This window comes from Lynx canadensis, chromosome B2 (genome assembly GCF_007474595.2).
Source record: "Lynx canadensis isolate LIC74 chromosome B2, mLynCan4.pri.v2, whole genome shotgun sequence".
Taxonomy (NCBI): Eukaryota; Metazoa; Chordata; class Mammalia; order Carnivora; family Felidae; genus Lynx; species Lynx canadensis.
Window position 1 is genome coordinate 87,278,913 of NC_044307.1, and position 138,262 is coordinate 87,417,174.

At 36.2% G+C, this 138,262-nt stretch overlaps 2 protein-coding genes across 2 annotated transcripts; both read left to right on the top strand.

Annotated features, from left to right (window-relative positions):
* Positions 1-31,972: 31,972 nt before the first annotated feature.
* Positions 31,973-65,245, top strand: UFL1 (UFM1 specific ligase 1). Its single transcript, XM_030315995.2, has 19 exons — positions 31,973-32,122; positions 33,381-33,526; positions 34,596-34,624; positions 35,493-35,590; positions 36,285-36,399; positions 37,985-38,115; positions 44,671-44,729; positions 46,769-46,915; positions 48,240-48,415; positions 49,613-49,792; positions 51,996-52,116; positions 54,329-54,445; positions 57,690-57,807; positions 59,204-59,370; positions 59,452-59,582; positions 61,167-61,247; positions 61,536-61,621; positions 62,159-62,339; positions 63,214-65,245. The coding sequence occupies exons 1-19, from the start codon at positions 32,046-32,048 to the stop codon at positions 63,430-63,432; spliced, it is 2,379 nt and encodes a 792-aa protein (XP_030171855.1). The 5' UTR covers positions 31,973-32,045; the 3' UTR covers positions 63,433-65,245.
* A 6,568-nt stretch (positions 65,246-71,813) lies between these two features.
* Positions 71,814-115,894, top strand: FHL5 (four and a half LIM domains 5). The gene is made up of 6 exons (XM_030315997.2): positions 71,814-72,043; positions 100,990-101,160; positions 101,994-102,168; positions 103,123-103,292; positions 107,340-107,526; positions 112,579-115,894. The coding sequence occupies exons 2-6, from the start codon at positions 101,002-101,004 to the stop codon at positions 112,740-112,742; spliced, it is 855 nt and encodes a 284-aa protein (XP_030171857.1). The 5' UTR covers positions 71,814-72,043; positions 100,990-101,001; the 3' UTR covers positions 112,743-115,894.
* The last annotated feature ends 22,368 nt before the right edge of the window (positions 115,895-138,262 follow it).

Sequence of the window (138,262 nt, forward strand, 5' to 3'; positions counted from 1 at the left end):
TTTTTTTACCCTCATGTAAAAAGCTGATACAATTGAACTCCATTAAGCCTTCTATGTAAGCTTTAGATTCTGGTGGGTGTATATGCAGATCTACTCATCCTGCGGACACCCAAGACAAGCCTCATATCCAAGTTCCTTTGCTTATTAAAACTGCCATCTACCAACCGGCAGTGGTCTGCCTTTTTATTTGGTCTCTCCTTGCCTTATGTGTATGAGGGCCAGTTTTGAATTTTACCCTGGGAACTCCCTAGGTTGTGAACTAATATTTACCGAGATTTCTGATCTGTTCACTCTTTAGAACTATTGTTTCCCTCAGGTCATTTAACATATTTATAAAATCAAGTTTAAAGTCTTTGTATGCTAATTTTCATATCTGATTCATTTGCTTTTTTTGTCTTGATTATGGGTAACTTTTTTTGTTGTTTCTCAGCATGTCTGGAAATTTGTATTGTATATCAGATATTGTGTTTCATTGTAGAAATGCTGGAATCTATTAGCTTCTCTAGAAAAATGTTGGGTTTTGTTCTGGAAAGGAGTTAAATTCCTGGATGATCACCTAAAATTTGTGGAGGCTTAGTGTTATGCTTTGTGAGGGTGGGTGGGTGGGTGGAAAACGCATGGAGTTTACCAAGTTCCCTAATTTGAAAGGACTAAATTCCAAACTCTGACTTCTCTGCTTTGAAAAGCATCTAAAATTTCTATTCAGTTTTCCATCCTTTCAGCTATTACTTTTAATGGACTTCATGGCCTCTCCCCCATACATACATAGTTCAGAAGTTAGCCAAGGATTTGAAGAGAGTTCATCTTCATATTTTTGGTCTCCCTCTCTATAAATTCCTTCTTTGCAGGAGGTTCTTCTACATTTTCAGTCACTCCGACATCCTGGAACTCCAACCTCGCATTTCTCAAACCAGTAGAATTCTGGCTTTCTGTTTCAGTGTAGCTTGTGTTAAAAATAAATTATATAGGGGCGCCTGGGTGGCGCAGTCGGTTAAGCGTCCGACTTCAGCCAGGTCACGATCTCGCGGTCCGTGAGTTCGAGCCCTGCGTCGGGCTCTGAGCTGATGGCTCAGAGCCTGGAGCCTGTTTCCGATTCTGTGTCTCCCTCTCTCTCTGCCCCTCGCCCGTTCATGCTCTGTCTCTCTCTGTCCCAAAAATAAATAAACGTTGAAAAAAATAAATAAATAAATACATAAATAAATAAATAAAAAATAAATTATATAAATGTGAATTTTGCCCAGTGTGTATGGATGTCTCCTTTTAGGGTTAAGTCCTAAGTTCTGCCTGCTTCTGGTCATTTTTCAATGCTTTTAAATTCTATATACACAAACACACGTATGCATAGACACATGTATGTGTATTATAATTATTATCTGTGGAAGGATCAGTCCAGTCCTCTGCAACTCCTGGGATTAGAATTCCCTCTTGGCATTCATTTTCAAGTCATCAGTCTGAATTACAGCAAGAGCCTCTAGTTCCCAAGGGCCTTTAACTCTTCTTTGACTCACAATTTTGTACTGTTCAAATATATTCTCCTGGCAGCAGCCAGAGTTATTTTATTAGAAACCTAAAATCAATCATGCCACTCTCTTTAACATCTTTGTATGGCTTTTCATTACACCTAGAATCAATCCAGAATTCTAACTATGTCCTTTAACAATTTATACAATCTGCCCCTCTGTCTATCTCTTCTACTCCATCTTACCTGCTCTATTTGCCCATTGGGTTTTGGTAACACCTCAAATCTTTAAACACCTGCTCAGGGATTTCAGATATGCTACAACCACTACTAAACCAGTAATTTTTCTACTCCCTGTATAAATCACCTGACTTAACCTTCAGGTTCTCACCTAAATGTCATTTCCACAAAGATGATAGAGGTGATTCCACAGATTGTGTTAGTCAAGTACTACATTATAAAGGGTGAAACCCTAATACCCTTCACTTCTTGGCTTGGAGAAAACTGGAAATCCAGGTTCAATAATCCACAACTCAAAAGCAGGAGATTGGAGGATTTCCTCCTTGGGGTGACCATCCCTAAAGGAAAGACCTAACAGATCCTTTATGACTTGTACTCTTCAATGAAACTGTCCAGCTGGATTATGCTACAGAGAAACCCACCAGTTGATACTTCAATATACACACATGTGGAGAGGGCTTTCTGTCACCTCTTTGTATCTCACTCTGAAATGTGAGCAGTCAGGGACCACCAGTCTATTGAGGAAAGTTCCCAGGATGAAGGACAGAGAACAACACACCTGGCAAGAAGAAACTTCCAGAAAACAAAATTTAGATTAAAAAAAAACTTTAAAAAAAATCTCTACCATTAATGTCCTCACAGAACCAAGTTTTGCTTCTAAAAAGGGACAAAATGGGAAATTTTAACTGAAATACCAAGATAGGATGAACACTAGCTATTAAAATGAGATGAAGGACTGCATCCAGTAGAACTTAAACATTTCAAAGTGATGTTGTCGAAAATTAGACAATTCTAAAGCCTACACTGAGAGTATTAAGGGTTAAACAGTGAGATCGGAGAAAAGATTTAGGGTTCTTGTGGGGAGAGCCACTGGATGTTGTGAGCAAAGAGGGCTACAGAGGATCTTCAGGAAGAGCAGTCAGAGAACTTGATATGTACTCCAGCATTAGGAGGACCATGTGGACTGGTTACTGACTCCTGCCCAGGAACTATAGAGGGCAAGAGCACACTGGCAGGATGCTTTGGAGAGAAGAAGAGGTGCTACTTACCACTTTGGGGTTAGTGTGCATAAAAGGTGCATGTGGGAAGATGTGTCCACCTATTAGAGAGAACAAGCTTGGGAGTTGTCTTTGGTCCTGTCCAAAATTGTCACCTACAAGGAAAAACAGGCCTCAGCAAAGAAGTTGGAGATGGACATCTAAGCTCCTGGGGACTGACTGCTCTATTTAAGGGGGTTACTGCTCAAATATAGTACATTAGTCTAAGCCAAGAGAGAGAGCCATGCTGAGGAATTTGATCTCCAAAGAATTCCCTAAATCTCTTCCAGGTCCACCAAAACAAAGTCAGCTTAGGACAGAACCAGTAGTAAAATGACTGCCCAAATGCACACAGAATACAGCCAACCTGTTGATGTAATTAATGTTAACCTGGTTACATGTCATTCTTCCCTTTAACATAGGTTTCTCCAAAGGATGATTAAAGTTCTCCATGTTACTTTATCAGAAAGGATAGGAGACTAAACACTTATCTAGCACTAATGATATTCCAGACACTTTCTAGGAACTTCATATTAACTCTTGATTTTCCCAAAAACCCTCTTACATAGGTAATATTACTACCACCATTTTAAATTCACATAGCTGCTAAGTGGTATAGCCAGGGTTTAAGCACCTTAGTCCGGCTCCAGGGTCTGTGCTCTTAATCAACATATTTTATGGTTAGCTCTCTCATTCTAGGTGAAAGGATTATTCCCTGGCACACATCCTTGATTATAACACATACAAATAATAATATTCTGACAAGTTTTCGAATTCATTTTAAACCACATTGTAAGAGAATAGATTTCTATTGTATACAGCTGTCTTTCTATTCATTATCTTTTTTCAGAAATAGAAGCAAAAGGAATCTACACTACTCAAGGACTATTGCTATCATGGGATTAGTCTGGAGTTCAGAAACACCAGCTTCCTTATGCTGAATTAAGGCAAGAAGTAGCTTGTTACTTTGATCAAAAGTTTCTTAGCTGAGACAATATTTAGGTTGTATGCATCAAAACTTAGAGTTAAATTTGATAAAGTCTGTTTTAGACAAGCAAGACACATTAAAAATATACATAAATAGAAGCTTAAAAAATGGTATCAGTTTTCCACATGGAGGTGACTATTTTGAATATAGTTTGTTTTCAATCTAAGTAGTTGCCAATATTCTCAGTTATAAATTCCACATTTTAGGTCATTCAACACAAAGTTAACAGATTGGGGAAAAAAAGGTGAAATATTTTCCATTCCAATTATTTCCAAAAGACAAGACTGTTAGCATCACAATTGAGATTTTTCATGTCTCTCAGGATATATCACACATCTGGGTAATACAAAAGATCTAGATTTCTTAATCACCCTAACTAATTTTCATTTATTCATTAATTCAACAAATATTTATCGTGCTGCTACTATGTGGTAGGCATATGCTAGGCACTAGAAATCCAAAATTGAGTAAGGTAAATATGGTCTCTGCCCTCATGGAGTTTGCAGGTTAGTGGATTTCTCAGGATTATCTAGACCAACCTATTCCATGTACCATTTGCAAATGGAAAAAGTAGATAATCAGGTAGCCTCTGGATGAAGATCTGAGGGGATTTCCTATAAAATAAAGCATTAGGGCCTTATGATTTGAAGTTTAAACACTGATATGATTTCTCTTGGACTCTCTAGTTTTATTTTATACCACTATTTTATTGTATTATTACAAAAAATAATTTTTATATTTAATAAATTTGTATTAATACAAATAATAAATTTTATTTGTATTATTTTACAGATACTATTACTTTTGTCACATCCATAAATAAAAAACTTACTTCTTTTAGCCATATTTTCTGTGAGCATGTTTCTTTTGATTTTCGGTTACTCCACATTAGATGCCTTCTTTTCTCAAGGCAGAAACAGAAGCAGGGAGTTAGATGGACTGAAGCAGCGTGCTATCAAGGGAGTAGCATATAACAACTGGGTGGTTTGGAAACAGTTTTCTTGAGCTTCCTAGGCTAAGTCAAAATAATGAGATGTCTGGAGAGATGTTCCTAGGCCCTGATCATATTTTAGTCAGGCCTAAAATATATCTCATTCTAATTCTCACTGTCTTTCTAAACAAACATCACAATGTTAAAATAACAAAAAGAAAATATTGGCAATTTATGAAATTCTTAGTAGCAAAACTGAATATAGAAACTAAGTTAAACAAGGCTCTATCTTACCTAATGTTCTTCATAAACTCCCTCTGAGGGATACTAAGTGGTTAGCAGCCTCCAGAGGAGACTCTCTTGCCAAAGAGCTGTGTGAGATGCCAAGAGCACTGGAATCAGACCAACTCCAACTTCCTTTGACAATGGGCAGTTCCCAAGCCTAGCTCTCTCACCAAACCATTATTGGGGATGCCCTTTCTTCTTGGCCTCTGAATTTCATTTCTATTTTTTTAATTTTATTTATTATTTATTTTGAGAGAGAGAGAGAGAGAGAGAGAGAGAGAGAGAGAGAGAGAGAACAAGCAGGGGAGGGCCAGACAGAGAGGGAGAGAGAGGGAGAATCCCAAGCAGGCACAGCACTGACAGCACAGAGCAGGAATGCAATTCACGAACTGTGAGATCATGACCTGAGCCGAAACCAAGAGTCAGATGCTTAACTGATTGAGCCACCCAGGAGCCCCTGAATTTCACAATTCTTAAAAATTATGTCTTACCTTGTTTACTTTTTCAATTCGTTTTACCTTTTATTGTTTCAGATCCCCTCATTTCTCCTTATTCTTCTCTTATTTCAGGATGTCCTGGAACAAAGTTTTGGGTTTTTTTGTTTTGTTTTTTTTTTTTTTTTTCATGTGGAACCTGCTGGGAGTTAAATCAACAAGGATCTCTCATCTATACTTAATTTTCCTCACAGCAGGTGCTATGGTACAGCAGTAATTCTAGACAGAAGTGTATGAGGTTTTGTTGCTGCTGCCATGCTAGTTACCAGAAAATCAATAAATGATTAGAACACCTAACACAGTGAATGATTCCAGTAGCATTGAAATAATGATGTAGGAAATCACTTAAAATTCATACATGCACTTGTTCTTTGGCTGTCAAGGTTTCAAATTTAACATGCATAGTGTCTAACCAGTTTCTGAATATAGTTTAAAAGTTTTAAGGTTGACTTTTTTGTTCCATGCTTTGCAATACACATTTAGAGAAAGAGAAAACACTATTTAGAATGTTTGGCAACCAATATAATCAGGTAAAAACTAAAGAAATTCAGTAAGACTTATTTGTCCAGTATTTGTTCGTGTAAATAAATTTTCTGGATAGCTAATGTTTACTCTTTCTAGCATAAAAACTTTAAAACTTGTAATCACTTCAACTGCAACAAAATCTCTCAAAGCTCCTAAACATAATCCCTTTCTTCTTAAAATAAAAATATTAAATAGAATTTCATATTTTTCTTGATGCAAGAGTTAGTCATTTGCCCTTGCTCTTAATATGCTTTTGGTTGTAACTGTTTTTTACAGCTTTTCCATCTTCCCATACCTGACAGAAAATGCCACACTTCATAAGATGAAAATAGCTCAAATTCTCATGTGCACATCCACGCACTCAACACTGATCATTATTAGTCCTTCTCTTGTTCATCTTCCTCTCCTCTTTGCAAAATCTAAACTTTTACCCATGTCCTCAAGTTTCCAATTCCCATACTCAATCTCACCTCCTTCAGCTTTCCTATTACATTGATAAAATTGAAACACAAATCAGTCAAGGTCTTCTCCCTGCTTAATTCATATTTCAACCTCAGCTTCCTTTCCTCAGGGGATGAATGGGCCCTCTTCCTCCAACTTTTCTCTATTCTTCTGGTTTATTTCCCCTGACTCTTCCATCTAAATCTGTTTTTGATATTGACCTATAAACATAATTAAGTCTAGCCCATCTTAACAAAAAAATGAAATGAAACAAAACAAAAACTCCCACTGATGCTCTACCCAATTTCAGATTCTATTGTTGTTCATACGGATTCTCACTCACAATGGCTTGTTTCTTAAATGCTTTCTAATTCTGAATTGTAAATTCAGTTAGTCTAAATCTATGGAAATAATGATGGGATCAGAATTAAATGCAGACTTTTCTGGAGAATAGTTTTATTTGCTTCTGCCAGATACCCATGACCACATTATTCTAATTTCTAGGATTGGGATTACATAAATCTGAATAACAATTCCACAAGAGGTCAGTGTTGTATTCGGGAATTCTTAAGAAATTCGTTCTCTTTTGCCCTCCCTTGCCGGAACCAAGAATGAAGAAATGACCTTGTCACATATCTTTGCTGATGGGAAAATTTTTTTTTCTAGATTATCTTTTTTACCAAGAAAATATCCATTTGAAGGAACTGACTACTGGAATCACTTCATCATGAAAACACAAGCCTCTTTTATCAGAAAATACCTTTATGAGGCCACAAATCCAGTGTTGGCTTACCCCATTAGATTCCTGCTTTTTCTTTATTTTTGGACAATGAGGAATTCCCTTATAAACCTTAAAAGGTTTTTAATTACATCTAGCACATTTTGTAGTAGAGCTCTCCATAGCTCTAGAAGCAAAAATTCCCAAGTTTCTCTAGCAGTAAGATTAAAGTCCTATCCATCAAGGTAATGTCAGACTGAATCACTGTGATTACAGGAAGATCCAAAGTAACAAGTTTTCTATACCTACAAAATAAAACATTTATAACTTATTTATAACTTATAACTTTAATTTAGTCCCAATTTCATTCCCTTTATATTAACCAAACAGACAAAAACAAAAATCAACCTTGCAGAACCAACTATGAGAATTATATTTAACACAATTTCCATTTTAAAAAGATGAAAGAAAATTAGCCTCAAAAATTTAGGCAAACTGCCTAAGGTCATACAGCCATTAAGAGATAAATCTAGCAGGCAAACCTAGAGCTCTCTTTTTTAAAAACCCACAATAAAGAACAAATTATATCCTCCAATAATGTAGTTACTGAGTAGACACTATAAGATAACTGTATTTAGAATAAAAATAAAAGATATATAAAAGGAATCTAAGGCATACCAAAAGAAGTCTCTATAGAAAAGGACAGGCAAACTTTAGAAAGAATAAAATAGAACTTATATAACTGAAAAGGCTAGTAATTCCTCCTGACTTTCATTTCTGGTAATTATAGCAAATTAAAACAGATCAACCCTCATGCTAAGAATAACTATTAAAGCTGGCAAAATATTTTTTTAATCTACTTGATTCCATTTGAAATTTAAAGAGGCAAGGATAAATTAGAAGACCAAGATCTAGGGGATAAGATTAAGAAGACAGAAGAGCTTTGTATCTGGGGTCACTTTTCCTTAATGTACATGCTTATACCAGAAGAAGCATCTGAGAAAATCAGGAACTTAGTAGGATTTTGAACAGATTCATGGTATCAAGGGACAAGAATTGGAGTTCACTGCATACTCAAAATACGGGTCATGGCAAACACCCTGGACTTGGGTTTGGGTCCACACAGAAATACACCCTAGGAATGTGAGTCCATCATTAAAATACAGGCTTTTACCATACAGAGAAAGACAGATACCATATGGTTTCACTCTTATGTGGATCCTGAGAAACTTAACAGGAACCCATGGGGGAGGGGAAGGAAAAAAAAAAAAAAGAGGTTAGAGTGGGAGAGAGCCAAAGCATAAGAGACTGTTAAAAACTGAGAACAAACTGAGGGTTGATGGGGGGTGGGAGGGAGGGGAGGGTGGGTGATGGGTATTGAGGAGGGCACCTTTTGGGATGAGCACTGGGTGTTGTATGGAAACCAATTTGTCAATAAATTTCATAAAAAAAAAAAAAAGACAGGCTTTTAATAAGCACTAGCTCCCAGATAAGAATCATCACAAACTGTTATTGAATTAAGATGATCTAAAAAAAAAAAAAGATGATCTGGAATTTGTAGCCATGTACCAGAAGAAAATATGAATCCTCTCTGATGGAAAATAACATCATCATACCCTAAATTAGCCGTATTGCATCGGGTTAAATGTGCTGTTTACATTAAAAAAATAAACAAGATACAGGGAGACAAGACAACATGATCACAACAAAGATAAAAACAGGTAACAGAAACCAACAAACCCAAAATCCAAATAACAGAATTATTGGAAATGGATTTTAATATTTTTAAGGAAATAAAATATAAAATTGATAATATTGGCAGATAAGTAGAAATTATAAAAAAGAATCAAATGAAATCACATTAAACTAGAATTATAGAGAGGATTAACAGGGCAGGGTCAAGATGGCAGAGCAGCATGGAAATTCTCCACTTCTTTCATCCCTGAAATGCAGCTAGATCAGCATCAAAGCATTTTGCACACCAAGAACATTGATGTGAGGACTAACAAAACAATCTGCATAAGCTGAAACACAGAACTTGGCACAAATTCACCCAAAAAGAAAGAACAGAAAGAAATGACAGCCAGGGACTTAATCAACACAGATATAAGCAAGATGTCTGAACCAGAATTTAGAGTCATGACAACAAGAATCATAGCTAGGGTTGAAAAAAGCTATGGACATAAAAGAAGTAAAATCTAGTCAGGATGAAATTAAAAATGCAGTAACTGAGAAGCAATCTCTAATGGATGCCACAGCAACAAGGATGGATGAAGCATAGCAGCGAATCAGCAATATAGAAAACAAACTTAGGGAGAATAATGAAGCAGGAAAAAAAAAAGAGGGAAACTAAGGCAACAGAGCATGACATAAGAATTAGAGAACTAAGTGACTCATTCAAAAGGAACAACATCTGAATCATAAGGGTCCCAGAAGACGAAGAGAGAGAAAAAGGGGTAGAAGGTTATGTGAGCAAATCATAGCAGAAAACTTTACTAACCTGGGGAAAGACACAAACATCAAAATCCAGGAAGCACAGAGAACACCAGTCAGATTGAACGAAAACTGATCATCAACAAGGCATATCACAGTCAAATTCACAAAATATACAGACAAGGAAAGAATTATGAAAGCAGCAAGGGAAAAAAAGTCCTTAACCTATGAGGGAAGAAAGACCAGGTTCACAGCAGACCCATCCACAGAAACTTGGCACACCAGAAAGGAGTGGCAGGATATATTCAATGTGTTGAATCAGAAAAATATGCAGCCAAGAATTCTTTATCCAGCAAGGCTGTCATTCAAAATAGAAGGAGAGATTAAAAGTTTCCCAGACAAACAAAATTAAAGGAGTTCATAACCACTAAATCAGCCCTGCAAGAAATTTTAAGGGGGACTCTCTGAGGGGAGAAAAGATGAAACAAAACAAAAAAAGAACAAAAGCAACAAAAACTAGGAAGGACCAGAGAAACATCACCAGAAACTCCAGCTCTACAGGCAACATAATGGCAATAAATTCATATCTTCAGTTCTTGTTCTAAATGTCAATGTCAATGGACTAAACCATCCAAACAAAAGACATAGGGTAATAAAATGGATAAGAAAACAAGATCCATCTATATGCTGTTTGCAAGAAATCCATTTTAGACCTAAAGACAACTTCAGATTGAAAGTAAGGGGATGGAGAACAATCTATCATGCTAATGGTCAACAAAAGAAAGATGGAGTAGCCATATGTATATCAGACAATCTAGATTTTAAAGTAAAGACTGTAACAAGAGATGAAGAAGGGCATTATATCATAATTAAGGGGTCTATCCACCAAGAAGATGTAACAATTGTAAACGTTTATGCCCCCAACATGAAAGAACCTAAATATATAAATCAATTAATCACAAACATAAAGAATCTCACCTCCAGCAATGGACAGATCATCTAAACAGAATATCAACAAGGAAACAATGGCTTTAAATGACATACTGGACTGGAAGGACTTAACAGATACATTCAGGACATTTCATCCTAAAGCAGCAGACTGCACATTCTTCTCAAGTGTATGTGGAACATTCTCCAGAATAGATTACATACTGGGACACAAATCAGCCCTCAGCAAGTACAAAAAGATGGAGATCACACCATGCATATTTTCAGACCACAATGCTACGAAACTCAAAATCAACCACAAGAAAAATCTGGAAAGGCAACAAATACTTGGAGACTAAAGAACATCCTACTAAAGAATGGATAGGTTAACTAAGAAGTTAAAGAGGAAATTAAAAAGCACATGGACACCAATGAAAATGAGAAGATCACAGCCCAAAACCTCTGGGATGCAGTAAAGGTGGTCATAAGAGGTAAGTATATAGCAATCCAGGCCTTCCTATAGAAGGAAGAAAGGTCTCAGATATACAACCTAACCTTACACCTTCAAGAACTGGAAAAAGAACAACAAATAAAACCCAAAACCAGCAGAAGACAGAAAATAATAAAGATTAGAGTGGAAATCAATTCTACTGAAGGAAAAAAAATAGTAGAACAGATCAATGAAACCAAAAGCTGCTTCTTTGAAAGAATTAACAAAATCAATAAACCACTAGCTAGTTTGATCAAAAAGAAAAAGGAAAGGACCCAAATAAATAAAATCAAGAATGAAAGAGGAGAGATCACAACCAACACAGCAGAAATACAAACAATAATAAGGGAATATTATGAGCAATTGTATGCCAATAAATTGGGCAATCTGGAAGAAATGGACAAATTCCTAGAAACATATACACTATCAAAACTGAAACAGGAAGAAATAGAATATTTGAACAGATCCATAACAAGTAAAGAAATTGAATTAATAATAAAAAATCTCCCCAAAAACAGGAGTCCAGGGCAGGATAGCTTTCCACAGGAATTCTATCAAACATCTAAAGAATAGTTAACACCTATTCTTTTGAAGCTATTTCAAAACATACAAATGGAAGGAAAACTTCCAAACTCATTCTATGAGGCCAGCGTTATCTTGATTCCAAAACCAAAGACCCCACTAAAAAGGAAAACTACAGACCAATTTCCCTTATAAACATGGATGCAAAAATCCTCAACAAGATATTAGCCAACCAGATCCAACAACACATTAAAAAAATTATTCACCATGACCAATTGGGATTTACACCTGGGATGCAGGCTGGTTCAATATCCGCAAATCAATCAATGTGATACGTCACATTAGTTAAAGGAAGGACAAGAACTATATGATCTTCTCAATGGATGCAGAGAAAGCATCCAACAAAATACAGCATCCTTTCTTGATAAAAACACTCAAGAAAGTAGGGATAGAAGGATCATACCTCAAGATCATAAAAGCCATATATGAGTAATTCACTGCTAATATCATCATCAATAGGGAAAATTGAGTGTTTTCCCCCTAAGTTCAGGAACATGACAGGGATGTCTACTCTTGACACTAATATTCAAATGAATATTCACTGATATTCAATCCAATACTTGATAGTATTGGAAGTCCTAGCCTTAGCACTCAGAAAACACAAAGTAATAAAAGGCATTCAAATCAGCAAGGAAGAAGTCAAACTTTCACTCTTCGTAGACAACATGATACTCTATATGGAAAACCCAAAATATCCCACCAAAATACTGCTAGAACTGATCCAGGAATTCAGCAAAGTCACAGCATATAAAATCAATGCACAGAAATCGGTTGCATTCCTATACACCAATAATGAAGCAACAGAAAGAGAAATCAAGGAATCTATCCCATTTTTAACTGTATCAAAAAACATAAAATACCTAGGAATAAATCTAACCAAAAAGGTGAAAAATCTATACACTGAAAACTATAGAAAGCTTATGAAAGAAATTGAAGAAGACACCAAAAAATGGAAAAAGATTCCATGCTCATGGATTAGAAGAACAAATATTGTTAAAATGTCAATGCTACCCAAAGCAATCTACGTATTTAATGCAATCCCTATCAAGATAACACCAGGATTCTTCACAGAGCTAGAAGAAACTATCCTCTAACTTGTATGGAACCAGAAAATATCTCCAATAGTAAAAGCAATTCTGAAAAAGAAAACCAGGGGTGCCTGGGTGGCTCAGTTGGTTAAGTGTCCAACTTCGGCTCAGGTCATGATCTCACAGCTCAGCCTGGAGCCTGCTTTAGATTCTGTGTCTCCCTCTTTCTCTGCCCTTCCCCCACTCATGCTCTGTCTCTGTCTGTCTCAAAAATAAATAAACATTAAGAAAATCTAAAAAATAAATAAAGAAAAGCAAAGCTGAAGCCATGAAAATCCTGGGCTTCAAGATGTATTACAAAGCTGTAATTGTCACGACAGTATGGTACTGGCACAAGAACACACAGTCAGATCAATGTAACACCATAGAGAACACAGAAATGGACACACAAACGTATGGCCAACTAATCTTTGACAAAGCAAAAAAGAATATACAATGGGGGGGCACCTGGGTGGCTCAGTCGGTTAAGCGTCCGACTTCAGCTCAGGTCATGATCTCGCGGTTCGTGGGTTCGAGCCCCACATCAGGCTCTGTGCTGACAGCTCAGAGCCTGGAGACTGTTTCAGATTCTGCGTCTCCCTCTCTCTCTCTCTGACCCTCCCCTCTTCATGCTCTGTCTCTGTCTCAAAAATCAATAAACATTAGGGGCGCCTGGGTGGCGCAGTCGGTTAAGCGTCCGACTTCAGCCAGGTCACGATCTCGCGGTCCGGGAGTTCGAGCCCCGCGTCAGGCTCTGGGCTGATGGCTCAGAGCCTGGAGCCTGTTTCCGATTCTGTGTCTCCCTCTCTCTCTGCCCCTCCCCCGTTCATGCTCTGTCTCTCTCTGTCCCAAAAATAAATAAACGTTGAAAAAAAAAATTTTTAAAAATCAATAAACATTAAAAAAAAATTAAAAAAAAAAAAAGAATATCCAATGGAATAAAAACAGTATCTTCAGCAAATGGTGTTGGGGAAACTGGACAGCGACATGCAGGAGAATGAACCTGGACCACTTTCTTACACCATACACAAAAATAAACTCAAAATGGATAGGGGGTGCCTGGGTGGCTCAGTAGGTTAAGCGCCCGACTTCGGCTTAGGTCATGATCTTATAGTCAATGAGTTCAAGCCCTGTGTCAGGTTCTGTACTGACAGCTCAGAGCCTGGAGCCTGCTTCAGATTCTCTGTCTCCCTCTCTCTCGTCCCCTCCCCCATTCACACTTCTGTCTCTCTCTGTCAAAAATAAAAAACAAAAAAATAAAATTAAAGTTAAAAAATGGATAAAGGACCTAAAATTAAGACAGGAAGCCATCAAAATCCTAGAGAAGAAAGTACACAAAAACCTCTTTGACCTCAGCCACAGCAACTTCTTACTCAACAGGTCTCCAGGGGCAAGGGAAACAAAAGCAAAAATTAACTATTGGGACATCAAGATAAAAAGCTTCTGCACAGTGAAGGAAACCATCAGCAAAACTAAAAGACAACCAATTGAATGGGAGAAGATATTTTCAAGTGACATATCAGATAAAGGGTTAGTTTCCAAAATCTGTAAAGAATTTATCAAACCCAACACCCAAAAAGCAAATAATCCAGTGAAGAAATGGGCAAAAGCATGAATAGATGCTTTTGCAAAGAAGACATCCAGATGGCTAACAGACAAATGAAAAAATGCTCAACATCACTCATCATCAGGGAAATACATATCAAAACCACCATGAGATACCACCTCACACCAGTCAGAATGGCTAACATTAACAACTCAGGCATCAACAGATGTTGGCAAGGATGCAGAGAAAGGGGAACTCTTTTGCATTGCTGGTGGGAATGCAAACTGGTACAGCCACTCTGGAAAACAGTATGGAGGGTCCCCAAAAAAATGAAAACTAGAATTACCCTAGGACTCAGCAATTGCACTACTAGGTATCTATCCAAAGGATACTGGTATGCTGTGACAAAGGGATACATTCACCCCAATGTTTATAGTAGCGATATCAACAATAGCCAAAGTATGGAAATAATCCAAATGTCCATTGACAGATAAATAGATAAAGAAGATGTGGTATGTATATATGTATGTATGTGTATATACACATACATACAATGGAGTATTACTTGGTAATCAAAAAGAATGAAATCTTGCCATTTGCAACAATGTGGATGAAACTAGAGGATATTATGCTAAGCAAAATAAGTCAGAGAAAGAATATATCATATGACTTCACTCATATGTGGAATTTAAGATACAAAACAGATGAACAGACACTTGTTGAAATAAGCTCTGGGTGTTATACATAGGGATGAATCACTCAATTCTACTCCTGAAATCTTTATTGCACTATATGCTAACTAACTTGGATGTAGATTTAAAAATAAAAATAAATAATAATGAAAAAGGAATCAAATGAAAATTCTAGGTATGAAAAATGTAATGACTGAATATTAATAACTTAATATATGGGCTTATAGTAAATTAGTCACAGATAAAAAAAGAATAAGTCACCTGGAAAATATGTAGAAGAAAATGTACAGAATTAAGTAGAGAAACAAAAGGAAGGAAAATAAAGAAAATTACAAAGGAGATTCAAAGGGGATACAGCAAAAGTTTGAACAGATGTGTAACCGAAGTCTCAGAAAAAGAAGAGAGAAAAATGGGACAGAAAAATAGTTGAAAAGAGTATGGCTATGGATTTTTAAAAACTTACAAAAGAGATCAAGCCATAGACTCACGTAGCATTAGAAAACCCAAAAGTGATAAATACAAAGAAAGCTACACATAAGCACATCATAGTAAAATCAATGAAAAACAAAGAAAAACAACAAAATCATAAAATTGGTTACAAGAAAGGCAAACAGACTAGGTTGATGGGATCCATAATAAAACTCATCATTGACTTCTCAATAAAAGCGATAGCAGCCAGAACACAATAAATTGTATTTTTTAAAGGGCCAAAAGAAACTGTCATCCTAAAATTCTATAATGGAAAAATTAAAAGAATGTAACCCTGATCAGGACAGGAGGCTTCTGGGTACTGACAAAACTTACTGACCTACGTGGTAGTTACAGGGTATGTTTGGTATGTTTATTTTGTAATGATTCATTGAGATTTAGCCTTACAATGTATGCACTTTACATAGATGAGTTAAACAGAAAGGATTCATCAATTTGATATAGAATTAAGCAAACTACCCAGAGAACAGCATAAGGAAATAAAGAGATGGATACAATGAGGTTTAGAGACAGAGAGGATAGAACATCCAGTTGAAGTTACAAAGGAAAGAACTGAAAAATAAGGAGAAGCCAGAAGCCTCTTCAACATGCTGAAGGAAATAACGGTCAACCTACAATTATATACCATGATAATTTATCTATCAAAAAGAATGAAATAAAAACATTTGCATTCATTCATTCACATATTTTTTTCCAACAATTGTTATTGGGCACTTACATTATCTAGACATGGCAACATAGTATTAATGAAAATAAAGTTCCTGCTCTCATACTTCAGAAGTCTGAAATGAAGTGCATGGGAAAAAATAAAGATGTCAGCAGGTCTAGTTCCTTCTGGAGTCTCAAGGGGAATTCTATGCCTTGCCCCTTTAGCTTTTGGAGGCTGCTGGCATTCATTGACTTATAACAGCATCACTCCACTCTTTGCTCTCTCTCTCCCTAAATTCTCCTGCAACCCTTTTATAAGGACGCTTGCAATTACATCAGGCCTACTCAGGTAATCAAGGATAGTCTCTTCATCTCAATAGCTTTAACTTAATCACACCTGCCTTTATCATACAAGGTAACACATGTTCTGAGGATTAAGATGTGGCCATCATTATGGGGGCACTATTCAGCTTACCACAATATATATTAATTTCTCCTGGATTTTACCTTGGAGTGAAATTGTTGGTGTATAAGCTATTAAGTATGATAAGGATTAGTAGATAAGCCAATCAGTTCTTCTAAATTGTTGTATCTACTTACACATCCACCAGCTATGTTTCAATACTTGATACTGTCATTCTTCTTAGTTTTAGCTGTTCTGAGGGATGTATATTGTTATTTCATTATCTTAGTTTTCATTATATTTAGTTTTCATTTAATTTCCCTTCTAATTAATGAAGTTGCACATTTCAAATGTTTAATGGTAATTTAGATACTTTCTTTTGTAAGGCACCTATCAGGTCTTTTGCTCATTTTCCTGTTAGATTGTAGTATTTTTCTTACTTGTTTGTAGAAGTCCTTTATATTTCTTGCATATAAAGTCTGTGTCAGATATATATGTCAAAAAGTATTTTCTACCACTCTGCATCTTTTTAATATCTATTGTGATCTTTTGGTGAAAGTTTTTAATATATTTCATGTCACGTTTTTCCTTTTAAGTTAGTATTTTTAGGGGTAATGTATAAAAAAATTTTTGGCTACTCCAAAAATGCAAAACATTTCTTTATGTTTTCTCTTACAAACCAACATTTTCAAAATATTCCTCTAGCTGCTATGTGGGCATTAGTCTTAAATTGTATCAATTAGGAGATTGCTAGTATAGACTCTATTCCTCAAAGATATCAGTACCAAAGTCTCAGTAATCCTCCTGGATTTACTTTAGACTCAGTGGCTGCTGAAATTCTTGCTACCACTTTCACATGACAGGCATTAAAATGCAGGAAGAGGCAACAGGAAATGAGTGTTCTTCCCAGATTTATCAGCTCCTTCAAAAGAGAGCTTTCCTCAAGGCTTTACCCAGAGACAATTCTGACATCCCCTCAACCACTTCATTTGCAAGAGAGGTGAGGAATTGTCATTTTTAGCTCATTACTATGTCATTCTACTATAATAGGATACGAGTTTTAACAAAAGAGAAGAGAATGGATCTTTGGGAGGTAATTAGCAATATTTACTGAGAGGACGAGCAGAAGCAGTGTGATCAGGTAGCAAGCTGTTCCCATCACCTGTTTGAAGAAGACTAGAATGATGGTGGTCAAAGTTGTAAAAGTGGTCAGATTCTGCAGCCATTTTGAAGATCTAATGGGATTTTCTGATGAACAAATAAAGACTATAACAATTTTACTACCAATAGCTATTTGCAGAAAGTATTACAAATGGATCTACTTCATAATGAAGGAATTTGAAACAAGAAAGAAGGAACATATGAAAGGTGAAACTCAGAAGAAAAAAAAATGTTATACCTTTGACTAATGTGAAGAATAAAATAATGGAATAAAGTTTAAAAATTATATGTGGAAAAAAATTAAAGCTTTCTAAGGTACTTATATTATTCAAGAAGAGGGCAGATCAAGGATATTAGAGCAGAGAGGAAGGAGAAAATTACATTGCCAGGGATAAAGAGAGGAAAGGGTCTTTCAAAAAGACAAACTATTGGGTGCAAATATTCAGAGATCTGCAGTAATCCTGTGGGTTTTGAGAAGGACAACAATGTGGCATGTTGGTGGATCCCAGCCTTCATTAAGGGTGCTGAGGATATCAGGATACCGCTGGGACAGTAAGTTGGGACAGATTGTGTAGGGTTATTTCAGGAGATTTTTAGGAGTCTGTATGTACTTCATTACTTTGATGAAATCAGAGCCATTAAGTGTTTTTAAAAGCACGTGTGGCCTGAACTACACTTTTAATATAATTATGTTTTTAATATAAATATGTTGTAGAAATGCAAACTGAAATCAGCAAAACAGATAAGTGACTATTGTAATAATCAACATAGGACAATTTAGTATTTTACCTCAAGGCACCGTGCTATATACATATGTGGGTACAAAAATGAATGACATTGTCACTAAACCCAGGAAACTTATAAAACAGGTTGCTGTTGTTCGTAAAGAGAATTGAAACAGGTGAAGGATTAGAGTCAGAGATTAGAGGCCAAGAATCTTTAGAGTTCATTCATTTGTGGAATTTGAGAAACACAACAGATGAACATAGGGGAAGGGAAGGAAAAATAAGATAAAAACAGAGAGGGAGACAAACCATAAGAGACGCTTAAATACAGAGAGTAAATGGATGGTTGCTGGAGGGAAGGGAAGGTATGGGTTAAATGGGTGATGGGCATTAAGAAGGGCATTTTTTGGGATGAGCACTGAGTGTCATATGTAAGAGATGAATTACTAGGTTCTACTCCTGAAGCCAAGACTGTACTCTATGTTAACTAACTTGAATTTAAATTTAAAAAAAGAAAGAAAACTTCAACTCAAAAAAAAAAAATCTCTGGGGTTCAAGAAATGCTAGAAGATGCCCCCAGTGGTTGGGTTTTCTGCACCTTCTAGCCTCTCCCCAGCACGTGCGCACACACACACAGTGTCCCTTTCCATTGTTTCATTTGTGTGTTGTTGAACAAATGTCCTTAGGAAGAAAAACCACTTGGGTTTAGAACATGACTTTATGCTGTATGCTTAGAGAATTTCATATTTGTTTAAGATAACATATCAAATTTCTGAAACAAGCTAAATAAATAATTAGTAATACTTTAAGGACTTCTAAACATGTTTCTTTTTCATGTTGTTTTCTCTACCAAATTACTCAAACAGAAGTAAAATGTGTGAAGCCTCCATATGGTTATTGTGGCTTTTCACGATACAGCTATAGGGTTGAATCTCAATTTTGCCTCTAATGTTGGAATCATGGTCTCAAATAGAACCACTTACTGAATCTTTTTGCTCATATCCTAATCTCTTCTGGCACGTATATTTGCTTGAAAGATGAATGTCTCATATAGCAAGGAGCACAGATGTGCCTCTCTTTCTCAGCCATAATGATAAAAAACTCCAGTAAGCAACTATTTTGTGAATGGGTTTTATGGGATGCCAACTCATAGGTGCAAAACTAATTCATCCTTCTGCTAACAACAAACATTCACCCAAATTTCCCCCCACCTGCCAGAATAAGTATGATAACACATACAAGATTTTAGATAAACAATGTATTTACCAAGTTCTGAAGCAGTGTTCAATCATAGCAATTTTTATAGATTTTCGTGAGGAAAATCCATTAGACTTTGCTATGTTGCAGTATATCACAATCTAGAACACTGTACTATTACAGAATTTCAAAGAAGCAATCTTGCTATGAATGTTGTTTTGACCTCAAGAAAAGCAATTGGAAATTTCTTACTTATGAAACATGCATATCTTGAGGAGGTGGGTATTTCATTACTGAACCTGTATTTACTGTCTGATTTTTTTAATCTATAAGTACTTCATGAAGCAAAATAAGCTTTACTGTTTGTTGGTAAAAGATTTTTAAAAATCTGAATGCTTTCTATTATATTTGGGGTTCAGTCTAAAGTCTGGGGTCTCTACCAAATAAAAACATCATAAAATCTTGTGAGGCATTATTGCTTACAAAATGGGCAGTCTTAGGATGCCTGCGTGGCTCAGTCAATTAAACATCTGACTCTTGATTTCAGCTTAGGTCATGATCCCTCAATTGGTGAGTTCAAGCTTCGTGTTGGGCTCTCGGCTGATGGTGCAGAGCCTGCTCAGGATTCTCCCTCTCTCCCTCTCCCTCTGCTCCTTCCCTGTTTGCATTCTCTCTCTCTCTCTCTCTCTCTCTCTCTCTCTCTCTCTCTCTCTCTCTCTCAAAATAAATAAATAAATAAACTTAAAAAATTTTAAAAAATGGATAGTCTTAATTACTTCACCACCTCCAAGATAATTAATGTATAAACATCCCTACTTTTATACTTCATGTCTAAAAGGAAGACATTTTCCTTAGCCCATCTTTATTAGTTTTCTCTGGCTGCTGTAAGAAATTACCACAAACTTGGTGGCTTAAAACATAAGAAATGTATTCTTTCCTCATCCAGCTTCTGGTGGCTAAGGCATTCTTCAGCTTGAGGTTATATCCCATTACCTTCTCCCTTTCTGTGTATGTGTCTCAAAATTCTCTCTGCCTCTCTTATAAGGACACACATGATTATGGTTAGGACACACTCAGATAATTCAAGATAAACTGTTCCTCTCAAGAGACTTAACTTTAGAGGTGCCTGGGTGACTCAGTCAGTTAAGCATCTAACTCTTGATTTTGGCTCAATGATCCTAGGGTCATGGGAGCCCAGGGTCATGGGATCCCAGGGTCATGGGATCGAGCCCAGCATCGGGCTCCATACTCAATGAAGAGAATGTCTCTCTCCCCCGATGTATTTCTGTCCCTCCCCTGCCAATTAAAAAAGAAAAAGAGAGAGAGAGACTTAACTTTATCACATCTTTTGTCATATAAAGTAATATTCATAGTTTCCAGGAAATTGACATGGATATCTTTGGTGCTATTTTTCAAATCACTACATACCACATAGTTTTCTGTCACTCTGGGGATTTTCTCCAGAAAATCCTTCTGCCTCCTTCTCCCTTACTCTCCTATCTTTAATTACTTCTCCTTCAATAGTTCTTCTCTTCATCATATACTCATACTGTTAGTTTTCTAGAGCTGCCATAACAAAGTACCACAGAATGGGTGGCTTCAACAACAGAAATTTACTTTCCCACAATTCCAGAAGCCAGAAATCTGAGATCAAAGTGTGGGCAGGCTTGGTTTCTAGGGCTTCTCTCCTTGGCTTGTAGATGGTTGTCTTCTCGCTCTTCTCATATGATCTTCCCTCCATACATTTCTGTGTCCTAATTTTCTTCCTTATAAGGACTCCAGTCATATTGGATTAAGGCCCACCCTAATGAATTCACTGTACTGTAGTTACCTCTTTTAAAACTCTATCTCCAAATACAGTCACATTCTGAGGTTCTGGGATTAGGACTTCCACATATAAATTGGTGGGGGGGTGGAATACAATTCACTCCATAACACAGACCATTCTTCCCCATTCTAGAAAAAACAAAAGCAAAAAACCTTCCATCTAAAGAAATACTCCCTCAGCTCTATAATACAGTTCCAGCTCTATCAGACATTTACTTCCCATCAAATAGTCTGGGTTTCTCCACATTTCTTGGTCCCCTTGCTATAAGGTAGAACCTTGGGATTAATTTTTGGTAGGCAGCACTACAGGTCTAATGGACCAGTAGAGGCTGTACTATGAAAATATGGATCTAAAAAACAAAAGTAATTTCATTTTATTTTTCTTAAATTTTTTTAAACATTTATTTATTTTTGAGACAGAGAGAAAGAGCATGAGCAGGGGAGGGTCAAAGAGAGAGGGAGACACAGAATCCGAAACAGGCTCCCGGCTCTGAGCTGTCAGCCCAGAGCCCAATGCAGGACTCGAAATCACGGACCACGAGATCATGACCTGAGCCGAAGTCGGACGCCCAACCGACTGAGCCACCCAGGAGCCCCTAAAAATAATTTCATTTTAGAGTCACCATCTTATAAGACTGACAACAAATGGATGATAATGCTTGTTTCAAAGAAAGCAGTTTCTGTGATACTCTGAGTTGCATGTTGTTCTCGTCCTCAGCTTTCGTCAATGGAGGCTATGAACAAACAGCTTTAAAAAGTCCATCGTGGCATTTACTGTAGGCAAACTATTTAGTACATCTCCAAAAATCTTTGCTTTCCCTGAGGGTCCCTCTTTACCTTTTGGTGATAATCCTGTAATTGACATATTTGTTTGTTTCATTTTTGTTTTTGTTTTGCTTAAAAGCCATATTTGGGGTGCAAGTTATACAACTAGACTATGAGCTCAGATGAAGGTAACAACTAGAGCTGTCTTAGCCATTTATGTATCCCCTCTGCCCAGAATAGGTGTTCAATAAATAAGCATTGAATAAATGAATGAACCAACTTTACAGAGCTATGTAGCCTGAAAACCTCATTATTTTCCCCCAGATCTTAACTCTCTATTTTTGCTTGTATTTAGGGGTACACTTTCTCTAAATTATGAATGCAAATATTGTAAAAGTTGTGAAAATGTCTTTAATAAATATTTAGTTGAATGAATTATCTTGGCTGATTATAGTGTTTCCACAGGCCTGATTCTTTTAAATGATGCAATGCCAAGGACAGCCCTAGCAGGAGACTTGATACATTCATTCTACATCAAGTCAGCAGTCATCACAGAAAAGGTTGAAGCATCAGTTCTGAAAGTGTCAGTAAGGAACTTCTGGTGTCCCTAAAATCTTTCAGAGGTTATGATGTCAAACTATTGTCAAAGTGGTATTACATCATTATTTGTCTTTTTCACGCTTATTTTTCTTCATGGGCATACAGTGAAGTTTTCCAGCAATTACATGATGTGTGATATCGTAACAAACTGAAAAAGTTTCTATTGACCCTGTTAAAAAGAATCCAAAATGAAGGGCACAATCTGAATATACCCCTGGGACCAAACATTTATAGTCACATAACCAAAGTTTAAAACTGCCCTGATTTCCCTGAAATGCCAACTCTAACCTTAAATAAAACTTACATTTCCTTCAAATAAGCATGACTTTACAGCTTCCTAGCCAACCAAGTAAGAAGATATGCAAACAAATCAGCATATAGAGTGCTACTACCATAAAATGAATGTAAGCTTCTAGTAACAAATCACAAAACAATGCACTTCCTCATTCATGCTTTATAAACTGAGCTGTAACTACTGAAAGCCATGCTTCCACCAGTTTTAGTTTTGAAGTCTCCCAGCTTATGAATAGTTTGTTTCTCTCTCAATAAAATATATCAAGTGAAATTCTCTGAAATTTCTTTTGACAAGCCAAATGTTAAAAAGACTTGGGAAAACCTAAAGCAAATCCACTCCTCTCACTAAATTTTTTGTTCTACAAGATTAATTTTACAAAAAATATATATTATTTACATTAACACTCATTTTACTGCAGTCATTGTTCATAACTATTTTAATTTATTTCCATTTTAACACAATAAATAGATATAACCTATATACATAAGCTCTTTGAGAGATCCTCAAAATGTTTAAGACCACAAAAGTTTCCTGAAACCAAACAGTAAGAACCACTAGGGAAAGAACGAACTCCCACTTTTAAGAAGCTCCTTCCTGTATGTTGTGGAAAAACAAAACTAAAAACAAATGTGTCCCCTTTCACTACCTCCTGGATCATTAGCTCCAGGAAACATGTATGACATCACAATTAAGCACCATTGTGCAATACAAAAAATACTCAGTAGAATAAGGGGAATCTGAGTGGTGGCCACACAGATAGACAATTTAGAGATCTATAGATATACCCCCAAAGTATGTTTTCTCTTTTTGTTTCCATGCAACATTTACTCTAAGTCTAAAACAGAATTCTTTTCTGTCAATTCCTGGCTCCTGAGAAATTAGGATCTATATCTGATTCTCCTGGTACAATTCCTCATTCAGAGAAGTATCTGACATACTTCACTGGTGATCCTTATATTTCTGATGCTACTGCCCAGAGGTCTTTTTACATTAGGATATTTCTCAGAAGTATGGCCTTGCTCTGGAATGGGGAATATATTTCATAGCAAGTGCCAACTTTAATATATTGTTAGCAGTTGGCTGGAACATTGTTTGAGAAGGATTCTGAGGCATTTCCAGGCTTAGCAAGACAAATGCTGTAATTGATTAGTGGTCCACTCTAGGTCCTAAAAGGAAGAGTGTTAGCTTATGTGCTGTGTATTTGCTGACCAAATGAAATCAATTGGAATTGCTACGGTCAAACAGATATAAGGAAGACATTAAGTGTTTAATCCATGTAAAACTTACACAGGGATATAGTTACTATGATGATTAATAACAGATATCAGCAATAGTATTTGTCTCATAAACACAGTCAATCTGCTTAAAACATGAGCACAGATTTTAAGATTCAAAGAAACAAATCAATTTAAGAGAACACAAGAATTGCCGTAAAGATTTGTAATAACATACACTGTGCATCTATATATCTGAAGACATTTTTACCAACTACCCTTGATTGGAGTACCTTTAGGAGCTTGACCAGAACTTACTTTCTGAAACAATCTCAGAATGGAATTTAAAAGGGTGAATATTAGGTATACCAGCTGTGGCTCTTCACAACTTCCAGATGTTATCACTGCTGCTACTATAAAGTCTTCAATCTCTTTACAACATATATCTTGTTAGTGTAACTAATAATTAATACATGGAGGAAGAAGAGGAGGAGGAGAAAATTGAGAAAGGAGGAGCAAGAGATAAAGAAGAAAGATATCAGACAGAGAAGGACACATCCTATGTTATTTCACATACATGTGGAATCTAAAATAAAACAAACTCATAGATACAGACAACACACTTGTCAGTTGCCAGAGGTTAGGTGTTAGACATGGGTGAAGTAGGTGAAAGTGGTGAAAAGGTACCAAGAAGAAGAAGAAAGACACAAATCATTCCTGGAGATTTGAGCCAGTGTGACTTTTTGTTTGGGAGGAAACACAGATACTATACATTTCTTTAGAATGTGTCCCTGTGACTATTAACTCTACATACCATTCTACACACCAGTACCTTAGCAGTGATACAAACTGCCAATATAGTCCTTTACATCATATTTTGTTGATAAAATAGAAGAATTTTAGCTTCTTTGAGAACAACGTCCAAGCACTGACAAGAACACTAACTTGTTCCTTTCCAAATTGGACTTTTTGTCATTTTGCCTGGCAGTTATACCGTGGAGAAGTGTACTCAGGAAAGCAACTGATGCCTGGAGCTAATACGTCTGGCTCTAAATACAGCACTGTGAAGAAATGGCGGGAGAGGGGGGGAACAAAACCAGAAAAGACTAATATAGAATTTGTTCCCTTGGAAACAAAAGACTACTTAGTGTTTTTGGGAATAAATATATATATTTGCAGAACAACTTTCACAAAAATGTGGCTCTAAAATGAAATTCTGACAATATAGTCACAACACTAGTGAGGAGTAAGGGGAGCATAAATAGATAAGTAATTTTATAGTTTATAAAGTATATGTATTTGACTCCATAGGCCAGACTACAAAGATTATGTACCAATGATAAAGTGATGTGAAGCAGAAGGGATGCCAGTTATTGCTTTACTGATAAAGATGAAGGGTCACAATGAACAAAAACTTGCTCCCCCATCCAACAAAACCTACAAATATCAAAAAAGAATTTTAAATCTCATTTTGGAAGGAGAATAAAAAGAAAAATATAGGAAAGCAAAAAATATTCTAAAATAAGTTATTAAATAGCTTTGTAAGATGTTGATAAAGAAAATGGTGATTATTATGGAACAGCAAGAGTTCTTTAAGAGTAAGTCTTGAAAAGTTTTTTCCAAGACTGATAAATTTCAATTCTGGAATTCCATAAACAAGTTGGCATTCCACCATCTTCCCCTAAACAAAAGGGGAAATATGGTATTTAAGACAATCATATTCAAAGGTATGTGTTAACTCTATAAAACTAATGAATCAGACTTTCAGATGTCCCTAAAGTTCCCTCTAGCTCTAAAATTTTTTGAATCTAGAATCCTAACATACCAGTGTCACCAACTTATCACGGACTATATCCTTGTTTCTCTCTTAATCAATTTTGCTATTAACTAGAATGAAAAAATTATATTTTAAAAACTTATAGATGGCAGGTGATGGCAGAAATAACAATGTTGAAGGACATTTAATTTTGGAAATAATTTCAACTAGTTAGAACAGTTTGCTCTTCTTGGTACACCCATGGTAAAAGACTGGCATATAGTAGATCTCAAATACTATTTGTTGAAATAATAAATGAATGAATGGGTCACAGCTAACAAGGTGAAATTTATCAAATTAAATTTAATTTTTTCAGATACAGAGTTGACTAAACCTAGTTTGATAGCAATTTAGATACAGTTCATTACCAGCTCAATTTAAGCCAAGAGTCCAATTAACAGAAGTATAGTATCTAGGGAAATTAATCTGTCATCTGCTCTATTCAGACTGTGTGTAAAATACTAAATTCCTCTGGGCATCACTTTCAAAAGCTAATACTGGCGAACTAGAGTTCAATAAGAGAAGATGGCCAGGATATCTAGAGGTCTAGAAATTCTTTCAGGAGATCTAATGAAGGATCTTAGATGCTAAACTTGGAGAAAGAAAACAGGAGGGACATACTGAATATCTGGAGAGTGGTCATGGGAAAGATATATTAGAGTCATTCTGCTGACTCAAGGAAAGAATACGGAAGTTACAAAGAAATAGATCTTGCTTTAGTATAGGGAAGGAATTTCTGTTAAATCTGTCCCAAAATGAATTAACCTACTTTGCAAAGAAGGGAATACTTCATCACTTCAAGTGGTCACACAAAAAGTACATAATCTGCCAGGGCCTTGCAGAGAAATTATTACTGTGGGTGGATACTAGCATGAATGATCTGAAGAGGCTTTCCTGCCCTAATACGCTGTGATTCTATGGTCCCTGCATAATTGCTGCCTACCTCTTGAACATTATTGTAATCTCTCTTTTCACTGACTTATCTTCTATTCATTTAATACTTGATCAGTTCTTTGTTCTTGCTCCCATTATTCACATTTGTTCCTGAGGTATCCTACAATCTAACTTCCATTGCTATCATAGCAGGAAAAAAAAAATCCCCTCTTAAAAGTCATAACCTCTTTGCTCTAATAGTCAATGGGTTTGCATTTATTTTCATTCTCTTTGACCCCGTAGAGGTATTGTTAACTATTCCACCCTCTATACCTTCTTTGCTTCCCTTATTTCTAGTTCTTCAATTTCATCTTATTTTTTCTGAACTTTTGGCTTTTCTTTCACCCATAAATCATAGTAGCTTCCAAAGGTATTGATGCTTTCTATGTATAAGATTGAACTGCCATTTTTGACGGTGGTATCAAGGTGCTTGTTAAATCCCTAACTACAATAAGGTAATATCAGTGACAATATTAACACAATGTCTTTGTAATTTCTCTGCAATGACTTGGTTAAGAATACACATTTTGCAGTTGCTTGGGTTTATTTTCCTAGTTGAGTTGGAAAAAGTACTTCACATTTTATTGTTTTATTTTCTAGTAAACAAAGAAAAAGTCTTCAAATTTTATTAAAAGTATGGTTTACCTTGGAGGAATTTTACAGGATCACATCTCATATCATCAAAGAAACCATCAATCCACATTACAAATGTTAGAATATTTTATTAGCCTTTGAATTTAAAATGAATCTGAGGATGGTTTCTCAATCATGTACCTAGTGTAGCGTCCATACACAATCATGTACCTAGTGTAGTGAAGGACCATGAGTCCTTCCCACATAATATACGTGTCAAAAATTTGACTTAAGTCTGTAGACACAAGCTGTTAGAAAGGTTTTTTTAGAGAAATGAAGCTCTATTTTCCAAGTCTACATACAGTTTGTTCTTAAGAGGAATCTCTCATCTCTTATTCAGTAGCCACTTGTACTGTTTACCATTATCCTATTCATACATTAGATTACTTAAAGCTCCTCTACTCTTTATCATGATGTTAGCCAACATTGAAATAGTCCCCTTTCATTCTTATTCCCCATTCAAAATAACTGATACTGCAGTTAAGGTATAGTTGTTAGGTGCAGATAGTTGTTTTGAGTCTCATGATTTCAGAGTGAACAAATGTGTGCCTTTATCAAAGATTGAAACCAGGACTGTCCAATAGAGCTCTTGTTGAAGATGAAAATGGTTTTCTATACTGTTCCATAAGATAGCCATGAGCCACATATGGCTATTGCACATTTGAAAAGTGGCTATTGTGAATGGACTTTTATATTTTATTTAAAGTTTTAAACTGTTTTTTAAGGGCAGTTTTAGGTTCATAAGAAAATTGCAAGGAAGGTATAAAGATGTCCCCTAGATTCTCTGCACCCACACATATGTAGCCTCTCACCAAAGTGGAACATTTGTTATAAATGATGAACTTACATTAATACATCATAATAACTCAAAGTTAATTGTTTACATTACGGCTCACTCTTGGTGTCCTACATCCTATTGGTGTGGACAAATGTATGATAACAACACACGTCCATCATTATAATATCATAGTGTTTTCCCTGCCCTAAAAATCCTCCAGGCTCTGCCTATTCATCCCTCCACCTTCCCCAACCCCTGACAATCAATGGTCTTTTTACTGCCTTTATAGTCTTGCCTTTTCATAATGTCATATAGTTGGAATCACACAGTATGTAGCCTTTTCAGATTGGCTTCTTTTACTTAGCAGTATGCACCTAAGATTCCTCCATGTCTTTTCAGGACTTGATAGCCCATTTCATTTTAGTGCTGAATAATATTCCATTGCCTGGATGTATCATAGTTCATTTATCCATTCACCTACTGAAGGAAATCTTAGCTGCTTCCAAGTTTTGGCAATTATGAATAATGATGCCTTAAATATCTGTGTGTAGGTTTTTATGTGGACATAAGTTTTCAACTTCTTTGGGTAAATACTAAGGAGTGCAAGTGTTCAATTACAGAGTAAGAGTATTTTTATATTTTGTAAGAAAGCACCAAACTTTCAAAGTGGCTGTACCTTTTTGCATTCCCACTAGCAACAAATATGAGTTCCTATTGCTTCACATCCTCATCCGCATTTGGTATTGTCAATATTCCATATTTTGGTCATTCTGATAGTTGTGTAGTGATATCTTATTTCAATTTGTGTTTCTTTGATGACATGATACAGAGCATCCTTTTATAGGTGGCTCTGCCATCTATACATCTTCTTTGGTGAGATGCCTGTTAAGGTCTTTGGCCCATTTTTTAATTGGGCTCCTTGTTTTCTTACTTTTGAGTTTTAAGACTTCTTCGTATATTTTGATAGCAGTCCTTTATCAGAAATGTCTTTTGCAAAGATTTTCTCCCAGTTTATATCTTGTCTTCCATTCTCTTGACTTTGACTTTAGCAGACCAGTTCTTAATTTTAATCAAGTCCAGCTTATCAGTTCTTGCTTTCATGTGTTGTGCCTTTGGTATTGTATCTGTAAAGTCAGTGATATATCCAAAGTCATCTAAATTTTCTCCTGTTATCTCTATGGGCTTTATAGTAGCATTTTACTTTTAGATCTATGATCCAAATGTAATTTTCTTTTTGAGAGAGAGAGTGCAAACACAAGCAGGGGAGAGGAGCAGAGGGAGAGAGATCGGATTTCAAGCAGGCTCTGTGCTCAGTGCAGAGCCTGATGCGGGGCTCAATCCCATGACCCTCAGATCATGACCTGAGCTGAAATCACAAGTTGGACACTCAACCCACTGAGCCACGCAGGCAACCCACTCCAAATGTAATTTTTATGAAGACTTTAAGTTTTGCATCTATAGTCATTTGTGTGTGTGTGTGTGTGTGTGTGTGTGTGTGTGTGACTATCCAATTATTCCAGTAACATTTGTCAAAAAGATTGTATTTTCTCCATTGCATTTCTTTTGTTCCTTTCTCAAAAATTAATTGACTATATTTATATTGGTCTATCTCTGGACTCTCTATTCTATTCCATTGATGTATTTGTCTATTCTTTGACAAATACCACATTATCTTGATTAGTGTAGTTTCATAGTAAGTCTTAAAGTCCAGTAGTGTCAGTCCTCCAACTTTGTTCTTCCATATTGTGTTGGCTATTCTGGGTATTTTGCTTCTTTATATAAACTTCACAATAAGACTGTTAATATCCACCCAACAATTTGTTGGGAAATTGATTGGGATTGTATTGAATCACAGATCAAGTTGAAGAGAACTGACATCTTGAAAATATAAGATTTCCTGGAGTTTTCCTATCCATGAACATGGAATACCTTTCCATGTATTTAGTTCTTCTTTGATTTCACTCATCAAAGTTTGTCATTTTCTTCATATAGATCTCGTACATATTTTGCTAAATTTATGACTAAGTATTTCATTTTTGGGGGTGCCAATGTAATTTTGGGCATGCTAGTTGTATTGTGTTTTCAATTTCAAATTCCACTTGTTCATTGTTGGTATAATTTTATTTAATTTTAATTAACTTTACTTTAAATAGCTTCATCTTGCTAGTGGCTACCATTTTAGTCTAGGATCTAAAAAATACAATCAGTAATTATTCCTTTTTTAGAAATTATTGCTTTTTAGGAATAAATGTAAATGTTATTACTATACCAAAGTAAAATGCTGCACCAAAACAGTTACACTGACTTGTTCATTTAACCTATACGGAGTATACCAGGGTACTATGTACCCGATGTCATACTAATGCTAAGGAGCACCGAGGAGCTCAGACTTAGAGACGTAGTAAGTAAAAATTGCAATGTAGTTTTGCTTGTTATTAGAAACAATAATAGCATTTAGCTACTAGACACCATATATATAATTCCTACAATAATTATAGGAATTAAAAAAAGGCTTCATTGAAGAGTTTTATTTAATCTGGGACATCATGGAAAAATAAGTTACAAAATAAATGGGGGCATGGTGCAGTGAGGAATAGGACAGGCATTCCAGAAAAGATACTGAAAGGGTTTGGTGTGTCTAGGCCACAATCCACATGTGGTGTGCAGCAGCTGATGCTGCCAAAAAGTAGACTCCAGGCTGACAGAGTCCTATATAGTAAGCAACAAGTTTGGATGCCAAGTGATCACATGGTATGCTATATTTTCCCTATTGTTCTACTTTTTATAGTTTATATTAAGTACCAAAAAAATCTGCTTCATTAGACTTATAAGTTGTTTATGGCAAGATCATATCTGCCTTACCAACCAATGTAATCCATGGTATCTGATAGAGAATGAGTACTTCAGAGTAAATTACCTCAGAGTAAATACCCACCTTTTACTGATTTCAATGCAGAGTAAAGCAAAATAAAGGTGCCCTTTGCTTCATCGGTAGCTATATATGCATATTATCATATGTTCCTATTTCATTACTTGATAGAGCCAATATTCCCTGTAGGAGAAACGGGAAAGAATGACGTTCTAAATCTAGAATAACAGGAAACAATTCCCAACCTTTAACGGTACCCAAATTCGTCATCTTTGTGCAAAAAAAGAGTACCTACCTTCAGTACTGTCTCCCATTTGTCACACAAAAGGTACAATTGCTCTGTGTCCATATGAAAATTAACATAATTCACTAGGGACTACTCCTTAATAGCCAGGAAAGAAGAAATACTAATCGCAGGCACAGGCACATATCCTCCCCCTTTCCTCCCCCAAAAACAAATGAAGGGCACAAGAAAAATAAAAGTAGTTAATTTGATCAACACTGCTCTGAAACACTATTGACAATACAAAAACCTAAAGTAACACTTTACTAACTTGAGCCCCCCTGCATCCCGCCTGCAGTATTCCAGGAACCTAGCCACCTGGCTCCCAAACAAGGCCCTTCCGCCTCACAACAAGCAGGACGCTCCCCGCCACGTGAGGTGGGCGGGGCTGAGGCTGTTCCGGCCCGTCCCTGCCGGAGCGGGGCGCGCGCGTTCAGTATCTGCGTCGGGGGAGGAGTCTCTTGTCCCTCCGCGCGGCCCGTTCCGCCTCGGCTCCCGCTTCCTTTAGGCTGACGTGTCGGCAGTTCTTCGGAGCCTCTGCGAGTAGGGCCGGGATGGCGGACGCCTGGGAGGAGATCAGGCGGTTGGCGGCTGACTTTCAGCGGGCGCAGTTCGCCGAGGCCACACAGAGGTGCCTGACCCTCCCTTTTCGTTGCAGAATCCAAAATAGCCCCTGGGTAGTCACGCCGAGATCTGAGGCCGCAGATCCCTGGCTCTGGACCCCGCACCTTCCCAGGCTGTGTCACCGATTTCGCCCTCACCTTCCTCCCCGAGCCTGGATTGCAGTTCCAAGTATAGTTCCCAGCTTTGAAACCCGAAAGCTACTACGCCCCGGACCATCCCCCGCCCCCAGCCATGCCCCAGCCTAGTGCTGCCGCGCCCCGCCTTCTTGATGGCTGAAGCTGTTGATTTCTCACTGTCTTAAGTGTCCCTCAGATCCTTATTTACCCAACCCCCTATGGCATCATTGATTATTATGCACTTACTGACATAGAATGAGCTGGAAGGGAGAGGCAACAACAAAATGCAGTACTTTGTAAATGCCGTGTTGACACTTTAAACATTTTGCCTTTTTTGTCCACCAGGAGAGTGTGCCAGGCCAGACCCATGGTCCCATCCGTCATTTTTAAGAACTCCCGGACACTGACATTTCTTGCAAACCCACCAACCTTGGCGGGATTGTGTCCTGGGCACCCTAACTCTGCTTTTTAATATTACAGAACACATAAACAATGTTGATAGAATCCTTTTTTATCCATTGACTATCTCTTACTTCGATGTTTTTGTTCCCAATGGGGCTTGAAGACCTTAATCCCTTAATACTGTATTTTGTAGTACTGAGGGCAAACTAGGGCACATACTTAAGAGCTTGGATAACAGTTGCAGTCATGGTTTTCCTAGGCCATATCCCCTGCCTACAGACCAATAGTAGTAGGCAATTATACACTTAAAGAAAATTCCGGTTTGTTTGGTTTTGGTTTTTTTACTGAACTTAAACTGGGAATTGAAGTAAAAGTAGGGCTACCTAATTTATATGTGCTACCTAAATTATATGTGCTAACTTTTCTATTCAGATTTGAAGGGTACAAGCAGGCCTGTAGGAGAGAGCAGACTTGAAATTCTGTAATAGAATGGTTTGTACCAGTTAGGTACATGATTTAAGTTTATGTAAACCTGCTTACTCCCAAGAGGTGTGTGTGTGTGTGTGTGTGTGTGTGTGTGTGTTTTAACACATTGAATCAGTATGGTTATACTAATCAAAGATACAGATTTTGTAATGTAGATCTTAGTGACTTTTTACCCAAACTTTTTTTAAAAGTTCATACACTGTTAAGTTTGTTAAGCACCAAATGTATCAAGTGCATTTTAAAACTTCTTGTTTTCCTCAGGTTGTCAGAGCGGAACTGCATTGAGATTGTGAATAAATTGATTGCTCAGAAACAGCTAGATGTAGTTCACACACTTGATGGGAAGGAATATATTACTCCAGCCCAAATTAGTAAAGAAATGAGAGATGAGCTACATGTCCGAGGAGGTAAGTAATTCCTTAGTTTTTTTTCTTCTGGTTATTTGGAAGAGGGAAAAAACTTATAAAACATAACTAATAAATTATTTGGAGGATGTGGGACATTCTTCTCAATAGTTAATATGGAAATCAGCGTTAATGTTTTTAATAGCTTCAGGTAAAGATCATATAATTTAAATGAAGTCAAATATCGTCACTTTACAAAATAGCATCTTTTATTATTATGAGTTATGTGTTCTGTGTGTGAATTAATCAACTGTTCCTATTCACAGTTCATGAATTTATTGCATGACGCAGGGGAGGGTACTTAGCTCTCTATTATCAGGTGGTAATTATGAAATGAGAACAGAGATTTTGAAGGATTGTAGATTGTTGAAAATCAGAGCTATACTGCCACTTTTAAAAAAAAAACTTACCTTTAAGTATTTGCAGATTAGGAAACGATATGGTGCTATAGCTATATATCATGGGAAATGCAATTATAAGCATATAAAAAAGTTTTTTTCTTTTTTTTAATTTGAACAAACTACTGAGCAAATTTGAACACTTTGATTAAAATATAAGCAACTATGAAAACAGCTCTTCATTAGATGTTATCAGATATACCCTTGGTGTTGGTTCATCTTCCTCCATATTGCTAATAAAATATTAGCTATAATTTGGAATACTTGACAGACTTCTTTTGCCAATACATGGAAATCTACTCATTCCAAAAATGTTTTAAATGAGTTCATCCGAACTTAATTGTCAGTATCACTTTGGTACAATAGATAAATTCTGCCAGGGAAGTCCATCTTAAATCCATAGATCTGGCCAAATTGTGTATCAATCAATTGATGTTCGTTATTGGCCTAATGTGACAAATGAAACTTCAAAAATAAATTATTGCCTGTGCCTTCAGCCATGAGGATGTATTCAGCTAATGGTTTGCTTTTGAAAACGGTAATTATTGTAGCTTTATGTGCTTTGAAGACAGGGGACTTCAACTGTCCAAGATGTAAATCTATTGAAATTTACAGTTTTTGTCTGGTGTATACTTACACATGAATTAAAGTCAATGAATGTCTTTTCTTTAAAGGTCGAGTAAACATTGTTGATCTACAACAGGTACATTTTTAATTTATAAATTTTTTTCCTTTCTCAATTTTTTGATACTATGACTTAAGAATTCACTAATACTGGTATCTTATTTTGTATATCTGTGAAGAAATAGTTTTATATCCCACACTAATATATTTAATTAATTTAATAAGTTCTGACATACTGAATTGATTTAATAAATTCTTCTTTCTTAGTTATTTGCTTATTCTTTACCAAGTAAACTCATAGTTGTGATTTTTCATTGTAACAGGGTTTAAGTATTTAGGGAGAAAAATAATGTTCATGTTTAGTATATGGAAGGAGTAAAGAAATATTTTAAAAAGAAGAAGATATTTTTATAAAATATAAGAGCACATGTCATCAACAAGTTACACTATATCCAAGAAGCTGGAAAATCTTGTGCAAATCCTGCCTATTATATGACAATACAGTTTCTTAATGCAAACTTTGCTAACAAGTGAAAATGTAGTTGTTCAGAAATGAAAGTAAATAAGCAATAAACCTCTAATTTTTATTTGACTGAGACTTTTGACAGTATTTCAAATTAATTTGAAATTCATCTAAGAGAAAGTAAGTTTTTAAAAAGATAGGTTGGGGCACCTGGGTGGCTCTGTCGATTCTTGGTTTCAGCTCAGGTCATGACCTCACCAATCATGGGTTTGAGCCCCACGTCAGGCTCTGTGCAGACAGTGCAGAGCCTGCTTGGAATTCTCTCTCTCCCTCTCTTTGCCCCTATCCCCCTCACACTATCTCTTAAAATAAATAAACTAAAAAAATAAAAATAAAAGTCATAGAAAAAAATGTTCTAATATATAGTTTCAAACTTAAGAAACAATATGAACTTATCACTAATAGAATTTTATTTTTTTTCCAGGTAATTAATGTGGATCTGACTCATATTGAAAGTAGAATTGGTGACATTGTAAAATCAGAAAAGCATGTTCAGCTAGTTCTGGGACAACTGATAGATGAGTAAGTACAATATTTAGGAGCACTTTTTTGTGTTTCTTTTTTTTTTTTTTTTCCATAGTGTTTAAATTTAGAACAATTGTGACCAGTTTGGCATTTTATTTAGAACTCAAGTGCTGATTTTCATTTTTAGGATCATTATATTTAAATTGTAAGTGCTTGGGGCACCAGGGTGGCTCAGTCGGTTAAGCGTCCCACTCTTCATTTTTGGCTCAGGTCACAATATCAAGGTCATGAATTTGAGCCTTGCCTCAGCTCCATGCTGAGCATGGAACCTGCTTAAGATTCTCTCTCTGCCTCTCCCTCTATCCCTCTCCCACTCACTTTCTTTCTCTTTCTCAAAAAAAAGTAAGTGCTTAATTGTATGGAGTACTTGGGAATAATAAAAACTTTGATTTTTTTTCTATTAAAGCAGCATAAATGTAATTCTTACAATCTTTCCTCTATGATCTTAATTCCGAAAGCAAATTTGTTCCAAAAATATTAATGAAAAATGCAGAATTTACATAGTTAAAAAAATCCCAGCATTTATCATTTGGTTAACCTTACATTAATTACATTGATAAGAAAAATAATTTTCAGAATATGAATAATGACTTATGTTTACCTAAACATACCTTATTCATTATTTTGTGAGCATACCTTATTGCACATAAAAGAGGAAAATAATTGTAATTTTTTTTTCTTTAACTATTAGCAACTATTTGGATCGGTTAGCAGAAGAGGTAAATGATAAATTGCAAGAAAGTGGTCAGGTCACCATATCAGAACTATGTAAGACCTATGATCTTCCTGGAAACTTTCTGACACAGGTACTTTTTCTTAATAGCTTAGTGTCTTTTCAGATAAATAAAGAATTTTAATTGGAAGAAAAAAACTAGACTTTCGTACCATTAACTTTTTGCAAGTGTTTATTGATGTAGTTGTATATTTTGGGGATGCTTCCAATACATTGATGGCTCTGATGAGACAGACCATTTAGAAATGATTATTTCTTTGTTCTTAAAATAGTTTGCCATTTTAGAATTATAGACATTCATTTTGTATACTAGAAAGTGCATGTGCTTTGGAGTTAAACAGACTTTGATTTTATTCTGCTTATGCCACTGTTTAGTTATTCAATGTTAGGAAAATTATTTCACCTCTCTTGTACTTGAATTTCCGTATCTTTAAAATGGGAATAATTGTCTTTTTCATAGACTTCAATAAGGTTATATATATGGTATATCAGTGAGATGTCTGGCACAATGGAGGTACTCAATAAATGATGGTTTTGTTTTGTATTTACTGGAATAAATAAGGGAAAAGCCAAATCTCTTTTTAGGTATATATCTCTTTAAGAAAATCCAACTTACAAAAATTTACCAAACCATAATTGCATGAGATTAATTTATAATACAAACAGATTTACTAACCCATTTTAAGAGAGTGACTTCCTATAATTGCATCTAAAATACAATTTGAATACAGATCTGTTTTACAGAGCATATCAGGAGCCTAAGTTCTATTTTAAGTGAGCAAATATATGTTGATCACAGAAAGTCAAAAAATAAATTTTTAGAACACTGTTTAAAGATATCAGAACAGCCCCAAATGATTTCATATAAAACTGTGCTGTTGACACATTTTGGAAATACATATGGTTTCTTAACATTTTTCAGTTCTAGTTTTTCTGAATATTACAGGCAGTATTCTAAAAAGTCATTAAGAAATGGTTTGAAATGCATTTTTTTATACCAGAAAACTATCAGCCAGGCTGCCTTGAGTAGTTTTAACTTATCTTGGGATGTGAAATATGTCCAGACTTATTTCAGATGTACCTGACCCCAGTCATAATGTAGCTATGGAGACATACTCTCTTGGGGCTACCAGGAAATCATGTCTGCTAGTATAGATCTCTGGGCACAAGTAACTTATTGATAATTGCGTCAGAGAAGGTAACTTTTTAGTTATTACGTTTGCCTAGGTTTCAGAATCTTGGAATAACATTTATTTTACTCAGTGAATACTCATTTATTTTACTCAGCTCCAGATAGAGTCTTCAAGACCCATGTATATGTCTTACTGTCTATGTTTCAGGCTACTTATATCTAGAAAAATTGATTAATCATTCAATTTTATTTTACATTAGAAAAAGCCCTTCTTACCATGTAGCTAAGCCTTTTAACATATCTATTTGACTCATTCGGTTCTTTGCCCTGCTGTGAGATTTTGAAGTTTCCTAGATCCTAAATCTTCATTTTAGCTTATACATCCTATAAATTTGTGCTTGTTGAAATTTCTCAACCATGTGGTTAATACAACAACAGCATGCATTGTACCTTTAATAAGGCTATACAAATGTATATTTAGAATTTTGTTCTTTCAAATTAATAAAAATTCGCATTTTACCCTCAGGCACTAACGCAGCGACTAGGTAGAATTATTAATGGACACATTGATCTTGATAACAGAGGAGTAATATTTACTGAAGCTTTTGTAGCTCGACATAAAGCACGCATCCGTGGACTGTTCAGTGCTATTACCCGGTAAGCCTGTTTTAAAGTATGTGTATTTTGGGGCACCCGGGTGGCTTAGTTGGTTTAAGCATCCAAGTTTTGACTTCAGCTCAGATCATGATCTCATGGTTCATGAGTTTGAGCCCCACGGTGGGCTCTGTGCTGACAGCATGGAACCTGCTTTGGATTCTCTCTGTCTCTCTCTCTCTCTCTGCCCCTTCCCTGCTCGTGTTCTCTCTTTCAAAGTAAATAATAATAATAATAAATTATGTATATTTTTATATTTCATTGATCATGATTTGCTTTTTCTGTTCTATCAGGTATTTTTTCTTTTCTTTTTTCTTTTTCTTTTTTTTTTTTTTTTTAATTAAAATTTCATTCAGGACTCTAGGATTTTAGACATATAGAAGGGTAGGTAGCTTCTGGGAATGAAGATTCCAGAGCCCCAGAATGTAGCCAAACTCTCTTCAACCCACATCCTCCCACTCCCTACCTTAATCATCCTCATGACCCCAGATGCAGGTCTGCAGAATACCCAAATCAGTATATAGAGTCATCCTGGGATACGGAAAGAGCTTGCGGTTTAAAGTAAGAAGTCCTCATTCTATTGCGTAATAACCACGTGAGCTGCAGCAGATAAGTCAGTCACATAAGTAAGTCCTTCGAGCCTCAGATGGGGCTAGATGATTTTAGAACCCTTTTTACTAAATATTTAACATTCTACAGCTCAAATGAATAACAGTGTTAATTTCAAAATCACTTTAACTTTTCTAAAGTGAGAATTTCTGAAATGTTTGGAGCCTGAGTGACACTCTAATATAGAATTAAGAAAACCTACATTCTTAATTATCTCCTCTCTCCTGTGTCATTAACTGTATCTCAGTGGTTTTTGGATCCCATCAGTATTTAAATATGTCCAGATTTCTCCCATTTTAAAACAGTCAAACCTCTCTCAACCCCATATTCTACGCCATCTACCATCTTGTTTTGTTTGTTTCCATAAAGTGAACCTTCTCAAGAGTTGATGTCTACATTTACTATCCCGATTTTCTTATCTCTGTCACTTCTGAACTCGTCCATCTGGCTTCTACCAACTTACAAAGCAATAATGTCAATGTCATGAACTCTAGTGGATACTTTCTGCCCTTGTTTTACTTGACTTTGCAGCACCATTTAATTCCAGTTACCTCTTCCTTCTTTCTTTCTTGAAATGTTGTCATTCCTTTTGTTGCTGTTGTTTTAATACTGCACTTTACTGCTTTCTTCTTACTCCTTTGGTTGTGCCTTATATGGCACGTTTTTCTGTCTCTTTCTCCTTTCTCTACCCTTTAAAGTTTTGTTTCAGGCCATGTTTTCTTCTTAGTCCATCATTGTCTTCCTAGGTGACTTTACCTTTCTGTTTTTAAGTTATTTATTTATTTTGAGAGAGAGAGAGAGAGAGTCTGTGTGTGGGAGGGGCAGAGAGAAAGGGAGAGACAGAATCCCAAGCAGGCTCCACACTATCAGAGTAGCATTGCGCTTGAACTCACTAGCCATGAGATCATGACCTGAGTCAAAATCAAGAGTTGGATGCTTAACCTACTGAGCCACCCAGGTGCCCTACCTTTCTTTTAAATTTCAGACTTCTATTACCCACCCCACATCTGTATTGAAATATTTTAGAAGTCCCTCTAATTCAGCATATTTAAAATAACTCACTATCACTGAGCTACCCCACCCCACACCACCTGAATTTATTCTTCCACTTTTGTTTCCATTTTACTAGTAAATGTTATTATCAGTTGGTTTTGCCACAAACCTGGGAGTGCTCCTTTACATCATCCTTTGTTCATCGCCCCCTTTTTCAGAACACAAAGGCTTTTGAATTCTGTATTCTAAATATTTATATACTTTCCCTATCTATGACCATTCCTCCCACTTTAGTCCATTTTTTTAACTGGACTATTTTAGTAGCTTTCTAATCAGTCTCCCTTCTTCTCTCATTACCTTCCAGCACATTTTTTTTTTACATGGCAGTCACAGTGATTTATTTTTGTCATTCAGCAAATCACAGCATTTTTGAGTACTTAATACATTTAAGGCACTGGTATAAAAGACTAGGTTAGAGGACAGAGCTTGCAATTTAATGCAACCATTTTTTTTTTAATCATCTCACAATTACAGAAAAATTACAAGAGAACCTTTTTTTTCTGTCCTGTTTGACAGGAAGTTCCTGACAGAGTGTCCCAACACCACAAATACTCTAGTCTGTGTGTCCTAAAATAAGGGCATTGTCCTGTACAATCGCATAACTGTAATACAAACATCAAAATATTGACATTGGTACATTACTACCATCCACTCCTTGGATCTCATTCATGTTTTACCAGTTTTTTCAATAATATCCTTTATAGTGAAGGATCCAGTTCAGAATCACACATTGCATTTGATTGTCATGTCTCCTTAGTCACCTTCAATCTGGAACACTTACCTGGTCTTTTTTTTTACTTTGGTGACCTTGACAATTTGAAGACCACAGGCCACTTATTTTGTAAAATGTTCAGTTTTGTTTGCTATTTTTTCATTCTGATATTCAGGTTATGCATCTTTGACAGGAGTATAACTGAAGTAATTGTGTGTTCTTGTCATTGAATCCTATCAGGTGGTAAACAGTATAGATTTTGTAGTTACTGATGATGTACATTATAACTTCTTAATAAGCAGATATCTGTTAGGCTTTTCATAAAAATACTTGTTTTTCCCTTATAATTAAGTATTTTTGGGGAGGGCAGTTTGAGATCAGGTAAGTGATCCTCTTTTTTATCAAACTTTCAGTTTATTTATTTCTATAAATCACTATGGACTCCTGGCTCCCTGTTTTATTCATTGGATTAAAATTTATAATTATCATTACTTAGATATTTTTTAATGGGCTCTGATTTAGCTATTGGCCCATGCTTCAGGCTGTACTCTGTGTCCTTTAATATGTCTCCATCATTCTTGGAGCATTTCTTTCTGGTACAACAGAAAGGCTCAGTTCATATTTTCCTTGTCCCATCCCTGGAATCAGCCATTTCCCCAAAGAACCCTAGGTCTTTTTAGTGTACTATTTACAGATCTGGACACTAAATTGCTTATTGCTGTTTGTTTGTCACTGCTCCCAAGCCCTCTCAGCAGACAAGTTAAGGGATGCACATGCACATGTGTATACACCCCTCTCTATATCTATATGTTTATCAAAAACCATGAGTTCACACTGATATTCCCAGTTCCCTTCCAAACCTCCATTAGTTTTGTTCTAGTTGTCTCCTTTTCCATATTTGCAACTCCCTTCTTTGACCATGAGAAATGTAGCTCCCATTATTCTTAATATACAGTCGATCCTTGAACAATGCAGACGTTAGGGGCATCTACCCCCCACCCACATTGCAGTTGAAAATCTGCAAATAACTTTTGACCCCCCCCAAAAACTTAACTATTAACAGCCTACTGTTTACCAGAAACCGTACCAATGCAATGACAAATAGTTGAGTAATGCATCTTTTGTATGTTTTGTGTATTATATACCATATTCTTATGGTGAAGTAAGCTAGAGAAAACAAAATATTAAGAAAATCATAAGAGAAAATACACTTATAGTACTGTCATATATATGTGTGTGTGTGTGTGTGTGTGTATATAAAATCATGTATAAGATGGACCCATGCAGATCAAATCCACGTTGTTCAAGGGTCAGATATGTTTACTTATTTAATTAATTCCCCTTTATGTGATTGAGCTCCCACTGCTGCTACACCTCTCTTCCTTATGTGGATGCTCTCCTTTCTCCATACAGGCTATGACAGCTTGCACCAAATCACCCTCCTAACACAAGAAACTGGTAACAGTAGTTGTTTCTGGGAAAAGAACTGGGTAGCTGAGTGATAAAAATGGAGGGGGCTTCAGTTTTGTAACTTTTGTGCTCTTTATATATATTACTTGGTCAGAAAATTAAAAAATTAAAAATATAGGGACACCTGGGTAGCTCAGTTGGTTAAGTGTCTGACTCTTGATTTCACCTCAGGGTCATGACCTTGTGATTTGTGAGATCAAGACCCATGCTGGGGGAGGGGGGTATGCTGACAACACAGAGCCTCCTTGGGATGCGCTCTCTCTCTCTCTCTCCCTCTCTCTCTCCCTCTCTCTCTCTGCCCTCCCCTGCTTGTGTGCATGTGCATGCTCTCTTTCTCTCTCAAATAAATAACTAAACATTTTTAAAAATACTTAAATTATATTTCCTTATTGACAAACATTTATCTTTTTTCTTTGGCTAAGTATTGTGGTGAGTGTAGTTATCATCAGGTTCAGCAAATAATATTTTTTCTGACTCATACTAGCCTTGAGTTTCTCTGTGTAGAGGCATTATCAAACCATGAGAGAAAAATAAATTCTGAGCCTTAAAAGATGTTGCTAGGCTCTGTGGCTTCCAGATAGTTCCACTTAAGGTACCATATTGTCATATTTGTCTCTCAAATATAAGGAACTACCCCACTTTCCTGGTCTAACTTCAGAGAAAACACCTCCATCTCTGATTTAAAAAAGGTTTTTGTTGTTGTTATAGATAGCCAGAAAGAAGAGTAGGAAATAATTATAAGAGCGAGATATGTAGGTATACCAAACTACATTGTATTCCAAATTGAAATAGAAATTCAACAGCTAAGTTTTAGTGTACAAAAAAAAGCTAGCAATTATGTGAAATTCGATTAAACATTTACTGAACACCCACAATATGTTATGAGCCCAGAAATTTTAAGATAAAGTCCTTCCAGGAGCCCTCTACATTTTTGTAGGGATGTGTTCAGGTGGAAGGGAACAGAAGACACACAAAAAAACAAAACATGAGAAAGTTGTAATGATTATAAACAGAGGAGAGCAAACTTCACTGAGCACCTAAATGGACCTAATTGGTTTAGGGATTGTAGATAATTTAGCTGAAAAAGTAGGGTAAAGCAATTTAATGAAAAACAAATTAACCTACATAAGAATTTGGTAAAAATAATGATTTAGTCAAAAATTCCCAAACATAGGGGTTTTAAATATCAATTCAATATTCAGACAAATGTTTTTGCTCTCCCAGTTTGTCATAGAGAAAATTTATAACATCTTGAATAATCAACAATAGATGATTGAGTTACTTGGAATAACTTAAAAGTCTCTTAATTATATGCATAAAAATAAAAACATAGACTAAACCCAAACCAGAACACAGGCATAATTGACTTAAACAGGGAAAATATATAAAGTCAGAAAAAAGAAAGTCTAGGTCATTTTCTTTATATTTTCCCTTATTTAAAAGATAATTACTATAAAAGAAAAGGACTCACAGGGATCTACCCAAAAGAAATGAAGAGATATGCCCACACAAAGACATGAACACAAATGTTCATAGTGGCATTATTCATAATAGCCCCAAACTGGAAATAATCCAAATGTCCATCAACTGATGGATGGATAAACAAAATGTGGTATCTCCATACAGTGGAATGCTATTCATCATTAAAAAGGAATGAATACTGATTCATGCTCCATAATGTACAAACCTCAAAACCATGCTCAGTGAAAGAAACCAGACATAAAAGACCACATATAGATTCCATCTATGTGAAATTTCTACAAAGGCAAATTTATAGAGGCCAAAAGCAGATCAGTTTCTCTAAGACTAGGGGTGAAAGCAGGAATTAACTACAGATATCTATAATAAAACTTTTTGGGTGATGGAAACATTTTAAGACTCGAGAACTATTAGTGATTGTTCCTCAACTTTATAAATTTATTAAAATGACTTAATTGTGTAAAATTGATGGGATTTATGATACGTAAATTATACCTCATTAAATGTTTTTTTTCTTTAAAAAGACATATGTAGTCATTATAGAAAATAGTGATAAGCAAAAAGGAACATTTTAAGTGGATCCCTCCTAGTGATCCACCTAATCTAGGAGTATTTCATTCCAAATTCCTTTCATTACATACAAGATTTCATTTTTCTTCAAAAGCAGAATCCTGTAACATTCACTTGACTATTCCCAGGTGGGGAAAGAGCCTCCCAGAGAGAAAGAATAGAATGAAGAAAACAAAGTAAAGGCAGATCAAGTATCACTAAATCAGAGGTGGAAAGTTGGTAAGAAAGTAAATTGATCCTGAATTGTGGAGACAGATCAGTTCCCCCTGGAACTTCAGTAGTGTAATTCTGATTAAGGATGTAAAATGTGGTGTTATTTTTGTCTTTCACATTAATCGGTGTTTGGGGTGCCTGGGTGGCTCAGTTGGCTAAGCGTCTGACTTCAGCTTAGGTCATGATTTCATGGTTCATGAGTTCAAGTCCTGAGTCAGGCTCGGTGCTGACAGCTTGGAAACTGGAGCCTGCTTTGGATTCTGTGTCTCCCTCTCTCTCTGCCTCTCCCCTGCTCATCCTCTGTCTCTCTGTCTCAAAAATAAATAAACATTAAAAAAAATTTATATTAATTGGTGTTATTCATAAACTCGTTATCCTAGTTATTTTTTTAATTCATAAATATGTGTAACTGTATAATGAGTAAGAAGTTCTTTTTCTTTCTTTTCGTAAAGGCCTACAGCAGTGAATTCTCTCATTTCAAAATATGGATTTCAAGAGCAGCTGCTTTACTGTGAGTTTACTTTAAATTATATGTCACTTAATTAGCTGCTTATTAGACTATTACTGTAAAACGTACTAATTTTTCATATTTTTACTTCCACTAATGTTAAAACTTACATAACTGAAATATTTCTAGTTGAAATATACCAATTTTCATGTACATATCTATCTGTTATATCCATCAAACATTTAGTGTTGGCTTACCTCCAGAGGAGTGAAATGAAAAAAAAAAAAGTGTGTGTGTGTGTAGAATACTGCTACGCATATACATTCATAAAGATTTAAAATTGTAGGATTAAGAATAATTTTCACTTTGTTTCTTACAGATTTTTACTATATTTTGTAACATGAAAGTAAATAATATTTGTCTAAAAAATTTTTATAGAGGTGTCAGGCTGCCTTAGTCATTAGAACATGTGACTCTTGATCTCAGGGTCATGAGTTCAAGCCCCACATTAGGCATAGAACTTACCAAAAAATGAATGAATGAATGAATGAATGATTTTTAAAATAAAAAGTAAAAAATTTTTACAAAGATAATAATACCAATAAAAATATATTTTTAGCATTCAGACAGCATTGTAATATCTCCAAAATAGTCTTGGTTCATTACCTGTATTATGTGTGTGTTTGTGAAGCTCTTATCAGAAGGGGTGTTTTTAAAGCTTTGCTGGAATAATTTTTAAAAACAATGACATAATCTTTCAGCTCAGGTATCTGTGCAAATAGAAGAATTAAAATGAAGAATGGAAAAGAAATTCATGTATAAAACCAAAACATAATTTTCATTCACTATATTTTTCAGCATGTGGAGTTAAATATTTTAAGAGAAATTTAAAATGTAACATAATTGGAATCTAATTGGAGATTGGTGGGGTTTCATTATCATGTCTAGTTCTTCAAATAATAATTGATAACTTGCTGACTTTGGTCTTTAACACACATTTGTGTTGTATAGTCACAGAATTTAAAATTATGTGTGCAGTGTGTTGAAAAAATCTACTTTTCTAATGTACCCTAATTTACTCAGCATTGCAGTCCTGAAATTCATATGTAAACTAATTTTTATTTCTGGGAAAGGCTAATTTTCATAAACATTTCTTTGCCAGACATCTTTTGACTGTGCTTGCTGATTCACTTAGAAGTAACTCCTTATCTGCTTGTTTTTTTCAGGGGATTTTGATATTTTAACAACATGTTTAGTTAAATATTCTCGTTTAAATAAAAAGCATCTATTTTATGTTAATGGCAGTGCTATCCAGTTCTCAGACTGGCATCAGTCCTTTGATGATGATGATGATTGATGACAGTGGTGTTTGTGATGATATTTAGTTGACATTTACTGAGTAGTTATTATATGCCAGCTACTGTTCTAAACACTTAATTTGAAAACAATAACTCCATGAGCCTGTTATTATATCCCTGTTTCATGGCTGAGAAAATTGAGGCATAACTAAATGACTTGCATGGTTTTTGTCAGTGACAGAGTTGAGGTTTAGACTTAGGGTGTTTAGATCCAGATTGATCCTCTTAACCATGGCATTATACTTCTACAAGTGTTGCTTCGATTTAAACAGTCAAAATGTAATAATTTATAAAAATTGTCATGACTTTATTTCACAGAGTTTATTCTAATGTAGTCCATGTATGCTGAGTTTTCTAAATATGAGAAAATTAAACTTAGTGACACCAGTGATTGCATATTAATTATTCTCAAAGCATTTAGTCATCCACTCTCAAACATATCATAAGATAAATAATAGCATGATTTTTCCCCAAAATTACTCTAACTAAAAAATTCAACGTTAGTATTAACTAGTTCAAGTTCAGCACCTTTAGCTAGCTGCCAGAATGTCCTGAATTTATGACCTCAGTATATTCTTATAAATGACAGGAAAGTTTTGTCTAAAATATAATGTCTTCATTTATGCAATTTAAACTTTAAGTTGCTTTTTTTTAAGGTAAGAGTAACTAACTTGTGAAATAGTATTTTACTTTTTGACATTTATACCTGCTCTGATTTATTTCTATTTGTTTGGTTTTGTTAAGCTGTGCTTGAGGAACTTGTTAATAGTGGACGTTTACGAGGTACTGTGGTTGGTGGGAGACAGGATAAGGCGGTGTTTGTTCCTGACATTTACTCCAGAACACAGAGTACTTGGGTGGATTCCTTTTTCAGGCAGAATGGCTATCTAGGTAACTGTTTCTTTTTTCCTTTGAAACTAAAACTAATACTACACACATTCTTAGTATTATATTAGTCCTGGGAGTACATACTTTACTGTTTCCAGCAAATTATAAAGTTTTTCTTTGAATATAAAAGTAGTCATACGCAGGTTTTTGTTGATTTTGGAATTGAATTTAATTTCATAGTTATTGAGCAGTTATAACATAGAAAGGCCAAAAGCTTGTATTGATTGCTCCCAATGTTCCAGTGATATAATACTGTTACACCTTCAAGTATATTTTATGAAGTTGCCCAGTTGTTTAATTACATAATCTTGGCTATCAGCTTGGCTTATTGGCTATCAACTTTACAGTGTTCATTTTTATTAGACATCCACTCCTTCAGAAAACCTGAAATTATTCTTAATTCTGTTTCTAGGGTTCTGTCATTTGGGTAAAGTAGATTGAATTTAGTCATTAAAACAGTTAGCAAATATATATACACATACATATTACACACACTCATACACACACACACATACATAAATATGTAGCTCACTATATATAGATAGATATTGCTCAGTTAGTTTGATCAGTTTCATAGTCCAACTCAAATCATGTAAGAGTTCAGTTCCTTTCTCAGTGATAAACCTATAAGACATTAATGTTCAAGCGATTTAAATGTATGCTAGAATACTAGGCTGCACTTATGTTTTCTTGGCTTTCTGTAATGTACTTTTGTTTCTTCAACCATGAACTTGGGTTAGAACTTCGTTATAATTAATTTACTGAAATATGATTATTTGGGGATAAAGAGAACAGTAGCTATCTCCAATAACTTTAATGGCTGTAAACTGAAGTTGTTTTTTTTTTTTTAACTTTTGTTTTATATGCTAAATCCCTTACTAGTTTAGAATAGAGAATTACTTTGTCCTAAATTGTCTGATTCCTTTAGTTACTATAATAAGCAAAATAAATTGCTTTTTTGTTTCTTAACTTAAATTATTACATTTCTCTTAAGCCCCATTTCTACTTTATTGCTCTGTAGTTCTCATGTTTCCTTTTGACCCCTCAGTTGGAGAGGGAGTGACATAGCTGGGATGGAGGAAGAATTTGAACTAATTTTTCTACAGATACGTTTAGTAATAAAAATTTGGGAAGGTAGCCTAACCAGGGAATAGGCTGTGGTACATTTCTATGCTTTATTCTTTAAAAAAAAGAAAAATAGAATATAGTGCATTCACAAAGAATAGGTGTTGGAAGAACTTAATTCGTTCTAAGATTTTTAAAAGGTGTGAATGACAGTTATATTCCAATGAATTCTTTTCTAATTCTATTTGTGATTTATATCTAGAATTTGATGCTTTGTCCAGACTTGGAATCCCAGATGCTGTGAGCTACATAAAGAAAAGATACAAGACTACACAACTCTTGTTTTTGAAAGCAGCTTGTGTTGGTCAAGGACTTGTAGATCAAGTGGAAGCATCAGTAGAGGAAGCCATCAGCTCTGGAACATGGGTTGATATTGCAGTACGTTTTATCATTTTCTTGTTAATTTTTCTTTAAACCAGGGACAACTGATATTCACTAGTATGTGGCCATTTTAAGTATTAGGATACATAAAAGTAGTCTTGGCTTTATAGCCAAATTCTAGCAATCATTGTTATAGCAAAAACTACCTCAATCTTGCTTAAAGACTTTATAGCTTTTGAGGTAGAATGACCTTTTATATATGGATAGACAACATCCAGAATTCCATAAATCTCAAAACAAACAAGCAAACAATATGACACTCATATCAGTCTTGCCATACAGAAATTGTTGAGATTTCTCACAGTCTTATCTAAGCATTTACAGCTTTACTGGCATCAGGCATTAATGTAGCATTTGTTGTATCCTTTATCCATTCATTAGCCTTTGCTCATGTATTAACATGAGCTGCTTTAGCCCTGATACTGTTTTACTTCAGTGTTTAGTATTGACCTGCCTTTATTATGCCGAAAAGATAAGAGTGGGTGAAGAGAAAGAAATGAGGCCAATCCATTATTTACTCGTCAACGCCCAGATTCTCTTTATAAAGCAGAAAATTCCTTGTTTTGAATATACAAGTTTCCAAAGATTCCAGATATAAGTGTTTGTTTATTCATTCAAAAGATTTTAGTAAGTACTATTTATGTACCAGAAACCATTTTACCTGCTGGGAATGTGGTGTCCAGAAAAGTTTCCTAGAGGGAGATAGTTAATGAAAATGATAATTTTAGACCATCAAAGAGCTAAGAAGAAACCTGTTTTGGAGGTAAAGGTATCAGGACTTGATGGTGAATTGTTTGCGGGTTTATGAGAGGAACTGAGTGTGACATGAAAGTTTGGGGCCTGATCACCTGAGTGGAGAACAGTACCATTAATTGAGAGGGGGAGATGATGGAGAAAGGTGGATAGGAGCTGGGAGTCTAGGGGTGGCAGCTGCAATCAGTGTTGTTCTGGATATGTGAAATTTGAGATGCCTATTAGACCTATGAGCGGAGAGGTTAGGGAAGTTGTAGGACATAGACCTCCAGAGCTCAGAGGGATGATGAAAGCAGAAATATAATTTGGGAGGTTATCAGCATAGAGATGGTTCTGAAGGCCACTGGACTTGAAGTCACCTAGGGAGAGCATATATGTAACAAATGGTTTATATGTATGATATTATATTTATATTTGTTTTCATTCTTTTTCTTATTCTAGCCTCTGTTACCCAGTTCTTTATCAGTCGAAGATGCTGCAATGTTGCTTCAACAGGTGATGAGAGCATTCAGCAAGCAGGCTTCAGCTGTAGTCTTTAGCGACACTGTTGTAGTCAGCGAAAAATTCATAAATAACTGCACAGAACTGTTCAGTGAACTGATGCACCAAAAAGCTGAAAAGGTATGCCAGATTTCCTTTCCCCTGCTAATCTTAACGGTACTTTCACATTAGACTCATCTGACATCTTCTGAAAAATGGGGTAAGCAGTATGTACCCAGGAATGAACACTGTTCATTTCCCTTTAATGTATTACTCCTTTTTATCTCTTCTCCTCGATTTGTTTTCCCCTTCTTCATTCCCATCAGGACATGTATGTTGGAACTTAGGGAGCTGATTTTATAAATTGAAATCATCTAAATCATACACTTCACAATTAAGTCACCTAAGGGTATTGATCCAACGTTAAAATCCACAAAAACGTTATCTGTGGATTAAATGCACAAGTATACAGTGTATCCATCAATCACTACACTATATATTTACTAAATCTAGCAGAGCCTTATTAATTTTACCTATTCAGGATGCACAAATGGGGTAACTTACTGAGGAAAGAAATTGTTGCTATCAAAATTGATTAGTTCTTCAGAGCAAGTGCTGTCAAGAAGCAGAGGTCCTGCCAGGTCTGCTTTAACGAATATTCAGGTCGTGTTTCTAGTTAGCAATACCATCAACTTATAAAGCCTGCTCACGGACAGGTAGAACAAGCCCATTTATCTTAGACTGTTAATAAATTCATGAGAGCTTATTAAATATATAAATAATTTGTATTCATCTGTATTCCTTTTAAGCTCTTTAATAGTTTTAATTTTTTTTAATGTTTATTTATTTTTGCGAGAGAGAGAGAGAGAGAGAATGAGTGGGAGAGGGCAGAGAGAGAGGGAGACACAGAATACGAAGCAGGCTGCAGGCTCTGAGCTGTCAGCACAGAGCCCAACGTGGGGCTCGAACTCACAAACCGTGAGATCATAACCTGAGCCGAAGTCGGACACTTAACCGACTGAGCCACCCAGGCACCCCAGTAGTTTTAAAAAAACGATAATTTTCTATGACTTGCCCGCTAATAAAGCAGCATTGAAGAGTAAAAGTACATAGGATTGACAACAGTAAACCTGAATTCCAATCTCAACTTGTTTACTCTCTGTTTGACTTTGGACAAATAGACCTTCTGCTTCCATATCTTCAAAAAAAAAGATGATGGTGGTTCATTTCTTAAAAATAAATGTAAATAAAGGAGGGATGTATACAAAATTTCTGGTATATATTAGCTACCAGTTGCTAGATGGCTACATTATTATTTATGATCTTTTATTAAAATAAAAACATGGTCATCAATTTTTCTTTCTTCCTGCTCCTCCCTCCAACTACAAAAATAACTTCAGGAAAAAAAGGTGATTCTGTTGTTTGAACTGTAACATCCTAAACATTTTTCTTCAGGAAACCAAAAGGGAAATACCATTTTTCACATGAAAATAAATGTACTTTTGTCGCTACAAATTTAGAGCCCTGTCCCATAATGAAAAACAGTTTCTGAACTTGGAAATAAATAGTTCATTATTCTGAACATATTTCTTAAAAAAGCAGAGGTAAAGAATGAGTCCAGAGGAAAAAACAGTTTAAATGACTAAATGTGCAACTCATACATGGTCATTATGTTAGGGTTGGGAGTGTAGATTTTGTTAATCTTTGTAGTAAACTTAGGTATCCAAGTGGCATTGGAGTTGGGAGCCTCAAAAAGAAAAAGAGCAAGGGCCACCTATGAAGCATTGGTTAAAAAAATAAAAAAGCGGGGTGCCTGGGTAGCTCAGTCGATTGAGCGTCTGACTTCAGCTCAGGTCATGATCTCACAGTTTGTGGGTTTGAGCCCCGCATCAGGCTCTGTGCTCATAGCCTGGACTGCTTCGGATTCTGTGTCTCCTTCTCTCTCTGCCCCTCCCCCACTCACGCTTTGTCTCACTCTGTTTCTCAAAAATAAATAAATGTAAAAAAAATTTTTTTTAAATAAATAAAAATAAAAAAGCCAAATCGGCTGAACAAGCCAAATTCCATCTGATGTTGTGAGATCAATTCTTCAGTGACCAGATAGGATTTCTTATTAGCTGATGACACATTCAAAGAGCCAGGAACTGCAAGGGAAGAGACTGATCTTTGGCAAGGAGGGACCACCTCAGAGTGTCAGCTGTTGGACAGAGCTCTATAGTTCTTAGCAATGAAATCAAACAAGAATAATCAGGATGAGTAATAATGATTGACTATATAAATAACTTTTATGTTTTTGGTAATACCATATATTTTTGCTTACCAAGAAAAGCATGTTTTATTTCAGGAAATGAAAAATGATCCTGTTCATTTAATCACTGAAGAAGATCTGAAACAAGTCTCCATTTTAGAAAGCATTAACACAAGTAAAAAGGATAAAAAAGATGAACGAAGGAGAAAAGCAACAGGTAATAAATTATTATTAATCAAGAAGATTCAAAGATGAGTTTTTTACAAGTTGCAGTGAACTCTGCATTTATTAGACCCTTTGAAAGCTCTTTTATTTGGTTGATTTACCTTTACTGCTAATATTAACCAAATCTTTTGCTAATGAATTAAATTTTGATGATGAAAATGGAAATATTAGTGATTACTTACTCTTTCTTATTTTGTCAGAACTAAATGATTTTCATGACCTGGCCATCTTCCATTGTTCACTCCCTCACCCTTTATGTTCTACCCCGGTAGCCTTTTTTCTTGAATCTCAAAATTTGGCAAGTTTGTGGTTACCACTAGCTCTTCCTTCCACCTGAATGTTCTCTCCCTAATCAGGGAACTGATTTCTCATCATTCAGAACTCCACTTCAAATGTCAGTTCCTCAGAGAGGCCTCCCTAACCACCTGGAATAGTAGACATGGTCACTCTCCATCATATTATCTCCTGGTTTTTTTGCATCACTTTTATCACTGTAATGCGTTTTATTGTTTGGAAGCCTTGTCCATCTCATATATTGTTGTTTCCCTAGTCTTTAGAACACTTGTTGGTGTATTTTAGGTGCTCATAAAATATTGAATGAATAAATTTCCCAAGGAGATACTATTTCTTTCATTTTTTTTAATTAAAAGCCAATGGAAATTATTCTAGGTGCACATGTATTTTCTATACTTTATATAGTAGAAATAATTTTACTAGCACTGTATCAAGGTTAATGAAATTAGATATTCAACATGTTTCATTAATAAATACCAACTATAATGAAGATGTGTTATAAAAACTTCAATTTTTATTTGTGAGAACACACTTCTATTTCTTTGAGATTGTTTCTTTTCAAAAACCTTTTACTACAAAATCTTTCAATTTGATACTTTGAAATTTCTCTGTATTCTTCTGGGGGAAATAGACAAGTAAATTATTCCCATAAATCATAGTAGTATCACAGCCATGCATATTTTATCATATTATTTGAAGATATAAATTTACCTTAATCAGTTAATTGTACTTATGTCAGAATAGCTAGTCTGTTTTATTTCCTTCTAAAAATTCAGAGTTATCTGATCTTCATCTCAGTGATAGTACTATCCTGTTGTAATGGTTTAGGTATAGTGCATGGAACAATGTCAAATATATGTCTTCCCTAATAAGAAATTTATTACCAAATGTAAAAATTACATTCACCTTAGACTTGTGTTTCGAAAATTATATTTTTCTATCCCAAAAGCAAGGGAAAATAATAGAACTTACAATTAGAGGACTTGATGAAATTTAAAGGAATTGTACTTAGGATTTAGAAAAAGATCTGTAGTTTATATGTCATTTTACTTTATTGAAAAATGAAATCTTTTATGAAGAAACATATTTTAAATATTTTTCAGTATTTCAATCCCATTATTAGAAAGTATTCTATTTTGTTGAATAAATACTTTAAACGTAAATATGTAACGGTAGAGAAATACCTCACTAAGATTACTTTTATTTACAGTGTTTTGGTTTGTCTCATAATTTGTATTTTTTAGTCTTTATTTGGCCAATGGGTGATGGATAACTCTGTTTTTCCACTTACCCAATTTAATATTCATGGTCAAAATTTATCAAGCACCTGTTAATGTGTCAAGCATTGCTTTAACCCCAAGGATACAAACATTAGTGAGACATGCTTCCTATCTGAAGGAGTTCATTGTCTCGTTCAGTGGTGGAAGACTCAGGATGTCTCCTGTAAACATGAGTAATAATCTTTCAACCAAGAAGACAAAACCAAGGGTAATTAAATTTGTGAAATACTGTAATGGAGATATTAATGAGGCTGTGGTAACAGAAATGAGCAAATGAGGGCACATTTCTTTTGGGGAAGGTAGAAGAAGAGGTAAAGGAATGGGTTTGGTCAAGAAAAAGCCAGACAAAGCTACAGAAAAAGATGTCTTTGGAGAAGGAAGGAGAGACTGTATTTAGAGCAGGTAGGCTCTCTGAATTGCTCAAGTTCAACAGATTTCGTACTTTATTAATTTTTTATTGACTGAATTACAAAACTTCGTAATAAAGAAACTCCAACCTTAAGTAGCACCTAAAAGTTAATTACTTGGCTTTTCTTGTTCTGCTGTAAAGTTAAATATGACAATGTAGTGTCATCATTCTAAAAATGGTAATTCAGTTAGGGAAGACTAATGAGTATCCTCTTCCACCAGAGGGCAGTGGAAGTGTGAGAGGAGGTGGTGGTGGCAATGCCAGAGAGTACAAAATTAAAAAAATCAAGAAGAAAGGAAGAAAAGAAGAGGATAGTGATGATGAGTCATCTCATACTGGTATGTAGCTTTATTACTCTTCCTTTGTGCATGATTTTAAACATTTTCTTACGATGCGTACTGTTACGTGTATACGCTTATACAAGAAGTCCTCGCTTTGCATAGTTTCTGTGGACACAGATTTCAGTTACACAGTTTAGTTGATGACACCAGCCCCCCAACAACATGGTTCATGTTTTGAGTTACCAGCGTGTATCAGCTGTGAGTAATCGCATAAAGTACAAATTTGCTGCTGGCTCCTCAGTCCACAGATGAGCACATAAATAACCCAGGTACACCATGAGCTGTGATAGTCACATCACTGATTTCAGAGTTTGTCAGTGATGGATCCCTGTGCCTCTCTTCCTCACTTTATGCTCAGACAATACCCCACGTAGTTGTGTTGCTTCCTTGTCTCCCAGTGATGAATCCATACATTTTAAAAAATGGATAATCAAAAGGGAACCGGCCAACACAGACAAAAATGCAGCAAAGAAATAAAAAGTGATAACATTGGAAATAAAATATGAATCAGGAATAAATGGAGTTAGGGAAAAAGCTGACTGTGGGAACGTTGGTATTGCCCTGTTCAAGAACCAAGTATGCAGCCTGAGGAGCTTGGTAGAAGCGCACTTAACTGACGTAAATGGGGAAAGTGATCATGACAAAAAGGATGAAAATGTTTTAGAGGGGGTGAGGTTGGCAGAAAACCTCCAATAAAGGAATTCTCACGAGATGTTTCACAACATTGAAAGGGCAAAGGATAAAATGCCGTAAGCTGATCCGGAGTTAAAAAAGGAGTATGACAACTTGCCAAGCCACAGAAAAATGCTTGCTCTGGAATATAAGTCACAGGATGAGAAGAAGCAAGCACCATTGAGATGATTTTTGATAAGTTTTTTACAAAGAAATCAAACACTTTCATGCTCAGGGTTTCTAATGAGCTAAATTATAGTATGCTAAATTATTAGTTTTCTTTTTCATTTCCCTTTATATTCATAACCAGCAGAACTTCTAATGTTTTCACAAACATTTTTTAAAGGGTCACAGAACAATCAAATTTTCCCATTGTTTATTAAGAACACCTTGCACAGTTGCGGCTTGCATAGTCACTTTTATGGTTTCCCGCTGCCATGCAAAACAAATTATAATATTTTACAAAAGTGGATTTCTGCATATTCAAGTAGGAAACACTAATATTATGCATGTTTAAGTTTTATGGTAACACTTAAGTGATTGGTTGCTTCTATTTAAGGAAGATAATTAGTATATGCATCTTCCTTTTCCAAGACTTGTTATTATTCAGTATTGTTAAGTTAGCAAGAGACATGTTAGTTTTTCTAAGTAAAGTTATGATTCTTCTATGTTTGTGTTGTAAATAAATTTACTTAATGCAACTGTGATACCTCCCTCTTCCTTTTCCCCAGTAAACACAGAAAAAACATTGAAATGATAATAATCTGAAATTTTTATTTTACTTCTTCCACAGAGCTCATTTTGTATGGGCTAGAGCCAGGAGGCGTAGAAATCAGTTGACGTGGGCTTCAGTTATTAGTGTGCCACTACTGGTGATAATGTATTTGCTTAAGATCTATCTTTAAAGTATTCTAAGATAGATAAAAATAGCTACTGTTCTCAGCATGCATAAAACAATATTAATTAAAACTGTCTTCATAGAGGAGCGCCTGGGTGGCTTGGTCAGTTAAGCATCTGACTTCAGCTCAGGTCATGATCTCATGGCTCGTGGGTTCGAGCCCCGCATCATGCTCTGTGCTCACAGCTCAGAGCCTGGAGCCTGCTTCAGATTCTGTCTCCGTCTCTCTCTCTGCCGTTGCCCAACTTGTGTTCATTCTCTCTCTCTCCCTCTCTCTCTCTCTCTCTCTAATATAAACATTTAAAAAACTTTTTTAAAAACCTATCTTCATAGAAACTAGTAGCCCTGTTCCTATTTTAAGTAGTATTAAGACTGACCTATGTGGGTTTTAATTTTTCATTAGTAAATGAATTTCTCTATTCCCCAGATGTACTAGGGGTGGGAGAGAAGGGATATTTAATAAAATATTTTTCTATTATCTGTAGCCTTAAGTAATTATTAAATGAGACATGTGTTACTTCTTTTGTGCACAGGTTATAGAGAGGGGCTATAAAGGTAGCAAAACCATTCTACCTAAAAAAATATAATTTCAGTGCTTTTGAAAAGGGGTTGTGTTATAATCTCACAATGGGGGACGGAATCAGGTTCTCAGCTAAAATACAGCATCAACTTAGTGTGAAAGATTACTATATGGAAATATAATGTAATAACTTATAACATGCATGCAGAAAGCAAACAAAGCAGAAACTATTTGATGTGGAAGATCAGGAATGGATAGCAAATCACAAAAAGAAAGGATAGTCTATCTCTTCTAATGGGTGTATCTGTTCTAAAGCTATAACGTCAACTACTTAGATCTTGATGCATAGTGAAGATTGATTTTTGAGCTATTATTTATTTATTTAATTATTTTTTATTTTTATTTCTATGGTTTTACAATAACCAAATTTAGCTGGAAATAATCACTTTTATATTTTTACAATTAATAACGGAAATATTGTTAGCTTTCTTTTGTCTGCAACCTGTACTACTTCAAGTCGGTGAGTAGGCATGCACAGTTAACAATTATTTCCATTACACTAGCTGCATACAAGCTTTCCTTGGTATGGAATTATTTTTGTAAGAAGAAGAATAAATTATGAGTGTAAAATTACAAGGATTCTTTTCATCTGTGCCTTTCCCACAGATAATTTTTAGCTTAATTCTACCAGAGTTGTAGTTCACATGATTATAAAGACTTTTCCTGAAGATCCTATGTAACTTACAAGGATGATTTGATTTTTAGTGCCTATTTATTTTTATAAAGACAGAAATTCTGCTCATTATATATTGTTCAACAGTGAAGTTATCTTTTCTTAAAAGACTTTTTTCCTTGATTTTCAACTATTTGTACCATCCAAGTTAGATTGGGGAGAAAACATCTTTATGATTTTCTGATTGACTCAGAAAACAGTCACAAAATGAAGTTAGGACATTATTACTCAAAAGAGATGCCACTATCTCTTATTTTTAAAATTATTTTCATTGGTTATTGCTATTTGACATTGGCAATATCAGAGTCTTTGTGGTATGAAGTGAATGAATTACCATCTTATTAAATATGTTGAACCTTATTTGCTTTAGGTTGCTTTATGGTTTTGTTGTTTTTCACATTGCTCATTTCTACTATAGGAAAGAAGAAGCCAGAGATCACTTTTATGTTCCAGGATGAGATTGAAGATTTTTTAAGAAAACACGTACAAGATGCCCCTGAGGAGTTTATTTCTGAACTTGCCGAGTACTTAATAAAGTAAGTATAAAAACATATTTTTTTTCTGTTTTATGATAGAAATTCAGAGGTTTTAAATAAAATTTTTACCAAGATCATAGAAAACATATACTCTAGGTCTTTTCTTTTCAAAGCTTAGAATTTAATCTAGCCACCAAATTGCAGATTTTGTTTGCCTGTAGAGGCTGTTCAATTCAACAAACATGTAAGTGCTCTGGGGAAGGCAATATAGGAAAGAAAAGGCGAGAGTGTGGAGGCATCCTCATTCACTGATGTTACAGTACTAGTTGGGAGAAAAACACCAACATAATAGCTGGCTGCTCTCTAACATAGCATGAAAAGGAACATCTAAAAGAAAGAAAAGACCATTTTCTATCTGGACGTGACAGAGAGTAAACAGTGCACTTTTAAAAAAGGGGAGAAATAAAGTAACAAACTGTCTTCAAAGAGAATAAATTTAGACAGCACTAGCTTGTAATTGAGCCAAGCTAAATTTACTTTATGGAAGTGAAAAACATTGTGTATAACTTGACCATTACTAACTAACGTGATTTTCCCTCAAGGTAGTTCCAGTGTGTAAGCTATAAATGCAGTCCAGGAGCCCAGTGCATCTAACATTGAATTTAGAATATAGCTTTTGTAGTGAGATTTTTTCATTTCACTGAATGTTTTTGTACATGAATATATTAAATAATCACATTTTTCATATGTAAAAAAATGGAGTAGTTACCTCTAATCATTTGCCATTACTTTTTAAAAAATCTTTTCTGGGGGTGCCTGAGTGGCTTAGTCAGTTGAGTGTCCAACTCATGAACTCATGAGTTGAACTCGTGGTTCATGAGTTCAAGCTGCATGTCAGGCTCTGTGCTGACAGCTCAGAGCCTGGAACCTGCTTCAGATTCTGTGCCTTCCTCTCCTTCTCTCTGCCCCTCCCCTGCTCATATTCTGTCTCTCTCTCAAAAATAACCATTAAAAAAATTTTTTTATAAAAATAAAATAATCTATTCTGAGTTGTTGAGCATAAAGTTTTTAATGTGTTATCTTTTATAGTACTTTAGAAATTGAGAATTTATTATTCCCAAGGATGGGAAACAGATTTATAGTCTATTCTCCAAATTAACTTTTAAAAACTACTTTGAATTGAATTTGAATTTGAATTGAAACTTCTGTTACTGCTATTCTTACTGTCTTTAGTGCAATAATTTTGAGTACTGTAAGACTGAGAAAAGTAAATGCATTTAAGTGATAAGTCCTAGGCTTAGAGGACAAATTCTTGGGAACTAGTCTCCAAATTAATCTTGTTTGTTTAAAAAATATAGAGGTCTTCCCTTAAGGCCTATTTCCATAGAAGCAAAATTTCTTAGATGCATAAATCCAGTACTTTTTAATAAACTAAATATATTTATCTTGTGTACAGACCCCTTAATAAAACTTACCTCGAGGTGGTGCGTTCAGTGTTCATGTCTTCAACTTCTTCTGCCTCTGGAACTGGTCGAAAGCGCACTATCAAGGACTTGCAAGAAGAGGTTTCAAACCTGTATAATAACATTCGGCTTTTTGAAAAGGGGGTGAAGTTCTTCACAGGTATACTTGGTGGTGTTTTTTTCATTGATTCTCATAATTGTTCTTGGACATTCATTTTAATAAAACACCTTTATTTTCCAGATGATACGCAAGCTACTCTTACAAAGCATTTGCTGAAGACAGTGTGTACTGATATCACTAACCTCATTTTCAACTTCTTAGCTTCGGATTTAATGATGGCAGTAGACGATCCTGCAACCATCACAAATGAAGTATGATAGTGATTTGTTTGCCATCCTTGATGTGTTTAGTTTTGAAATAAAAGCATGCTTTATTTTCTCACACCAGGAATAGTCTAAAGGAGAGTAAAATATAAGAAAGGGTTTTTAGGGAAAACATCCATCAGATTTTTAGTTCAAATTGGTAATATAACCGGTCTTTTGAAAGTAATGATGGTTAATTACTTTAGAATCAACACTTTTATTTTTTCCTAATTATTATGGTGTCACATCCCTTTCTCGTGCTGAGTTGCAAATCCCTTAACAGTGCTATGGCCTGATTGCATAACTCTGCAGTCATTTTCACTTACTGGCACCATCTCTGTTCAATATTTAAATAAATTGTAATTTATTTGTTAAAATTCTAATCTCAAACTAAATTCAAAGTTCATTTCTTCCCTTCTTGAAATGTAAGGTAGGGCAGTGGCTCCTAGTTGCCTAGAGAAGGAAGTGTGATCTGTCCCTAACTCTCCTCCTCTACTTCTTCTCTGTCCTTCTTCTCTGATCCACTTAATGTTTGAGATTTAGAAAAAATGAAAGAGGCAAAAAGTGCCTCATAAGAATGACTGCATATCACTGATTATGACCTAGGTCCAATGCTGTGGTCTCTCGTGATGTGGCCATTGCCACATAGATGGCATAGGTTGTTTGGGGGATGTTTTTTAGCATGTGACTCCCTCTCATGGCAAGGACCACCCCCTAAACTTCCAAACAGGTTATTTCTCCTGTCTACCCCAGCAAAGTACTGTCCCCCTTCCTCCTTTAGCTTGACAGTGAATCTCCAGATGCTTGGGCAGTTCATGTATCCTGCCTCTGTGCCAACTTCTGCTGTGAGAAATACATGGGGTCCTGTCCTGTGCCCTTTGGGGGCTACGGAAGGATTTAGTGTGCCATGTGACGGGGAGTCAGTAGGTTGCCCTAGTCTTCCAAGACTCACTGTAACTTTCGGGGCCTACTGGCCAAGCCATTCCAGTAGGCCTCCACCAGAAATTTCATACTAGGTAGGGCCATCAGATGGGTCAAGAATGCCACCAAATTTCTTGAGACACATCTGTGTGGACGGGGTGCTGAAAAGACCACACACCAAATAGCATAACAACTGTCCATCCATAGAGCAAGTTCTCTAGTTTATAGGCATTCTTAAACTTTATTCAAGAGTGAGACCCCCTTCACTTGGCATTAGGAAGAACATTCTTCCCACCCCAATGAAAAAGAGAGGGAGTAGCCTCTTGCCCCAAATTCTCTTTTACCCACAAGGTAAATGGTTCTCTCTCCCTCCTCCCTCAGCCCACCCCCTGCCACTCCCCTGCCCCATCTTCCTCTTACATTGCTGGGCCAGAAGGGAGGAGCAAAGCTATATCTAGCTTCATTGGCTGACTGGTTGTTAGCTAGCTTTCAGATACTAGAATGCTTTTGGCATGTTTTTATCCCTAGTTTGAGAGCTAAAACTCAAAAACAAAGATAAATTCTATTCAGTATTCTATTATAGCAACAAATATACTTTGTTTTGTTTTGTTTGATCTTATATCCACCACATGTTAAAGTCACAATCCCAAAAGAATTTTTTTCCCCTTATAGGTAAGAAAAAAAATTTTAAGTAAATTATCAGAAGAAACCAAAGTAGCTCTCACAAAACTACATAGCTCTCTGAATGAAAAAGTAAGTAAAGTTGGATTCTGTTTAGATAATGGGGCTAGAATTTATGACCTTTGAGTACATTTTTATAAGAATAATTGTAAACTAAATCTCTTTGGGAGGTGAAGGGGGAGAACAGGCTGGGGACATTTTATCCTCTTTAGTCCTAAATCACAATGTCAAGTTTAATAACAAAATGACCTTTTTAAAAATTGTATTTAGGGTGTGATATTATAGAACAGTATTAAATGACTGTATTTCTTTAGGAAACCTGTTAATAAAAGTAAATTATGGCATTAAATACCTTTTCAGAGCATAGAAGACTTTCTTTCTTGTCTGGATTCTGCAGCAGAGGCTTGTGATATTATGGTGAAAAGGGGAGACAAAAAAAGGGAAAGGTAACAACATTCAATTAATCTACATTATTAACAGATTCTTAGATGTGTGATATTTCATGTCTGAAGTTGGTGACTATGTGGATCTTGCACAGAGAACTCTTGTATCCAAATGGCTGCATACCTTTAAGCGTATTCAATACATAGGTCTCCCTCTCTGACCCATTTTGATAGGGTAGCAAGGTTCCCTAATCCCCTAGTAGATCAAGCCTGGGAACTTTATGTTGGCTTCGAGACCTGCTGTAGAAAGCTTATGTGCATTAGTGCACTTCTGTCTGATTCCCAACAACTTAAAATAAAAAGTATATCTTGAGTATCCCTGCTATCTAGTTTTCTGTATCATTCTCTAGCATATTGGTTTATCCATACCATTTAGGGTCAAGTGTGTCTATATTTCCTATTTAAAATATCCCTTAAGATGTTTATGGAGCTAGATAACTAAACTGGAGAAGCTAAAAATGAATACAGAAGGGAAGAAGTGAAATTGATGAGAGCTGGTGAAAATATGATAATGTGTTTTGTGATTTTATTTTTGTTTAGGCAGATATTGTTCCAGCATCGACAAGCACTGGCTGAACAGCTAAAAGTCACAGAAGACCCTGCTCTTATTCTGCACCTCACATCAGTCCTTCTGTTTCAGTTCTCAACCCACAGCATGCTCCATGCACCTGGAAGATGTGTCCCACAGATCATCGCCTTTCTCAGTAGTAAAATTCCAGAGGTATCATCTTGTCAGTGCACTCGAAACTTTTAAAGCTTTTAGATTCTGAAGATTTTGAATGGATAGGTTTGCATCATCGTAAACAGTAAGACACAAAACATGTTAATATGATTTCCCGTTCAAGAATGTGAACAGTGATAGAAGATTGATTTTAAAAACTCAGCATAGGGGCACCTGGGTGGCGCAGTCGGTTGAGCATCCGACTTCGGCCAGGTCACGATCTCGCGGTCCGTGAGTTCGAGCCCCGTGTCAGGCTCTGGGCTGATGGCTCAGAGCCTGGAGCCTGTTTCCGATTCTGTGTCTCCCTCTCTCTCTGCCCCTCCCCCGTTCATGCTCTGTCTCTCTCTGTCCCAAAAATAAATAAAAAAAAAAAAAAAAAAAAAGTTGAAAAAAAAAAAAAAACTCAGCATAGCTCAAGAATCTTTTGGGATCCTACAGGATCTATAGTAAAAAAAAATATTCTGAATTTGGAAATCTAAGCTTTCAAAAAAGATGTAATAATGTCCAGTCTTCCAATTCAGCTTATGTAAATTTAACCTGTTGTTCAAGGACCAGTTCAAAAAAGTCTTACCCTGCACAGATTCTTCTGAGAAACTTCTCAGCTAAAAGTAATTGGGCTTCTTTGAACTTCCATGTAACTTTGACTAAATGTCTGGTGATAGAACCTAGCCAAGTCGGTTTACATTAAAATGATCTGTATTCATGTTTTATCACCCCTAACCTGTCAACTTGCCAGCAAGGACCTTGCTTGATTCAGTTTTCTACTTAAGATGATTATACTGATTTATAAAGATGGGTGTTGGTTGAACAAATCATGCTTGTTCCACAGAAAATTAATGTTTGTTAACTTTTCTTCTCCTTTCTCTTTTCACAGGATCAGCATACTCTTTTGGTAAAGTATCAAGGTTTAGTTGTAAAGCATTTAGTTAGTCAAAATAAGAAGACTGGCCAGGGAGATGATCCTTTGAGTGATGAATTAGACAAAGAACAAGAAGATATCACCAATACTACTCGTAAAGAGCTTCAAGAACTTTCTTCATCCATTAAAGACCTTGTTCTCAAATCCAGGAAGTCATCTATGACAGAAGAGTAATGATCTTAATTTACTTTTATCATATAATATACATTTTTCCCAAAGTTTAATATGGTTGAGTGGTTACCACAAAGTGTTCATTTCACAGTCCTCAGTTCCTCCCAGTAATGCCCCCATGCATACACCCACACACACGCAATTCAGTCTAAACAATAGTGTTGTATTCAATGTAAACCTTATAAAAATGTGAATTTTTATAAATTGGGTTCAACCATGGAAGATTTCTTTTTCACAATATAATTCTAAAAATTAACCATTTCAGTTTTATTTTATTTTCAGATGCTAAATGAAGAATAAATTTTGATATCTTTCATCTCTAGAAAAGGACTCATTCGTTGTGTTGTTAGATTTCAAGTGACATTATTATATATATACCCATATTAGGTGGAAACTTAAAATGTGGCCATGTGTTTTTTAAAAAGGAAAAAAAAAAAAACCCTTTGGTGTCAACAATAAAAATCGTGTATTTTAAAATTACTAGACAATGCTTCAAACCTAAAATACAGAAATTTGCAGAAGAACTTTTTATTACTAAGCCCCTGCTTTTATTTCTGGCAGATAGAGGGCCTCCCATTGCCCCCACAGGAGTGAACTTTTATGTGGTTGACAGTTTCAGGGATGCCTTTACAGCTGCAGAAAAACACCAGAGGGGCCCATTTATTGCTATGGTCTATTCTATTCTAAAACAAGACGCTAACAAGAGTGAGAGAAAAAATAAAAATTACTTCTTAATAGATATAAATCACATTAGAATAACTAAAAATGTAATACAAGTATTTTTTCTTTAACCCAATTTGCATTTCTAAATGTTATTTTTTATATCAGTAGTCACTCTGACTCCTAATGCTTTGTTGTAGGAGGATCTATAAGTGCATTGAAATCATTGAAACTTTTTTTTTTCCAAAAATGGAAATCCATGTAAGAAAATAGGTATTCTTGTTTTCTAAAGACTACTAGTAGTTAAAAGTAACTAAAATAGTTCCTTGGTGTAATAATTTCAAGCAAATTTCAAGCAACAATTTATTATTATCAAAAAGAAACTTATTTTGAATATAATAGTAAGTTAAATTTCAAATATTAAAAAAGTACTATTTTATATAATTCCTCATATGGCATTTAAAACTTCCTGTTTCAAAATGTTTGAATACAAATATCAGTCTACCTCTACTCTAATTCAGACAGAGTGTTAATATTGAGTGAAATTGATACAATTGCTAACTAAACATTATTATTAAAGTTGATAGGAATGTAACCTAAATTTAAAAATGTTTTTCCACTGGTAATTTTCTATTAATGTATTTTCATATGGGCAAAGGAAGAAAATGACAAATCCTCTGTGACCACAAACTCCAGGTAGTTTTTTTATTCAGCTTTCAAAATATTAAAAACCAAACTTAAGGTTTTATCCAGTCTTTAAGAACTTATCATTTATGTTTCAGCAGATACCAGAGTAATCCACATTTGATTCAAACTAGGTCATAAACAATGAAGCAAATAAAATCATTCTGGCCTTCCTAATTTGTAGGAAAAAAAATTGTAGAAAAAAAAAAAATTTGTAGGACGACCAAGCAAATAAAAAGAAAACGATTGTCTTGATCACATTAATTTTTTTTCATTTATCAAAATGGTTCGTATTTTTCACAGTAAATAAGAACAATTTTTATTGTTTTTGAAAACAAAGTGGTATAGCCGATTTTGTATGTAAAAATCTAATCTCACTGATAAATAAAAATTCTTAAATGGTTATCTACTATGATCTTGATGGGAAGATTTAAGAGTGTTATTAAAAATAAAGTTGCCTATTTCTGTTAAATTTTGTGGTACTTTGGAGCTTCCATTATTTTAATTACTACTAGGATTAATTGATGCATATGTTACATGTAACGTATTCACATTTTAAAATTCTTTTTCTGAATATATTTAAAGATTTTATTATATTTTCTTGCACAAAAATAGTTCGATAGTCCTCAGTGTCTCATTCCATGAAAGTTTGCCAGTCGAACCATTTTACCTGAGTAAATCATCTTCGGTTAGCTACATGTCAGCAAATGTACAGCTATACTCTTATCTGCCACTTCCTACTATTGCAGATACAATAGAGCTTTCTGAATAATGTGTTCGTGTGCCCCATTCTCCAGACCACATGTTTCTGAAGAGTCAAGGGAAACCCACTTCTAGCCATCAGAGTGATTCAGTGAACCATGGCCTATCTTATCAAAATCAGTGAATTTTCAGAAAAGATACTGATATGAAATCAGAATAATAAATGTATAAGTTGCTTAATTTGAATATAGAACCATCTTGAACTTTTTAGGGAGTATGTTTTAGACCATAAAGCACCAAAGATGAGGTCAGAGTGCAACAGTGATTGTTCGTGAAGAGGGAGCATGGGGCAAGCGGAGGGCAAAATGCAAGCTGGCACGGCCCCCCCCCCCACCCCAGTTGAATATGAGTGATATTCCTTGGACACTTCTGGCTACTCAGGAACAAAGGAAAAGAGTTTAAGTGCTTGCCATGGTAATGTGGGAATCTAAGGCAAATGAAAAATTAAATTCCCTTACTGCCTACAGCCCATTGACAAGTCCTTGAAACAGGCAGAGTGACCTCCTTCTAGGAGCTCAGCTGTCTCAAGGATGACACTTTCTTTAGGGCAAAAGGAGAACCTTAGCTTAACATCCCAACCTCCAGGATCCTGTAAGTTTACTTCCTTTATCTTAACTGCCCCAAGATATATGCTGGCAATCATACTCCAAGCTTATGGCCCCTCAGTATACATCTAAAGGCTCTTATGACTAAGGTTTTATTAAATGGTAATAAATGTTTCCTTAGCAACACCTAGCCCCTCAAGGTACTGGAAACCTTGCTTCCAAAATTCCTTAGAGACATACTATATCCTTGATCCTCTCTCAACCTGAGGGTATATAAGGAGTTACCCATCATGACCCCATGCAGCTCTTCCTGCCTACGGGTCCTGCCCTGTACTTTAATAAATCACCTTTTGCACCAAAGATGTCTTCAAGAATTCTTTGGCCTTTGGCTCCGGACCACCCCACCATCACACCAAAACTTCATCCCTGCAGCGTGTGGATTGAGAACCAATTCATTGCTTCCCCAGAAATGCTACTCATCCCAGGGCCAATGGGACTTTTTTTTCTATCAAGAATTAACATGTTAGTTGGGTAGAGGTTGGAGACCATGGAAGGTTTGCTTTCTTTGACTAATACCACTGAAGCCTTTACCCCAGTATATATGGGAGATGAAGGAAAAACACATAAACTCAGATGCACATTTTGCACAGAAATCTAGAACCACATTACATTAAAATGGCCTAGATTCGCACAAGTTGCTCTACTTTGAAGTCGACACTGAACAAAAAATTAAATAGAACCTGGGAAAAATTTGTTCCAAACCATCTAACAAAGAAACCTTGACTTTCAGGCTTTCAGAAACAGAATACACAGAAACACAGAAATAAAAAGTGTTTATTCAATTTACACCACCAAAAAAGAAGGAATAACTACTTTGAATAGGTATTAAATTTTTATAAGTTCTCAGTGTTTTATTATTTGTTTTACCAGGTTTGCCTCTATTTGCACCTCTATTTCTCTTCAGTGATTAGTAATACGACTAATCCACATCGTGGATGTGTGTTTACAGAGCAGGAGGAAAGAGATTGTGTTGTGGTGCGATGAAGAAAAGGGAGACATGGTGAATTTCAATCCTGAGCTCAACAATCTCCTGGATACTGTATGACTATGAAGAACTAGGAATACAAATGTAAATCTTAAAAATACACTTTGACTTAGCATAATACACTCTAGTTACATCCACGTTGTTGCAAATGGCAACATTTCCTTCTTTTTGATCACTGAGTAGTCAGAGAAAGACAAATAAATAGATGACTTCACTTACATGTGGAATTTAAGAAGACAACAGATGAACATGGTGCGGGGGGAGGAAAAATAAGATAAAAACAGAAGTAAACCATAAGAGACTCTTAAATACAGAGAACATACTGAGTGTTGCTAGATGGGGGAGATAGGGGAGGTTTGGGCTAAATGGGTGATGGGCATTAAGAAGGGCACTTGTTGGGCACTGGGTTCTATCCTGAAACCAATACTACACTGTATGTTAACCAACTTGAATTTAAATAAATAATTTAAAAATACATATGTTAGTTGAATAAGTAAAAGTATGAAAAATAAATACACCTTGTTTCAAGGAGATGGCAAGAATCAACGAGCAGAGGATGCTATGGGGTAAGAAATGAAAGTCCACTGTCTTGCACAGCGGGGAGGGGAACTGAACAGGCTGGAAATGATCTCCTGAGTCCTGACAGAAAAGTCCTGACAGAACTGAGTCCTGACAGAAAAGTAGGACAAGCCCAGTGAAATCAGGCATTTCTGAGAGAGAGGAGGAGATCGGGAAGTACTAAGACATGAACTAATATGAAATAATGAGACATTTGGGAAACCCTAAGTATGAGAAATGTGATAAATGGTCTGGGGAAGCACTGTAAGCTGAAGCTGGAGAGACCAGAGGGAGATCATGAACTACCTTATATGTACACTAAGCGAAAAAGTTTAGCCATCATCGTGAAAACGGGGAGTTTTACAAGGTTAACCAGGAAAATAAGGTAATTAGATTTGTCATTTAGAAAGACTGCCCATTCTGAAAGGCAGTTTGAGCAGTTTGAGGACATATCAAAATCCTTTAAAATTACTATTATTTATGAAATCAATGTCTCTCCTGTCTGAAAAGTAAAATGTGGACTTGATATGTACAAGTCTTTTTCCCCAGCTTCTAGTCAAAGAGGAGCATGGACAGCCTGCCTTGCCCAGAAAGGAGGCAGTCTCCTTGGCTCTGAAGTACTCTTTTTTATTCAGATGCTAGTCTGCCCCCCAAAAAACCTATATCTGACTAGTCAAGCTAAGACAAAGGTCCTATGGGGTTTCTCATATGTTTCTTGTCATTCAATGTGAAGAAGAAAAAGCACTTGATCAAATTGCTTTCCCACTGATCTTGTCTACTCACCTAAAATATACCTTTCACCTAACTCTACTATGCAGACTTACAGATTGGATTAATTGCTTGAAGACATGACACATGGTAAGTATAGAAAATAGAGTTGTTTGAATAGTATCTAATAAATGTAAATGAACTTAAAGTGAGTGTTTTCTATTTTCCTCCTTCCCCCCTTTCTCACCAAAATCTAAGTCCTTGCGACTCATACATGATAAATGCTCAGGGTCAGTTTTGGTGTTGAAGAAAACAAATCAGAAAGCAAGAGAGACAGAGAGAAGAGAGACCACTAGTCCATAATATATTTCATGTGTTTCATTATATTGCAGCCTTTATTCACAACCACCTTAAAGATACTCGATTTGGAAAATTGTTCATGGTATATTAGGTTAAAAAAAAAAGGATGCAGAACTCTATATAAGGTGGTCTTGGTTTTCTAATTAAATATACTGTATACACATTTGTATAAATGTCCTTGTATGGTTTCCTGCATGTACATACCTAATATTCTAAAGAGATTTGGGCTAAGATTTGACTTGTGGCTGTCTCTTTGATTGCAAGTCATTTTAAATTTTCTTTATTTTTTCAGTTCTTATTCCAGGTTTTCTGTAAGAAGCATTTCTTGCAATTTCTTGTATTTTCTTTTTTTTTAATTTTGACATTTACTTATTTTTTTTAAATTTTTTTTAACGTTTTATTTATTTTTGAGACAGAGAGAGACAGAGCATGAACGGGGGAGGGGCAGAGAGAGAGGGAGACACAGAATTGGAAGCAGGCTCCAGGCTCTGAGCCATCAGCCCAGAGCCCAACGCGGCCTCGAACTCACGGACCACGAGATCGTGACCTGAGCTGAAGTCGGACGCTTAACCGACTGAGCCACCCAGGCTCCCCGAACATTTATTTATTTTTTGAGAGACACAGCACAAGCAGGGAAGGGGCAGAGAGACAGAGACAGAGACACAGAATCTGAAGCAGGCTCCAGGCTCTGAGCTGTCAGCACAGAGCCCAACATGGGGCTTGAACCCACGAACTGTGAGATCATTACCTGAGCCGAAGTTGGGGGGTCAACCGACTAAGCCACCCAGGTGCTCCAGAAGCAGGTATTTTCTAATTTGATAAACTGGTATTTTAAAATACCGTTTTATAGTGATGTAGAGAAATGATAGAAGGGGACTGGACTGAGGCAGCTACTGGTCGTTCTACGACTGATCCAGTAATCCAAGTGAGAAAGGTGAGAATCAGAGTGCAGGGAGGATGACAAATTTGAGGGAGAGCCAACAAAGTAGAACCAGCAGAAGTTGGTGATGGGGATGACTGATGGGGATGGTGGAGAATAAGTGAGGACAGTCTAAGGTGACGGCTTGGATGATTGTGCCCATGCCCTTAGAGAGGATTTGAAGTGAGGAGAAGATGAGGAGCTTTATTAGGGACGGTTGAGTTTGAGATGCCTGGGGACCTGTAGAAAAAGATGGCCAACAGACAACAGGGTACAGATCTGGAGGCTCAGAGAGTGATAACAATTGAAAACACAGGTTTGATAGTCGTATAATTGCTAATGGTTTCCATAGCTCTAGGGAAGGCTGAGATGAATAAAGGGAGAAGAGGCTGATGGTGCTAAAGAAGGAGGAAATCGAGAGAATGTAACTTAGTGAAACCAAATTTAATGAAAGGAAATTTCAAAAAGAAACAGACATGGCAAGAGATGAGAAATCTCAAGTAAGGTTAAAGACGGTGCCCTTTGGAGGGCTAATTAAGACCTTTTATGAGTTTACTGAAGTTTTTTTGGTGCAGTGGTTCAAGTGGAAGACAGAATGCAACTGTGGGAGGATAAAGCAGGAGGGTCAGAAGCTGTATCAGAGAATGTAGACTACCCTCTCAGGAAGCATGGGTGTAAACAAAGACGGTGATGGCCCCATAATTAGAGGGGAACATATACAATTTATATCTCTGAGACTCTACTTCCTCACCTATAAAAGGATAAAAATAATGCCTGGCTAGCAGTAGGGTCATGCGGATTACAATCTATTACTAGTTGAATGTACTTGTGTCCTTTCACTGAATCGATTTGTTGCTGCTGCTCACCATGTTTTCATTTTCATATCTATTTTTTAAGTTTATTTATTTTGAGACAGATAGAGAGAGCATGAGCAGGGAAGGGGGCAGAGAGAGAGGGAGAGAAAAGTTCAAGCAGGCTCTGCTCTGTCAGTGCAGAACCTGACCCAGGCTCAGTCTCATGAACCTTGAGATCATGACGTGAGCCGAAATCAAGAGTCGGACACTAAACCAACTGAACCACCCAGGTGCCCCTCATTCTCATATCTTAAATCATCAAAGTCAGGTGAATAGCAATGCACACATTTCCCCAACTCAACTTTTTTTGGGTTTTTTTGTTTGGTGTGTGTGTGTGTGTATGTGTGTGTGTACTTGAGTTCAATCTCAGAAAATATTAACATATAATTTCTTTAGCACTTAGAACAAGAACAGTTTTTGTCTGGGAACAAATGAAGTTCAGAGAGAACATTTCTTCTCTCGCCCCACTTTATAAAGTGAAGAAATGGCCTCAAGTAGAAATTCTAGGAGCAAATGTCCCTTAGTCCATCTGGTCCACGGAGAATTCCTGTTCTGGATTACGATATTCAAATATAGTTTTAGATACAACTCTCGAAATCTCTATCCACTTTTCATTTTTGAATTGAAGATTTCAAAAGACCAGATGAGTCTATGTTTAAGTGAAGTCATATAGCCAGGACTGTGACATAACAATTGTTGCCAGCTCATAGGGCAATAGGCAGAAAAAAGCAGGGAGTGGTAAGTCCTCAGTGCACGTGCAGGAAGCAGGTAGCTACCTGGAGTTATTCTAGTCAAATCCAAGGCTCAAATTTCCCAAGTTTCCCAAGAAGGCAGTGATAGAAGCCACAACCCAGGGTTTATCTCTCAAGCTACCAAAAATTCTTCAGGTAAGAACATGGGGCTTCATCTCTTTCCAGATAGTTCGACAGAAAAGCTCTGTAGTACAGCCATCTCTAACCTAAGAGACAGGTTCAGATAGTCACCAGAAAGCAAGAAAATGAAACAAAATCAAACAAACAAACAAAACAGATTAATCAAGGAAAAGGAAACTACATCATCCTTTTAGAGATTTTTAAAAATTTAAATATGCCCTTAATTTAGCCTAGGCAGTGGAAATTTCTTGAGTGTGTATGTGAGTTGTCTGTGTATACACATTGTACTTTAAAATTCTGGAGCTTATCCAGATATTTCAAATACTAATTTTGGCAGAATTTCCCTTTAAGGATATCCTGCAGAGAATTTGTTACTCCCAATTTTAAGTAAAAATTGACAAGGAGTGCTTTTTCAGCCCAGTAGGAGTCAGCTACATACACATCACAAGACTTGGAGGAAACCCACTCACCCTCCTATTTTCTTCTACAAAGTTGAAAAAGCTGCAATTGGGGGAACCCTCAGATAGCTCTGGTGGTTCATTCTGTTCCTCTTGGAGTTGACATCTGGATGTGTTGGAGGAAAAAAAATCATCATATATTCTTCTTTCCTACTCTTTAAATCACAGGAAGAAGCAACTTAAGAAAAAGTAAGTTCTGTTTTCTTTTCCATGTTTCCTTTGTGGTTTTTATGTGGTATTTCGGCGTTCATTTTTTTTTTAAGTATGAGCGATTCTTATAAAATTTCTAGTAACCTCTTATGAGAACACTTTTACTTGGCAAGTAAGTGTATACCTTGAAGTTTCTTAGAAACTTTAAAAAGCTATTTGAGCCAACAGTTATCATATGTTATAAGCTGAGCTTTTCAGATTTCTCACTTCAATAATATGTGTGCGGGGGCCACATAGTGGACAGATAACTCTTCAGAGTTGCCTCCTGAGTTGTGAAAATGGCTTTTATACACGTTATAGCTTCATTGCCATAAAACAGAACAAGAACAAAAAAAAAGGTGGCAGGATTCTGGGGATTTATTTGGCTTCGTTTATTTGAATGACTAACTTTATCACTGCGGTTATTTTATGGCTGGGTTTATGTATCCGGAGCACAATTTGAAGTCATTTACAGATTTGAAGTGAGTTAGTGAGATTCCTGCTATTTTCAAGAAAAATCTGCCTGCTTGTTCCAGAAGTAGGCTTAGAGACCATTCCTTTAATTTTTTAAAAATTTTTTAACGTTTATTCATTTTTGAGAGACAGAGTGCAAGCGGGAGAGGGGCAGAGAGAGAGGGAGTCAGAGAATCTGAAGCAGGTTCCAGGCTCTGAGCTGCCAGCACAGGGCCCGATGTGGGGCTCGAACCCATGAACCACAAGATCATGACCTGAGCCGAAGTCGGATGCTTAACTGACTGAGCCACCCAGTCGCCCCAAGATCATTCCTAGTGTTAGGTTTTCTGAGATTGAATTGAAATGTCTGTATGTCTGGCCCACACAAATATATAATCTATTACAGGAATCTTAAGCATTGCTTCTTGAAACAAACAGCGTTTCTTAAGCAAAAGCATACATTCCATATGTGTTTACACTTTCTCCCTCACTAGTTTAGTCAGACCCTCTGTGGTATCTGTCAGCCATTTGAAAACTAAGCCGTTAGTTTGGGTTTCAAACATGTGGAAACTGAAAAGAATCATGAATAAAACGTGTAATCCTTATAAATAAAATGTAAGAAAATCCTCATGTCATTTTAGCTGTCATTTCACATTCATAATATCATCATGTATAAATTCTAGCATTTTCATCAGCAAAGCCTATAGATTAATATTTAATGCAAATATTGCAAGCATGTATCATACAAGATATTTCTTAACATATTTGTTATGATACATGCCTGAAGCCATAATCCAAATTGTTTGATGGGGAAGGTAAACTCTGATGTCTGTTTTCTACACTTCCTTGATTTCCACATGTTACCATTAGTTGCCAATTCTAAGCAAGAGCAGCAGATTTGTGTTTTAATGTCACATCACCTCACTGACAAGTTTACCTCTGATTTTTATTATACTTGCCAACAACATTTTGAATAAAGGTAGATTCATTTGGGTTCCTTAGGCAAGCCTAGTAACTTTCAACTATAATATTGAAAATAAATGTTCATCTAGAACATGTTGGAAAAGCTTTGATTTGTTTTTTATGTTTTCAATCTAGGAAACATGATTTCTTTAGAATTGAAAACCAAATACTTGGGTTCACATGGGAAATTCTGAGTCAGATAACAGTTAAACAAACTTGTATTTCCATGTTCTTGTAATTGTCTTTTTTCCTCTCTGATTGTCATCATTAGTATTGGTTACTTTTTGGTACCCTGGAAATGATCAGCTTGAGCATTTACCTATCTCCACAGACTACAGATGCCCTTAAGACTCTGATAGAATCAATGGACCCTCTTCTCACAAAAAAAAAAAAAAAAAACCCATTGCAAATAGATTTTTCAATTACATATCTGGGGTTGATAGATACCTGAAATCTGCCCTTGAGTATTCTCTGGGGTCCTGATTATGAGCCACTGGTTTCTGTGAAACCAGAGACCTCAGCTTCAGACATATTTTGGTACCAGTGGGTTCACCAAATCTTTAAAGGGTTTTGGACAGAAGTATGCCTAAGCTGTCTCTTTAAACTGTCCTCACCTGAAGACAGGTAAGGCTAAGGCAAGAATTTTAGTTTAAGGGTTAATTTTTTTTTTTTTTGAGAGAGAGAGAGCAAGAGCACACACAGGTTGGGGAGGAACAGAGGGGGAAAGAGTGAAAGAGAGAGGGAGGGAGAATCCCAAGCAGGCTCCACAATCAGCACAGAGCCCAATACAGGTCTTGATTGCACGACCCTGGGATCATAACCTGAGCAGAAATCAAGAATCAGATACTGAACTTGACTGAGCCACCCAGAGGCCCCAAGTTTAAAGTTTAAATTTTAAAGCAGGTGCTTAGTTAATTCATGGCCATACTTGTCCTGAGCAGTGTGTAATGGAAATAAAAGTGGAGTTTTCAAGGAGCAGAACAGTTCCTTTTGTGGAGAGCAAGGCTTAGGATGGAATGCTGGTAGGATTAACCCACTAAAGACCCCAGAATGTGGAACAGATGACTCTTCCACTCCAGCAGAGGAGTCTTCCCATTTCTCTGGCCATCCTCCCATATCTCCATACCTACCTACTGGTACACTGGAACATAAAAGGAAGAGCTATACAAGTGTCCATTACCCTTTCAAGCATCACAGTCTTTAATCTTCCCTTCTTTATGGGCTCCTATTATCAGCACTCAAACATGCTCAAATTTCCCATCTTAAAACGTTTCTCCTTCATTACTGAGCTCCTCCAATTCCCCTCTTCCTCAGCTTCATAGATCAATCTCTTGAAAAGTTGTCTACACTCTATTAATCTCCGCTTCCCAAGCCCCACTTCTCAGTCTATTGTAATCTGGCTTTAGTCCTCATCAGTTTTTCCCAGCTCTCATGGAGGTTGTCAATCACTAGTGTATTGCTAAATCCAGCAGACATTTCTCGTTATCTATTCAGTGTCTAGAATCAATTTTACCCTATTCTCCATTTCCCCCACTTTGAGACACGCTTTACCCAGGGCTTCCATGATATCAAACTCTTACTTCTCTCTTACTTCTCTAAGCTGTCTCTTTAAGACATCTCTTTGCAGATTTCTCTTCTTCTCCTCTGTATCCTGGACTCCTTTTCTCTTTCTGGGAAATCTCACTGCCTCAGTTATCATCTGTTCTATAGGCTTATGAATCCAAAATCTGTATCTCTAGCTGAAGTATCTTTTCTGAGCCATAGACCTGTATGTTTAATTGTCTGCTGAATGCAAAACTGCTCAGAGTAGGCTTGGACACCAATGAATTAAATGGTAGAGGAGGAAGGGATATCAGGGACAAACCAGGACTTGCACAAAGACCCCTTCCAACATACCCAAGTAATTTATATGGTTTCCCTGCCATTTATACGTGGTTTCCAGGGCTTTCTTTGGCCCTGGCTAAACAGCTATACTTGGCTGCCCCAAAGTCTTCCCAAATCTCATCATTTAATCTAAAAGCAAATTATCGTTTCTTACTCCCCACCCAATTTCCCTCAGGTATACTCTTACATAGTAAATGACACCATGGTGAAACCAGTTGCTCAAGCCATAAACTTGGGGGAACTAACTCCTCCCCTCCCTCAATTCAAATACCCAAAGAATCTCTAAGTTCTGGCAAGGCTGTCCTGTGCATTCGCCTACCCCTCTCCTTTTGTTACTGCCACCACCCAATTTCAGGCTGCCATCTTCTTGTACTTGGTGAACAGTAGCCCTTTCACTGGTCTCTCTGCCTCCAGGATTGCCCTCTGCCACTGCAGGCTCCATACTGAAGCCAGAGCGATTGACCTAAAACAATTGGTGTAAAAACACATTTGACTTTGCCAACCTCTTACTTCAAACTTTTCCCTGACTCTCCACTGGCCTTAAGGTAATGTCCAGATTCCTTCTCAAAGTTAAAGAGAAACAATAATAGATTATAAGGGATTACAACAGATCTCTTCAAACTTTGAAGTGCTCAGGTAGGACCTGGTCTTTGTTAAAATGCAGATTCTGGTTCTCTAGGTCTGGGTTGTTTTTACATTTCTAACAAGCTTCCAGGTGAAGCTGATAATACTAGTCCAAGGACCATGCTTCTCATGCTAGATTGGCTGGAACTCAAGTTCCAGTTGTGTTGCTCCCTAGGTCTGGAAACTTGAAGTTGTCACTCAACTTCTGTGTGTCTCCTTTTCCTTGTATATAAAATGGAGATCATGATGGTGTGCCTTTTTCTTGGGTTTTTTATGAGAAATAAACATGTGATATTAAAATTACTTGCAACAGTGCCTGGCCCAGAGTAAGTGTTAAATGGCCTTGTTATTATCACCAGTCAATACTTTGAATAACTTAGCCTCTACATTCCTCTCCAAACCAATTCCTACTATGGCACTGGTGGGCACACATGCACACACACGCACACACACTACTGCTCAGACATGCCGAATGACCTTCAGCACATTAAGAACAGAGCAAATGCCTGCTTTCTGCCAAACTTCCAAAGGCGCTTCTTGGAAGAGCCTCTGCCTACAAAGTTAACTCAACTCAGTCACCCCCATATTTTGGATCTCAGCTCAGGTGTGCATCCTCTGGGAAGTATTTACAGAACACCCTCCACCCAAGTCAACATTTCATACCACTTTAAGTATTCTCATATTACCAATGTGCCTTCTGGTCTCACATAATAATCTCATTTATTTACCTGTCTCGCCTATAAGACTATCTGCCCCTTTAGAGTGAAGGACTGTGGCAATACTAAATTTCTAATACCTCAAACACTCTTTCGCAGGTTGCAGGTGATCAGTAAAGAGTGAATGCATTTTATAGACACATTTCCAAAGACCTGTAAAATGAGAAATGGAGACAGGGAACAGAAAGCTTTAAGATCTGGTTTGAGTAAAAGGAAATATGAGATGTAGTCCTCCAAATGCTGCTTCTGAGTTGGACTGTTAACACAGTAGAAAGGGACAAAGATCTTCAAATTCATTAAATAAATAAACAAGGCTAAAAAGTCAATGCAATGGTGATAGTGTGACACAGAGAAGAGAATCAAGGCTTTGAAGTCTGGTCCATGTTGAGTCTTCTGCGACCTCAGGCAAATTAGTTTGCCTCCCTGTCTTAAAGATGGAATAAAAACACCCATTTTGTAGAATTTTGTATTAGCGTAATAGCAACATTTTTATTTTTATTTCTTTTGTTTCAAATTTTTATTTAAATTCTAGTTGGTTAACATACACTACACTATTGGTTTCAGGAGTAGAATTTAGTGATTCATCACTTACCTATAACACGCAGTGCTCATCATAGCAAGTGCCGTCCTTAATACCTATCACTCATCTAGCCTATCACCCACCCACCTCCCTCCATCAACCCTCAGTTTGTTCTCTATTGCTGAGTCTCTTATGGTTACTTTTATTTCTTCTCAAATTCTTCTGTTATAATACTGTTGCTACTAACATAGATTTGAGATATTCTTTTGTTTGTTCATTTTGCCAGAGCAGTAACCACCAAATGGATTCTGAGTTTTATTTTTCAGTAGATCATTTTGATACATCAGATTCTCCCCTCACATTATTTAAGAATACACCTTTTTGTTTTATTCACAATTTAATCACAATTACAGCCCTGAAGACGGTGGGGAATGGGCTTCTGGGCTCCTTGTATCCCAGCTTGATTTTATTCTCTTCAATGATTCCTCACAACTCTTCATAAGACAATTTAATTAATGTGGTCATGTTACCCCTAATATGTTTTAAAAGAGTATTAAGAGTTGTCCTGATCAAGATATCAAACTATGTATTTTTTTCAGAGCCAGAAAGTCATACAAGGTAATTTATTCATTTATATATTCATTCAAATGTTCACCAAGTAGATCAAGCCAGTATAGTAGCTACAGAAAAAAATGGTCAAATTGTTTAATTTTCTTTACATCATGAATCTATGCATTATGTTGATGACCATTTCATGAGTCTCCTATGAACAAGGAATAGTCTATCATAAATTTTGACCAAATGCCTCTCAGTATAGAACTAACAATGCTTCGGTTTGTGGAAAATTGTTTCTTAACACAAAGATCAACATTTCTTTAGCAGATTCATGGGTATAAATTTGCATGCAGGAAAGAAAAGAAAAGGCATCTGATACCAAGCTGTCATGCTACCTAAATGAAGTAAAATTTAATTTTTCAAAATGATTTCTGGTCCTATAATTACATTCAGTCTATCAACTCATTCTCTTGAACATATTTATAGTTATACTACCACAGAAGATTCTAATCTTTGAGAGTTTAACTGTACTCTAATTTAGTTCAGTATTTTGTTTTTCCTTATTGTCAAAGAGATACATTGTATAATTTATGAAGTCCTGAATAGTAAACATGTTTTTAAAAATCCATAACTTCAATCAAGAGGTCTATCATTTGAGCATATTTTCTTCTAAACTTGATTTCTACTCTTTAATAGTATTTATGTAGTTGAGATCACACTGATTGTTCACGTCAGACTCCTTTTTTCCCTTAAAGCAATATCAGAACCATTTTGCCATGCCCTTACATTCCAAACACCACATTAATGATTTCTAGCATTATTTTACAAGTCATTTAGTCAATAATTTTATATTCTTTTTAAGCAGTGTGTAGAGGTCCCTTTCAAATCCTAAACTTAAGCATAATTAAACAAACACTCAACATAATATAACTAAAAACCACAAAATATACTCTGAAACTTTAGATCAGGGATCAGTAAACATTTTTTGTAAAGGGCCAGATAGTAAATATTTTAGGCCTGGAAACTACTCAACTCTGCTATGATAGTTCAAAGGCAGCCACAAGGGCACCTAGCTGGCTCAGGCAGTGGAGCATGTGATTCTTGATCTCAGGGTTGTGAGTTTGAGTCTCATGTTGGATGTAGCGATTACTTAAAAATAAATTGTTTAAAAAAAAAAAGCAGCCACAGACCATATGTAAATTAAAGAGTATGGCCATGTTCCAATAAAACTTTATTTAAGGACACTGAAATTTAAATTTTATATCATTTCACATGTTGAAATATTGTATTCTTCATTTGTGTGTGTGTGTGTGTGTGTGTGTGTGTGTGTGTGTGTTTTGATCATTTAAAAATGTAAAACCTATGTTTAGGTCTCAGGCCATTCAAACACAGGCTGTGGCTAGGTTTTGGCCCTTGGGCTAGAGTTGGCAACCTCTAATCTAAAGCCTGGTTCCAAGAATCCTGGTTTCCTTAGTTTTGAGAAGCATCTGTGAACACATGCATATGTATATATTCTTAAGTGATAGTTTTCATTAGATGCTAAATAAATTCTTAAACTAAAATGTATAAAAATCACTGTTTCAGATAATATACATGAAAGTACTTTGTAAACCATAAATCATTATTAAAACACATATTGGTACTTTACTTTTGATGTTAGCTAAACCGCAAATGATTTGAAAAAAATTAATAGAAATGAACGTATGCCATTATGAAAATTGCACCTGGGAAACTAATATTTGAAATCCAAAAACCTTACACGCTATAACCTAAAGAGAAAACAGTTAAGTCAAATTCCAAAATTCTTTAAGAATTAACAGCTATTGTGATCAAGATAATGAGAATATTTATTGTTTTGCTTGTTTTCTAAGAGCTTGCAAATAATGCTATTCACTCCTTCATTTTGTTTTTAAGTGTTAAACTACAAAGCTAGCATAATCAGAGAATCCTAATTTAACATCCTGGTTAATAAAAGCTGGTATGTATATTACTCACTCACCTCCTCTTTCCCCACATATCCATACACATAATACAACAAACAATACTTAAGAATAAACCACCTTTATTGTAACATATGTATGGATTAGAAAGTTCCACTTAATCACGTATCTCTACTTTTAGAGTTCTAAGAATTGCAAAGTAGACGCAGGTGTCATATGTGAATCAACTTATTTTCAATTTATTATTACTGAAACGGAATTGGAAAACAAGGTTTTTCAAAAGACTGCCCCTTCCAGCCTGAATTGAGTTCACTCCCAGAAGAGAGAGAATGTGGGCCCTGCAGGTGACAGTGCTCCTTCCTGGGGCCAGGTGGCTGCAGCGAATTCCCTGGAGGGAGAGGAGCAGAGTTGCAGCCTGTGAGCACGCAATTTCCATCTGAGTGTTGAGGGAGAATGGGTTACACTAGAGAGGACCCTTTTGCCCAGTTATTTATCGGTTAAGTCATTCCACAAGTATAAGAGAATCAAAGATCCAAGAGAGGAACGTTTTATCCCCAATAATTTCAAAAGAGAAATGACAAGTATAGAAACTTGGGGAAATGAGAGCTTCTCTTATATGATTTTTAATTCAAGAAACCATTCCTGGTTTCTTATAAATTTAAGTCATCGATGTAAATTGCAGAAATGTCAATTAAGATTTTTAGTTAACAGCGTATGTCAGCATATGTCACACGTATGACCTGCTTTTATAGTGTGGTCTTCCATTGACCAAGAAGCAAACAGTAGGCTAAATATATTTGCAGCAATGTATAGCTGGGTTTTTAAAGCTCTGACATGTAAAAACATTTAGTTTCATAAGTGACGTTTCTTTTGCTCAACTATGGATGAAATGCTGCCTTCCAGGTCTGGTCCTTTGAGCAGCTCTTACTGTGCTCACTGGGCTTGTCATCCACATCCCTTGGCATGCTAGGTCACCACCTCCACAACCATGTGGACTCCCCACTGCTTAGGAACTTTCCCCTGCTTTTCCTACAGACTAGCTTTATTCAAACTTTAGGACACTGCTCTAGAAGAAGCTTCACTTGAAGCTTTCTAGAAATTTCCTGAAATCTCCAGAGGGCCCCATGCATTTATCCCAAGTATTTCCGCATGTCCTCTCTCCTTTCTGCCCTCATTTCTTCCATCCACAATGTTTAGTGAGTACTCAACATATGCTGGTGATACTGCTAGACATCAGAAGTCTGGTGGGAATGTAGTGTCTGTCCCACCTCAAGCTTACTGTTGAGCAGTAAACATGACTAACTAGAGCCAAGATGAAATGTGTGTGGGGAAGTACCGAGAGCTGTGCATGAGAACTTAGAGCCAAGGTCCTCATCTGGTGGAAGAGTCATGGAGTAAAGAATTATTTGTGAGTCTCTCTCCCAGCATGGAAGCTTTTCAAAGGATAAACCTGGTTTCACCTTCACTGCCAAGCACTGTGGATGGCCTGGACTTGGCACTCCAGAGCTCTTTGTGAAACCCATAGAACTAAAAGTACACTGTTGGATAATGTTGGGTTGAAAGAGCCAGATCATGAAAGGTCTGAAATGCTATGCTAAAGAGCTTGGATTTTGAAGGTCGCAGAAAGTGTGATTCAAACACAAGTCATCTAAAGACTCTGGGTTGGCTTCTATTTATAAAACGGGAGAAGAGTGGCTGTTTGGCTCTAAACCTCTAAAATTCTGTGGCCAAACATCTGACTTCTTTCTTCCTGCATTCATTTAACACATATTTGTGCCAAGTTCTGCTTTAGGTGCCAGGGACACAGCCCTGAGCAAGGCAAGGAGAGATCTCTGCTCCTGTGTGTGTGACACATCCGCATGACTTAAAAATTCACACACTGAGTGATGCTTCGGGTGAAAATGAAAACAACACTAACTCGTAACCAGTATTTGTCAGCTAATACTGTGAACATTTGGTTTCCAAGGGAATGAACACAGATTTTGCCGTTTACTCTCAAAATTAGCATGAACAACCTGAGATCAACACATTGTGTTTCCAAAGGTGTAAACCACAACTGATGAGTGAGGCTGTGAGCACTTTGACTATAAGCATTTTCCTTCAACAGATGCTGAGAACCAACCTTGTCTACAACTCAAAGACCAAGAATAGATAAAAATTAAGTTAAAGCTGGTTTTCAGTATCACCATGCAGCCGTTCAAATGGTCACCCCCTCCATCACCAACAAATTTTAAACTGTCAAGGGAATTATTGAATTTATTGATTAATGCTATCACCAAAGCACAGGATACAGTGCTGCCTGGTATCTTTGTAAATCACATTCGGGTAGAAAGATTATTTTGCTTCAGGCAGAAATACTGGAAAAACTAGTTAACATCAACTTCCAGCACTCACCACACATCCCCAGCCCCAACACCCCCCACCCCCACCCCACATACACACACCACAGCACACATATTCACATACACACAAACATACAAACCACATATACACACATGCATCACTACCTCATATTTTTGGTGAGGATTCAGAAAATCAAGCCAAATGTGGTTTGGGTTTTTCTTCCCAACCAGTAACAACTATAATAAACGAACACCAATAGAAATTGAATTGGCCTTGAATGTTGGAGGGGACATGTACTTGCTGTTGAAGATAATTGGTTTGTTTTGTATAGCTAGTGGTGGCTTGGCTTGAGCTCCAGAATGAACCTCTCTATGCATGTGAGGTTGTTACCTGGTCAGTAATTCAAACCTGGAGAGCCAGATACAAATACGTTTTTTTCTCTTTTGGAAAAAAATCACAGCAGTAACCAAAGCTGTCACTCCATACAAGCTTTTTGCCCATCTATATATGAAAACAATGACAAATGGCTTCCATGAGGAGTTGGAGATCTGGACTCTGGTGGAAACCTTTGCACTAACCACTTTTTCAGCTTTAAAAAACAATTTGCCTTCCTGGCCTTCAGTTTTTCGCATTTGTTAGATGAGAGGCACAAACTAGAGAATTTCAAAAATCCCTCCCTGCTCCTAGATTTAGTGGTTCCCTAAAAATGGAATTGGATCAGAAGCATGCTTTTATAGGGAAGGAAAAACATCAAAATGACTGCAGCACTAAGAGGCTTTATCTCTAAATATCTTACTATACCCAGAGGGGTTCCTCTTCCTGAGTTTCCGAAATTTCTCTTCTGGGCTCCCTCTCCTCCCTCCTTCCTCTTTCTCCTTATTTCTCTTCCTCCTCACCCTCATAGATCTAATAGTAGACATTTTTTTAAACTATTGCAGAAAACTATTGCAGAGAAGACTGGTTGTGCAGCTAATTTGTTGGAAAATGGAAGTTAATTCTTTCTTTCTCTTTGAGAAAACAAGGTCACACAGAGCAGAGCTGAGAAATAAATTGTGAAAAATTACCAAAATGGTGGTAAATGTAAGATTCTTTAAGTGGGTCACTAACTTGGCATCCAGTTTTGGACAATCTTAAAGAAAATTGTTCATGTTTATTTAACAACCTGGTCACTCATTACAAAGTAGTAATCTAGTCTAAAAAGAAGCTTGTTAAAATTCATGCAAATGACAGATGTGGTAATAAAGCAAAGTAATGAGTGATATTTTAAAATTTCATGTTGATTAGCAATTTGGGTATTTTCTATTAAGTGCTTACACAGTTTTATTTGGAAGATATATTCTATTTTTCCTAATCTTTCTGGAAAGTAACTATGAATACTATCTTCAGAATTTAGTTTTCACATCTGTAAAATGAGTTGAAACTGATCTATCTCATCTAGTTCTTACATTTTATGATCAGGAACAAGAGAGTCAAGTGAAATAAACTTAATCTTTCGATTTGTGTTAAGATTTTATTTAAGATAGTCCATGCATGCATTTGGAACAAAATTCAAAAAGTACAAAAGGCTACCCAGTGAAAAGTAAATCCCTCTACCTTCCCTGTCTATTCCATCATATTGTATCTTGTGGTTTCCTCAAGGGTTACTCTAAGTATTTTTAAGTGAAATGTCAGTTGATGAGATGCCAAGATTGGTTTTGATCAATATCAAGTATTACAACACTATTAGCATAACAAGTTGTAAATGTTCTTAAAATTTTGTCATTTTCCATCTATAATTACTCTAATTCCTACATACTTTCCTTCTCGGCAATGTTTATACTTGCATAACTCATAATTTTTAAGGTATTTTGATACATATTATCTCATTTGCTCTAAAGCACCACTTATGGATACCATTTACAATTTTCTACCTTGCAAGGAAGAATATAAATGCCATTTTTTTAAACCACATAAATATTTAGGTGTTGACAAAATGCCAAATAGGATACTGATAACTGAGTGGTTTTATAAATAATGCTACTGTTACCTGTCCCAAAAAATCAACTGAAAGTTAAGAATTTGGTGATAGATTGTAAATGTCATGTATATGACAAGGGGTACATATGCCTTATGACCAGCCCTTAGTAGCAGGCTGCTGGCCTTCAACAAGTGCCTGGCATTGCATCCTCCCCATGTCTGTGAAGGGCCAGGAAGAGCTCCTCCCATCAAAGGTCCAGCCCTTCCCTCCCCAGCCTTCAACAGGCATAATAAGAGCCTAAAGCTGCAGGAACCACTAATTTTGAAAACAGAATAGAAAGATCCAAAGAGAGAGCAAATACCTACTCGATGCATACAATCATCTGGAAAACTGCTGGTGGACTTGCAAAGATATAGGACACTTTGTTATCCTCTGATTAGGCCTATTAGTTCAGAGGAAGAGAAAGAGTATCTGGAGCCTCCACCCCAGAAATCAAGAAGAGAATGCTGCTTGAAGAGTGCTTCTAGTCACTAGGGAATCATATGATGCCCCAGCAGAAAATTCCAAGACTGGAGGAGCCACAGCTTATTTTCCTGGTCTTGAGCCATCATCACTTTTAATAAAATAGAAATAATTTTTAATTACCAACAGTTTAATCCAAGACATTTTTGAAGATCACCCACAAAATATGCGGCACTGCTCGTCTTCCAGTAGAGCACAGAAATGAGTAAAACATGGTAGCTGCTCTCAGTGAGTCTACATGATGGTTATAAGAAATACAACAAAGCTCCAAATCATTTATAATACAAGGTAGAATATAAATAATATCTAAGAAAAACACAAAGGGCATTCATTAAACATATCACAATACGTAATACATAATATCATAATACAATTTATAATGTGCCTTCATATACCTTAAAATTCAGTAATGTCTGAAGCTTTAAGTCCAAGGTGAAACAGAACTTGTTGACAGGCTCTCTTAATTTCAGAAGGTCCAAAAATGGACTCTTCTTCCATCATTGTGTTTTATGAATTTGAAGATCATAAACTAACAGAAGCTGTAATACACATTAATGCCAGGATATATGAAAGCCAATATATTGTATGGTTAGACTTGGCATATTCTCAGGAAGGAATTATTTGATCAATGGTGAAATCTTATTTATTGCTCTTAGTTGAATGGCTGAAAGTTCTTCCTAACTAATTTGTTTGACTGGAGTTGTCACTTAGGTAAGTCGGGGATTTAAAAAATTACCTTGTAGGATCTGTTAGTTAAAGAATACATCTATCATTTTATATTGGCCACCTTTCAAATGAAGAGCAATTCATTGTCTTGGACAGTTTCTAATACTATTTTATCAGAATAGAAATGGTTTATTTCTTATACTTAAAAACATACTTGTTTAAAAGAAAATCACAGAAAGTATTTTTTGCTTGATTCTCCTATATTATAAAGGAGCATGTACTTTTAGTTTTTCAAGATTGTATAGGGTTCAGATGAACCGACTGTCTTGTGATTGGACCACTTGGCATAGTGCCTGGATCCACAGTTATTAACCTGACCTGCTCTCAAGCCATTGTTTAAATTGAATATGTTTGTCGCCCTTTAAAGGTGAGTTAATTGAGCAAGGTTTGAGCTTTCTCATCACTAGTTATGGAAGGGAATTAGAATTTATTTAAAAACATTCAGGAAAATAAAATAGCCATCTTGGCTTTACAGTGATCAGTTCACAATCTCTTTATAACACATGATATTGAACTCAAAAATGGAAAGATGAAAAAGGTACAAAAGATATTGTATTTCCTCTCTGGTGAAGTATATTCCCCAGATTATAGCAAATTTTTCATGTGATCTTGTGCAAATACCTGGCCCTGTGGGGGTGATGGAGCTGATTAGTGTGTGTTACACACATGGTCATGGTTACAGATTCAGTCTTTCCTCAGTGGACTTAAGGTAGACTTCGTTTTTACAACGACACATCATGCTTATTGCTAAGTAAGTTTGTATTTGTCATGAGATGCAAGGGGAAGCAGGTAGAAAGTGTTAAATAGATGAATCGATGGAGCTCCCTCCTCAGGGCTCAGAAAACAGCTACTAGTGTTTACATACTGTTAGTAATTAATGAGTGTGATGAAGGCAATCTTGAAATAAAAGGAAGACCAACAAAACAAAACAAAACAAAACAAACTGATACAATTACTACCCTTAAGGAATTCCATAGAAGATTTGTTGAGTTTTCCAAAAAGCATAGAGAGGAAGCAGGAAAAATACTCTCTAATATTTACATTAGATCTGCAGTGTCCTCATAGATTCCATGTGTAGGAAATAAGGTTGATCCGGGGGAATTCATATGCAAGAAACACTCACTCTGCCCCTCTACCACGTGTTGACCCTATGCTAAATACTTTTAGATAAATCGTCTCTTTTAATTCAGTATTTATGTTTATTAAACCCTGCACTTAATCAGAACTTCAAAATAAGGCTTGCAAGAGAGACCCTAAGTCAACCCAGGAACCAGATCTGCTCTTCCAGAAGACTTTTTACAGAAATAGCAGCAATTTTGCAGGAAGTAGAAGAGAAAACTCAACTTATACATAATTTGAAATGCTTGTGGTTCCTTTGTGATCAAAATTGTAGAGGCAAACTTAATGACAAATTTAAAAACAGAAAACTGGGATCCGAATAGACAGAGATTTAGATAATGCAGTTTCATCTCTAAAGGAGTATTCTTTTGGTCTTGAAAATTTCCCAGTGAGAAAAAACTCAAGGATGGTATTAAACCACATATTTTATAAAAGTTCTACTTCTTTTATTTTTAAAGAATATAATGTTTGATAAAATATAGTTGTGTATTACCATGATATATTTTACCATTTCAATAATAGCTGCTATAATTACATGATTCTGAATGTAAATCTCCAAGAAAATCATCACTTTTTTTTCTTTGTTAGTATCCACAGAACAAATTAACCAGATGGAAAGCTCTAGTCAGCTGTTTTGTTTCATGGGAGAGTAGTTCATCAGCCCTCAGGAGAATTACTATTTGACCTCTCTACACAAGACATTCAGCTTCCAACAAACTGGACTTGCAAATATGTCCCTAGAGACTAATATCAAACATTCCACCACCATTCTATGATGCTTGTTTTAGGTTATTTTTGATTGATGGCCTGAAGTTATGGCTTTAGTTATTTTTAAATTGTTTGTTGAGTTTTTAAAAAGTAGTGCATGAGGGGGGAAGAAAATAGCCTCCTTCTTCAAAATGGGAGCTTCAGTTATAACTGCACATTTTCCACCAAGTCAAGTACACCTACAGATGACTTAGCCATGACTTTTCCACTCCTACATCCCACTCGATTCTTGAGTGGGATCATGGACAGCTATTACTGTTCTCATTTACAGTTAAGGAACGTAAGGGCCAGAAAGGTTAAATGGTTTCCACAACAGTGGATAAGTTATATGCTAGTGCTAAAGCAACAGGTGCCACAATCTCCAGCTTCTGATTTCTAACCTAATTCTTCTCAATATGCCTTGTCTTGGGTGACAACCAAAAACAGATAAGGAAGTACACACAGGCCTGCTGAACTCAACCCTCAGAACCAAGAAAAGAAAAAAAAAAAACTAAAAGAACTTTTTTTTTACTAGTTATCCTAACTCCTTCATATTTTTAAATATGTGCATTTTAATTTCTTCTGGTGTAGAACATATATTTATCCCATCTGGCCTAGTTTACCCAGACTTTGGAAGATTTATTTTTTCATATAGCTCATTTAACTCCCCTAAACTTCATCAAATTCAGTCACTCGATCAAACAACATTTCAGCTAACATCATAGATCTCTGAAGACAAAGATCTTGTGATCTGGGTAAAGACATGGTTCATCTCAAAATGTTATGTGCACAAATTCAAAAAGTCTGGTGTAACGTCCAACAGAGAATTGAAGAATCTGAGCCAACACAATAAAAAGCCTTTATTAATATCCACAGATAAACCACCTACTTCTGCTGCTTCTCTGACACATTCCTCAGTTGGTAATGAAGGAACCCACCAGGTGTCTTCCTCAGCTGCCCTCACAGGGAAAGTGAAAGAACTCTCCTTGCCATAGACAGGTACTTAGGGCTTTACCTTCTGTTCCCTAACCTTCATTTTCAGTCCTTGGACATATTTGCCACAGATGTAATAGATACAATTAATTCACTAGTCAAGTGGATATACAAATTCTTAACTCTTTACTAATTGAAACTTTATCCTTTATTCTGTTGATAGAATCCTCTTTGCATATATGTTTTCATCAATACTTGCCTTGGACTCCACACCCTTAGAGAACAGGAAGTTTCCCAGTCATTTCTTTAGTCATAAACCATCTTCTGAGGTCCTGCTATACTCGGACTTGATATACACAAATGAAGTAAGCAACATTCTTCCTCTCTGAGGAGCTCACAAGTGAGACACACATGGACAGAAAAAACTGTTACAAAATGTGGCAAAAGAAAAATAGACATATGTATGAACTAATGAGAGCAGCTACTCTTTCCTGAGGGATATGAGAAAGCTACCGAGAAAAGGAGTTTTAACTGGACCTTGATGGATGAGGAGAATCATCCGGCAGACAAGGTCAGTGAGACGAGAAAGAGGGTATTAGATTTAGAAGAAAAGCCACAGGTGAAGACTCAATGCCATTAAAGGATGTAGCATGTGTGAAGAATAGGCAGTCACTGGAAATGGCTAAAGCATACGTGGGAGATGTTGTATGTTGGGTGGTGCGGAGTCTGGAAAGGGCTAGAGGAGGGGAAAGCAGACAGGATAGTAAAGGGTCTCTATGCTAATGCAGTTTAGACTTTCTTTCAGAGTCAAAAATAAGCTGTTGGAGACTTTTCCAGTAAAGGGAGATGATCAGATGAGTCTGAGAAAAGATTCTTCTTGAGCACATGGAGGATGTTCTGGAACTTCCTGGGGGAAATCGAGCTTATCATTAGAGAACAAAAGTCATGTAGTAGCAATGTGCTTGGTTCCACTCAATAGAGGAAGAAATCTTGAATAATATCCCCAGATAGATGTAAACCACTATGGCCCATCAGAGATAGGAAGAGGCCTAAAATAAGATTTAAGGTATGCTTCTGAAATAGAATCAATGGGATATACTACCCAATAAACATATGTAGGGAGTGCATGCAGGGAGGGAGGAGAGAATGATGGAAACAGTTGCCTCAAGAGACTAGGTGATTATACAACTATGCACTATAGATGGTTTCTATAACCATAGAGCACAGAGAAATATACTTTGTTCGGTGAGGTTTCCAAAAAATGCTCCTGCCTGGCCATCAGAGAAATAATTCAAAATAAAATCCTAAATGGAAAAAGGGCCACAGGTAAATTAAGTTAAATATAGTGTGAATTAGGATTCTTCATCCAGTTTCTGTTTCCATTCAAGTCTGGTATATCAATCACACACTTCAAAGACTTAAACATTTTGCACTAACACTTCCCAAGAGGATTTTAATATTCCTTACACCATTTAGATTTGAATTCTCCCCAAGTTCATCCCTAAAAAAAAGCAGAAACAAATCTACTTTACTGAATCAATGAAAGCCTGAATGGGCAGTCGAAATAGTCCTGCAGTACTCTCATAGGAACACAGATACATTTACACAGGCTGAGTGAAGGTGCTTTGAATAACCAGATGGAAATTAGGCCAGGTATCCCAGCAAACTTTGAATTAAAGAACAGTGCACTTTGACTTATGTGCAAAAGTAGTGGGTATGGCATTATTTGCATCTATTTAGCAAAATTTACACATCATGTATTGGAGACAGAAGTAACCATATATACCATTTATTGTATGTCCTCTATTTTAGGAAACATAATGTGTTGATTTATATAGTATTACCTGTCTCTATGTGGAACAAAAAGCTGTAATCAAAACTATGTAAGTTATAATTGCTATTTAGAATAACATATTGACAGTAATTCAACTGCCTCAAGTAAGTAAAATTCCTCAAAAACACATCGGCAATAGAGACATTATTGGAAATCAGAAGGCTCAAATTGTATCCTTGTATATTTCAAGTCCACCATAAGAAGGAAAAGCCCTCTCAGTTTTCAAAAGTGTAATCCATGACAGGAAAGTAATAAGACATAGACAGGTTGTCCTTGATTTGCACAATGTTCATGCACAAAGCTCATGCATATTGCAACCATGTTCCCACTTTGCACACTTCCATGGTACTGTGAGAGAGACAGAGAGAGAGAGAGATTTATTGCTTCCCTCTCCTCTCTTGCATCTAAAATGGTCCTGCTCAGTTCCCTTTGATTCAGCCCACATGCATCCCAGATCTTCCCAGTTTGGACAACTTCCATGACCACCGTTAGCAGTCAAACCCTTCTTAGATATTGCTACCCCCATCTAGATTATGTCTAGATTATGAATCTAGATTATGTCTCTTTTGACAAACATAAGAAAAAATAATTTAATACATACCACTCTACTTATCATCTACTCATTTTTTGAAATCTTTAAAAAATAAAGCATTTCATATATAGGAAAGAATATTTCTAATATATCTGCAAAGTAAAGAAATAGCAATTTAGTCAAGAAATCAAAACATTCCCTAAATACTTTTTTTGTAGTTTCAAGTTTTTATTTAAATTGCAGTTAGTTAATATACAATGTAATATTAATTTCATGAGTAGAATTCAGTGATTCATCACTTACACATAACACTCAGTGCTTATCACAAGTGCCCTCCTTAATACCCATCATCCACTTAACCCATCTCCCTGCCCACCTTCCCTCCAGCAACCCTCAGTTTTTTCTCTATAGTTGAGTCTGTTTCTTGGTTTGCCTCTCTCCTTTTCCTCCCCAAGTTCATTGTTTCATAAATTCTGCATATGAGTGAAATCATATGGTATTTGTCTTTCTCTGACTGACTTATTTCACTTGTCATACACTCAAGTTCCATCCATGTCATTGCAAATGGTAAAATTTCATTCTTTTTAATGGCTGAGTAATATTCCATTGTATATATATATATATATATATATATATATATATATATACCACATCTTCTTTATCCATTCATCAGTTGATGGACATTTGGACTCTTTCCAAAATTTGGCTATTGTTGATAATGCTGCTATAAACATCAGGATGCATGTATCCCTTTGAATTAGTATGTTTGTATCATTTGGGTAAATACCTAGATCCTATATATTTGAAATCCTCTTTGCAACTTCTCAATACCCAGTCTAATTCCAGAAGTTAGGTAACTTTAATTGCATCCTGATTTTTGTGTTTATAATCATCATGATTTTTAAAATAGCTTGACTAAAATTTATTGTGTTTAATAACATGTTAACTAACATACTAACATATTTTAACATGTTAATAACCTATCTATTATAATTCCTAATAATCCATTTTGAATGTTTTTGAACTTTATAAAAGTGTATTTACTTTTACAGCCTAATTCCTTCATTCAGTATTGTGAAGTTCATCTATACTGAGGATGAATTACCTGTAATTCATTGGTTTTTATTGCCATATGTTAGTATGTTGTATGACCACACACCTACTTATGTATCCATTTTTCCCTTCGAGAGATATTCAGTTTCCTGTTATGGCTACGATAAACTATGCTGCTGTGAGCGTTCTTGCACATGATCTCTGCAAGATTTTCTGACTTAACACACTTAACGCGTGCAATTGCTGAGTCATACAAAAGGTTCTTGTTCAACTTTACAATATTATGAAATATTGTTTTTCAGAGCGGTTTTATCTTTTCCATCTTTTAATTTTATTTTTAGTGAGTGAGTTTCCATTGGTCCTTATCCTCAACAATATTTGATATTGTCAGACTTGTTCATTTTTTCTGACTCTGTGAATGTAAATATATAGTTTATTATGGTTTGCTAAACAGATCAATTCAAATTCCATGGAGTAGATTGAGCTTTCTTTAAGATCTGTCATTTAGGGGCGCCTGGGTGGCGCAGTTGGTTAAGCGTCCGACTTCAGCCAGGTCACGATCTCGCGGTCCGGGAGTTCGAGCCCCGCGTCAGGCTCTGGGCTGATGGCTCGGAGCCTGGAGCCTGTTTCCGATTCTGTGTCTCCCTCTCTCTCTGCCCCTCCCCCGTTCATGCTCTGTCTCTCTCTGTTCCAAAAATAAATAAAAAGCGTTGAAAAAAAAAAATTAAAAAAAAAAGATGTCTGTCATTTAGAAAAGAAACATGTGTTTGTATCTTTTTCCCATTTTTCTGTTAATTTTTAATTCTTATTTACTCATGGGAGTGTTTTATATATTCTGTACTCTAATCCTTTGTCCGTTATATGTGTGGCAAATATCATCTGTTAACCTGTTATTCTGTGATTGTCTTTTCATTTAAGAGTGTCTTTCAATGACCAATTTTTTTTGATTGCCAATCTGCTCATTTATGGTTTGTGTTTTGCATCTTTTCAAAAAACTTTTACTAACATGAAAGCGTAGACATTTACTCCTATATTTCAAATTTTGCTTTTCATATTGATGATTGAATTATTTTGAGTATAGTATAAGGTAGGGATCCAACTTCATTTTTTGCCATGTAAGTAACCAATTATTCCAGGACCATTTACTGAATAATTTCTTACTCTTACTAAACTTAAATTTCATTCTTTATATAATAGATCAATATTTGTAAATGTAAATATATCAAAAATAAATATATAATTTTTGTCTGATATTATTTGGTTCTGATTTGATTCATACTTGATTTGGTGTTCTCCATGCTGTTCCACTGGTCTCTTAGTTTATCCAGGTCTAATACTATATTTCCTTAATGACTTTAAGTTTTGAGATTTCATATGACAAGTCTTCCCAATATCATAAGGTTTAGATATACTGTGTTACATTTAACACAATATTATTTTTATTGCTTTCGAACATGATAGTTTTTAACATTATATTTCCCTTGTATAGGAATTCTGTTGATTTTTGTATATTGATTTTGTATCAAGAAACTTGCTAACCTCTCTTTCACTGATAATGAGCTTGAGCACAATCTCATGTTTATTAGTATTTGGACATCCTCTTTTGAGTAATGTCTATTCAAGTCCTTTGCCCCTTTATGGTATTGTCCGTTTTTTTCTTATTGACTTTTAGAATTTCTTTATGTATTCTGGATATGATTCCTTTGTTGGTTCATGAGTTACAATATTTTCTTTGACTCTGTAGTTTTTATTTTCACTCTCTTATCTAGAATCTTTTTAAAATAGTGGCCTTAATTTTAATGTAGTCCAATTTATCAAATTCTCCCTATATGGCTGCATTGCTTAAGAAATTTTTCCCTATTACAAGTTAATGAAGACATTTTCTTATATTCTAAAAGGATTAGAAGAGAAATAGCACCTTCAAAATAGTGAGTCTCCAAGTCTATGAACATGGTCTATCTTTCTACTTATGTATTTGTGTTTTCTTTATATTCTTTCAAAGTGTTCTGTGTAGGGGTTTCATACATGCTTATTATATTTATTACAAGGTATATGAGGGTTTGGTAATGGTATATAGCTTTTATTTCATTTTGTTTGCTGTTATGTAAGAATACAATAGATTTTTGTATATAAACATTTTATCTAGCAACTCTGTTAACTCACTTACAAATTCTAATTGTTTATTATAGAATCATTTAGATTCTCTTCACACAAAATCAGCCATCAGAAAATAATGACAGTTACTTGTTCTCTTTTAATTCTGATATTTTTCTTTTTCTCATCTTAGTGCACAGGCTATGACTTCTGGTATAGAACTGAATAAACGTGATCACGGGCATTCTTTTTCTGTTTCTGATCTCAGCGTAAAAGCTATCAGCATTCACCATTATATATGTTTGCTATATATTTTTAAATTACATTGAGGAAATTCCTTTTATTCTTAGTTTGCTAAGTTTTTGATTTTGAATTGAAGTCAAATTTCATCAAAAGCCTTTTCTGCATCTGCTGAGATAATTATATGGCTTTCTCTTTTATTTGATAAATGTGGTGAAATACAGTGATTCTCTTTTTAATTTTAAACCAAAATTGCATTCTTGGGATAAATGCAATTTATCATGACATGATTAACATTTTTATATGTTACTAGAGATAATTGGTTATTATTTGAGTAAAGATTGTATGTACTGAAAAATGTATTATTTATTATAAGTGTAATTGGCCTATAAATTTTTTCTCTAATGTTTTCAGATTTTGGTATCAGCTTCATGGGTTCAAAGCTAACATGTTTCCTGCTTATAATATTTGGCATAATTTATTAAGATTAGTATTATCTCTTGAGGCTTGGTAAGATTCACAAGTGAAGCCATTTTGGGCTTGCATTTTACTGTGTAAATAGGCTTTTAATAATAAATTTAGTTTCTCTGATAGTTACCAACTAGTTGAAATGTTATATTCTTGTACCAGTTTTAATATTTACTTATTTTAGAAGTTTCCTGTTTTATCCAATTTTTCTAATTCCTTAGCTAAAGTTATTCCATATAGTAATATTTATTTAGATCACCTATTTATAGTTCACTGCTTGCTTCCTCTCTGAGCTTCAATCTGAGATCAATGCTTTTTTCCCTGAAAACAGTCTTTGGTATTTATTTTAATACGAGTGTGCTATTGATATATTCAGTTTCTGATTGTCTGAAAAATATCTTTTTTCGCCTTCATTATTGAAAGCTATTTTATCTGAGTATAGATTTCTAGGTTGGCTTCTAATTTCTTTCAGCAATTTTACCTTGTCTTTCTATTGTCCAGCTTCCATTTTTTTCTGTTGAGAAGTAGGTAACTTCTTAATTTGTTGTTACACCAAAAGTAATATTTTTACCCCATGTGTTAGATGTCATTTGTCTTTGGTTTTTAGTGGTTTTACCCCGAGATGACTCAGTGTGTGTGTTTTTAGGCTGGTTGAGGTTCTTGGTTTTTGCTTTCTTTTTTTAAATTTGTAGCATGATGTCATTTGTCAGTTTTGGAGGACTGGCCATTATTTTTTCAATAAGAATTCTCCTCATATTCTCCCATAAAACGTGTAAAACACACTTTTTTACTTAGGAAGAAAAATATTTCTTGACCAAATGGCATATTGAAAAATGGAATCCAGGGGCACCTGGGTGGCTCAGTCAGTTGGGTGTCCGACTTCAGCTCAGGTCATGATCTCACAGTCTGTGAGTTCGAGCCCCACTTCAGGCTCTGTGCTTACAGCTCAGAGCCTGGAGCCTGCTTCAGATTCTGTATCTCCCTCTCTTTCTCTGCCCCTCCCACACTCATGCTCTGTCTCTCTCTGTCTCAGAAATAAACATTAAAAATTTTTAAAAAAAGAGAAAAATGGAATCCTAATTGATTTGCCTATTTGTGGTATGTCTATCATGCAATCCTTTCTATCGTTATTTTTAAATTAATTTTTATAAGTCTCAGCTCAAAACATTTCACGTACCTATTCCCAGTCATCAGTGGTCATTTCATTTTCTATAGAAAAAATATATATATGTTCAACTCCCGCTTGAAACTTAAACCACTGATGATCTCTCCCAGTCTACCTTTCTAATTTGCCCTCCAATATTTGCCTCCTTGTGCCCTGAAAGGCACTGAATAAATTACTTGCTGCTTCCCGTGCCTACCTCGCATATCCAAGTATGAATGTCTATCCTAATTCTGTTGCTCTATCTTAATGCCCTTCCCCACATCTCCAGGGAAAGAGAGGTCTGCACAGACTTCAGTTTCTGACAAGTGTCCTAGGCTTCAGTTTCTGACAAGTGTCGTTTTGAATCTAGCATTGATCTAGCATTTTTATGAGCCAGGTGATCTTGGCCTCAATAAGCTTTGGTTTCTTCTTTAAGGGGATAATATTATTCATGAGGATAATAATAGACTTCACCTAGAGGGCCATTGTGAGGACTAGAGGAAACAGTCCACATAAAGTGGTTAATACAGTGCTTGACACTCAGAAACAAGAATATGAGAGATCACTGGTAGTATTTTTATTATAAAATACCAAGGGATAGGAGAGACTGCTCTTTTCCCACCGCTACATCGATTCTGCTCTGTAATACAGAGGTCAGAAACCTGCTGCAGCTGCCACAATGATATGATTACCACAATATCTCATAGGCAAAAATCTAGTCACTGAACCCTGGACAACCTGAGCCCAGGCATTTCAAAATAGTAGAAAGCACCCACATAGGTCTGACACAGTCTGCCAGCATCAGCAGCAGCAGGAACATGTCTTCCGTTTCCCTTCCATCTTCCAGTTTATACACATGGTTTGTGTTAGCAGAGCCAAATCTGCATCCTGAACACTTCTGTAGAGGGGCCAGGAATTATTTTTAGCTTCCTGACCTCTCCAATTAGAAGGGTAAAGCCAAGGTTGAGAGAAGAAATCCATAACATCTACTGCATGATTCATTTAAAGGCCACCTTCTGCAACTTGTTCCCAGATTTTTCCTAGCTAAAAGTGACTGTGTGTCCACTTCCTATGAATTGGTAGTTTTCAAACCTCATTGGACATTAGAACCACCCAGGAAATGAAAAATACTTATTCTTATCCGTTATTTCCAGAAATTTCTGATTTAATTGGTTTGGGGTAGGGGTGCACTTCGGAAAATTTTAAACTCTAATGTGCACTCTGTGTTTAGGACTGCTCTAAATTCTTAAAACCTTTCATTTCTCCTCATCACTTCTTAACTTTTGTTTATTTATAAAATATCCTTACTTTTCCTACTATATTATAAATTCTGAGGATAGGATTTGAATCTACTATTTTATGTCTTTTACAACTTCTGGCAGATTACTTTGGAAGTAAAAAGATACTTTATGTTTATTGACTGCATGATTAAATGAATGATGTATTATGCCTTGCAAACAAAGGCATATTAACGATACCAGGCATGGTATCAGGTCCCTGCCTTGCTCTTGTTTGACATTCTCTCAAGTACACTTCTTGTGAATCTATTAATTGTGCTCAGCCTAGTAAAAATATAAGTGGATATATTGTGCACAGCATTAGCCATCTAATCAATAATTCACCATAAAATATAACTTGACACAAAATTATTCCTGGTTTAAAAAATAAGAGATCTTATTTTTTAAGAGACATCTTATCTTATTTCTAAGAGACATCATTCTCAGCTATGGAAACTATTGCCAATGAACACACATCCTTTTAGGTAGAAATCTAAAATAAAGGTGGGAACTGGAAAATGAAAGCCAAGTCCATTCAAGGCATTGGATTTCTGAGGTATTTATTTTTATAGGTTCTTTGATATATCAGTGTATCTCTAAATCAATCTTCTAAAACCCGCAGTATGCAATGATAAAAATTCTTCACTTAAACTATTGTATAATTGCAGAATGACTTTGAAATAAGTTTGATTAGAATATATTTAATTGATATATATAACCTCTTTGAAAGAAGTTTGACAAGAATGTGTAATTGATATTGATACTAGCATTTCTGAGTTTGTGTCTAAAAAAGTCAAATGCTAACTAATTGGGTTACATTGTTAGTATTAAGATTTCTTATGCTTCATAATTATAGATAAGCTTTACTCAATGATTTTAAATATTTATTTGAAAGAAAAACTTTTCCCAATATCTCTGCCAAATTAATCCTCAGATGAGGGCTTCTGAAGTAAGAATCGCATGGTTCTCATCCTCTTTCCTACAGCTTTACCTGTTCAGGAATGATTAAAAAAGCAAGTTGTTTGGTCTGCTCTCCTAGACACAGAGTTATTCCCCGAGTATTTAAAAATATTAATGTTAGGGATAAAGAAAAGGAAAAGGACAGAATGGTGTTTAGAATGGAATAATGTTAGATAAAAGGTGATATGACTGGAGAATTTTTTTGCCTCTTTTGCCTGCCCCCACCCCATCTAGCACTGCTTCTATTAAAAGTGCAAATAGTTTTAAGGTCACCTGGGCGGCTCAGTCGGTTAAGCATCTGACTTTGGCTCAGGTCATGATCTCGGGGTCTGTGAGTTCAGGCCTCACATAAGGCTCTGTGCTGACAGCTTGGAGCCTGCTTTGGATTCTGTGTCTCCCTCCCTCTCTCTCTCTGCCCCTCCCCTGCTTGTGCTCTGCCTCTCTCTCTCTCTCTCTCCCTCTCTCTCTCTCCCTGTCTCTCTCTCTCAAAAATAAATAAACATTAAACAATTAAAAAATTCAAATAGCTTTAAAAAGCTTTAGCTTCAAAGTCTTCTTTAATCCTGAATGTACCAAGGTGAAAATCTGTTCACAAGACTCACCATTTCCCAACATCAGAAGAGAACCCATACCATTCCCCCATTTGTCTTTTCCTCTTACTTTCCTGCCAAATCGAGATCAATCCTCCCTCCCTCCCTTCCTTCCCTCCTTCCTTCTTTCCTGTGTTCCAACAGCTTAACTTCCTTAAAGTCTTTCTGAGAAGGTTTCCTGACACTATATCTCCTCACCCTCTTTCTATTAGTTCCCTAAGAACTCCGTGGTTCTAGTGGAATATGCATCATTTATATGGTTATAACACCTCTATTTAAGAAACTCTATTTGGATGTGTTCATACATCCATAGCTAAATGAGAGACTTCATGAAAATGAGGGCTGAATTTCTCAGTGTATCTTTCCCAACCAAGAATAAGAAAGTGAACATTTAGTTTGTTCTCTTACCTCAAATTACATTCACCATTACCAAGTAAGAGTTAAGCTAGAAGAATCCAGACTTCAGGACGACAGGGAGTTCAAATATTACTGAGTATATATTCAATACATATTGACTTAGACTAAATCTTACTGTATAGTTCTATAAAATGCAAAATCACAAGGTTTTGAGGTGTTGAAATGACTGTTCTCACCCTACCCAACCCTCTGATGTCACCATAAAGAAAAGATGAGATAAGAAGTAAGTTTCTTCTTTAAAAAAAATTTTAGGGGCGCCTGGGTGGCGCAGTCAGTTAAGCGTCCGACTTCAGCCAGGTCACGATCTCGCGGTCCGTGAGTTCGAGCCCCGCGTCGGGCTCTGGGCTGATGGCTCAGAGCCTGGAGCCTGTTTCCGATTCTGTGTCTCCCTCTCTCTCTGCCCCTCCCCCGTTCATGCTCTGTCTCTCTCTGTCCCAAAAATAAATAAACGTTGAAAAAAAAAAATTAAAAAAAAAAAATTTTAAGTATGCTTCATTTTGTTAAGAATTCTATATGGAAAAAAAAAAAAGAATTCTATATGGAGTAAGGCCTATTATGTGGTTAGGATGGGGATACTTATTTAGAGAAATATTTATATTTATTGATATACATGGTGGTATCAATATTTATATATTTATAAAATATATAAAATGATATTGTGATGAAAGTTAAAGGTATATAACTTATTTCACTATTAAGACATAAACACATGATCATTGTAAATGTGATTAAAACTCGCATTTGAAAATCTTTCAAGGGAATCACATCTATTTTCCTCCTGTTTCCAAGTCCTCACTAACTCTCTGAGTGTGTTTGTACTCACTTGGAAGGGACAGTTCTGTGGAATTAATCAAATAGGGAATTCAATGTTCCTTGCAGATAATTTTGGCATGTTCCATTGGGAACTTTCTGGTAGGAGTTTTCATCTTTCCTGGGAAAAACTCCACATGTTCCAAATCCTCAGTCTCTTCTCTGTTAGTGAGGAACAATATAACAAAACTGCTACATACAGAATTAATGACAATATATATTCAGCAAGACAGTCTGCTGGAAAAAACCATTAAAATAGAAGGCAAAAACGTATGGGAATACAATTTAAATGTATTAAATAAAAACTAGCATTAAAAATGCTGTAAAAAGCATCACAATAACTAATTTTCTGATTTTGCTAAAATTAAAAAAACAAATTTCTGAGGTAGAGAATTAGAAAATATTCATAGCTCCTAATATATTCTAGTAAGTCCAGACGTAACGAGTCTCATTTTCCAAGAAAATCAGTGGTACTACCTTGGGGGACAATGAAACATTCGTGTTCAATGCCCAGTTAAGCTTTTTGAAATCCATATGTTTTGTTCTTTCATGCTTTCCTATTATAGAATAACTCAAGTTCTTATCCTTGCCTTGGCTTTATGTTTCACACCAGGTTTTTGTTCTGTAAGATGCTGCTATTATTAACCATTCTATATCCATATTAGTTTAGTCCTAAACCTTGGAGAAGCCTGGAGTTCTTTTCTACCACTGATGGTTTGGCTGCACTTTTACATCTGGGCAATGGTTCAACAACAGTCATAAAGACCTAGCACTTGGACCAAATCCTACCGGCTCAGAAATTTTATTTGCCAACTTAGTGTGGGCCATCTAAATGGAGATGCCCAGGAGGCAAGTGTAGCTTTAGCTACAGATTTTGGAGTCAACATCATATTTGGGGAGGTTGAAGCCACAAGTAAGGAGGATGTCCCAACAGAAAGTATGTAGCACGGAATATCTTAGGACTAACGTGCAGAAACCTCATTAGGTGCCCAATAAAGATTTGAGAAATAAAAGAATGGCCTAGAAAATGACAATGTACTTGATTATCAACTTCCATTGCAGTTAGAGTAAAAGAGACTGTTGTGATTTCCAAGGAACTCTCCTCCAGAACTCTCCAGCAAGTTAGTAAGTGATGACAGTTAGTGAAAGCCCTATCAACAGTTCGTATTTATATCCTTGGGGTGAAACCATCCTCTTTCAACACCTATCACATTCTTATTGAAGTTCACATTAGTGAATGATGAATAAAAGATGTTTTTCACAATCTGGCTGCAGGCTTAATGCATTTTGTTAACAAAACACACAGGAACTGCCAAAATAGGAGAGTAGCCTTTCCTAAATCACTCCCAAATGTCATCATGACTACAGCATATTTTCCTAGTTGGTGGGGGTTTTTTTGTTTGTTTGTTTGTTTGTTTTGTGTAAGACACAAATTGATTCAAGTGCTTGACTCCTATTGAGGCTTTATAATTTATCTTAGAAAAAAAACTGTTTTTATGAACATGAATCATTTTCTTATTCATAGGACTGAACCAAAATGACAACTGGTCAATTCGATTGTCAATACTGCACAGCATCACTTCTTGGGAAGAAGTACATACTGAAGAATGACAATCCATACTGTGTTTCCTGTTATGATCGTATTTTTTCTAACTATTGTGAGGAATGCAAAGAACCAATTGAATCAGATTCCAAGGTAGGTCTCACTTCAATTCCCAGAATTATTGCATGCAAACAAGCAGACAAATGCTTTGGAATGCCTTGTTTCCTTTAGTACTGACTATTAATACCACATTGCTCTATTTCTGGGTATAAGCATCTTCAAAGTTACCATCGGTCACCAGATACTATGCTCAGCACTATGAAATATGACATATACTTTAATCTTCACAGTGATCTTAGAAGATAGTTTAAGATGCTAAAGACTAAAGAGGTTCAGTTATTTGCCCAAAGCTACACAGCTAACATGTTGATTTATTTCTGGAATGACAAGAGTATAAATGAATAAATACATAAATAATTGAAAATTTAAAGTTTCAAAAATCTATATCTTCTGACTTCAAATCAGCCTCATCTCCACTAAGTCCATTGTGCCCTGACACGGTCCATTCCTCTCACAATGCACATTATTGTATTTTTTTCCTTTTTTTTTTTTTGTCTTTGTTGTGGTGTTGGCATTTTGTTTAATCTCAGACAATAATAGGATATCACAACGTAAAGATAAGAATCATTCCATGAAAAGCCCCTCTTATAGCTTATGAAAAGGAGTGAGAGGAAATTTGAAAAAGTAGGAAAAAGTTCACTTATTTTCCATCTGTCTTTACTGACCAACTAAGAAAGCCCAGGCTCTAGCTCTTAATTGCCCCAGAGAGTCTCCTCTCTATGGGTAATACTATCAATGACAACTTTTCCTCAAGCTACCAGCACAAACTACTGGTACCAGAGTCCCAGGAGTGTTCAGTTTAGTCTTATAAAATGACCTGTTTTGTCACAAGCACATTTAATTAACTCGTATTTACTGTCTCGAAGGATCTTTGTTACAAAGGCCGACACTGGCATGAACAATGCTTCAGTTGCGCCAAATGCAATCACTCTCTGGTGGAAAAGCCTTTTGCTGCCAAGGATGAGCGACTGCTGTGCTCAGAATGTTATTCTAACGAGTGCTCCTCCAAGTGCTTCCACTGCAAGAAGACCATCATGCCTGGTGAGATCACAAGGGAGTTCAGGTCTCTAACGGAAGCTGTAACACTTTGAATTATGCCCAAGTATAGGAAGAGTATAGTAGCTAAGAAAACCCTACTTTTGAGAAAGACATCTATCTTGCTATCTCTTGATTTCACTTAGTGTATTTCAGAAATAAAAAGACCATTTTGTTCTGTTTTGAATGGGTAAAATACAGCATTCTATGTATTTTTGTAAAGTTAATTCATACAGGCATTTTCAACCACAATCTGAGCCATAAAGATGAAATCTAAACCAATAACACTAACAGTGCATTAAGCAGCGGTTCCTAGGCATAAACAATGGCATCAGGAAGCATAATCCATCATAGGAGAATGGGGCCAACCATCATTTTGTAGCAGGACAAAATATAGCTTGAGGGTCAGTCATCTTTATTCCTTCTAGGGAAGACAAGGATTCATGTACATGATTATACTTTCAGGCAAGCACTTTTGCAGTTTTGATTCTGTACTAAATCCCTCTGGACATCAGCATAACAACACGGTTCTCTCTCATTTTCTTATTATGAATTCAAAAGAGTTTCTAGAAGACCATAACTGCACAACATCCATCCTGAGAGTTGGTGCCCCAGGCATTCCTAATATCCCAATACTGATAATTATGGCCCAATCTATCTAACCCACATGCAGCCTTTCAGAGTCTCCACTAGTTGTACTTTCAAATCTCAAAATTGTAGCTTACACAGCATAAGAGTTTTCAGTAAAAGAGCAATTCATCATCATCATGGCTGAGCTCTACCTTTTCTTTTTCTTTTTCAGATAAATGTTTTAGAAACCAACAAAACACTATTTTTTCTATAAAGACAATTAGCTTATCATCTTAATGTTAAAATATATATTCTAAATAACTTGACATATCTTTACTTAAAAAAATGATGTTTCATTTGTACTAACAGTTTCTTATTTGTGGGGTACAGGTTCCCGTAAAATGGAATTTAAGGGAAACTACTGGCATGAAACCTGCTTTGTGTGTGAGCATTGCCGACAGCCAATAGGAACTAAACCTTTGATTTCCAAAGAGAGTGGCAATTACTGTGTACCGTGTTTTGAGAAGGAGTTTGCTCACTACTGCAGCTTTTGTAAGAAGGTAATTATCTACAGGGGATGAAGCTTGTGGATCCTTCCGGACCATTGCTTTTTAACTTCATTCTATATTTGGAATGAACTGATACTATCATGTTATGTCTGTCTTTACACATTCATGTTACTTTTAAATTCCAGCATGTCCAAGAGCACACTGCCTGCCACAGTGAAGATGGCCACCTATTTTTATCATCATAAAATTCTACCCAGAACATGACTTTAGTTCCAAAAGCTATAGATATTCCAATTCCATTTGCTGCTGTTACGTAAGATTTCATGTATTCTGGTAGAGGACACACATCTCTTGTTGAATACAAGATACTTCTTAGAAAATAATTTTTGATCCCTTTCCTTTCAGATGAATATGAATTTGTCTCACAGAATCATTAAGGGAACCAATTTAAACAGAATGTTTAACTTCTCACATTATGTCCCAGCAACACAAATGTCTTCTTGGCTTGAGGCTTTTATATTTCTAATGAGTAGACAGGTAGACTCAAGAGAGTGACAAGACCACTAGAGAAATTCATTAGACATACAGACAGAAAAAGGAATAAGGGTGGCAAGTGGTTTCCTTTGCTTCAGTTCCAGAGTGTCATTTACAGCCTTTTGACTTGGATACCCATTGAAAACATATCTTCCAATAAGAAAAAAAGTCAAGCTTTTCAAGTAAACTTTCTCCAATTCTTTTTTTATGTGAAAAAGTCACTCCTATCACTTTGATAAAACCTGTTTGTATTTCATAAAATAGATATTGATGTACTTGAAGAAATCCTTGACCCATGAGACATCATAAGTTTAAAGTAACACTATAAATTGTGATGAGCATGCAGTGTTGTCTAAACATTTTTGATCTATGAGCTGCTTTGGCAGATCTCAAGACTATTTATATAATTGCATCTGGACAGCTAGAAGTCTCATTACCTCTTTCTATGGGAACATATGCACACAGTAACTTTCTACATATGTTTAAAATACGAGTACTGCATTTGCAGAGGCATCAATAAACTCCTAAATTATAATAATTGGATTATAATCTTGATTATACTATAATGATGGCCGAAATTACAATTGATAGTAACATAATGTAAAACCATCTTAAACCCGGAGACTTCCTTCATTCTACCAGAAACACTGACTTTAAAAATGGCTTTATAAGCAACCCTCAGATGCTATGAACCTGCGATATATGAAACTCAGAAGACTCACCAGGGTCAATGGCAAGCATTTTAGAAACAGATTCTTGGAATAAAATGGTAGGTTGATCTTACTGTTTTGAGGGACAATAAATTGGCCATGTTCAGGTCATTTTTCTTAAATACTTAAGCTGAAATATTAGTGCAACCTGTTGGAATTACCTCAAAACCATTTATTGGGAATGCAATATAAACTTTCTTTCAATGCTATAAAGATTCAGAGGGGGAATTTCTCCAGTACATCAGTGCTAAGTACTATTAGAGAGTAAAGCACTGGCATTTCCCAGGTTATAGGAGCCTGTCCTATATTTAGGACATGATCTGAAGTCATGAAAACTTTGTGAAATATTTATATTGGGTAGTAGACAGACCACAACATGCCAGATTGTTTTCTATTTAATTTTTAAAACCACAAGCCATTCAAGGAAAGCTGGATATAAATGTTTTTGATCAAGATGACCCAAGCTGAAGAAAAACAATTTGTTTCAACTCAAACCAGAGACCAAATATAACACAAACAAAATAGGCAAAAAATACTTAAAAATCAGGCCCTTAGAACTTTTTTCATAGATTTTATTTTGTGAAACTAAAACTTGTTTTCTACCAAAAACAAGTAACCTCAAACTACAAGTGCTTTAAATTCAAACTCCTCGAGCTTCCCAGAGTGTCCTGTGATTCATTGGCTCTTGTCTACTGAGCACAAAACCAATACTGCGTCCACTTTGCCAGAGAAGAAACTTGTTCCAAATCCTGGGATCAATCAGTGGCAAACACCAAACCTAGATGTTAGACTTCATCTTAGCCCGCGTGCCTCTTCAAAAGGAACATAATCACAAGCAAACTATTTTTAATGTTCCAGAGTTTCTTCTTCCTAATTAAATAGTCTTTGGTCTATATATCAAGTTTTATTTTGCTGTGAATACATTTTTCAAGTGTTGAGTCTTTTAAGCATTGCCTGCTAATAATTTGACTGAACAAATGAAAGGAATCTTCAATTCTGCTGTGCCTGCGGTAAGGCATTTGAAATCAGTAGGGGGTATTTTAAATTGCTTCAGTTCACACATGCCATTATGTTTCCCATTTACTTATTTAGAATAGTATACATTTTTTTCCTTTAGGAAAAATAACTTTTCTATTAAATATCTTTAATGTTTAAGAGATTTGTTGGAAGGCTTAAAAATATCTTTAGCATAATCTTTTCTTTTTTTTAATATTTTTTAACCTTTATTTAATATTGAAAGACAGAGAGAGACAGAGTGTGAGCAGGGGAGGGGCAGAGAGAGAGGGAGACAGAATCTGAAGCAGGCTCCAGGCTCTGAGCTGTCAGCACAGAGCCCGACGCAGGGCTCAAACTCACAAACCGCGAGATCATGACCTGAGCCGAAGTTGGACGCTTAACCGACTGAGCCACCCAGGCACACCTAGAATAATCTTTTCAAAAGCTTGTGTCATAGACAACATTTTTAAATTTTTTCAGCAATGAGATGGCTTTGCATAGGTTCCACATTTTCTATATCTAGTGAATTTGGATACAACGATCACAGGAATCATCTCAGATACCACATGAGCAAATTCCAGTTTCCACAGCTACTCCAGGAGCTCAATAGCCATGGATTCGAAAGATGCTAGGACTACAAAACTGCTATCCAAGAAGAGTTGTTCAATATTTACCCATCTGATTCTAAATAAAGATATCTCAGCCTTTTAAAAAGTACTATTCGTGGATTGAAAAGACTTATATAAGCCAGTTTAATCCATGGGGATGGATATATACATATATATATATATATATATATATATATATATATATATACATACACACACACACACACACACACACACACGTATGTATGTATGTATGTTATGGAGGAATAATAAGCTTCTCTGACACAACCCTAGCACATCACACATTAAGGTTCAACATACAAGCTGTGTTCATTACTTAGAGTTCCAAAGCTGAAAACCCACGCAGTTGCCACAGCACCCCATTTGTACTAGAGATAATACTGGAACTGCTATCCAAAAGTTTTTCCCTTTGGTGTTTATTCATTAATTCAGCAAGGACTAACCAACTGCCATTAGTGGAAACTAACCTTGTCTCAATATTATATTACTGGTTAAGTATAGAGGCTATGGAGTCAGCTTAGGTTTGCATGCTAGTTGTGTGACCTGACAAGTGACCTGGCCACTGTAACCCTCAATAGTTTCTCACCTTTTAAAGGAGGAAAAAATAAGAGTCTTGGTTATGTCGGGATGTTAGGAACATAAGAAAAGGCCATCCCTTAGCACAGGACTAAGGACTGAAAACACACTTCAGAAATATTAGTCATTATTAGTGGATGATGGTGCTTATCAATAATAGTCAGGGTTGCTTCTGCTGGAAGAAAGGTTTCAGGGAAAAGTAGCTTTTTTCAATATCCTTTAAAGCTAGACATGGAAGTAAGAACATGGTATAGAAAATATCTTCGTTCTAATGGTAGACCTTTGAAGACCAACATGAAAGTTAAAGATTAGAAAAGGAATCAGGGCTCTACTTCTTTTTCATTTTCCTGAGTCTGTTATGGCCCTAGTTCTTTTCTATTCCACAATAGGAGAAAAATTAGGATATATATATATATATATATATATATATATATATATATATATAGTGGTTTTTTTTTTTGCCAGTTCTACTTAATCCTTATAGCCTTTTGATTCTCATATTGACTCAAAAAAAAAAAAAAACCACAGGGAAAGGACATCCTGACACAAGGGGATGGAGTAACCCAAAGTACACTCATGGGCACAGAAGAGGATCATGACAGGTCTGAATTGTAATAGCTTCCATGGTCACTGCCTTTGTGGTCCTTTGGCAGGTGGTGACTTCAGGTGGGATAACATTTCGTGACCAGCCATGGCATAAAGAGTGTTTTCTATGCAGTGGCTGTAGGAAAGAGCTCTGTGAAGAGGAGTTTATGTCCAGAGATGATTATCCATTCTGTGTGGACTGCTACAACCATCTTTATGCCAAAAGGTGTGAAGCCTGCACCAAACCCATTACTGGTGAGTTCTTCAGTTTAATATGGTCCGTTAATGGGACAGCTGTGGCTATGTAGATGCTTTATAGTTAATTTAGAAAAGGCAAGTAAAATATATATATATATAATCTTATATATATATATATAATCTTTCCCATATATATATAATCTTTCCCTTATATATATTATCATATATATATATATATATATATATATAATCTTTCCCTTATGTTTCTTTTTGAGATACACACACATGGGTATCCATATATAAATAGAAACATTACACAGACCCCTCAAGACAAATGTATAGCGTAATTAGGGTAGCCATGTTCTATAGAGGGTAATTAATACTAAACCTTATGGAGGAGCGCCTGGGTGGCTCAGTCAGTTAAGCATCTGACTTCGGTTCAGATTACAATCTCAAAGTTAGTGCCTTTGAGCCCTGGTTAGTGAGTTCAAGCATCAGGCTCTCTGCTATCAGCACAGAGCCTGCTTTGGATACTCTGTCTCCCTCTCTCTGCCTCTCCCCTACTCACTCCCTATCTCTCTCTCTCTCTCTCTCTCTCTCAAAAATAAATATTTTAAAAATAAATAAATAAACGTAATGGTAATGACTGTAAGTAATAGTTCATGGAAAGAGGAGAACAGGATACGCTGAGAGCTCAGAGAAGAACTTCACAAGGAGGCCTGACATTTAAAGATTTGAATGGGAGGAAGGGATACTTATAAATACAAATCCTACTTAATTTCCAACAAGGGCAAAGGAACCCTAAAATAGAAAAGGTTTTAATTAAATGCAAGGATTGTACAAATCTGAAGCTGTAATAATTAGGGTAGCCAGGGTCAGGAATTAATTAAACTTCATTTTAAGATGCTTCTAACAAGTGTATCATTCTGTTTTCTCTCTATTCACTTATGAGACATTTCAATTATGAATAGATGAAATAAAACAAGATAGCATTCTGATGAAAGAACAGAACACATGTGACATGATTTGAAAATATCACAAATGATAAATTGATCCAATTACATATATTTTTCAAGGTAAAATAGTGCATTATATTTTCCTCAGAGATACTTCTGAAGAATGCTAATCCTATAGTAAAATTTGAAGTTGGCATAACCTGAGAAAACCAGCAGCTTTTCTTTTAGGCATTTATAGTCACCTAATAATGTGTCAGAACTGTACTTCTCTTCCCATTCCTTGTATTCTTAGATCATATTTCATTTCTTTTAGTTCAGTTTGTGTAACACAGTATTAAAGATTATTTTATCCTTTTCCTCCTCCTCCATCTTCAAATATATCACAAAATAAAAGTTAACTCTTCAAAGAAAGAAAAAGTGTTTCACTGCAAACCCAGCTTGGCAGGTTTTCACTGACTTACAAGGGGAAGGAGAGAGTTACCCAGACAAACAGACAAGGTCCCATTTGCCTGCACAGGGCACCATGTTTTCCAGAATCTCACATGGTTCATGGCTATATCTGGCTGGCAGGTGTGTTTTGTTTGGCCTGCACGTTTGGAAACAACTCATGTAAAACTCCTCTCTGCGGTCAAAAGTAAACGAAGAGCCTGCCGGGGATGAGCAGACTACCCTCACATTCCCCTGCCAGGTCTCTGTCATAGGCTCAGTGGCTGCCCCGTTGCTCTGTTCCTCACACCTTGTCCCCATCACTCAGCCATGTCACCTTCCCAGTCCTTGCATTGGATTGCATTGGCAATCCCAGACTATCAGGCTCTAAAGCTTGAACTCTTAACCACTCTGCTCTCCTGCCTCTACACATCTGGCAACCCCTTAGTCAAAAGACTAAGCCACTATATCCACCAGTTTTGGTTAGAAAATGGGGCTTCCAGAAATGTATCAGTACTGAGAGCTCAACAATCTCCGTAGAATCTGCGATTACTGCCCAATGGATGCATTTGATTTATTCCATGACACTTTTCTTGAACTATCCAGAAAAAAGGGAGGACTTCCATGAGGAAATGAGAAAATTAAATAATTCAAAATGGGTTGAAATTTTCCTGGGTACTCAGTGGCTAATGCTGACCTGCAAAGAGCCTACCACGAGCCCTGAACTTGAGTTTCAATTCTGATCTATCACAGATTCATGTATCTAAGTGATTTTTTTTTCTGTTGGATTGTTTCACATCAGTATCTGAGCCTAGCTCTTTCAGGCTCAGACCAAAAAAAAAAACACATTGTTCTGCATGTAACATAAGGATGATCAGGAACCACAGATTTGACCCAAAAGTAATCCAAATACAGGATTATGTATTTAATTTAGAATAATCAGTCTTATGATAATTATCTTAATCATAAGCTTTGCAAGAAGTAGTGTTTCTTGAAAATTGAGCATTTGAATTAATGTACCATAGGGAGTTCTTATACGGCCATAAATTTATCTGTTGGAAGTTGCACATTCATGCAAACAATGTGCCAACCTAAGAAACTATATTAGAATATTTCAAAATACATTTTTTTCAAAATACTTTTTTATATTAACTAAATCTATCTGTGAGTCTCCAGATGTGATTTTTTTAAATCCCATCAGAATAAATTCAATTCATTTGAACAAACTACAAACCTTTCTACAAACCTTTCTTTTTTTTTCTCTTGCCCTCTAAGATAGGATTAACCTTTCAAAGTTTCTGGGTTAAGTGAAGCAGCTTGATGTAGTGGGAAGTGCTCTGGACTAGGGAGTAAAAGACTTGGTCTTGCCTCTGGCCCTGACTACTGTGTGGCCATGGGTAAGTGACTCACCACTGAGGTTCTCATTTGCCTTACTTGCAAATGAGGAGTTGAAGAGGATCACGTCTTACCCTTCTTCCATGTTTATTTTGAGTAAAAGGAGTTTCAAATGTTATTTGAGAAAAGAATGCTAATGTTCCTGGTTATGGTCTTTACAATAGATAAATTCAGACTTACTCTGGTGAAGTTAAGAGCATAGGCTCTGAAGCCAGATGGCCTAGGATTGAATCCCAGATCTGCCATAAACCAGCTGGCTGATTTGGGCAAGTGCTTGAACCTTTCTGTTCATCAATTTTTCTCTGCCAAGTAGGGTTGATGATAATATCTTTTCATAAAGGTAAGGTCAGAGTTGTGAAGCAATATAAGTAAAGGGCTTAGAATAGTGACTGACTTGTGGGGCACCTGGGTGGCTCAGTCGGTTGAGCTTCTGACTTCGGCGCAGGTCGTGATCTCACGGTCTGTGAGTTCAAGCCCTGCGTCAGGCTCTGTGCTGACAGCTCAGAGCATGGAGCCTGCTTCCATTTCTGTGTCTCCCTCTCTCTCTGCCCCTCCCCCTCTCATGCTCTGTCTCTCTCTGTCTCAGAAATAAACATTAAAGAAAAAAAAAAACAATAGTGACTGACTCGTTTTCAAGTGCTCAACAAATGCTAGCTCTTATTCTACAAAATATTCAGTAATAAATGAAGCCAAATAAAACAGGTGCCAGAGACTTATTTCCTGGGGGACTTCCTTACTGTAAATGACCCTCATGACCTGAGGGAGTAAATGCATCCAAAGTTGAAACAGTTTGTAAACATCTCACATACTGAGTCAGGCCTTCCTTAAATTCCTACTACCAGACGCTTCTATTTCTCTCTTTGTAAAATTCTAGAAGAATTATTTTTACATTTACCACTTGTTCAGGCTTACCTAATAAAATCAAGAAAAACTCATGAGCATCAAAATTCAAGATGTGTAATAATTAGTTTTATGAACAAAGATGATTCATGCATATATAGAACATGATTCTTGCAGTCAGCTTATTAATGTTTTGAATAACATTCAGGGAATTAATTGGTTCATTACTGATTTACTCTTATTAGCAAGTAATGATAGCATCATAAATAAGTGAGCAATAAATTTAATCAAGGAAAGTAGAGAAATTTGATGTACATTTATTTATGAACTAGTAAATTATATGTAAAGACATCAAATAACACTTCTAGTATGAAAATAAAAGTTCATTATCATATTTAAGGAGAGTTTATCTGAAATAGAATGCTTATTCACCTTTTTTGCTTCCCCAAATGTAATATTTGGAAACTGTATGTGAATCAACACATGAACTATTTAAGCCTCACTCTATGGGTAAGGAGCAAATCACAGGAAGTTCATAGCACTATGATCACTTGGAAAAACCTTGGCAAATAAAGAAAGGCCCAAGGCATCCCAACTCCTTCCCAATCCCTACACCTTTTCTCCTTTTCAATGCCTCAAAATCAATTATTTAAATTGTAACCTGGATCCATATTAGGGGTATAGAAAGAGATTCTCACTGAAGACTCAAATTCTTCTACCTTTCATAGAAATGTTACAGCTAAAGAAGCCCAGATTGAAATGGTAGAGGCTGATAAAGTACTTCTTAGAGACTAACCATTGGATAGCATGGCCTCAGTGGCCAGTGTGATCACATTCACAGATCTTTGTTGCAAGCCTGGGCTAAAGTTGTCTCTGGGCAAGGTAGTAAGGTTGTCATGTTAGGTTAACTCCACGATAGTCTGGATGAAATTTTCTACTTGGGGCTTTTGGAAAATTGTGCCCCACACCACAATATGACCATGGAACTTTATCTGAAGCAAAATTGACCATAGGAATAGAGGTAACAGAACTAAAAGTCATTGAAACACCAGGCACTAGGCTAAAAAGTATACATTTATTTTATTTTATCTTCACTTTGCTTCTAAGAAAGCAGGAAGAAGATATTCATACTTAGGTATCTCTGACTTCAAAATCCATTCCCTCTTCCCACGGCATTCTACTGTGTTTCCTTATCTGTCTTAGGCAATCTTCATCTGTTTCCAAAAATACCTGGTTTGTATATTCAGATTCTACCTACTTGTGTAGATTACAGAAAAATTTGACTGAGAATCAGGCTGGATCTCAAGGGGGAACTTGCCCACGGCGACATTCCCAGATGGACACAGGGGCATGGGAGGCAGCATTCTCTTCTAGGTTACTTGCCTCTACATAGACTTGCTCATTGCTGTTATCTCCAGTTCCTAGAAGAGTACCTGATGGAATGCTTAATCCCTTCATTGAAAGAATATTCTTTTCCGCAATTCCTTTACAGGTCTCAAAGGTGCCAAGTTTATCTGCTTTCAAGACCGGCAGTGGCACAGCGAATGCTTCAACTGTGGGAAGTGCTCAGTTTCCTTGGTGGGGGAAGGCTTCCTGACCCAGAACAAGGAAATCTTTTGCCGCAAGTGTGGTTCTGGAATGGACACTGACATCTAGAGGGAGACAGTCTGTCCTCACCTGAAATCCACCTTGCTTTTGTTCTCACTAAATCCAGAACTTGCTTGAAGTTGCATTTATGACTTACGTTTTACCAATATTAGAGTTTATAGCAGAAGGGTTTTTGCACACATTCTGATTGAACTGTGTCATAAAAGCTCAGAAAAAGCATAGTCTAACAGAAATGAATATATCTATCCTAACTCACAAAGGCATCTCTCCTTGCAAAATACTGCACTCTGCTGTTAAAAACATAAGAAAATATCTCTTTATTGTAACCAACAATATGACCTATACCTAGAAGTCATGGATGCTATTACTGAAGACTGCTGTTTTTAAAACTGCAGGGGGAAAAAGGAAATTAAGAGATCAAAGTGAAAGGCATACATGAAGCTAATGTTTGCATTCTTAGATAGCTAGCTATAAATAATATGATAGCTTGGCTATTAATGGTGGAAGAACAAAACTGATCAGGGAAAACTGATTAACAATCATCCTACTTGAGAACTGTGTCATTTTATCATTCTTTTATTCACACACACTGACTTTGGACTTGCAAAGCTGCAAATTTGCCCTCATCCACACTGCTTCCACAGCTGGTTGGTTTCATGCTTAACAAATAGAATTGAGAATTTGGACACTACGGCTCTCATACTCTGCATGGATATAAAGGGGTCCCCTCTCCCTAGGGATAGTCAAAGCATAGATTTCAACACATTTTGTATCAATTGCATTTTCAAAGCTCCCAATGATTTTTCTAAATACTTACAGATTCCATGAAAGAGAAGTCTATTCTTTCAAATGAGCTAACCAGGAAAATCATTGTCCCCAAAGGCAAACCTTTAAAGTAAATAGATCATTAAGTCATCACTCGTGGAAATGAGTTTTAGGGAAGGGATTGAGCGTTGGAACATGACTTTCATCCAGATATCTAAAGGCATAATAGAATGCATAATTAGCTCTGAGCTTCATGCATTTTGCCTTCCAAAATTACATAGATGACTAATGGGAAGACATAAAAGTGGGCTTTAACAAAATCTAGTAATAATAAGAACTGAAAAAGATTAATTCACTGCTGATAATTCAGGACCTGCAAAGCAGTACAATAGAGTAATATGGGTTGTAGATGAGCCCTCCCCACCGTTCCTCCACACCCATGCCATCCACCTCACCCCATGCCAACCATGCCCCAGAGTTCCAATCTTCTGCATGGCCCAGAGGTACACTCCCAACCTTAGTGGCCATTCTACAAATAAGTCAGTGTTTATTGGTCACAAGAGAAGCAACAGCCTTAGTGAAAAGCCTATCACTATATGTGTATCTTTCTACTAGACATCGACTGATCATGGCCCTACCTACCTGTTCCTGGGCAATGTTTTCCACATTATGTGGGACAAATGGAAAGCAAACTTTTTTCTCCATGGTCAATTGTTATAGTGCCACATGGTTGGGGTAGGAGGGGGTCAGAAGAAGAAACCCACACAGACATAACATTTTTATAAGTGTCTACTCTCAGATTACTGTTAAAGGTCCTGATTAAAATCTAATTATATGATGTGGCTGATTACAATGATTAAAATCGTTTCACAGGAGATTCCATTAAAATTGTTATGGAAACACAATTTTTGAAATAGCTTAAAATGCAAGGACATTTGGAGATGATAACAATTTAGAGCCACTAATAAAAGGTCAGGCTACAAAGGCTCTTTGAAAGATATAATTGTCTTTGTTTTGTAGTAACAATGCCAAGATAACCGATTATAGATAAGCATGCAAAATGTACTGCTTTCTGAGTCAAACAATTAGTAATGTTTAAGCATTTTGCCTTGTGTGTGGGCTGAGCTTGCATATGATCAGGCTTGCATTGTATCTGTGCAACTAAAATTCACAAAATCATTTCTGAGATAGAGATTCTGTTATCCTTTGATACATATACTTAAGTATATATTTTTCACATATAAATAATTCCATATATAGAATAAAGCTTCGTTATCACATATGTATTAAACACATACTGTGCTCAGAGTTAAGAGTTTGAGCTGTTGTGGTTCTGGGGTGGTGGGCGGGTAGACCAGGGTATGGAAATGCAAAATTGCCAGATGTAGAGATCTTTCCCCACAGCTGATAAACAGCGCCACTGTGGACATAATATACATATACAAAACAATTAAGAAAGAAGACCTCATTAGACTGCCATACACACAAAGATAAAAATGAAAACCTTATACTGTATACTGTAATTGATTTGGGGTCAGTAAAGAGAAAAGCTCTCTAACTGACCTATCCGAAGATGGAACGGACTGCCTCAGGAAGCAGTGGGCACCCAGTGATTCAAGGAGTGACATCTGCACAGGCAGGAAAGCAGTTAGAAGCAAATCCTGTGGGCTACTAACAACCAGATGGCTTGGAAGTAGCAGAGAGACTGTGCCAAAGAGCAAGAAGAAATGAGATAGCTAAAAGAGAAAAGGTCAGATGAAGACAGATATTAACTCTTAGCATAAAAGCTTTATATTTGATATAACAGGCAATAGAAAGTTACTAACTGCTCTTAAATAGAGGAGAAAAGCATTATGACAGTGTTTGAGGAACATTATACTAATGATTCTGTGTGGCCTAGAACTGAAGAGGGCAAGGTTCCAAAGGCTAAGTCTCTTAATGCAGTAACACATTTGGTTCCTGGCTACAGAAAAGAGAAAAGAAGCAATAGCTAATGGAGGCAAAGAGCTATATTTGTTGATACAGCTGAAAATACAAGTCAACAAATCAAAATGTTTTATGTTGTCATGTTAGGATTAAACATGACAAAGAAAAAGGCAGAGAGGAATTTCTGTTTCTATAATAACAAATGGGGTGGCCAAGGTTTCAATTTTCACTTAACAAAATCATAAACATGTTATATTGGAACAATCTAGGTCCATTGGTTACCTGAAGTATGATAGGGGTGCCATGATAGATTCAAAACTTAGTCACTATAACTTTAAAAGAAACATTAAGAAAAAAAAGAAACATTAAGTTGTACATTGGAGTGAAAGATTGGTCAACCATTGTGAAAATGTATAACATTGTCACAAATGGCCTTGGTTAAAAATCGTTGCAAAATATAGAACCACAAATGAAAAGTTAACTCAAAAACATTTGTCTGATGTTAGTAATACCACTTTTGAATTTAATAAAAAAAGCATTTTTAATATATTTGATGTATTGATAATAATTCATATTTTAAATAAAATGATTGCTACACTATGTTTTAGATCTATTTATTGAGCACATAAATTATTATCAAACACATTTATAGATAGATGTTTGTTATTGGGATAATACAGTTTTTACTTGTTTTACAAATTGTCATTTTCAGAAGTTTCTTATACTGAATAAATTTGCATAGTACAAATTTCTCAAATTGTTTTTAGAGACTTATTTTTTACATTAACTGTACCAATATGGAGCAGCTTTGTGGTGCTTCTACTTCTATTACATAAGGTAGCATGATGACTTTTACCTTCTTGTCCCAACCATTTTTACAACACTCAAATTAACTATATATTCAGATATCATTTCAGGGCATTAATATAAAAATAGCATAACTGAATTCTGTCTGATCCAAACAGTAATGCCTCTCCTGTTAAACTAAGGGAAACACATCTGTGCTCTTCTTTACAGTGATAAAATTTTTAAATATTTAAACTAAGAGTTATTTTATTTCTAATTATCATTTCTGTGATTCTAAAAATATTCTATCAGAAAAAGTTCATTTTAATTTGGTTTTCCTGTTTTGACTAAGATACTCTTTAGCTAATTTCTTATTATTTTTATATTGGAGGAAATGCTGGTATTCTTAGTAGTTTTAAAGCTCCCAGGTACCCAAAGGATACAAAATTACTGATCCCGAGGGAAACATGCACTCTGATGTTTGTAGCAGCATTATCTACAATAGTTAAATTATGGAAAGAGCCCAAGTGCCCATCAACTGATGAATGGATAAAGAGAAAGAGGTGTGTGTGTGTGTGTGTGTGTGTGTGTGTGTATACATATATATATACATATATATACATATATGTACACATATACATATATACATATACGTATGTATACATACATATACACACACACATTGGAATATTATTTGGCCATGAAAAAGAATGAAATCTTGTCATTTGCAATGACATGGATGGAGTTAAAGAGTATAATGCTAAGTGAAATAAGTCTGTCAGAGAAAGACAAATACCATATTATTTCACTCATATGTGAAATTTAAGAAACAAAACAAATTTGTGGAGGGAGAAAAAAGAGAGGCAAACCAAGAAACAGACTCTTAACTATAGTGAACAAACTGAAGGTTACTGGAAGGGAGGAGGTGGGGGAAGGAGTTAAATAGGTGATGGGTATTAAGTAGAGCACTTGTGATGAGCACTGGGTGTTGTATATAAGTGATGAATTACTAAGTCTTATAGGTGAAACTAATATTACACTGTATGTTAACTAACTGGAATTTAAATAAAAATTTGGAGAAGAAAAATTAATAAAGTTCATGGGTACAAAGAACAGACTGCTTGTTGCCAGGGATGGGGGTGGGGGAGTGTAAAATTGGTGAAGGGGGTCAAAGGTACAAACTTCCAGTTACAAATAAGTCCTGGGATGTAATGCACATAACGATGACTATAGTTAAATAATACTGTATTGCATATTTGAAAGTTGCTAAGAGCAGATCTTAAGTCTCATCCCATAACTATGTGTGATGACTTGTGGGTGATCATTTTGCAATATATACAAATACTGAATCGTTATGCTATACACCCAAAACTAATATAATATTATATGTCAATTAGACTTCAAAAAAAATCATAGTGGTTTCAAACTCTTATTTTATCTAAAGCAAAGTTTGTGTCTATAACACAAGCCCTTAAGAAACTAGCTAATTCACACTATTAGCATTAGTTAGGTTCTCTTCAGAATTTTGTCAGATTATGAGTTCTTCTAATGTCAAAGTGTGTTCCACAAAGAAATATTTGGAAAAACATCTCTTACCAAACATTTTTTTTTTAATTCAAGTTAGTTAACATATAGTGTAGTACTGGTTTCAGGAGTAGAATGTAGTGATTCATCACTTAATGTAAAACACCCAGTGCTCATCCCAACAAGTGCTGTCCTTAATGCCCATTACCCATTTAGCCCATCCCCCTACCCTTCCAGGAACCCTCAGTTTGCTCTCTATATTTAAGAGTTTCTTATTCTTACCAAACATTTCTAATTCATTTTTGAAAATCACGTGGCCTTCAAATATAATGAACTTTGGATGGGTACACAAAAGACAAACTGTATGCCTTAGAATAGTGTTTCTTCAACAAAAGAGTCAAAATATCACTAGGAATTATAATTGGTAGGATATTACTTTTATCCTGAACCTCTTTTCCCCAAAGCATCAAACCTTTAGATCTTCATTATTTGACCAGAAACATTTTAAGAGTTAGCTGGGATAACTGTAAAGAAATGATTGGGGAATGTGATGACCTCTTTTTAGAGAGAGGCAAAGAATATCTATCAAAACTTGGGAAAATATGTCATAATATAGTTTGACCTTCCAACTTCTCAGAAATTACTGTATCTGGATTTTTTCTTTATGCCAACATAACAAAGGGACACCAAGGAGCGAGGATACCAAGAGTCTTCCCTTAAACCACCCAACTCAAGAGGAATTGGAAATGAGTCCATTCACTGAGACATCTGCATAGCTTCCTAGATGGTACTAAATGTGAATCCTCCAGAGAGAATCAGAGAAGTTCTTTTCAGAATTCTGACCATTCTGAATTTTCCCAAATGCCCAGCTTTAGGACCAGCTACCTTGTTGAATATGAAGGTGGGGGAGATATTTCTCAAACTGGGAACCAGAAAGGAGTGAAAAGAAATGAGATTTGTGCTCAAGATTGAGTCTATAAAAGAAATAACAGGATTTATGTGTATCTGGAATGACTGGATTGTATATCTCTGGGTCGGAAAGGAAACAGCTCACTGTGATAGAATTATGATCCATGTCACAGAGGAGCACAGAGTATTTGGGTCAAATATTTTCCCACAAATGGTAATAAACTTATGGAGTGGATGTCCATAAAGGGTTCTCTGAACAAGAAACAGTAATGAGCTCAACAGACATCCATTCAATGACTCAAAGAGTGACATTAAATGCTATTCCCATACACACAAAAACAAAAATCAAGTTTGATATTTATGGTAGTCCACATACTGAATCCCAAGGGCTTATTCTTTCTTTATACAAATGACAGCCTCTCCCTGGTTTGTCTCGTCACGGATGAAGCTGTTGATCTGAGAATCCCAACCCAAGTCCTCAAAGAGGAAATCGATGGAATATGGATAAGGGAAAAAATGGAGAAAAAAGAGTGGTGATAAAAGTTGACAGTCCTGAAAAAATAGAAAATTTATTTGAATTTTTAAACTGTTTTCCCTATCATACAATAAAAAATTTCCAAAACTACAAGGCATTCATAGGAAACAAAATTAATGGACCAAAAATTGCAATAAAATTTTGTTCTTGAGAACTGCAATATGGTGTGTGTCTCCTCCCTGCAAGGGAAATTACTCTCTCAGATGCCACCAATGGTTATGTAGTCGCCAAAGTCAATAATCATTTTCTCTTCAGCTTTCTATGCTGTTGTGAGGTATTTGCTATTGTTGACCTTTCCTTGTTTTTTTCAAAATCTGATTATAGTTAGTCCTCACTTCACGATGTATATGTATAACAAATGATCATAGTGTATGTGTTAAATATATATAATTTTTATTTTTAAAAAATTAAATAATTTCAAAAACTTAAAAAAAACCCACAACTGCTCGGAGGCAGTCCCATCAGTAGATGCTCATAGCAGTCTTGGAAACAGATCTTCTAAAATTGTAATGATATTAAATATTCTCCTTACATTTATGAGATATTTTTTCACGTTCAATACATTTGTCTCATTACTTTCATACACTGCTGAGAAGAGAAAAACACTTTTGGAAAACAATTTGGCAATGCATCTAAAAAAGAGCCTTTAAAGTGTTTTCAATAAGCTTTGACCAAGATATTCTGAAACCTAGGAACTTATGCTGGGGAAGTCACATAAGAGCCATAGAAATATTTCTACACTAGAATGTTTATTGCAGTGTTGTTAAAATAGCCTCCCCTCCCAAGAAAACAACCTGAAAGTCCAAATAAATGGGATTTTTAAATATGTACAATAAAAGGGGAAAATTAATTATGGTACATAACTGCAATGAAATGCTTTTAAAACAGCGATTAAAAAATAACTTTAAGACTACTTAATGACATGGGAAAATGTTCATGACGTAGGGTTAGGTGGGAAAAGAATGTTATAAAATAACAGGTATGATATGATCCAATGTTATTTATTTATGTGTGAAGGAAAAGTCTGCAAAGAAGGAAAATAAAATGTTAATATTAGCAAAAAACACTTTTATTCCAATGGCATTTATGGCACCAGTTTTCCTATATCTCCTAAAACTTTGCACAACATTCATCTCTTCCTTAAAAACAGATATTTCTACATATTCTCTCAAGCTCCTTGAGCTCATTTTCTATGCTGATGAACTTCTCTAGCTCCATGATTTCAACTGCCTTTTCTGTGCAGCTGAGTCCCAAGTCTATGTCCCTGGCCTTAAATTCTGAGTTCCACTCAAATTTTTTGCTGTCTTCTGGGATAGATGGAACTCAGTGTTGTGCAGATAGTTCACTGCAACTCTATTATCCTTCCTGCAAATTCCACCTAACCTTATATCATGAGACAGTGTGCCTCTCTCAATTGGCATTCATTTGGGTGTCTTGAGACACTTATTTTTCAGGTGCTCTGAAGAAGAACTGCATCTGAAGTTTTCCTTTATGGCATCTGAAGTAGATTCTGTATACACTACACAGCTTTAGGTTAAGCCAGACCATCCCATGCCTGCCAACTTTGGAGTCAATCTGTCCCCCAAGTTTTGTATCACGTACTTACAGACAGTTAGAAACGTAATTGCACTTGCTTTGCTTAAACTGCAAAATGCATTCTCTGTGTCTCTCAAAAGTACAGAGGATTTTACTTAAACTGATTGTTGACTATGTGTAGCTTTGGGCATTTGAAATTCTCTTATCGTGCCAGAACAGCATGCATGGGCTGCCTCAGTCCTATCAGGGTACAGCATTCCTCTTGTTCCTCCTTATTAAGCTTCCCCTTTTCTTGACAGATTCACTTCCCCTGTTTCAGTGTCCTCTTTCTCTTAATGTGCATGAATTCCCTCCAGACTTAGATTCCAACTATTCACAGAATTATTTTGGGTGGAAACCCAGAAAATAAGCACCTAGGCACTTTTGGGATCTGCATTGCCTGGTCTTTTTTTTTTTTTAACCTTCTTTTTAATGTTTATTTATTTTTGAGAGACAGAGCATGTGTGGGGGAGGGGCAGAGAGAGAGAGGGAGAGAGAAAGCAGCAGAGGGGCAGTGAGAGAGGGAGATACAGAATCCTAGCAGGCTCCAGGCTCTGAGCTGTCAGCACAGAGCCCTACGCGGGGCTTGAACTCACCAACTGCGAGATCATGACCTGAGCTGAAGTTGGCGCTCAACTGACTGAGCCACCCAGGCACCCCTGTATTGCCTGATCTTTAACCAGCACCCACACTTCTGCTGCCTCATGCTTCTATATTAAGCTTTGTGTGTAGCTTCGAAGGATGGGATAATAGAGGTCTGCAGCCAACAAGTGTTCAGAGACAGGCCCTGAGATTGGGGAGAAGAAAACATTCTGGGGATTGAAACTTTAGTCTCATTCTCACTCAGATTTTTCATGAAATATCTATTTGTCCCTCATGTTTACAGCTACTGAAATGAGCAGAATAATATCAAAACTCACAACTATTTTGATTCCCAAAGGCAAAATAGGATCCTTCGATTTGTGGTTCATTTTCTAATGTGGAGTAATTGTGTAAAATTCTCAGCTAATTATCTTCTTTGTGAATAACTGTAATCTCAAGGTGAGAGCAAATACCCCTTCAAATACATCTGATGCCAATGCAAGCAGGTGTAGGTGGCTCTGTGTTACTTCTTTACTCCCCCAGTTCCAGACTCCAGGGTCAAGTGTTCACCGTATCCCCAGTAATGTGGAAGTAGTTGTCGTTGTTTTCCACAACGATCTGATAAAATGATACTTTTAATTATTCCTACTGTACAGATGAGGACACTGAGGTTTAAATAGATAAAATAATTTCCTTGACTGATTGCAACATAGGCAGGTCTGCCTCCAGAGTCTACATTGCCAGATCTGCAAATGATACACTGGATACATGGTTTAGGCTGCCTCCTCTCTGCAACTAACCTAGAATCGTCATTTCACGTCATTGCGCTCATGCCCACTTCCTGCTGGTACCAATCTTCCACCTGCTGGATATCTTTGTAGTTTGTCCTTTTCACTTCCGTGGTGCACAGCTTCTTTAAATCTCACCTGGACTCTTCAAATTGCCTCCTATTGAGTTATCCTTCTGGGGCACCTGGGTGGCTCAGGAGGTTAAGCATCTGACTTTGGCTCAGGTAATGATTTCACAGCTCGTGAGTTCTTGACCCACATAGGGTTCTCTGCTGTCATCTCAGAGCCTGCTTGGGAACCTCTGTCACCCTCTCTTTCTGCCCTAGCCCCACTCACGTGCACTCTCGCTCAAAAATAAATAAACATTTAAAAAAAAGAAATATGTTTCCGTGCCTTGATGGCCTCATTCTTTTGTCTATCTTACACATTGCCTCCAACAGATAAATATTTCTTAAGTAATGCTTGATCATGGTTTCATCTTGCTTAGTAGCCTTTGTTGGCTCTCCATTAGATCCCCTCCAAAATCTAGCCCCCCCACCTCTTCTCAGGTTTCTGTCCCAGTATATCTTCCACACTAGAATACACATGCTTGAGGATGGAGTCTTTTTCTACTCTATTCACAAACATATATGTACCATCTAGAACAGAGCCTGGCAGAGTAGGAGCTCAAATAAGAATGAAGAAATCTTGCAGTTTAGCCAGATCATATTACTCATTGCTCCCAAAATAAATAAATCCTAGATTTTTTCCAACTTGGTTCCTTTGCTTAAAATAGTCTCCTACCTAGGGAGTCTTCCCTACCATTCCTATTTACACAATTTAATTTCCATTACAATTTACCCATTACTTAAGTTACAGCTCATAAGTCAAGTTCTCCAGCTGGAAACATCCTCCCTCTCTCCCATACTTTGGTTATGATAACTCTGGTCTCACACTCACTGCATTTGCTTTGAATTATAGTTAAGTCTCCTCCATTAGCTTATGAAAACATTGACTCACGAACAGGGCAATGTCTTATTCAGCTTTGCATCCCCCATAATGTTGAATATAATATAAGCCTAAACAAATGTTTGTTGATTATTTAAATTGAATTGAGTCTCAGTACAAGCCAGTTCTGAACTTCTTCCTCATATTAGTAAATATGGGTACACATGTAAACAAATAACAATGGTAAAAACAGTAATGACATTGAACACTAAGCGCTTTGCATGGATTTAATCCCTCTAGCAGCCCTATGAGTCAGGTACTATCATTATCAGATAGGAAAGCTGGGGAACAAATAGATTAAGTTCTCCAAATTCCCATAGTTAGGCCAAGGGAGATCCTCAATTTTAAATCAGGAGGTTTGACTTTAGAGCCCATGCTTTTAACCTTGGATATGGCTGCCTCTTCCAATACTGGAGAAAGGAGAAATTTTAAGAGTCAAATATAGATATTTTTTAAAAGAGCCAAATATGGAGCCACATTTATCTATGCCACAGGCCTGTAACTATTCAAACACTTAGAAATTCAGCATACAGTAGCCACCATCCCCCCTTATCTGCAAAGGACACATCCAAGACCCCCAGTGGAGGCCGCAGATAATACCAAACCCTGTATATACTATGTTTTTTTCCTTTACATAAATACCTGTGATAAAGTTTAATTTATAAATTAGTCGAACTAAGAGGTTAACAATGATATTAATAATATCATAGAATAATTGTGACAATATACTGCAATAATAGTTATGTGGATGTGGTGCATCTCTCAAAATATCTAACCATACTGTATTCACCCTTACTCCTGTAATGATGCAGGATGATAAAATGTCTACATGATATGAAGTAAGATAAGTGACATAGCATTAGGCTACTATTGACCTTCCCCCTGCGGAACTGAAGCCACAGAAAGCAAAACCGTGGATAAGGAGGACTAGACTGTATTTGGATTTATATTTTATGAGTGTCCACAATTATGTTTAGCAACAGTAAAAGAAGTAACAAGACATCATGCATTTTTTACATTAAAAAAAAGAAGTCAACAAATCAATAAAAATGCAAGAATAGATTTGAGGTGCAATTCGTGGAGAACTGTTTGTTTTGTTAACACGAAAATATTCCTTTCCAGCAGCAGGAGGCTTGGAATTCATAGCTTTGTGATCTTAAAATAAAGACATACTTTATTCTTTGAACTATCCACTAGATGGCAGAAAACTGTCACTGTCTAAAGCAACTTTACTGGCTTAGTCCCAACTCCTTTCTTAGCTTCAGATTTATGCCAAATGCTTTTACCTCTACCCCTAGCAATGCTGGCCTTTTCACATATGGCATTTTAAAGCAAACAACTATTTTTAAGCTGGGAAAAATCAGAGGTTTTCACAGGAATAAATATTAGGCATGAGCATGCTAATTATATGTTTGTGTTGCTCTGCTTTAACATAGTACGAACAGATGCAGAGACTTGTGGAAGAAGGGCTGGTATCCCACATAAAATGTTCCATCCAGATGTTAGATATTAAAGTTGAGCAGAAAAGCCTCCAGTAGGATGGTTTTCTGTAACTTTCAAGCCCAAGTTCTCATCCCTGTTACATGGTAGACTCACCCTAGGGGCCCTACCCCAGACCCCAAATCTCTGATGATGGAGCCTGGGCATTGGTATTTTTTACAGCCTCCTCATATACAATAAGAGGATACAAGTAGACATTCCAGTCTTTTTTCCAGCATTAAATTCTAGAATTGATGCCTAACAACATACTCCATGAGTGCGAGAGCTACTTCTGCTCTAGATCCTTCACGATTATTAACTTGGTCGATTCACACAACTATGACAAAGCTGGGGAAAAGTGAGACAGAAAAGTTTCACAATGTGCCCAACACCACATGAGATATGACCAGGCAGCCTGGTTCTAGAGTCTGATCATATAATGTCATGTCATAATTCCCTCATAAATAGTTGATTAATGAATAAACTATATCCATCTCTATTTTTCTACCTATTGTACCTGCACTAACAACTATGGTTCCTACATTGTTATTTAAGCCATACCTGCCATAATATACCTGGGAACTGTGTATGGCAAAGGCCAACTGTAAAAAAAATCAGTATATTTGAAAGTGCTGTTTTTCTGGATGAAATTGTAACTGAACTCAGTAATCTCTGGTATTTTGCAAAAGATGAGCATTTGAAATGCACTTATTGAAATTTTCTAGAAAATTCTAGTTAAATTAATCATATAAACATTTATTGACAGGGGTTTCACTCCAGGACTCATAAGAGATTAATAAAACTAAATTCTGTCCACATTCTGTGCTCCTTTTTTAGAATCTCACTTTTTTGGAGCATTGAACATGTAAGTCTCTTGACCCAGCAGGGAGAACTTCCTTAGAAGCACAGGTGAATGTGGTATAGATTCTTCCCCACTTGACTTAACAAGCTGAATTCCCTGGAGCCTTGAAAAGAAAATACGTTTTGTCAACATTGCTTGCTAAATGAAGACCTAGGAGACAGAGGTAAGTAGTAAATATGATGTACAGTTGCTATGAACTTTTGGATGATCTTTGAGGAGAGTAATGATGTTCACAAGAACTAAATGGTCCTAAGTGTGACCATCATGTGATATTATTTTTTTTACTTTTTATAATGGAAAAAATATGAAAAAGTAGAATGAGTGATGTAATAAATACTCATGTACCCATCACCTAAATTCAACAATTATTAACACCCTGTCAATTCCTTATCTGTACCTCTATTCCCTTGCCCTCACACATGGGTTATTTTGAAGCCAACCCCAGACATGATATTATTTCATCTGTAAGAATTTTAGGATCACATTCCAAAAGAAAAGGGCTCTTCTTAAGAGACCATAATCATTACATGATACTTAAATTAATAATTACATTTTTAGGGGTGCCTGAGTGGCTCAGTCGGTTAAACATCCAACTTTGGCTCAGGTCATGATCTTGTGGTTTGTGGGTTCGAGCCCTATGTCAGGCTCTGTGCTGACAGCTCAGAGCCTGGAGCCTGCTTCAGATTCTGTGTCTCCCTCTCTCTCTGCCCCTTCCCCACTCATGCTCTGCCTCTCCCTCAAAAATAAATAAACATTTAAAAAATTTAAACAAAAAATAATAATTACATTTTTAGAACCCATTTATCTAGATCCCATTCATTATTGGAGGCCCTGTCCCTGAGGAATGTAGGTTAGCATTGAGTATCTGATTTTTAATTTCAGAAAGTGTTTTATCTGATGAGTTTTAACCAGGAAGAATATAAACTTCCTCAGTACCGCACCAAAGTTTACCTTATTCTCTCTTACCACTTTGTTTAAACTTTAGACTATGTCTGATTCTTGCTAAGTAGTTGTAATCTCCTTAGTAACCATTTCGCTATAGAAAAAAAAATTAATTTTTTAATTTTATTTAAATCCAAGTTAGTTAACAGATAGTATAATAATGATTTCAGGAGTAGAATTTAATGATTCATCACTTACATGTAACACCCAGTGCTCATCCCAACAAGTGCCCTCCTTAACGTCCATTATCCATTTAGCCCATCCCCCCACCCAACACCCTTTCAGCAACCCTCAGTTTGTTATCTATATTTAAAAGTCTCTTATATTTTGCCTCCCTCTCTCTTTTTATCTTATTTTTCCTTCCCTTCCCTATGTTCATCTGTTCTGTTTCTTAAATTCCACATGAGTGAGGTCGTATATTATTTTCCTCTAGCTGGCTTATTTCATTTAGCATAATACACTTTAGTTCATCCACATTGTTGCAAATGGCAAGATTTCATTCTTTTTATGGCTGAGTAATATTCCATTACCACATCTTCTTTATCCATTTGTCAGTCAGTAGACATTTGGGCTCCTTCTATAATTTGGCTATTGTTGATAGTGCTGCTATAAACAATGGGGTGTATGTGACCCTTCAAATTAGCATTTTTGTATCCTTTGGATAAACTGAGGAACCTCCACAGTGTTTTCCAGAGTGGCAGCATAAGTTTGCATTCGCACCAGCAGTGCAAAGTGTTCCCCTGTCTCCACATCTTCACCAAAATCTGTGTTTTCTGAGTTAATTTTAGCCATTCTAACAGATGTGAGGTGGTATCTCATTGTGGTTTTGATTTGTATTTCCCTGATGATGAGTGATGCTGAGCATCTTTTCATGTGTCTGTTAGCAATCTGGGTGTCATGTTTCTTCTGGGTTAAATGTCAGTGGCATATACTGTGCTAGATACTGGAACACAGTGATTTAACATATCACAGAAGTCTACTATACATCCCCCAAACTGTGGATTGGGTGATAATTTTTAAGTCATGAAGAGACTTTCATTGCAATAGGACAGTGCAATGGAGGGATGCTGACTTTGGAGGAGGACTCTCAACAAGGAGATGACCTTGACAACGGCCTTTTGGGCTCAGAATTTCTCTCTTGAAGACATAGGATTAACACGGAGGCTGTCTCCCCAGGCAGAGCTCCCTTGTGTGCAGCTAGTTACTTGGTCCATTAAGTCCCGGAGGTGTGGACCACAGCAAGGGGTATTTCTCCCTTGTTTTGTGCAAATTCCCCAAGGTCAATGAGAGGCTTTTTCTAAACCATTGTCCCAGTCAGGTCTGGCAGCCACCCAATATTTATCTGGGAAAGCCAGGCATTAATTCTGGCCTCATAAAGTGAAGAGGTGTGGAAAGGAAAAGAGGCAATTTATAATTGAAGACTATCTTTGAGGTTCCCAAAAGGCCATGATGGCCAATTTTAGAGTTGGAATGGGACTTGGCACGGTGTTATGGCTCTGGTCCCTGAGTGCACTTTCAGTGGCAGAAACCCAAACATGAGAAGTGAGATACAGCAGGCTACATGAAAGTGATGTTTCTATCAGCCTAAAACTAACTGAAGATTATGCATGGACATAATTCAGCACAGTGAACCATCCTATCTTAAACAGTTATACAAAAACACATCTGATAGTTTCTTTCAAAGACCTATTTCAATTTTCTCAAGCTGTCATTGAACTGATTCATAGTCAACTCTCTCTTTCCTCCTCTGTTTCTCTAGGACTCTGGTTTTCTTAATCTTCATTCTGGCACTGTTCTTTTCTTTCCAAGTATGCTATTTAAACAAGTTCAGCCATTCTAATAATCTTAATCACCTTCCACATATACTTTACATCACCAGCCTCTCCCTTTCTGTCATGTAGCCACTCTTCGTATCTTCCTCATTCTCTATCTGGACAAGATCCTAACACACCTAGCAGAACCAGGCAATAGAAGTATCTCTCTTTTTCTCTTCTCTCTCTCTCTCTCTCTCTCTCTCTCTCTCTCTCTCTCTCTCTCATTAACCAAGATACCTCTACTACAAATTACCCCTGGTAAGAGTAGCAACCATGTCTTTCACCCCAATGCAGAACCTCAAACACTTTGTTCTTTTTTCTCACATTCAATTTTTTTTACATAATGGTTTTCATTATTTCTATCAAGAATGCATTTCCTTCATGATGACCCAAGCATTTATGATAACCCAGGCACTTCACATACAGACTACTCTAATCTGGTCAGTGTATTACCCATTTCTCACCTTTCTCCAGATGAAGTCTTCAGGAGATGCGTTACGTGTCATTTGTCAAGGCATCACCTCTATTTTCCTAAAGTTCATGCAATAACCCCTCTGTTGGATAAGCAGAACAGCAAAGAGCATACACTTTGGTGTCAGAAACACTTGAATTTAAATCTTTGTTCCATCCCATATAGCTAGATGACATTGGGAAAGTTGTTTATGCCACTTAGCTTTATTTTCCTCATCCATAAAATGGGTATGACAATAAAAAGCAACTTTCTTCATAGCACTGTTACAAGAATTAAGTTAACTAATGTTTAAAGTACTTACATGGTGACCAGCATGTAAGTGTTTAATATATGTGGGCTTTTGGGATGGAAAGTGAATTGAGAAATAACTAGAAACCCAAAAACTAAACTGTAGGATATGCCATTTCTCCTTCTCCCTTAGTCCCCTTTCACCTAACACACACACACACACACACACACACACACACACACACACACACCACGCATAACAAGAGATAAAGTTGAATCAATTAAGTCGGCAGATGAAATCGACACTGATCAAGAGTTGGGAAGTTTTGTGACCCAACAGGCAGAGCCAACAAAAGAGAGTTTCTAGGATGTTAATATCAAATGAAGAAAAAGAGGATGGAAAAAATTAATTTAAATTAGATAAGAGTTCACAAGTATGTTTATTTCTCATATTTCTTACTACATTCTATGTTACCACTCAAATTCCAGCTTTATTTAATCCATTCTCCATGTTCTGAATTTTGTTCAACTAGATTTGTCCTCTTGGCAAATCTTCTCACATTTATAAACCAGTTAGAAGCATTAAATAGTTACATAACTAGTTGCATGGAGACCTGTGCAGGTCTGTGTCAAAAGAATATCTATATAGATAGATGATAGATGATAGATAGATAGATAGATAGATAGGTAGATAGATAGATAGCCTACCTGAGATTATCACCTAAAACAAACATACACAAATTGGAAAATTAAAAGAGTATAAATGAAGTCTCCTTTCTATTCTTGTCCCCATTTCCCCTCCCTCCCTCCCTCCATTGGTGACAAGATTTTTAAGTTTCTTAGTGGATCTTTCTAGCATTCCATTATTCACTTAAAACAAAGAGTACAGATTGTTCCTCACAATTTTTACATATAATGTAGCATATCAGATTATTCTGCACATTGATTCTTTTATTTTTTTTTTAATTTTTTTTTCAACGTTTTTTATTTATTTTGGGGACAGAGAGAGACAGAGCATGAACGGGGGAGGGGCAGAGAGAGAGGGAGACACAGAATCGGAAACAGGCTCCAGGCTCCGAGCCATCAGCCCAGAGCCCGACGCGGGGCTCGAACTCACGGACCGCGAGATCGTGACCTGGCCGAAGTCGGACGCTTAACCGACTGCCCCACCCAGGCGCCCCCACATTGATTCTTTTAAATTACACTTTTTATTTTGAGATAATTCACATGCAGTTGTAAGAAATAATGCAGAGCAAACCCATGCATCATTTACCCATTTTCCCCACATGGTAACATCCTGCAAAACTATAGTACAATATCACAATCCAGATACTGAGATTGATGCAGTCTAGATACAGAACAGTTCCGTCATCACAAAGATCCTTCCGCCTGTCCTTTGGATATCCACACCCACTTCCTACCACAAATCAGTTCCTCATTTCTATAATTTTGTCATTTCAAGAACATTATATAAATGAGGGGCACCTGGGTGGCTCATTGGGTTAGGCGCATCCAACTCTTGGTTTCAGCTCAGGTCATGATCTCACCATTTCGTGGGTTCGAGCCCTGCTTTGGGCTCTGTGCTGACAGCATGGAGTTTACTTGGGATTCTCTCTCTCCCTCTCTTTGCCCCTCCCCTGCTCACACTGTCTCTGTGTCTCTCAAAAATAAATAAAATTTTAAAAAAGAACATTATATAAATGAAATTATGTAGTATGTAACCTCTAGGAATTTAATTTCTTCATGCAACACAATTCTGTAAAGATTCTTTCAGGTTGTTGCATATATCAATAGCTCATTCCTTTTTCTCACAGAGTAGTATTCCATGGTAAAGATAAACCACAGTTTCTTTAAGTTTTCACTCATTGGGATATTTCTAACTTTTGCCTATTATAAATAAAACCAATATAAGCATTCATGTACAGGTTTCTGTGTGAACATAAGTTTGCATTTCTTTAAAATTTTTTAATGTTTTATTTTTTATTTTTGAGAAGGAGACACAGCACAAGTAGGGGAGGGCCAGAGAGAGAGGGAGACACAGAATCTGAAGCAGGCTCCATGCTCTGAGCTGTCAGCACAGAGCCTGATGCAGGGCTCAAACTCGGGAACTGCAAGATTATGACCTGAGCAGAAGTCAGATGTTCAACCGACTGAGTAACCCAGGTGCCCTGAATTTTAATTTCTTTAGAATAAATTCCCAGGAGTAAAACTTAGGGATGACAAAGTAATTGCATGTTTAGTTTTATGAGAGACTATCAAACTGTTTTCCAGAATGGCTGTACCATTTAACATTCCCTCCAGCAATACATGAGTGATCCAGTTTCTCCAAGTCCTCACTAGCATTTGGTATTGTCACTAGTTTTTATTTTGGTCATTTTGGAAGGTGGGTAGTAACATCTCATTATGGCTTTAATTTGCATTTCCCTGGTGGCTAATGATGTTGAACATATTTTTATGTGTTTATTTGCCATATGTATATCCTTTTCAGTAAAATGATTCACGTTTTGCCTGTTTGGTACTTGAAATTTTTTTTACTGTTGAGTTTTAAGAGTTCTTCATATATTTTACTTACTAGTCCTTTGTTGGATATGTGGTTTGCAAATATTTTCTCCCAATCTAGGCTTGTCTTTTCATCCTCCAATGGTGTCATTCAAAAACAAATTTAATTTTTTACTAAGTCAAATTTATCCCCAGCATAGATGAAAGTTCAGGCTCCCTGCTTGATACACATTCTCTGACACCACCCTGACAAAAGGGGTGTGAAGAAAGTGGGATGGAAATCTAGTCTCCCTACTCAGCCTTTGCTTGTATGTCTGGGGTGGGGCCATAGTTTTTTTTCTGTGGGGTTTGACTGGAGTAGTTATTCTCTAAAAGTTTTCTGTTGCTAGCCTTCCCATTTCCTAATCTTTTGGCTAGAGAGAGTAAGCTTTTTTTGAGGCATTTTTGTCTTCTCCCATTAGCATTTCCAAGTTGCCACTTTTTCAGTAGCAAGTCTGGAATATATGAGGCAAAAAGAAAACCCAGGGCACTCACCACCGTGGTTTTCTTGGGTTCTGAGATTCCTATCTCTTGTGCCTTCTCTCCATCTTTCAGAGTTTTCTTATGTTTTTGTTTCTTTGTTTACACATATAATGTCCAGAATTTTTATTTGTGCTTAGGGAAAGGAATAGGGAAGATTGCATCCACTCTATCTTCCTGGAAAGTGTAACTTGTCATTTCACTTCATTATCAAGAGTTATCTGTACCAGAACATAAAGACTGTCTCATTTTTATGGCTACACATATTTCATTGCATGGATAAGCCATACATAACTCACTTAGCCAGTCCCCTATTTTGGAACATTTGAACCATCATCTGAAATTATTAACAATTCTACAAGTAATGTGTTATACATATGTTATTTTTCATGAATGCAATTATACCTGTTGGACAAGTTCCCCCAAAATGAAATGATTGGTTCAAAAGGTATATGCACTCGCAATTTTGTTAGTTAATGCCAAACTACGCTCCATAGGAATGGTACCAATCTATACTTCAACCAGTTAAGTATGAGAGTGTCTATTTTTCTGCACTGTGTGTTTGTTATCAATAATTTCCCCCAAACTTACAGGTGAAAAAGAATATTTCATGTTATTTTCATTTGTTTTTCCTTTATTTTGAGAGGATTATAGCCTCAACATATATTTTCCAATTTGTATTTCCTTTTCTGTGAATTGATAGCTCATATACTTTGAAGAACATTCTATCAGTTAGTCTGGCTTTACATTAACGTCTAAAATTGCTTTATAAACTAGAAGCAAGGTATGATTTAAATCCATTAAAATTCATCCACTTTCAATATGTAGTTTGATGTGTTTTGACAAATGTATTCACTCATGTAGCCACAAGCACAATCAACATGGGACATTTCCATCATCCAAAAAGTTCCCTTGGGCGCACTTGTAATCAATTACCCCTCCCCAAAACATTCTCAAATATCTTCTACTGAACCAACAGCTGACTTAATTAAGAATGTCTAGAGAAGGTATTGTTTCACTCACAGACTAATTGCTACTCTCCTTTGGAACTAATGGGTAAGTAAGGCAGAAGGGTGAATATATGACTATCTTATTATCTTAGATAATGAGCCGTTAGATGACAGGAAACATGGCTTTCATATGTTTTATACTACATTTAGTACTGGCAAGCATTTAATAAATATTATCATCAATCAACATTTGCTTCTAACTTGCAACTAGTCATCAGTTGGTCATAAAAATGAGGAAATAATCAACTCACAGTCTAAAATATAAAAACAGTCCCCCACTTAACTGACTAAATGATGGTAAATACATTCTTGTAAGAAAAAAGGATAACAGCAATAGCATACAGGCAAAGGCCCTCTCATTAAAATGAGTGTGAGCAATACTCTGTTGAATTTGGGTGGATTCATCACCCTCATGTTGAAGCTCTCTGCTGCAGAGCTGATGTGCAATCACTGAGCCGCAGCCAACTTTGCAAGGCTGAACTGGAAAGCCATTGTGCACCCACACAACAGAGTGGCAGCGTTCAGTTTCTGCAACTGGACTCATTTTTTAGGTTGTTTGAATCAGTGTGGGAAGAATGGAAGCCATACCATCTGGAGATAGATAGAGGTCATCTGAACTCATTTTCTATATACTACTGCAGGCAGCATAGAGATATTTAACTTTTTTATCATCTATTCCAGCAAATAAATGTAAACCTACTATAGAGTGCTGTGTTTCCAGCACCAACAACATTTCAGAGAGGTTGAGTTGAGGCCATTGTGAAACACATAGCATTTCCCTAAAATTAAATGCAAACAAACAGAAACTCTTTCTCCATGAAAGTATCTAAATATGATTAAGAGTAGGCACCACTTAAGACCATATTTATGGTGAAGTTTTACATCAGTGTGGTTTTCACCTTGTAAAATAACAACTTGCAAACTCAAGTAAACCTCCCTCTAATGGAGAACCAAGGCTGTTTTCTAAAAATACCACAGAACATAATAAGGACTTAGAGTATCTTAGGGAAAATACTTCCCCAAGCAACAGAATGCCTTATTTGGGCTGGGCACAAAACTAGCACAAGCCCTAAATAACCTGCTGAATGGATGGTCAATCTTATTTCAATGCCTTTGCCCCAGTAAACTCCTTCCTTCACTCCTAATAACCCCACCTGTTTTCCTAAGTCCAAAAAGAGGCCTGTCAAAAAGGCACGATATGTATGTTTTCCGTACTTCTGATCTATATTTGGAATCTTTCCAAACTAATTTTCCTCCAAGAAATTTTCCCCTAGGAAGTTTCACAATTCATAGATTCCTTGTTCTTTAGCCTTTGAACTACCATACAGAGTTTTGTGGGTACAATATCAATGAAATATATCCATGCCTCCTTTGTTCAATGACAATATGAAAAGCAATGGTAATCAATAGGTTCACACTGAAGTTTATTCCCACAGTTTTACTTTGGGGTCCAAGACTATAGATTTATACCTAGGCAAATAAAGTCCAATTATGGAAACACTACTATGTAGGGTTTTCAAAAAGAAAGTGACCAGAAGGTATCCCAAACAAAACAGACCTATTAAAAGCCAGAATGAATAACACTTACTGAATTAAACCACACAGAAGAAATGAATCAATAATAATTAAATAAGTAGGAGCAATTATTTATTATTAATATATTTCAATCCATTCCCGACCTTTGTTCTTTGAGGTGATGAGGGTGTACAAGCAAACAGGAAAAACTTACAGGAGGTTTGATTAATGTGACTGTACAAGCACCTAAAATCTAAAAGATAAAATCATGCCACTGATGGTGGTGAGCTTCATACCATATTTTTTTTAAAAATAGTAGATTATTAAGGAAGTTGCAGGCTAATTAAAACAAAACTAGCACTCTTCAAAATCATTAATTATTGTATATATTAAGTAAAGTCAAATTCCATGGTCTGAGAATGTACTTTTCCAGCTTTACTGATGTATCGACAAATAAAATTGTAAGATATCTAAAGTGTATGTGGTGATTTCACACACATGTACATTGTGAAGGGGTTTCCCCCATGGAGTTCCTTAATACATCCATTACCTCACATAATGATAATAAAATATTGTACCCTTTGGCTACAATAAAAATCCACAAATCCAAATTATGAAAATAAATACATAAATAAATATATAATGGGAGATAAAAAGTTCTTTGATATAGAAGGAGTTAGAAAAATCACCATTTTGCAACATCATGGTAGTAAATGATTCAGATAAAAATCATCAATGAATGCCACCTTAAGCTATTTATTAATTACAAAGAAAAAAACTGTTACTTTACAGAGGAGAATCTCGGTAGAAGCACTTAAACTGACTGGTGAAAGTTAAGAACACTAGTAACGAGAGTAAGCTACTCTTTGTGCTACCTGCTATGAAGCACCAAGGAGGATACATCATCATTCCTTTGTATTCTCACAAAAGATACATGATCTAACGTCTAATCATGAGTTAATATCAAACACACCCAAACGGAGGGGCATTCTGTCAAATAACAAGCCTGTACATTTTTAAAATGTCAAGATCATGAATGACCAAAGAAAGACAGGAATAGTTCCAGAATAAAGAGACATGATAACTACATCAAAGCACACACTTGGGTTAAAACTTGGACTAGAAAAAAAAAATAACTATAAAAAACACCCTGGAAAATTGATAAAATTTGACTATGAACCATGGATTACATAATAGTAACGTATCAATGTTAAGTTTGTTTTTTTATGCTTGCAGTTATGCAGATTATGTAAGAGAATATCTTTTGTTCCTAGTAAATACACACTGAAGTCATCAAGACAAAGGGGAATGATGTCTAAGACTTATTCTCAAGTGTTTCAGAAAAAAAAAACACAAATAAATATTTAGAAAGAGTAAAGAAAATGATAGAGCAATGGGGTGAAATGTAAGCAAGTGTTGTGTCTGGGTAAGGGTTGTACTTTGTACTATTCGCCTCACATCACTATACATTTAAAATAACATAACAATCACAAGCAAGAAATAAAGGAGCACAAGGTAATACTTTCTTAGGAGACTACAGGAAACTTACAAAAACATTCTATAACAGATTTGTAACTATGGAAACATAGAATCATACACATCTATGCTAGATGACCCTTAGAGGGCATGAGATTGTGTGCCACTAGGCTACACATAATCCCAGGCCCAATCTGGCTCAGTCCTCTTGGTGGAGAGTGGCTCCATCTCTAGTGGCCACCATGTGCCATGCTACTCAATTTACAACAAGTCCATATCTTAGCTACATGATGTGAAGCATTCAGATCCCCATGTGTGCAGCTAGTTAGGAAGTGTGCTTATTTGGAAGATAATCATGTATACTGTTTAATAATATATAACTATTCTTTACCCAGTGTCCACAGCGGGACCCCTTTCAAACTGAGCTGTAGACATTTAGAAGAGAGAGAGAGAGAAAGAGAGAGAGAAAGAGAGAGAAGAGAGAGAGAGAAGAAGAAGAAGAAAAAGAAAGAAAGAAAGAAAAAGAAAGAAAGAAAAGAAAAGAAAAGAAAAGAAAAGAAAAGAAAAGAAAAGAATGAGGGAAGAAGTAAAGGAAAAGAAAAGAGGGAAAGAGAGAGGGAGGGAGGGATGAAGGAAGGAAGGAAGGAAGGAAGGAAGGAAGGAAGGAAGGAAAGAAAAGATAAAAGAAAAGAAAAGATAAAAGAAAAGAAAAAGAAAGAAATAGGGAGAAAGAGAGGTAAGGAAGAAAAAGAAAAGAAGAAAGAAAGAAAGAAACCCATAATTTTTGAGGAGTACACCAATTCCATAAAATAAGGGACCCTGAAAAGTAGCAATAGATTTTAGTCATATAACATATATGAACACAGGACTGAATATACCAATCAGAAGAATAGGACTTTGCAGAGTTTTTCAGGTAAGCTGAAAATTTCTTAGACAGGGCTCCAGGGTGACTCAGTCAGATAAGCATCAGACTTCAGCTCAGGTCATGATCTGAGTTCATGAGTTTAAGCCCCGCCTCGGGCTCTCTGCCATTAGCACAGAGCCCACTTTGGATCCTCTGTCCCCCTTCTCTCCACCCTTTCCCCACTTGCGTGGCTGTCTCTCTCCCTCTCTCTCTCTCTCTCTCTCTCCCCCTCTCTCCCTCTCTCCCTCCCTCTCTCTCTCTCTCTCTCTCTCTGTCTCTCTCTCTGTCTCTCTCTCTCTCTCTCTCTCTCTCACCCTCTCAAAAATAAATAAACATTAAAAAGAAAAGGAAAACTTCTTAGACATAAAGACTCTCTTTTGATAAATGGCTGGTGCCCCTAAATAAGGATAATGTCTTCATATCTTAGTTGTTTAGCCCCAAAATACTACTGCTGGGAAGACTGGCCTCCCTGCTAATAGCTTTAAATCTCACACACCAAATCTCAAACTGTAGGAAAGTCTTTTGACTCTCAAATTCATCTTCTGCTACATTAGGTACTACTAGTGTTTATGACCTAGGATTGTAATTAATACAATTTTTAATTGCTTTTCAAGTATGTAGCACAGTGCCTGGCAAACAATCAGGCCTCACACGAGGAACACAAATCACAGTATTTTTGCCTAGAAGGACGTGTGCGTGGCAATCATGAAGGCCATTTCTTATGGAACTTTCATCAGCTCTCTCAAAATGATACGTGTAAATAACCTTTCCCTTACAAGTCAAGCAGCATATGCATTGAAAGCCTAGTCAGAATAGCAAACATCCAGTTCTTCAACTTTAAGAGTAGTCCATTCCCTGGGTCAATCCAACGCTTGTGCAGAAGAGTTTATCTATTCCTGTTTATGGCGACTCTAAAACAGCTGTGGGAGCACAGAGCTCAGCACAGGAGCCACCCTCCAGAGGCTGCATGCATGTACTGCTTGTTACCGGAATGCGGTTTGTCACCACCCTGAGATCAAATACATTTTATTCTGTTTGTCATTGTTTTCATTGAACGGTTTAAAAATATCTCTTTAATTAGATTAAGAGTTCTTTTCAACTCCCAAGTCTCTTTAACTACACACACACACACACACACCACACCACACACACACCTCTACCATTATAGACAGAAGTCCAGTTTACCTTTTTGGAGAAGTTGAAAGAGAAAAGTGTTAGGCACAGAGATAATCCCTAATGTGATGTCCTTAGGATTGATTCCCCTCTCAGTGTTCCCTTTGCATATATTGTTATTTATTTTAAGAAAACATACAGAAAAATATATAACAGGAAAAACACTCTACACTCTCCCATGAGGGCTTTAAAACAGCTCTTATGTAAAAGTTCCAAGAACAATAAATTCATCTTTTTGTATTTACAAATCTCACTTATCTAAGAAGGCAAAATAGAAAATCAGAGAACAGAATCCTCA

Coding starts and splice junctions, on each gene's coding strand:
- UFL1 (XM_030315995.2), top strand. CDS start 32,046: ATGGCGGACGCCTGGGAGGAGATCAGGCGGTTGGCGGCTGACTTTCAG. Junction 59,583..61,166: donor CTGCAACCATCACAAATGAA/GTATGATAGTGA, acceptor TTCCCCTTATAG/GTAAGAAAAAAAATTTTAAG. Junction 61,248..61,535: donor ATAGCTCTCTGAATGAAAAA/GTAAGTAAAGTT, acceptor ATACCTTTTCAG/AGCATAGAAGACTTTCTTTC.
- FHL5 (XM_030315997.2), top strand. CDS start 101,002: ATGACAACTGGTCAATTCGATTGTCAATACTGCACAGCATCACTTCTT. Junction 102,169..103,122: donor CAAGAAGACCATCATGCCTG/GTGAGATCACAA, acceptor TGTGGGGTACAG/GTTCCCGTAAAATGGAATTT. Junction 107,527..112,578: donor CTGCACCAAACCCATTACTG/GTGAGTTCTTCA, acceptor ATTCCTTTACAG/GTCTCAAAGGTGCCAAGTTT.